At 44.2% G+C, this 123240-nt stretch overlaps 3 protein-coding genes across 3 annotated transcripts; 1 reads left to right on the forward strand and 2 right to left on the reverse strand.

Moving 5' to 3' along the window:
• Window positions 1–26353: 26353 nt before the first annotated feature.
• Window positions 26354–29536, reverse strand: caap1 (caspase activity and apoptosis inhibitor 1). Its single transcript, XM_086104761.1, has 6 exons — window positions 29356–29536; window positions 29023–29205; window positions 28850–28934; window positions 28722–28782; window positions 28123–28190; window positions 26354–27091 (listed from the first exon to the last, which is right to left on the reverse strand). The coding sequence occupies exons 1-6, from the start codon at window positions 29458–29460 to the stop codon at window positions 26757–26759; spliced, it is 837 nt and encodes a 278-aa protein (XP_085960887.1). The 5' UTR covers window positions 29461–29536; the 3' UTR covers window positions 26354–26756.
• A 6087-nt stretch (window positions 29537–35623) lies between these two features.
• LOC147209130 (phospholipid-transporting ATPase ABCA1) lies at window positions 35624–107643 on the reverse strand. Its single transcript, XM_086104762.1, has 49 exons — window positions 107578–107643; window positions 105184–105277; window positions 104957–105098; window positions 104689–104816; window positions 103888–104015; window positions 103581–103775; window positions 101033–101119; window positions 100755–100944; window positions 98266–98405; window positions 98016–98132; window positions 96046–96243; window positions 95426–95631; window positions 94692–94868; window positions 82142–82364; window positions 79713–79934; window positions 76503–76707; window positions 76179–76295; window positions 75661–75832; window positions 74914–75045; window positions 73954–74093; window positions 73399–73536; window positions 71526–71680; window positions 70404–70488; window positions 69577–69779; window positions 69387–69438; window positions 69229–69291; window positions 69063–69095; window positions 68009–68151; window positions 65613–65740; window positions 63093–63191; window positions 61621–61810; window positions 58429–58523; window positions 58235–58340; window positions 56167–56241; window positions 54390–54559; window positions 54139–54316; window positions 53946–54061; window positions 53543–53687; window positions 52772–52895; window positions 52248–52377; window positions 52062–52182; window positions 50199–50261; window positions 48652–48758; window positions 48256–48397; window positions 45786–45920; window positions 44789–44892; window positions 44600–44692; window positions 40078–40321; window positions 35624–35951 (listed from the first exon to the last, which is right to left on the reverse strand). Exons 1-49 carry the CDS (start codon window positions 107641–107643, stop codon window positions 35823–35825), a joined length of 6645 nt encoding a protein of 2214 aa, XP_085960888.1. The 3' UTR covers window positions 35624–35822.
• LOC147209131 (uncharacterized) lies at window positions 82458–85947 on the forward strand. The gene is made up of 4 exons (XM_086106089.1): window positions 82458–82490; window positions 84443–84611; window positions 84717–85601; window positions 85671–85947. The coding sequence occupies exons 1-4, from the start codon at window positions 82458–82460 to the stop codon at window positions 85811–85813; spliced, it is 1230 nt and encodes a 409-aa protein (XP_085962215.1). The 3' UTR covers window positions 85814–85947.
• Window positions 107644–123240: the final 15597 nt, after the last annotated feature.

Here is a 123240-nt window from a genome sequence, read left to right on the forward strand (position 1 = left end):
TACACTAGGCCACTGGTGTCAAACTCAAGGCCCGGGGGGCCAGATCTGGCCCACCACATCATTAGATGTAGCCCGAGAGAGCAAATCAAACATGTTGACTTCCATGATGCTTGCTAAAATTTGTACCAAAATTTCAAACTCTCGTATGTAATGTATAAGAGAGCCATTGTAAGTTTTCTTGTTACTAAAAACCCTCATTACAGTAACTTAAACTATTGTTGAATAAACCATTATTCTTGAATTCCTTATATGGTTTCACAGCCATAACGGCACTCCAAGGGAACCGGTAACTATAATGTGGCCCGTGACAAAAATGGGTTTGACACCCCTGCACTAGGCCAAAGTTGGAATATTTGAACAAAGTCTTTGGGACAAGTTTTTTTTTTTAAGGAACCCCTGAAAATGTCCAAAATAACCCTAAAATAGCTTTAAACCAATGACTTCCAGTGAACAGATGCTGGACAAGCCAATCATTTGGAGGCAATGCCGCGGCATTTTTGTCACACCAAAGTCCAATTATCTTTTTTATTTTTTAATAATTCTATCCAAGAGTCTCTTCGTGTTCCCATAGTTGTAGAAAGCGACGTGGTTGTGCGCTCACCTGCAGAGTTTATCAACTGCATCCAAAGATTAAACGCAATCTTTCAACCACCGCCGGGTCATGAAAACGAACAACGCATGAAAGTGGCCAATACGCAATTCAAGACGCCTCCCTCTGTGACTGGCGTAAACACACACACAGTGCAAGTCCACCACTGTCCCCTCAAGAGAAAACAGTATGAGCGAATCACAAAAGAATTGCCTCGAGGCACAAGCTGGGTAGCGAGGCCGCAGTTGCCATAATGCCTGTGTGAGAAATGGAAATTCTTCAACTTTTTTCGCCCCTCAAAACAAAGTGTGCAAAAAAAAATTATAATAATAACATGTATTCATTGGGCTGAACCCTTGATGGCCAAGTACTAAATAAACCCAAACCCATTTTAAGGCACGGACTGGTTTACAATGTTTTGACGAACTGGACAGGAAACAAAAATACAATGGATTCAAAACACAACTCACAATTTCACCAAATGGCATTGCAGGAACACAAAATGAATAGAGTACAAACAAGGGCAGCACGCTAGCGACTGGTTAGCACATCCGCCTCACAGCGCAGTCGCAGGGTTTGATCGTGGCTCCCGCCTTCCTGCGTGGGTTTTCTCCGGGTACTCCGATTTCCTCCCACATTCCAAAAAAACATGCATGGCAGGTTAACGGAACACTCGAAATTGTCTCTCGTGTGATTGTGAGTGCGAATGTTGTTTCGTCTACGTCTGCCCTGCGATTGGCTGGCAACCAGTTCAGGGTGTAACCCCGCCTACTGCCCCAGCACGCCGGCGACTCTCGTGAGGGTGTTTCGGATGACGAATGAATGAATGCGTCTCGTGCTCAAAGTTAACCATTCCTAAAAACAAAACAAAAAAACCCCCGATACTATTCACCTTTTCAAAGCAGTCTTTAAGCTGTAATCAATTTTGCTACCGTATCATGTTTGACAAATGCTCAGAGGCACAGACTCATGCATCCAATTTTCAAGATAAAGCTTCTTTCAGACCCTGACGGTCGCCAGGTGCTTGGGCTCCCGAAGACAATATTGGTTGATGCTAACACCTGGAGTGTGAAGCACAGAGAAGAAAAACGATGCTGTCACAATGAATCGAGGTACCCGCGACACCTGGGTGATAGCCAGCCGAACGCGTTGACACACACTGGAGTGACTTTTCGACTGTAACCTTTCAAAAAAAAACAACAAAAAGAATAGTCTCATGTTGAGAACGTTTGCCAAGAAGAAGACAAAAGAACTCGTGTTTGGGATATGGGAAATATCCTCGTTTTGTGGGTCAACTGTTTGGTTCTGACAGTGCAAAAATATTTCACTGAATTGATGACAGATTCTTTTAAATCATTTTCCCCAACAAAGTAATTGAAGTCGAGTGCGGTCCGAATCAAGAGTAAAAATGAAAACACCCACAAGAGGCGTTTTCGCTCCTGAAAAGAAATCGAACTGGCGTGTTCCTGAAAATGAATCTTTTGATTTCAAGCAGTCATCGGTTTAACTCTGCTTGACAATCACAGGTAAGTTCTTGACTTAATTTGGCTCTAAAACAGACGTGACAAAACACCATCCTGAAGAAAAGAATTGTCTTGGATTGGATTTCCAGGGAGCGCCAAATCGAGGGTTCAGCCCACAGAAGCGTGTGAGGCGCTTCTTGAGGAACTTCTTGACAGCTGTTTGTTTTCCAGTAAGCGTGGCGGTAATTTATTTATTTCCCTGACAGATATTGAATATGAAAGCCATTGTTTTGCCCGCTTCGTATTCTGGCTGCGGTTGGGGGCGGGGGGGGACCTCACCAAGAACCGAGAAAGTTGCATGAGCAGTCAGCAAACTCTTCCGTCAAAATGACTCTCCTTCGAACACATTATAAATTAGATCAACAAATAAGTTACGTGGCAACGACATTTGCTTGATGTAGAATTAACTGACTGGTTACTCCCAGGTTGACATTCTGTGACGAATGAAATATGAGAGAGGGATAAACACATCCGATGGGGAAAAAAAACAAAAAAAAATTGATGTCCAGCTCAGCAGGACCTTGAAACAGGACCGCCAGATTTACACAAAAGTACCTGCCCTGGATTGGAAGTCAGCTATGTGAACCACTACACTACCATGGGACTCCCTTAACAATTGACACACATCCATTGGCATGATTTTTAAATGCTAGTCGAGGGTGTAAAACATCCAAAATGATGGCATGCATCGCGGGCGTCACATTTGCCATTCCACATTTGGATTTAGCGGCACTATCAAAAGGTCTCATCATAAAATTGCATAATTAGCATCTGGACACAAACAACTGCCTCAATGTCACGTTCCAAAGCAGCCATGTCCATAAATATCAGATTAAACACAGACACATCGGAAGCATCATATCAAATGATAAACCCGGTGCAATAACACTCATGTACTTGCGCTTGGCAGCAGAAAAAATTCAACCAACAACCATTCATAATACATGAATCAATTGTAAATCAGTGAAGGGGGCATCAGGCCAGTGAAAAGAAAGCAGGATTTATTCTGACTGCAGAATATTTAAAAAAAAATCATTGACAGAGTGAAAGGGACAACGAGTAATTAAGAAGGCCAGCTTAAAAAGAAAAGGGAGGCCAATCGCGAATGGGAAGCCTGTGGTGAAGCATACAGGAGACTGTCAACCTATGTAGGAAACAAACAGTTCTTGCTGCAGCCTTTCCAAAAACAAACATCCTACGGTGCACCCCCTCTCTCCCTGTTATTTTGTGATAAAAAAAACAAAAAACAAAAAACAACAACAAACAAAACTCGATACGCTAACTCGTTGGCTCCCACGTCACTCACCAGGGCAGTCCTCACCTTTCACCAGCCGCACTCATTCAAGGTTACAGATACTACAGTGTAGAATTTGAGGTGCCCCCAAGTGGGATTACGATACTTTGAGACGAGACCAGGAGGATGCGTGTGGACCCCCCGAGTGTTAAGGAGTCCCTAAACTGTGGACCCACTCAGCGGAGACCAACAAAGCAACATATCGACCGCATTAGCGTCATTGCGCCAGTGGCTGCAGGCAGCAGGCCTCTTTAATTGCTTTGTCTAAATGTTTTATGAAATCGAGATCAAATGTAATCAAGCCCTGCCGCAAACTGCTGATTCACCCCGAAACCTGCGGCTGACATTTTTTTTATCGATTGGAGTTCGCCGAGGGGACTGCGAGAGGTGCACGCGAGTGGCAACAGCTGAAGGTCAAACCGCACTGGACTGTAGGTGGTATTTTCCTTCCCATGACAGGGGAGGTGCCAAACGCCCACACACGGGGGGATGTTTTGCCACTACAGACGGGGCGTAAAGACTTCTGATCAATGGCGTACTCAATCAAGCGCACACTTCCTTTCCCACTGGAGAAGCATTCAACAATCCGTTCACTCGAAACCCTCAACAGAAATCAGTGGCCGGCAGCGCAAGATTATTTTCTTTTTTTTTTTCTGCTTGCCCGAGACGAATGAAGCATTCTACTCCAAGTGCTTGTAAATCACGGGTGTGCAACGGAGCGGACCAGTCGTAAATATTAGGGGGTGGGGACTTGAGGGCTGTCTTTGTTTTCCACTGCAGATGAATCGGCGGCATCACGGCCGGATCCGTTGCGTTGAAAACAGCGGTAGGATTTCTAAATTTTTCAAGGTACAGCAGAAATTCGAAAGGCAAATTACATTTTGGATCCTGCGCACCACCAGGGACCCCAAAATGTTAAGCAATGAGCCTCATGAGTTGTCCCACCACCCCCATGCCCAACCCCACACACACACACAAACCCAAACAAGAGTTAAATAACTCCAGAATCCTGAACTCCGAATGGAGTACTACTGTGCACCCCCCAGGGCACCTTAGACCAACTCTTCCCTAAATTTTTAGATCACGCACGCCATTGGTCATGCTAAAAGAAATAGCGCACTGTCTTATCTCACCCCACAACGTAATCAAACAAAAGTCAAAACAAAACCCAGTTGATGAATTCTGTCACATTTCGAATAGTGCACACTTCCTGTAGAGCACTCTGCTATCCTGAAAAAGCCAGCATGAAGATTTAATGATGCTTTAATGTTTTTTTTTTTGCAGGTAAATTGCTTGTTTTGATGGATGTTTTGATTCCAATGAGATTGATTTCTTATTAAAAGCTCATTCGGCGTGAACGCCAGCACAAGTACAGCTTGGAACGGACGCGTGCATGCGCACACGTGGGTGGGGTTTGATCCATTGGACATTTGTCCGCAACGCAATGTAGTTGAAGGGAGGCGACGGCTGCGACACAAAGCCATTTCCTGCTTGTTGCGCCGTCCATTGTAGGCCTCCTCAGAGTTATCTGTCAAGGTCCCTGGCGCGCACCCTATTATTTTAATCCATTTGACTGTCCCCGAGCTGGCGCCGTGCTGCACTTCCTGTCGCGCCATGTGATCAGTCGGATTCCTTTGACAAGGATATCTAGTGATCTGTAATGGCGGTAATACTTCTTGTCAGAAAATGGTCTCTGGAAGAGGGAGACAAAGCCGACGCGAGAATAAAAGAATGATCACGGCAACCCTCATGGGGAAATATGTAGCCAACTCAGAAGCTCTATCTAAACCCCCCCCCCCCCCCCCCCCCCACCACCACCACCACCTTCAGCGTCTTACTTTGCACCATTTGCACATTGCCTGTAATTTTTGTGAAAAATAATTGTTCTGAATGAGGTGTAGCAGAAAGCTTCGGGACTGATGTCACAAAAGTTCGACAGTGCTTTTAGAAGTGTTTATTGATGTATGTACCTTTATTTTGTTGTTTTATAACCTGTTATGTTGTTGCCGTAATTCTCGTGTAATGAATCCAAATAATGTATTTTAACAAGGGGGGAAAATAGCACTCCAAGATATTTTATTCAGTTTTTGTCCCGTGGCTCCTTCTAGTGCGCCTGCCTTGGCCACCTGGGGGCAGTATAAGACAGACATATATATTGTTCTTTGATGTGTTATGATGAACCCCACGAGAGCACTTTACAGTCCTTGCCTCTTTGCAGCGGCCCTGCCTTTGGATTCATAATAATCATCTGAATTCTTCTCTAAGCTCATCGATACAGCACTAATATTACTCGTTTCATGGAGAGGATATGACTGCAAGCACTGTTATATTGTCTGCCTACATACAGTTGTCTATCAATTTGTGTTCAATCTGTTATTTAGAGGTTATCTGCACTTTTAAACTTTAACTTAACTTTAAAGTTACTAAAATAATAATAATAAAATATAATTATTTATAAAAATAATAAATAAAAACTTGCTTTTTATTATTATTCTGACAAATGTATACTTTATTCTTTGAGGCCGAAAAGGCCTAATTTGGATTATTTTGTTCAAAATGTAAAATGTCAAATGAAACCTCCCAAAACTAACTAATATGAAAAAAAATGATAAAAGAGCATATTCATTGCCTGCATGTTCGTTTTGTTGGGGGGAAAGAAATTAAATTTAAAAGTTTGTCTCTCTCTCTCTCTCTCTCAGAGCCTTTCACGTTATAGATTTACGCAGTGGGAGCGGGGAGGGGGAGGGGAGGGCATTCATAAATAGTATATCCCTGATGGGGATCTAATGTGGCTAGATTGAGTTCATTATCGATTAATGCTCCTTTAAGAGCATGGGGAGGGTTCAAAGGAGTTACGAAAAGGGGGATTAACGCCAGCCGCTTGGAATCAAAGTTTCATAAGGAGCCGTTTGCCTCCCAGCCACTTTGAAAGTAAAATGACATGTTTTCATTGCGCTTCGCTTACCAGTGTATTTTTGAAGGGGAAAAAAAAATCGACACAGTGAAAAAGACCCCCTAGCCCCCACCAAAATGTACAATCATCCTCATAATTACCCACACTAATTCTAAATCCCCAATTTATCTGGAACTTGCCTGTGGTTGAAAACACAGAGCAAGCTGCAGTGATTATTTGCAGTTCATTAAAGAAATACAGACTTTTCCCATCTCTGGAGATGTGATGCCACTTTGAGTGTTGGATAATGATGCTGGAAAAAAAGCTCCATATCTTAACCATCTATGAGACTTTGCTAGAGAATATGGAATCAATGAGTTTGTCAATTTTCTCGATCAGATGAACAAGTGCCAGAGTGAGTCAAATTGCAAAAAAAAATGTCATATCACAATTACAACGAGCAGGAACGATCGCGGTTATCAGAACTGCGGCGATATTGCTCAAGGACATTACGGCAGGGATTTACTCAGTGGCAAAACACTTCTGCAATCTAACAAGCATTTAACACAGAAGAATATAGAAACATTTTAACCCTATAATGCCATTTGTATCATATTTGACACATTCATTTTCATTATGTAACTCATTCTTTATATTACATTAAATCATCTGTGTCAAATTTAGTACTGCAGGTTTAAAATATGATTTTCCCCAAATTATCATTTTCAAATGTAATCTACATAATGCTTATCAATGTGATATGACAAATATCTAAAACAACATGATATAGCAAAAATATTTTTGTGGAATTTGTCATAAGGATTAATGAACATCTCAGTTCCCAAAAATCAGATTTTTTCTGGCTATTCCCTGATGGGTCATGCATTACAGGGTTTTAAACACAAAAACCATATTAGACCAAAAAAAAAAAAGGCGATTAAAAAAATACATGACTAAAACTTTCATTCATTCATTTTCCGATCCGCTTTATCCTCACAAGAGTCGCAGGGGGTGTTGGAGCCTATCCCAGTCGTCTTTGGACAGTAGGCGGGGGACACCCTGAATTGGTTGCCAGCCGATCGCAGATTTGATATACCGGTAAATTAAAGAATAAAAAGATGCCCTACAAACTCTGCTCCGCATGAAGCCTTTTACCGAGTGTGTTGGGATGTCGAAGAGGCTGCTGTAAAACTATCATGATACCTCCATCAATCGCATCTAACTGCTCAAGTTTGTTATCCGTCACGCCAATGGGCTAGATAACGCAAGCATTACCCGAGGCGGCAAGAAAAACTGTGATTGAAAAACTGTGATGTTTTTTTTTTCCCCTCATAAATCCACTCGGGGTTAATTGTGTGGTTTCATATTTGGAGTGCATATGTTTCCATCAGGACTGCAATAACGGGGCGGTGGTTTGGCTTGGGAGGTCAAGCGCGTCGCACCAACCATCCCTCTTGAATATTTCATCCGCTCGAGATGACAAACAGCTCGGGCAATTCAAACCGAACGAGATTGTCATTCAGATCTTTCAGAATATGAGTTGCGCGGTGTCGTGCGCGTCATCTGCGGCCCCATTTTGTTCTCGCGTGCTGCGTTGTTTGGCTTCTCCGCTGTCATGATCCGTATTCGACAGCAGGTGGCACGCGTTCACTTCTGTCGCCTGCACACCTGCTGCCTATTTGCCAGAGATTGCACCTGCTATATCTAGGCGCTCCGACAGTCAAATCACTGCCGGAGTATTGCATGCCGTGCCACTGCTGTTGCCTATGATTGCAATTCTTATTCGATACCATTCGCTGTTGGTTAAATTTTTGTCGTCCCAAAGGAATCATTATATTAGCGTACGTGAACTAGTACTTGTCTTAACATATTCTCCTTGCCATTTTTTGCAAGCGTTTTCTGTTGTCGCGTTTCCTTATTTCCTGGTTCTCGTTTTCACCAGCGCTTTCTGTTGTTTATTTGACGGGGTTTTGTTTGTAATAAATATTTTTGTTTTGACGAAGTCCTTGTCGGTGTCTGCTCCTTCGGGGATCCACTTATTCTCTGTTACATACGAAGCAGTTCCCTTTTCCTGCTTCGTGCGTAACGTGACAGAATACTCCGGCCACCATGGATCCCGCAGACATTGGGAAGGTTTTGTCGGCTCTGTCCCGTCAAGAGCAGCTTAGGAGTCAGCAGGACCGAGCCATTTCAGAGCTCCGCGGCGCGGTTTCCATGCTGGCTCACAAGTTTGATGATTACGAACCTCGCGTAGTCAAATTAGAAGGGTGGAGAGCACCTACCCCGGAGCTTCGACATGTTACCCTGGAGGTACCCGTCCAGTCTCCTCCATTTAGTAGGGAACCAATGCTTCCCCACCCTCCACGTTATGGAGGCGAGCATGGTCAGTGCGGGCACTTCCTCCACCAGTGCTCGCTCGTTTTTGACCTGCAGCCTTCCGTCTATGTCAGTGATGACGCGAAGGTCGCATATATCATGAGCCTATTGGCTGGTCGGGCGGCGTCATGGGCAATTGCAGTGAGCGAAGCACAACCGAGCCTCCGGTCTTCCTTCCCCGGCTTCGTGGCGGCATTTCGCCGTGTGTTCCATCATCCCGTGCGGGGAAGAGAGGCTGAGGGCAGGCTATTAGAGCTCCGCCAAGGGAGACAATCCGTGGCGGACTACTCGATTGACTTTCGCATTTTGGCCGCCCAAAGTGGCTATGGCGCTGTGTGGCTTGTTTCGTCGCGGACTTAACAATATACTTAAAGACGAACTGGCCACCCGTGACAACAGTTCCAACCTAGAGGAGTTGATCGATCTCTCTCTGCTCCTGGACAACCGCCTGAGAGAGAGGAGCCGGGAGCACGGAAGCGGTTGGTTCCCGTTCCAGCATACAGCGGACCAAGGTGCATCCAGCGAGATCACTCGGACAGCTGGGTCCGGGGACCACCCCAGCGCCCGGAGGGCTGCCGCCAGGGAGGAGCCGACGCAGCTGGGGGGCGGAAGTTCCAGTCCGGAGGAGAGACGTGTCGGTTCGTGGACCAGGCGTGTTCCAACCGTGGTCTACAAGGACATCGAGCCGCATCCTGCCCATCGGAACCCCAACCGACTACGCCCGTCGAGTACTGTGAGTCACGACCCCGCGCCGAATCTCGAGAGCCTCAGAGAGTCGACTCTCGGCCGGGACACCCCAGAAGACTTGAACTCGAGGGGGAGATCTACGGGGCGTCTCGGGCGCGACAGATCAGGGCTCTGATAGACTCGGGTGCCGACGACTGCTTTCTGGACACCGACATTGCCTCAGAGATAGGCTGTTTGACCGAGGAATTAGCCGAAAAGAAACGGGTTCACGATCTCGATGGGCGCCTTCTGGCAGTGGTAACCCGGATCACAGAACCGCTTACGCTCAGGTTGTCAGGGAATCATGTAGAGCACAGACGGTTTTATTTAATGCATTCCCGAGCCGTTCCGGTTATTCTCGGCTTGCCCTGGCTCAAGACACACGACCCAATTATATCATGGAACCGCCCGGCCATAGAAATATGGAGTCCGTTTTGTCACGAGCATTGTTTGCGGTCGGCCGTAGGGGGGCATACGCGTGTCTGTAACGATGCCCCTGAAGTCATCTGCCTTGACCGGGTGCCTAGTTACTATCACGATCTGAAACAGGTTTTTAGCAAGGATCGCGCCCGATCTTTGCCTCCGCACCGTCCGTACGACTGTGCCATAGACCTGCAGGTGGGCGTCCCGCTGCCGAGCTCCCGATTATATCAGGTGTCTCGTCCAGAACAAGAGGCATTGAGGGACTATATTAATAGCTCGCTCGCTGCAGGTCTCATCAGACCATCACGATCACCGTTAGGTGCCGGGTTCTTCTTCGTAGAGAAGAAGGACAAGTCGTTACGGCCGTGTGTGGATTATCGTGGGCTAAATGACATTACAATTAAGAATAAATACCCACTTCCGTTGTTAGATTCCGCCTTCGCTCCCTTACAATCTGCCACCATTTTCTCAAAATTTGACTTGCGTAGTGCCTACCATCTGGTTCGCGTGCGAGAAGGGGATGAGTGGAAGACGGCTTTTAAGACCCCATTAGGCCATTTTGAATATTTGGTCATGCCTTTCGGTTTGACTAATGCTCCCGCTGTCTTCCAGAGTCTGGTCAACGACGTGTTGAGGGACATGCTGAATGTATTTTGTTTCGTTTACCTTGATGATATTTTGATTTTCTCCCGGTCAGTACAGGAGCACAAACAGCACGTCAGGCTCGTTTTACAACGGTTATTAGAGAACAGGCTCTTCGTCAAGGCAGAGAAGTGTGAGTTCCATGTACAAGCCATCTCGTTCCTGGGATTTGTCATTGAGCAGGGTAAGCTGAGAGCCGACCCCGTAAAGACCAGGGCGGTGGTGGAGTGACCTACGCCCACCAGCCGCAAGGAACTACAACGCTTCTTGGGGTTTGCCAACTTTTACAGAAGATTCATCCGTAACTATAGCCAACAGGCTCTTCCGTTAACCAGGTTGACTTCTGTTAAGCTCCCGTTCAAATGGGACCCGGACGCAGACACAGCGTTCACGAACTTAAAGAAAGCCTTCACCAATCCACCTGTACTGCAACATCCTGATCCTGACCACCCGTTTGTTGTAGAGGTGGACGCCTCGGATTCAGGAGTGGGGGCAGTTTTGTCTCAACGTTCTCCGGTTGACCAGAAGCTGCACCCCTGCGCCTTTTTCTCTCGTCGTCTCAGCGCCGCCGAGGCGAATTACGACGTGGGAAACCGTGAACTTTTAGCTGTAGTTGCGGCACTACAGGAATGGAGACACTGGCTCGAGGGGACTAAAGAACCCTTCACTGTTTTTACAGACCATAAAAACCTGGAGTACATTCGGTCCGCTAAAAGACTGAATTCACGACAGGCCCGGTGGGCGCTTCTGTTAACGCGATTTAATTTCACCCTCACATATTGTCCCGGATCCAAGAACACCAAGCCTGACGCCCTCTCCCGCCTCCACGATCCCGCGGAAAAGGATCCCACGCCAGGAGCAATCCTTTCGGACCATTGCATTCTGGGGGCTTTGAGGTGGAAGATCGAGCGGAGGATTCAGGAGGCTCAAGACGGGGCCCAAGTTCCGGCTGAATGTCCCGCAGGGAAGCTATTTGTGCCTCCATCACTGCGGTCGGAGGTGTTGGAGTGGGGGCACGTGTCCAAGGTGGCTTGCCACCCCGGAGTGACCCGGACATTACATCTCGTCTCCCAGCGGTTCTGGTGGCCTGAGCAACGGAAGGATGTCATGGAATACATCAACGCCTGTTCCGCCTGCGCCTGCGGCAAGGCCTCGCGTCGGCCTCTGGCTGGATTGCTCCAACCTCTACCCATTCCTCCTCGACCTTGGTCCCACATCGCCCTAGACTTCGTCACGGGTCTTCCTCCATCCCGTGGGCGGTCCGTCATTCTAACCATTGTGGACCGCTTCTCTAAATCGGCCCACTTCATCCCGCTGTCCAAGTTGCCGTCGGCATTGGAGACCGCCGACCTCCTCGTAAAGCATGTTTTCCGTCTCCATGGCATCCCGCTGGACATTGTATCCGACCGGGGGCCCCAGTTCGTGTCCAAGGTGTGGAAGCGGTTCTGCCGGTCCCTGGGGGCCACGGCGAGTTTGACGTCGGGATACCACCCGCAGTCCAATGGGCAGGCGGAGCGCGCTAACCTAGATCTGGGGGCGGCCCTCCGTTGCGTGTGTCTCCACCGTCCCTCGTCCTGGGCTGACCACTTGCCTTGGGTGGAGTATGCGCACAACACCCTCGTCTCTTCAGCTACTGGGCGGTCCCCTTTCATGACGGCCTACGGATACCAACCACCGCTGTTCCCGTCCCAGGAGGGTCAGGTGGAGGTTCCGTCGGTGCAGTTCCACCTCAAACGGGCTCATCGCGTGTGGAAGGAGGCCAGGGCCGCATTGTCCCGCACCGCGTCCAGGAACCGGCAGATCGCGGACCGTCGGCGACGCCCGGTGCCGACCTATGTGGTGGGGCAGAAAGTGTGGCTGGCTACGAGGGACCTGCGCCTGGCCGGCACGTCTGCCAAGTTGGGGCCACGGTTCACCGGACCGTTTGTGGTGGACTCCGTCGTCGGCCCCGTCACAGTCAAGCTCCGGTTGCCGGCCTCAATGAAGGTTCACCCCGTGTTCCACGTCTCGCTGATCAAGCCGGTGGCGACCAGTCCCATGGCTCCGTCTCCCACCCCGCCTCCTCCTCCGCGGGTTGTCGACGGTGACCCTGTGTACACTGTGCGGGCCATCCTGGACTCTCGGCGCAGGGGTAAGGGGTTCCAGTATCTGGTCGACTGGGAGGGCTATGGGCCAGAGGATCGGCAATGGGTCCCCCGCTCCTGGATCTTAGATCCGTCCCTGATTCGTGATTTCCACGCTTCTCACCCGTCCAAACCGGGTGGGCCGCCGGGAGGCGTCCGTTGAGGGGGGGGGTACTGTCATGATCCGTATTCGGCAGCAGGTGGCACGCGTTCACTTCTGTCGCCTGCACACCTGCTGCCTATTTGCCAGAGATTGCACCTGCTATATCTAGGCGCTCCGACAGTCAAATCACTGCCGGAGTATTGCATGCCGTGCCACTGCTGTTGCCTATGATTGCAATTCTTATTCGATACCATTCGCTGTTGGTTAAATTTTCGTCGTCCCAAAGGAATCATTATATTAGCGTACGTGAACTAGTACTTGTCTTAACATATTCTCCTTGCCATTTTTTGCAAGCGTTTTCTGTTGTCGCGTTTCCTTATTTCCTGGTTCTCGTTTTCACCAGCGCTTTCTGTTGTTTATTTGACGGGGTTTTGTTTGTAATAAATATTTTTGTTTTGACGAAGTCCTTGTCGGTGTCTGCTCCTTCGGGGATCCACTTATTCTCTGTTACGTACGAAGCAGTTCCCTTTTCCTGCTTCGTGCGTAACGTGACATCCGCCAGTTGTTTCGTCAGCCGAATGGTTTGACGGTTCGGTTTATTCTCGCGGTACGTTTGCTGATTGGTTTCTCGCTTGCTTGCCGAGTGCCAGCGGATTTATTGGCCGGATTGCTTGGTCTGTCAGTTTTATGGTTGATCAATGAGCCCGCCGATACATTGCTCGGTCAATGTGTCCATCGATGTGCCAGTCCTTTACACCAGAGGTCCCCAACCCCCGGGCCTCGGACGGGTACTGGTCCGTGGGTCATTTGGTATCGGCCGCACATGAAGAATACATAACATACATTACTTCTGTTTTATTAATTTCGGAATCTGAAAGATGTTTTATTTTGAAAAATTACCGGATCTTCTGTTACATTTGTCTATAATATGTCACTCTTGACACGGGTGAAGGTGCGTTTCTCAGTCACGTGATAGGTTACCGCTAAAATGAAACGCAGGAGCTAGCAAAATGAGTTTAAAAAACAAACGTCTTTCAAAGGCACGTGTAAACATTACCATAGCGACCAGAGAGTGTTGCGGCCAGATAGGACATTCCTCATGTCGTGATTCATGTTTATTATGTTTCTAAAATACCACAGTTTTCATGCCAGTCATATTATTTTCCTGTATTAATTTGGCCTTTAGAGGCCGGTTCCTGATAATATTGTCTGACATTAAACCGGTCCGCGAGGCACAAAAGGTTGGGGACCCCTGATTTACACAAGCACTCTTTCCTAGCCAGCTATAAACAAACGAATTAAGAGGCAATGAAAGGTTTCACCTCACACCAAGATACAAATTCTTGACTAGTTGGCAGGCATGCGAGGTTAACTGGGGGAAGCATTAACATTGAATCGGCCGCGACCTCTCTTCTCATAGAGTTCAAGACCCTTGCTGCCTGACCCACTACGGCTTGGCTCACCTCCACAGAGTCAAGACCCCAAGGCCGAGCATTAATTATTCCACAGGCCAAAAACGCCTTTGACTAATCAGCAGTTATGAGACCGGAGGGGCTATGTGGGGTGCAGCCTCCTGAGTGGCAAATGCCAATATCCACTCTGACGGCAAGGACAAAGGGAGGCGTGACTATAGATCAACAAACCAATATGGAAGAACCGATCCATCATTTTGTCAGCCCGGTGTCCAGAGGGTGAACTTGTGCCAATGAGACGACACGTTGGGGCAGGCAGAGGGGAGAAGGTAAACAAACTCATTGTGGTTAATGCATGAAAATGCAAACAAGCGCCTCTTATGACTCATCGATATAACAAAGGAAGGCGGAGGTGACAGATTGACATCGTTGTTGGCCCGAGCAAACCTCATGCGGGGAAAACCAGTCAAGGTTTTCGTTGAATTTCAAAGCTTCTTTTAAAACAAGGCAAAAGGGAAGGTGAGCCACAGTTGTCGTGTCATCGTTTACCCGTCAATCACAATCAATTCCCACATAACTTGACAGAAGCGACGTACGTCGGCCGAACGACGAATCCAAAAACGACCCATTTCCACTTTGCGGAGAGGTGGCGAGAGGGACGAGGAACCGGCGCCTGCAAATGAACATGCAGATCTAAATGCTGTATTATTTTCTTTTGAGCGGACGCAGAGGTCTCAGATTTGCCGGCTTCTGGAATATTATTATCTCACTAAATCAAAGTTGTCAAACACAAGGCCCGGGGGCCAGATGTGGCCCGCCAAATCATTTTAAATGGCCTGCGACAGCAAATCAAAAATGACAACTACAATGATGCTTGCTAAAATCTGGACCAAATTTTCACATGTAATAAATCAGTGACATATTGTAAGCATTTTCTTGTGACCAAAACCCCTCATTTCAGTTACTCAAACAAAAATTTAATAAAACGTTATTCTTGACTTCTTGATCTGGTTTCAGTCATAATGGCCCTCCAAGGGAAACGGCAATTGCAACGTGACCGGCGCCAACAATGAGTTTGACACCCCTGCACTAAATCATCAAAGATTTGCCAGAAAGCAAGGGTCAAATCATGGTTTCCTTGAAACCTTGTGATCAAAACCATCCTTCAAATGAGGTTCCATAATGAATACTCATTTATTCAAAGCGTCAAAGACAGGAAAAAGTCCACATTTATTTGGTTTATCTGGTGCAAAAATGACAATTCTATTTCCTGAAAATAAAAATAAAATATCAATATTTGCTTCCCATGTCATATGAGGATCACATTTCCAGAGAGCTTTGAACTGACTGAATTATTTAAAAAAGCAACCCGGACGCACAAAAGCAATTTGAAGCCGCACTTCAAAAATATAGCTTTCAGCTTTCTGTCTACAGCACAAATTGTTTTCCAGATGACAGCTCCTGTCCCCTTTTGTCAGACGAGACACCCGCCACCCTTGCTCTTCCCCGTCGCACCTCCAAATGCAACCTGGCACACATCAGGTGTCCTCAAAGCCATCACCTTACAACTCACAGAGGGTTTCTTTATTTGGATTTTAGTTGTCTGAAAAACACTTTCACCAAGACCCTTTTTAACTCGATGGTTGACACATCTAATCGGCTGATAGAAAATCCCAAGGTCTCCTTGAAAAAGTGGTGCGACTAAGTCAATCAGATCCTTCACGATATGCGCAGCTTTTCACCCACTAAGTCAGAAAAATGAGAAAAAAAAAAGGGATGAGTGAGTCAACCGATCAATGGACTGGAGTGTTTTGATCTGCCTTTGCATTACCGTGGTTACCATGTTTTGTTAGTTTGTCATTTTGTCAGTGGAGTGGTCGGTTACTTCTGAGTTTTTGTTGGCCTGTTTTTGCTTATCAATTGGTTTGTAAGTCGGTTTGGTTGATTGGCTCGCTTTTGCTTCTTTCCTGATTGTTCGGATAAGTCACCTCAAATGGGATGAGGGGGGGGAGCACAAACCTGCTTGAATGCCCCCCACCTAATTGAAATGCTGAGACGGCGTAACCTTCAAAGTAAGCGCGGCTTCTTGCACCACCAGAGGGTGGCAAATTGAATCAGGGTGGCACGAGAGACACCGCTCAATATGGATGATTTATCTACTTTGACAAATGAAATCACTGTCAGCCAGTTCTTGCCAAAAGAGCTTTCCCGATCCTTGAGAGCACACCCGATATGGATCCCATTGGATTTTGTCAAACATCGGTTGCAGTAGCATTAAAAAAAATAAAAAACGGAATTGCCATCACGTCAAAATGAGATGGATTCAACTATTTACCTGCAATAACAGAATCACCTCTATCAAGTTTGTGTGCAACAGCCTCATTATATGATTTCGCACTTAGCTAGACTTTGTGCTATTTGTAGCGCCGCCGGCAGTGGAAGTTTCCAAAACGCTGACAGAGATACTCCGGTCGGGGCTTTCAAGTTTTCCCAAATGATGCAACTGTTGGTTTACAGAGCTTTAAAAGCGAGGGACTTAAAAGCTTCTTGGATGTACTTGTAGCCGGCTCCAAAATGTGACGGGCGATAGAGATGTCATTCGAGCAAACCCGTCTTTTGAAATGAGTCATCTCTCCGACAGACACGAAGCCTTGAAAGACCGACTGACCTTTAGTTCGCTGGGAAGCCACCGATGCTAACAGATGGAATTTCAAGTGTTGTTCCATCCAATCTCCGACCCCCTTCCGCCATCCGGCCTCGATCCGGGTACTGAACAGCACGCTCAGTGGGCTGTATCAGTCACATTAATAGCAAAGACAAATAGGCTTCGAGTAGTCATTTACTCCCCACCCCACCTCCAAAAAAAAGGACTGGCACATTAAGCTAAATGGTTGATTTATGAACTCGTCCACTTTGTTAAATATGGAAACCACAAACAGGAAGTGAGATAATCACCCTTGCATAACCCTGAAAGGTACCTTTGAATAAAAAAAGTGCATGCCTACCGAGGCTGATGTCGACTAAGAACCAAGGCCAAGATTTTTACAGGATGCCCTACGAATATTAAACATGGCTCTTTTAATGCCTCGCGTTTTTTAATTCCTCATTTAGTTCAACTAACTGTTTTTTTTTAAATGGCTACTTTTCATATACAATGCTTAGTCATGATCACTCGGGACTACTGCGGTTTTTACAGTACAGACTTCATTACTGGGAAGTCCGTATTGTTTCCGTTTACTTGGCTGAATTTTTTATGAAGCCCAAGTGCCAGTAAATGCAAAGGGTTTGGGGAAAGCTCCGGGTAATCGACGGCAATCACAATAAGTGTGCCGCAAATGGATCCGTGCTGTTCTTTCACTGACATCTCCGGCATTTCTAGAATATCGATCACGTCGTATCATATCACTGTCATTCGCTGCAACCCCTGCGACAAAATTGTCTGTACTTAAATTGAGAGCACTTTCACCCCCGCCGCCGGCCGAAAGTACTCCCGTTGATCTATGTATATCAATGCCTCTTAGCTCCCGTGGCTATGCTTGAAGGGAGAGATGTGAGGTTCCAAATAAGTAGTGGCAACGTTAACAACTCCTGCACTGCCCCCTCTTGGCCATTTTACACTTTTCAAGCTCAAAACTGATGTGGATTTACAGAAGCCCGAACCACAACCTCTTACCCCAACTCTCAACTCAACCCTAATCTAGGGGTGTTAAAACAAAAATAATCTTTGACACTGCCCCTGGGATTACTTAAACAAAAAAAGGGGAGGGGCATTGAGAAAAAACGTCTGGGGGTTGCGCATCCCCCAGGAGTGTGATGGCTCTGACTAACTACGACTATTAGTACTACTAATAATGTCGTATTTTCATGACCACAGGGTGCACTTAAAAGTCTTACGTTTTCTCCAAAATGGACGGGGCGCGGGCAGCCCGGTGAACAAGTGGTTAGCACGTTGACCTCACAGTGCAGAGGTACCGGGTTTGATTCCAGCTCTGGCCTTCCTGTGTGGAGTTTGCATGTTCTCCCGTGCCTGCGTGGGTTTTCTCCCACATTCCAAAAACATGTATGGCAGGCCGAATGAACACTCTAAATTGTCCCTAGGTGTGAGTGTGAGCTCGGAAAGGTTATTCGTCTATGTGTGCCCTGCGATTGGCTGGCAACCGGTTCAGGGTGTCCCCCGCGTCCTGCCCGAAGACAGCTCGGATAGGCTACGGCCCCCCCCCCCCCCCGGCGACCATTGTGAGAATAAAGCGGTTCAGAAAATGGATGGGTGGATGGACGGGGTGCCGAATCTATACACCGATTTCCAAAATGTGTGATTGTTGCTGCGTGACTTCGATAAGCGCTCCGCTTGACTATCTGATGATATTTGTGAATGGATTGTGGTTGCTTGGACAACTTGCCCAGCTGTTAATTTTCAGATCTATCTGGGGACTTCGATTTGTGGATGAGGATTGATTCAAAACTAATGTGAGCACAGTGTGAAATACTTCAATAAAAGGACCACCAAACTCAGTTTTGCTCCAACTGCATTTTTGAAAACCTACGCTAGCGTGCTTGCATGCGACCACGCATGCTAACATTTTGTTTAAACTAGCATACGTTTTACCATGCCTGCCTCCAATAATGCAGTGTGTGTTATGTATGTGTTAAATATAGAAATATCACCCGTAACTGACACTACACCTCTTAATGTGGTGCGCCGTATGGTCTGGAAATTACGGTCATGATCATAATAATGAATTGGTTTCTAACAGTGCTTCGGGCAAATAAACGATTCTACCTAAAATAATAACAGACATACACTAATCCTAAATGTTTAGTCCAACATGTTTGTAGAAGGCACGCATAGCAACAGTATCAAATGTTCACTCTGTAGTCTTTGGGTGAATTAGCAAAACATAATCGCTGGCTTGCTAGTAGACGACAGCACGCTATCACTTTTACCCTCATGTTTGTGTCGTCAGTGCCTCAGTGATCATGTGAACTATGTTTAACTTTCCAAATCATCTTGCCTGTTGATTGACAGATTGATAGAATTGACAAGACGAGCTAACCACTAGCCTACATAAAACACATGCGCAATGTAGGTTGTTACACGGCATTTGGGTTGGCGGGATCTGCTTTCTTCCATTTTCTTCACAGCCATTCTCTCCATGCCGACATTGCCACATTGGCTTTTCACTGCGGAATGCGTTTCATGTCGTCGTGCAGACACGCGGCGGGACAAACACTGGATGAGCAACTAAGAAAACAATTCCCCTGCTGTTGAGCGCTTCCGCTTTGTATATGCGTGTGTGTCTATTCTCTATTCTCTTGACACCATTTCAGCACGAACAATGGCACACATACCCCAAAAGAAGAAAAAAAATCTAATAAATAAATAAGCAAAGCTTCTTCGTGTTGTGCTGTAGGCATCAGCCTGTCTAAATTGTCCGAGGAAGCAGCGGAGCGTGAAATTGACTTCAGAACTGTGCGCCGTGCGAGAAGGCAACAGACGCGAGCGCTTGCTTTTCCTCTTTATTTATATTGCGGCAGCGGCAGCTTGGCGAGGAGAAGTTGCTTCAAATGCTCGGGAGGCAGAAATTAGACTTGGGCGCCAAAAAGGTCCAAGGTATAGGTATCAAGCTTGTTTTCTTCAAGGGCCACAGTGTCGTTATGGCTACTCTCAGGAGTCAGTTGTTTTGGTGAAATGACATACATGGCTAAGGTGTTTGCTAAAAATCAGTTTGTTAGGTTCCTTGGTTTTGAGATCCGTAAAATCAGGGAACAAAAATGACTTCTCTTTGGATGTAAACACGCACAGATTCAATGAAATTCAATTCATCAAAGGCTAAAATCTTTTTTTGGAAATTGCAAATCAGTAGTTTGTCTTCTTTTTCGGAAACAAAGCATGCAGACAAATGCAACAGTAATTGTTATCCTCTGAAAAAACAAACAAACATGACTTAATGGCATTTGGTATTGTTTTGAATGGTCATAATTTAAGCCACTGGAACAGTAGGCACATTTTGAACGTATCACTGCTGTCATGGTCCTGTTCTTGTGAGTCTCCAGCAGGTGGCAGTGGAAGAAATGTTTTCCATGCGGTCACACCTGTTGCCAATTCAATTTTAATGATTAAGCCATGTATTTCAGGACTGACAAGCTGCCTGGTGCTCGTCAGATTATTGACCTTGTTGCTGCTCTCTCTCAAGTGTTGCTTTCTTGACCTCTCGTTCTCGTCATCGTCACTTTTGCCTCTAGTTCTTTGGTAGTATTATTTTGTTTTCCATCTTGCTCGTTTTTGGTTTCATGCAATTGCGTTTCTATCCTCAAATGACTATTTCCTTGCCATTTTGCAAGCACTTTTTGTTAATGGACTGTTTTTCCTGGTTCTTGTTGGCCAACGATTTCTGTTTATACTTTGTCAGTGCGCTTTTGTTGTTCATTAAATATTTTTGTTACAAAGTTTTGTTTTGTGTCTACGTTTGTGGGATCCGATCGCCATTCAGTTCGTCCCAGAACTGTGATAACTGCGCTCTAATGTAGGAATATTAAAATCACGATATGATTCAATTAAAATATATTGCACAATAAACTTAAACACATGTCCCTAAATGAATATTGAAAACAAGTTCAAGATAAAGAATACAAACTTATTCAAGGTAAAAGTAAAATACAACTGAACTGTACTTAGGCAGTGATTCTTTTGCGGACCACTCGAGGGAGCCACTTTGAGAATTACTGCTCCTAAGAGGCGAAAGAAAGCTGGCAATTGGGCCCCTTTTTCCGATTTTGGGTGCTCGGAATGGGTATGACTTCGTGGACGCCGTAATTAAGATCACCATCGATGCCGCGAATAAAGCAAAAGGGGTCTTTTTTTAAAAAGAGATTGAATGCCTCGCAGCAAAGAATAGCACCTGCCTGCTTTCATTTACAAAGAACGAATGATTTGGAACTTTCGAGGCCTTCTCCCGAGATCCAATCAGCGCTATGACGCAACACGTCCTCCTTTCTTGCTACCCTGTGATAAATGTGTTTCTTCTGGATGATGTATGTCTATAGTTTGTTGGGGGATAGCTGCTGTTTTGAGTAATAGCCTGTCCTGGCAAAACTGGACAATTGTGTGAATGTGATCAATGGGCGTGTTGGATTCTGGTATTCAATGCCACTCGTCTTGCAGACTCCTATTTTTATTTTTTTAACGAAAAACTAAAAGAAAGGACCAAATGGCAAGTTTTTGTCCAAAAATCAAGATGTCATTCTGCGTAAAAAGTCAAAGGTAGATAAAGCACATTTTTTGGTCAACCCCACTGATATGGTGTTCTCGACGGGTATCGAAGCTACCGTTTTGGTCAACAATGCGATCAGCCTTTCCGCATTTGAACCCGAGAGCCAACAAGCGCTTTTCTTTGCAAACAGCCCTGATTCTGTTTTATGTGAAAGTGTAAGTTTTTGTCAGCAAGAAGGTTCCGCGCAGAAACTGAAAGTGGGATGAGAGCCCGGTTGGACAACCACGCTCATATTCTTTCTTCAGAAAAACTGAAAGGTTTGTCAAGGCACAAAGGAGCGGGAGAAGCTAGCACCCGATACAAAAAAAAAAGAAAGTCAGAAAGTGGTGGAGCTCCACTGAGCAGCCCATTTCTTATCACAAAGTCTTTTGCTAATAGATCGAGGCATGTAGAATATAAAACACATTCACCAGTAAGCAGGTATGACATTTCAATAGGCGCCTTTATTAAGTTCTCCGGCAGGCGGTGATGTGTCGGAAATGAATGCGACATTGCCGACGCCAAAGAGTTCCGTAACGACTCTCAATAGATATAATTAACGAAGGCTTTATGAAAAGTGTGGGGTGCAATGTTGTGTTTATAGTTTTGATTGACAAGGTACAGCATGATGTGCTCCTAACAGCTGTAATAGGCATACTGGAGACTAAAGTGAGGCATTTAACCGCAGGGGACGACGCCAACGAAGATGAATGTCTTCTCCTTAAGTCTTGCCTCAACTTCCCCATTTGAGTTTTAAGCCAACCCGCCGCCACCGCCCCACAATCGTTTCCCGCCCAGCGCCGCTGCTTCATGGATACTCCCCGGAGAGCGGCATTGAAGCGGTCGCTGCGTAACCATGGGAACGCTCCCTTTAACATAAAACCATTTGCAGAAGCGGACACTCGCGCATCCATTTGGCGCGCCGTGCAGGCAATGATTCCAAGCCAAACTCAATTTGGGCCGATTATGGGCAAGGTTTATTTATTCGGATATTTATTGCGACCCCAATCCTAACCCTCCCTGCATCGTAACGCCACACATTTTAACAGAACCGTGCCCTCTAAGACCAAACCCCAAGACACGACCTTGAACCATAGCCGAACAACCCTCACTCTACATTAACCTCTAAACTCAACTCAACTGTATTTATGGGACAATTTATAACAACCACCGCTGTATACAAAGCGTGGAGCAAAAAGAATTCATCCAACGACAAACAATAAATTAATAATCAAGACAGTTGAAAGCACATAAACAGTCAAACTTCAAATCAAGTGTCATGCTGAGTCAAAAGCCATCCATCCATCCATCTTCTGAGCCGCTTTATCCTTTATCAAGGGTCGCAGGGCGTGCTGCAGCCTATCCCAGCTGTTGTCGGGGAGTAGACAGGGCACACCCTGAACCGGATGCCAGCCAATCGCAGGGCACACAGAGACGAACATCCATCCGCGCTCAAACTCACATCTCAGGACAATTTAAGAAAGCCTTTATTAGTCTCGCAATGGAGAAATTCCCAATTCACAGCAGCAAAGTTATGAAAGGAAGAACTAGAACAACAAAATATAGGAGCTGCTGGAAAGGCAGCCACTCTCGCGGCGCCATTTTGAAGCACTCCACACAGGAAGGTCAGAGCCGGGGTCAAGCCCACGACCTCTGCACTGTGAGGTTGATGGGCTAACCCCTCGCCCACCGGGCCGCCAGAGTCAAAAGCCAGAGGATCAAAATGAGTTTTAAGATGAGCTTATCACCTAACCCAAATATCAAAAGCTGATAGCTAATATCAAACCCCAACCCAATCCTAATGACTTGGCCTTGGACAATAACTCTGCACCCTTCACCCTAATCTCTGTCAGTCACTAACCGCACACTTCACTTTAACGCCTCATATTAAACAGTAATGCCAACGCGAATGTCACATCATGACCCAAACGTCTCACCCCAACAGTTAACCTTGAATTCTAAACCCTAACACTTAACCCCAAGACCAAATCTCAGAGTCTACTCGAAAACTTAATCATCATCCGAACCGAACCACTGTCCATCCTTGACCTGCAATTACCCTTTGGGGATGTTCATTTTAAAAATGCATCACAAGCATATATCCAAGCACCCCCAAAAGAGTGATACCATTTCCAGTGGTGTGACGCACCTCCAACTTCGAGCCTAATCAATATTTGGCTTTTCCACACCAACTCAGGCTGGTCTGTACGAACCAAGTCTCGTTGCGTGAACTGATGACGCCCACTCCGATGAGAGGCCAAACGTCTTCTGAGACAACCGGAGCCATTGTGATCGATTCAATATCATGAGAAAGGAATAACCTGGTTGAATGAGACTACCCGCACGCATGTCCGACCTTGACTATTGCTGACTTGTTCCGGCTCACAGTGTAGTAAACCTGAAAATGGTCGAACTTTGTTCAAACTCTGCTGATTTACTTGCAAACAGGATGAGCATCATCAGCGGCCCTGCAGTCCATCACTCACCGAGCCTGATTGCCTTCCGTGACGTATCATTACTCCCGCGCCTAATGAGTCACCTCCAAATAAGATGAGGTTAAGGTTATCAATATTGGATCCTTGCCACAAATATGTTGGGCTTGACACATGATGGATCTTTTGCTTCTCGGATGGCAACTTTCGAAGTGACTCATCACTTTCACCTGACCTTTACTTGCGTTGGGGGAGGGGTGAGGGACTCAAATTTTAAGTCTTGCGGCAAATTTGCTGGATTGATTAATGCGCGAGTCACTTCGGCTCACCTTGTTTAAATCCGCAGAAATTGTTGTCGGTGCGGCAAAGTCTTTAGCTCCTGACAAATAGTTTGTTTCCACATTAACACCACTCGCCGGGCAAATGAATTTGACGCTGACATTTCGGCTCATCATCAACAGTTTTTGCCGGACGCGAGTAGTGAAGCAAACTTAACTCTTCACTCGAGAGGCAGGCACCGATTTGTCCCGGTGAAACCTGTTCCTACGTGGCTACATAACTTGGGGAGACATTATACCAACCCCCAGAAGTCTATGTTGGAAACTTCAAACATCAGTGATGATATGCCTTTAAGGTTGTACAATTTGGAATTGGGACCACTACCCTAACACAGTGTTTTTCAAACTTTTTTGAGCCAAGGCACACTTCTTTCATTGTTAAAATCTCGCGGCACACCACCAGCTAAAAATGTGAACCCCCCCCCCCCCCCCCCCGCTTATTTGAATAATGAACGTGTTATATTGTTACTATAACCGTTTTTAACATTGAAGAATGACGTTGTAACAGCTTGAATTGGAATCAAATGAACACAAAGAAAAACATATTTTCTCATCTTTCATATTTATTGTTTCACCGTCGTCCTGCATTCATGCGTCACAAATTCGCTTGTCTCTCGTTTAAACGCAAGGCAATTGACTAGCTGTTGCTGCTCCCTAGCGGTATGCGAGGGTACTACACGATTACACTCTGGGCGATAGACTGCACAGGCATAAAAATTGAATATTTTCCCGCAGCACACCTGACAATGTCTTGCGGCACACTGGTGTGCCGCGACACAGGGGTTGAAAAACACTGCCCTAACACACATGAACACTAATCTGAACTCTTAGCATAACCCGTAACTATTAACCCAACGCTAACTCTAACGCAAACCCCTACTCCTAGCTACCTCTGAATAGAAATCACCTAAATCATACCACCAAACCTCTTACCACAACCGATGTTGCGTCGATCCACAGTCTAAACCCAACGATTAAAATTGAACCTTAAAGACCCTGTAAAGGGAATTCAGGGTTTTGCTTCACAACGCGGGCTTTGTCAGTCATGTTGCCGCACGCGAAGAGTGTGGGCTTTGATGCAATACGCAATGTTTGATTTGATCACGAGCGCATCCATCTTGCCTGTCGTCTCTTGATATCATTCAAAAGCATTTTTCCTCAATGATGTCTCAGATGCGCGGCGGAATTTTAATGCTTGTTTGATTGTGTTAATGCGCCTGCCATTTCAGTGCACAAGTTGATAGGTGGCAGTGTTGAGTGGGGGGTTGGGGGGGTAGAGGGGGAAGCTCATTCTTCAAGAAATGAACTTACATTTGCTTTACTTGGCCACTGTTTCAGGATTTAATTAAAGCAGTGAGCAAGTGGTCTTGGACTTCGATAAGAAAAACACCACCCGTCACAAAATGAAATGTGGCCACTGAGTCACTGAGTTATTTATTGCCTGTCAGACACAGTCATTACGTACATTCAGTTTCATGTTGTGGAAAAACAACGCACAGGAAATTTAAAGACAAGAGACACATTTGAAACCTGTAATACATAGTAGATTAAACACACACACACAAACACACACACATATATATATATATATATATATATATATATACTGTATATATTTTAATTTTATTATTATTTTTGGTTCATTTTGATCCTTATCATGAACGCCCCTGCTTATGTCAGCAAACCATATTCTGCAGCTGTGAAAACAGCGTGGGTTCAGAGAAAAAGAGCAGCGGTACGAGACTGGCCTGCCTGCAGTCCAGACCCGTCTCCCCTTGAAAATGTGCAGCACATTATGAAGTGCAAAATATGACAATGGAGTTATAATCTACAGTATACATCATGCAAGTTCAATCTATATAAATCAACTTTTCTTTGCAATTTTCGGATGGTTGCTATGGAACAAATGAATAACTGAATCATAATCATTTTATGTTTGTACATTTCCCACACTGCAACGTTGAAGTAACATTTTTTTTCTTTTTTCAAATAAAGGGATGTGTGACGATAAGCGGTTCGGATAACAGATGGATAGATGGACACTATTTTTTAAATCTGATTAATTGATTAATCTGAGAATTATTGTCTGATTAAATAATCATTGAAAAAAAATGTTCGTTGCAGTATGTATTGTAATTCTGTTCTCAAATAAATCGACTTCAGTGTTATTAGCGATGTTACTAAAGTATGAATGTAACTTGTACTGTTTAAATACTACACAAGTAATGATAGGTTTTGAAGCATTTATTACTGTAACTTGTGCTTTTAAAACAATAATGCAAAACATATAGATACATTCATTAACATGGATATGTAATTGATTTTAAAAAATTGTATTAAAGCAACTTGGATTGTTACAAAAATACAAGAAAACTGCAATAATGGTAGTCATTATCGTAATATAATAACTGGTTCCATAAACCACTTAGAAATGTATCCTTAAAAAACATAGTTGGGAGGGAACACTTAAAAAAAGAGAGCACCTTCAAGTCAATATCCAAGCACGACTGGATGGCGGAGTAACACTGCCACCTAGTGCACATACAGGAAAACACACTTCACACTGGCTTCGTTTTGACGTTGGCATTCAAGACGACACCAACTCAAATCACGGTTGTGACATTTGACGTCTCTACGACACTTTCCTGTGACTGGCCTTCATGAGGGCCTTGATGGCGCGGGCCCTCATCTCCAGCTCCAGAAGCTCCAGCTGCTGTAGTGACGGCTGACACGGCACGGCGGCAACATCCCGCTGCTGGACGGCGGCCGCCACCTCATCCGCCGGCGCTAGGATCTCACTGACACTTCGGTCGATGTCGCTTTGGAAGTCCTTTTTGGGCTCGGTGGGCTTCGGCTGTTCGCCGCCGCCGTCCGCCATCTTGACCGTTGCCTCATCTTTTGGTGCGTCGATGTCGCTGTCGCCGGCGTTGATGCTAAGAACGTCGCTTTCCTCGGTCGAGCCGCCCTCTGTCAAATAAGACAGGTTAAAGTGGCAACATTGTGCGAAAAGAATCAAAACACTAAAACGTAAAAATATAATCAAACATTTCACCGTACAAGGATTTCTCTTCTTAACCGCGATCACACAATGATATAAAACCTTTACACATGCCCGTGTTCAAATTGCAGATTTTTGTGAATCATTTCCGAACCTTTTCCACCATTATTTATAAACTGTACAACTCAAATTAAGGAGAAAAAAAATGAAAAAGAATAAACAGCAGATATGATGGGGTTGCACAAGTGTGCACACCCGCTCTAGACCGGCACACATTCAAACTTGCACCGAGTCGGCACACAGCTGCTGCCACTGAAAGGGCCTCTGATGAAGGCCAAATAAAGTTCAAGTTGTTCTCGTAGGCTTTTGCTTTCTAGCAAAACCCTCATACTAGTAATACGTGAGTGGGCACACTTGTGGAAGCACATTATTATTATCGAAAAGACTAACGACAACTTTCGATTGAGTTGGGCATGTTCAAGGTCAAATTGATGGTGGAAGAAGCTTGAAATGATTAATCCTGGGCATTTGACAAACGACATTGTTTTAAAGTTACAATCTCAACAGGGTTCAAGTCAGAACATTCTCAGTTGTAACATGGGCATGAAAATGTAATCTCACAACCAACAAAACATCAAAGACATCATCAACCACACTCAGAAGGTTATCGCTTTAAAAGCACATTAAATCACGATACCTTAACTTGGATAGCACGGATGCACACGTAAATTCATCTTGCGGACTTGTTCTTCTCCTGGATCAGGATGCTTCTTCTTTGCCAGGGAAAATTGAGTCTCGGATCAAATAAATAGTAAAAAACAAACCCACCGCCGATTGATTGATGGATGGATGGGCTCACGGGCCGTTTGTTCTGCTTTACAGACTTAAATTTATCCCAAAGTGGCCGGTTTGAATTGTATAAAAGGTATAATTGTTATCATTAATACCGAGGATTTTGAAGGTCAATGTTCATATTCTTTTTATTTGGTAGACAGCTTACCTTGCTGGGGTTTGTTCATATTTTCCGGCCCTTTGATGGATGCTGTGGAATCCACGCTGTCGTCTTTCCTTCAACAGATGGATGCCAAAAGACCACTTAGGTGCCAGAATAATAATAATAATAATAATTTAAAAAAAAACAACAACAATGCTTTTAATAACGAGCAACCTTTAAAACCTCCAAGAGACTATTTGCTTTCTGCAATTATGACATTAATATGAGCAATAAAAATGAAGGAGCCCAAAACAAAAAATTAAAATTATTAAATTGCGGGACCAAATAATAATTATTGGTAGAAAATAGGACGCATTGAAGTTCTCCCGTAAAAGAGAATTAGTTGCCAGAATAGCACAACTAAGATCAATCTCAAAAAAAATTATTAATGAAGACAATAATAATGTTAATAACTACAGCAACGAAAGGTTGTAGGCATCATTGGATCCATGCTGATGGCTCTGTAAAAATGCATCAATTTTCACCAGGACACACAATTTCGTGCCCTTTTCAGGACGTCACAGCGGGACTAATAATAAAATAGGAATACGAATAATAGGAAACCAAGACAATGATTATGAGACACTTTTGGCAAAGGAACTCACTGTTTCTCCAAAGCCTGTTGTGGACATTGGCTTGTGTCTTCGTCTTTAGTCACTTCCTTCCCTACAAGACAACAAGCGTTCGGATCGTAAGGTACACCGTGACGAGACACTTGACGTGTTCATGCTACCAGACAAGATCTGCATGATGTTTCTCTCAGAGATTGGTTCCAGTTGTTCCCAGCACATTTTTCGGATCTCCTCCAAGCCACAATCCTGGGGAACAATGGTTCGATATAGAAGTTTTTGAAAATAAATGTAAAAGAAAAACCAGCTCTTTATTGCACTGTGTGTGCTCGTTTACCTTGAATTGCTCTGGCAGCATCCTGCGGAGCTTCTTCTCGCCCAGGACGCCGAAGCACTGCTCCAGCATCTCCCTCTTGTCGCTTACGTATGCGGTGATGGGCTTGAACGGCACCCCGAGGTCGAGACCCCCTTCCTCGATGTCACTGCCGACCCTGTCCAGTTCCGGGTCGGCAAGCTCGTCCTGCAAGCGACGCCAACCTTGTCAAACGCAACCGTCCGACGTCTTCATATTCCAACAAGAATATGTATGGAATTCACCGCTGTTATAATGAACAGATCGCCCTTAAATGCACCGCGAATACCTTGACGCCAAATATGTACAATGTCTCACCACTACGTTGCTTTCGGCGCTTCTGCGCTTAGTGCTTCGATGCCGCTCCTCAGACGGAGGGTTTTTCCTTTTCTTTCCGCTGCCATTTGACTTCTTTTTGAGCATTTTAGGTGGAAATACAACAAAAATATCAAACACGTTCAGTTTGCAAACACCGCTTACACGGAAGCTTGAGTGTCACTTCCGGTGACGTATACAACAAATGGGGGTTTCTTCTGCTGAAGTTGGTGTTGGCTTATCTTCAGCAAGATTATTTGCTGCTCCCTAAGGGTAGTAGTTTGCCACTTCACCAAGAGACAGAATAGAATTTTACGTTCGAATCACACGAAAAGCATTAATAATAAATATAATAACAATAATTATTATATTACTAATTATAATAATTTTTATAATAATAATGAAGGACTGAACGGGTTTCCGGGGCACACATAGACGAACAACCATTCTCATAATCATACCAAGGGACAATTGAGGGCGTTCCATTAACCTGTCATGCATATTTTTGGAATGTGGGAGGAAACCAGAGTACCCAGAGAAAACCCACAGAGGCATGAGGAGAACATGCAAACCCCACACTAGAAGTCCGGAGCCGGAATCGAACCCTGTACTTCTGCACTATGAGGCTGACGTGCCAACCAGCCGCCCACCGTGTCACCCAGTAATAATAGTAATAATAATAACAATAATAATAATAATAATAATAATAACTGCAATGATCGCAGGTCTTTCCATCTTTTCATCTGTCTTAAAGTCGTTTCAACAATTCAGTCAAAAATCGCTCTAAAAGGAAATTCAAATTGCAGAGCTGCTTGCAAAATATAGACCTTCCTCCTGTTTGTCTCCCTATCGTTGTGCCCTTGCGTCGTGATAAAAGCGCCTTTGATGTCTTGTTTATAAAATATTATAGTTATGCGCAGGCCTCAGCGCGGCATCAAGTCCGCTCGCTCGCGGTTTTAATGTTGCCTCAATGAAACTGCCCTGCCATTTTCCGCAAAACATCCCATGAGCATCATTTTATTCCACACCCATTCTTACAATCCATAATGACACTCGCAACTCCGCACCTACACTTTTAAGAGATGTGGCTGGTTAAACGATCGAGTTTAGCGGACACCAAAGTTAAGGATTGTGGAGGCCAACGATTGGACCCACTGATGGGCTGGTTCTGGCGGGAAGGCAGTACATTTGACAGCTGATTTAAGGTGTTCCCTGGTTAGTCTACCAATACTAATGCATACCTGTCAACTTTTCGGAGCGCCAACCTGTATAAACTACCAAAAAAATCCTTATAAAGAGCAAAAAATCCTTATAACATACCAAAGCATTTTATATGTCAAAATAACGGCAGAAAAAAACCATGAAATTTTCAATGATATTTATTGTAGATCTCCATAATACAATGTCTGGTTAATGTCTAATCATCATTCTACTTAGTGGCATTACTGTGTTACTCCTGCGTTACTTTTTTCACCAACTCCAAATGCTGACCCATCGGCTGGAAGTTACAGCATCCATTCATATTTACTTTGGAAATGAAAGCATTCGAGTGGACTAGCACCATTCTGGGCAAAAGCAAACGGAACTACCTGTTAGGGGGAAAAAAAACAAAAAACAGACATTTTCAGAATCCGTATGATTTGTGCGATACGGCCATATACGTAAGATTCACCACAAAATCCGTATGAACTATGGCTAAACCGTATAAGTTGACAGGTATGCTAATGGATAAAAAGTTGGGCATAATGTTGCCATTGATGCTAGTCCAAAAACAATTTAGTAAGTCCTGCTTTGGTACCTTCAACTTGACAAGCCAGGACACCTCTTGCATTGTATTAGTGCTAGCATGAATGCTATTATTATTATATGCTAATATTATGTTGGACTGTCCCTTTCAATGACATTATATATCAATCCGGTGTTGACTTTGTTTTGGTCAATAAGAGAATGACAGTAGCAGATTTTAGCAATAAAGTCGCTTCTATAAACATTAAGTGCACTGACCGGCTGCCAGCTGTCATTAAACATAAAAAGGTAAATAAATGAGCTTTTTATGAGCATCTTAAATCATGCCCAATCATACTGCGTGGCACGAGTCCTCACCATGATGATGCAAAAGGGGCCACTGGAGGGCAGCCCAGCAACAGATGATCCATCCCCTCCACACGCTCGTGCACATTGATGCGGTTCTGCAGCATGGGATTCCGAGGTGGGATTCTGGCAACGCGGCTGGATTTCCGGCAGCTCTTAGCTTCCAGCTGTGGCTCCAGAAGTCTTTGGAAATGTCAATGTGGCCCTTGGACGCCATGCTGAAAGGCGGGCACCACTGTGGCTGTTCTTGTCCTTGCCTGTTCCTTAAAACCTTGAAAAAAATAGTCAGGCTAATATGAAGCCACTTAACATTGCCACACAAGAGTAAGTGTGTGGCACAATCAGAAATTTGCTAGAAACTTTGATGTACCTTAAAAGCTTTAAAAAACAAAAATAAAACTGTTTTGGTGCCTAACCTTGAGTTGTGATAATTGCATGTTACTGTTATTATTTTTGAATCCTTTCAAGGTTTTGGAACGTTTTGGCATTTTCCTGGTTATGTCACATAACCACCCTTATCCTTGCACTGTGATGCTACGAGGCTACGTGTTAGCGTAACAATTTTTGAAGGCTTTGGGGTCAACACGCTTTCGCACCTTTACGCTTGCTAGCTGGCTACATGGCTAGCCCTAACCTTGAACCATAATTGCGCCGAATTAAGACACTGACCTTGTCAATGGTGGTGGATATAAAAACAAAGCCCCACCACCCCACCTGACACACACACACACACACACACACACACACACACACACACACACACACACACACACACACACACACACACACACACTTCCCCCCTGACTGTGTGGTCCTGCAACTCCATCTTACTGAAGGTGGACCGGTCACTCAGGGCACCCGCCACCTGTGCATCACAGCGATACCCGTCCCATGAGTGACCCTCATTATTTGGCGTGGTAATATGGCGCATAGCCGAGTCTTCCCTAGTAGCAGATTGCACATACCAAGAGGTCACGTCCCTTTCGACCTCACTGGCTGTCCTGCCGGTGGTGGGTTGCAATGCAACAGACTTTTTGCATCTGCTTTCGAGCTGAGAAATGTCATCATTGCATAAACCCTTATCCCTCGGAGCCGTAACTCTCACCCATAACCCTAATTCTAATTTCAAACACAAACCCAATTTTAACCACTAACCAAATACTAACCTCTTGCCCTAAGGTTCGAAACCTGACCCCAAAATCTAACCCTACTCAAGAACCCCTGAACATATCCTAACCTAACCCCTAACTCCTACTTGCTAGTTTTAAAGCACTTTTCTTTTGTCTTTAAAACAATATTTGACATTGCGCTGACTGATGGAATTACAGCAACTAAAAAGATTCGGAACTCCCTGGGGCACACAAGAGCAAAAATGTCACTCCAACTCTTTCGGGACTTTCCGGCATGAAATGAAAATCCTGCATTTAAGATCACTGTCTCTCTCATCTGAGCACAGACATCAGATTCAATTGGACAAGCGGAGAGTTGTGGGGTGGAGTGGTGGGTGCATCCAGAAGTCCGTGCTGGGCCCGACTCGTGAGCTGCGCAGGAGGGTTAGGGGCAGGCCTTTGCCAGGATGGATCTAATCTCTGAGGGCTCTCATGCGGATAGATTTGCTCAGTGTTAACCATGAACTACGAGGGATTGTCACCCAAGGACAGAACCTCATACACTGGAGCTTTTTTGGTTCGGAAAATGCCCAAATCATCATTGGTCAGATTTTCAGGCACAGCTCACGCAATTAGTGGGCGTTCTAATTACAGGTCATAAAAATACCGGTAGTGTCACGTGATAGGGTGCACTGAATAAACAAGATCACTGAGATAAAAGCGATGCAATAAATAAAAAAAAATCTCCATCACATGTCGGATGTAACAGAAGGAAAAGCAATTCATTTTAAAACAGTGGTTCAGGTGTCGAGCAGCCTAACAGCAAATGGTATCCAAGCCTTGGAGGATCTGTTTGTCCTCATCAGGGAAACCCAGTCACTACGAGCGGATGGCATAATGGCGAAATCTGTGGCAAGGACATGCACTTTTTGGTTTTGATTCTGAAAAAGGTACAAACCAAACAGTCCATCGTTTAGCTGTACCCTCAATTCAATTTCAGTTACTGTTCATGTCATTGGATGGTATACTTGTCAGCAAAGTCATACACACCGGTACCAATTTCTCTTTTCAATCAGGTTTGGTTCTCCACTCCCGGCTTTTACAGCGTTTTGGTTCCTTCACTACCTGGTGGCGCACCTGGCAGCTGTGCTGCGGCCTTCACTTACCTGCTCTGGCACAGCCTGTGAGGGCACCCCATTATTCATTTGGACAGGCTTTTTATGAGCCAGCAGGCTGGTTGCAGGGGCTCGAGCAGATGCGTTCGTCTGTCATTGTTAAGAGCTCCACGTGAACTGTAAATAAAGACAATGCCGTGTCCCAAAAATGGACTCGTTCTTTGACTGCCCATTACTCATATTTGTTTTGTTTTTGTTTCAGGTAGAAATAACCCAAAACTAATAGAAAAAAAACTATTTTGTCTTCAAATGATATTGGAAAGTCTGTGTAAAGAGATTTTTACAGGACCCACTATAGCGGCACACAGTTTTTGCAACAAAGGCAAAAACAAAGGCATCTTTTCTTGAATAAAAAGTGGAATGCAGTGAACCCTTTTCGTTCACGGGGGGATGGAAAAGCGGTAGAATGTGACCCACACAAAAAGTGTGACAGAAAAGCAAAAGCAACACTAAGTAAAGCTCCTCCCCTCACTTCAACCAAGATTTTGGTACCAAGATGTCACCAGATAACAACAAAGCCAGATTTTTGAGAGACATGGCTTTGGTCTGAGCAAAAATCAGCGGCATTCCAGCGAATTGATGAATCAACAGCGAAAATGTGGGGGCTTTACTGTGTTATGAGAAGGAATTTTTATTTTTAAAAGTGCCCCTCATTAAACTTTGACTTCACTATAATAATATTTTCACTGTATTTAGGAAATAGACAATTATATTGTCGTGAAATTTGCATCCAAAGTACCGTAGTTTCCGTACTATAAGGCGCTTCAGAGTATAAGGCGCACCTTCAACGATTGGCCGATTTTAAAACTGTTTTCATATGTCGGGCGCACCGCATTATAAGGTGCATAGAATAGAAGCTACAATAGTGGCTGCGGTTGCGTTACGCATCCACTAGATGGAGCTATGCTAAAGGGAATACAATACAATAAGGCTTTATTTATATCGAGCTTTCATAACCACTACAGCTGTACCAAAGCACTTGACAGAACCTTTAAAATACTCGGTCCAAGAAATCTGAATATTGATCCATATATAAGGCGCATCGGATCGTCGGCTTTTGAGGAAATTGAATGCTTTTAGGTGTGCCTTATAGTGCGGAAAATACGGTACATCTTTGTTCTTGAAAAGATGACAACTTTTTTTCTTGAAAACATAGATGCTATTGTCATTTAAAAAAACTTGTATTCCTTTAAGACAAAAAATGATTGCCACATTGTGATTTTAGCATAATGAGGGAAAAAAAATGATGTTTAGCATGAGCGAAATACAAAAAGGAGCGCTGTTTAAAGTTGGAATTGAGCATCATCCTTCAGATAAGAACAACAACAACAAAAAAGAAAAGATGTTTACTACCCTTTGCTGAATCAGGAGCAATCTGCTTCATGACACAAACGGCACCGAAAAAAAAAAGCCGACCTTCAAAAGGCAGCCTGCCAAATACCTCCAAATAATACGCTCTCTTAATTGAGCTCACACAAAATGTGTGCATCACCTGCTTTGTTGCATCCAGACACCAATCGATCAGCGGTGGGCTTAACGGCTTCAGCCAGGGAGCACTTTTCAGAATTTTAATTCTCTCTTAACACTCTCTAGTCCTCATTCCCGAGATGGTCGTCAATAAGACCACCGGCTTCTCAAGTCACCGTGCGCTCAAGCAGTGGACGGTCTTGTCAGTCGTTATGTACGGCATGGATCGCAGCATCTTTTATACCTCTTGGAATAAGTCATCCAATCCGTAATCGTAACATTTTAACTGGCGGACAAACACGCTGTAGTGACACTAGAATGAGCAAATACTGTAATTTCTGGCGAATAACCCCAGTATAAAACGCCCCAAAAAACCACCGATGTAAAAAAAAAAACAATTTCTTTGTACTTAGGTATGGTACAGTCCCCTGATGTGCTGGCATCCTTTATTGCACTAGCCAACAGCATTTTTTTTGTTTTTTTTGCAAGTTTAATCAAGCGATAGTCAGGAAACAGATTCAAGATAGACAATAAAATGCAGTACAGATTTATATGTAAACATAAATAACGATATGGTTGATCCGCAGTTCAGTGCAATGTGCAAGTTTTTTTTGTGATTTACGGGGCGCTAGACCTTGTAGGACCCCGGGGAGGTCTTGGGCAACTGCATCGGGAGCTCGTCGGAGATGTCTACCGAGTTATCGTAGCTCTGAGAGTCGTCCTCACCATGCTGCCGGCTCGCAAAATTCACAAAGACCTGCGGAAGAAAACAGAAAAAAAGGAGAGGTGTATGAAGGGATGCGTACGTCAGGGTTTGAGCCTTTTGTCTTGATGCACGGAGATGATGTAAAAATAAATTTCCACCACATGGGATTCGCTGCTATTAATCCAGAAAGTTCAGATAAGCAAAATGTCTCATCAAAAATGTCATGTTGACTTGAAATTTCTCAAACTAGTCCATTACCAAAGTCCTCTACACCCCCCCCCCCGAAAAGAAATATGGAATTTCGCCACACATGAGCACCATTATCAATCAAGAAAGTAACAATAGGCCCCACAAATCGCCAAGAACGGTCATGCTGACTTGAAATTTCTCAGTTGATTTGTTTTCAATGTTCTCCTAGTAATTCAGCTGACCAAAAATTACTTGAACTTTCTCACTGTTCTTTTCAATGTCCTCTTAAAAAAACAACAACATGGCAGTTTGCCACATTCAGTCGCTGTGATCACCCCCTGAAATAATAATTGGCCAAGCACCTCAAAAGAAAAGCCACACTGTCTTGAAATTTCTCACACTATTCCATATCAAAGTCCTCTACAATACAGCAATGCGGCATTTAACCAGGCAAGAGTGCGGCTATTAAAACATCAAATTCTTTTGGTTGATCAAACACCCCACAAAGAGTCATACTAACTTGAAATTTCTCACACAATGCCATATCAAAGTCCTCCACAAGAAAAAGACCACATGGGAATGATTGCTCTTTTAAAAGAAAGTTATAATTGGCCAAACATATTCACAAAAAAAAAAAAAAGTCCAAGTGACTTGAAATTCCACCCACGATTCAATCTCCATGTGTTCCGCAAGTAAAAAAAATTGGAATCTCACAACGTGGGAGCACTGTTAGTAATCCAGAAAGTTATGATAGGCCAAACACAACAAACAAGTAAAGCCATGCTGACTTGAAATGTCGCTCATATTTCAAAATTAAAGTTTTTTACAAGAAAAGAAAAGGAAATAGAAGTCTCTCCCACAATTCTATCTCAAAGAAAGTAATGCTCGGGAGTGTTGCATAAAAGGGAGTCCTGGACAATGCGGTCTTGGTTGCAAATGTGTGCACATATAAAAGTGGCAGCAATGACTTGACAAGCTAACGCCCCAACAGCACTTCAGATTGGGCCATTTTCCTTTCAAACAGCCACTTTGCTCTTTGCCGCCGGAGCCTCGGGCCACGTGGATCGATATTAATTGCGGCGTGAATTCGGAATTCTACACCAGGTCAAGGAGCCTCTTGATCAATCACCAGCTGAGAGGTGACTGTCGGGGCCCTCCTCCACATCTCACATGGACATCATGTGTTTACATAACATCTCATGTTTTTGAATAGAAGTTTCGCTCAACCCTCAACTCAACTGTATAGAGCACTTTAAAACAACCACCGCTGTATACAAAGTGCTGTACATAGAGCAAAAATAATTCATACAACAACAAACAATAAATACACAACAAAGACAGTAGAAATCACAAAAACAGTAAAACTAAAAATCAAGTCTCATGCCAAGTCAAAAGCCAAAGAATAAAAATAGAATAAAAATGAGTTTTAAGACAAGCTTTAAAGATGGACAGGGAGAGGGCTTGACGAATGTTCAGTGGGTGGTAATTCCAAAGAGCAATGGGACAGCAACGGTACAGTCTCGATCCCCTCTGAGCCTCGGTTTAGTTTTCGGTACCTCTAATAGTGGCTGGTCCAGTATAGGAAGCAAGTGATGGGACGACAGAGTAGGAGTTATATGCTCCCTCTTACGAGTAAAAGTCAAGAGGCGAGCAGCAGCATTCTGGACCAACTGGAGATGCTTCATGGAGGATTGTCCTACTCCAAAGTAAAATGCATTACAGTAATCCAGCCAAGATCTGACAAAAGCATGAATTAATGTTTCAAAGTGCTCTTGAGAAAGGAGAGGCTTTATTTTAGCCAGCTGCCGAAGATGAAAGAAGTTGGATTTAATAATGGAACCAATTTGCCAGTCCAATTTAAAATGACTGTCCTGTTTAGGACCCAAGTTCAAGACTGTTGGCTTAAGATAAGGATCCAGGGGGCCCAAGTCCACAGAATGGGATCTATAAGGGCAACTGGGACCAGAAACCATCACTTCTGTCTTCTTTTCATTGAAATTCAAGAAATTCAGTGCCATCCAGGTCTTGATTTCCTCTGGACAGGATAAAAGTGGCCTCAATGAGAAAGCGTCTTTTTTGCTCAGTGAGACACAGATCTGACAGTCATTCGCATAGTATTGGAAGAGAATACCATGTTTTCTTAAGATGGAAAGAAAAGGGAGCAGATACAGTGAGACCAGCAGAGGCCACAGAATTGAGCCCTGTGGAACACCACATGACAGTGGAGCAGTTCGTGCCTTGGAGCAACCAAGACTCACACAAAATGTTCTCTCAGCTAAATAGGACTGAAACCACTCAAGGGTGCTACCGCCAATGCCCACCAGGTGCTGCAAAGGAGCCAACAGAATACTGTGATACACTGTATTAAATGCTGCAGTTCAATCCAATAAAACCAGACACATCGTCTCCATTGTCATTTACCAGGAGGATGTCATTAAACACTTGATGGCTGACATAAAGGACACATCAGAAATGAAAATTTGTGAATAAATGTAAGCAAAACCTAAGTATAATTAATTCAGTGATGGTTTGTTTTTTAATATACAATACAATACAATACAATACATGCTGATTTAATATGAGTGATGTTACTTCAGTGTGCTGCAGTGTGGTGAAATAGTTGACATTTGGAAAAGAGTCATTCAAGAATATAGATAATTATGAAATATTTTCCCCCTCCAGGCCACCCTGACAGCACTCGGCAGCTCTTTCAGCCAGAGACTGATATACCCGCGCTGCAAGGAGAGGTACCGCCGCTTGTTGCTGCCGACTGCTGTAAGGCGATTGAATAGACGGTCCTGAAAACCTGAACTCACCCCCACTCACCCATTTTTAATAAGCTTATATTTATATTTCATATTTCCTGATATACTTTTTGTCTTCTACTTTCTCCCTTTCATAATTTTTCTGCTGTAAATTGGGAATTTCTCCATTGTGAGACAAATAAAGGGTTTCTTATGTTCTTATGTTATAATTCATTGTTTTTCTTTTTATAATGGAAACGGCCGTTGGTTTGCACACTTCTCCAAGAGCCTACAGATGGGACCGATGACCTCTGGTGACCCCTCAGTGGTCATCTTGGCTTGGCAGCTGCCAATCGGAGTCTGCTGTTGAGCTAATAGCAGCCTCCAAGGGGCGGGCACACTCGCCACTGAGTGCCTGATTGCCGCCGCATTCTGGCTCGGCTAAAACAAATGTCGCCCGTGGCTTCGGATCGATTCAGGGCCCGCTGGGTTGATAGGCAAACTCAGCCTGGGGTCCTCATTGGTCGGGAGAGGAGAAAACCAGGATGCCGTTTTCAGTCTTAATTTTTATTATTAAAGACATTCCACATTTAAGTAATTTATTTAATAATTGGTAAAGTCGAACCTCTTTTCAACAAACCCCGTTTACTTTTTCACCACTAAATTCACATTCACATTTCAAAGTCCCGATTTCACATCAGTTTCTATTTGCCGATTTTGCTGACAACGAACACTTTTATAACGTAAACTTCATGATAACGACCAGATTTTCCCCACAAAATAGTGAAAAGGCCTTCGTTACAACGCAACATTGGAAGCTAACTGCCGCTGCGACATTGTTTATGAACAAAAAGTACAGCGTGGGATTCCCCTCCGTTGCTTAGCAATGCTACTGATCGACTCGTACCATGCTGGACTTCAGGAGGCACAGCGCAGTCCCGAGCACATGATCTGAAAACATGTCTGGTAAACGGAAACAAATTTCACTGTCTGTGAATGCTGAAATTGTCTTGTCACTTTCGAAAGGGAGTCTCCCAGGCGTCGGTGGCACTGGCAGTTGCCTACGATGGGTAACATTTGCTGACTGACTCTGTTTTCAGAGATGAAGCAGGAACGCTACAGCTGTTTGTGACATGGCCATTTGGATCATTTTCAAAACATGAATATGTGTAGGAATATGCCTCAGGTTAAAGTCACTTTTTATTCATGATGTTTTCTGACTTTGGTCATTTCAGAAGCTGTACCTGGTCTAGGGTGGTCTGCGACACGGAGTAGTCGTCCACACAGAGTGTGCTCCGCTGGTCGGTGAATTGTCTGAAGATGTGTGCCAGTGCCCCCTGGCCAGCCGGCATCAGGTATTGCAGGGTGTTGTGATGCTTCTCCTTCAGGACACTCCCGGGGAACGTCTGCTCCACAAAGTCCTCGACTGGCTTCAGGAGCGGTGGGTGGCCACCCACGCGAACCGTCACCGTGTAGCCGTCGCCAAACCTGCAATGGCCATCCGCGTCTTTTTACAATTGGACTCATTGCTAAGAATTACGAAAAAAATACTAAGAATTTTACCCCCCCCCCAAAAAAAAATTGACGAGGGGCCACTAGAACTGTACAATTTCACCACAAAAAAATAATATTTTTACTATTTCAACTTTAGTTCCTGAATTTTAAAGAATTTTTGAAGATTGTAAAAAAAAAAAAAAGTTCCCATAATTTGATGACACGAATAAAGAAGGCAGCAAACAAGCACTGGCACGAATGTCGGCATGAAGTGCATTCGGGGGAGGGTGGGCATGCGTTCCAACTGAGCAGTGGCAGGGGGCAAGATGTGAGCGCCGCCTCCCGAGGTGATTCTCTACTGTGCTGGAGGCAACGAGATGGAAGCATTGAGGTTGGCTCACGTGAATGCATGCAACCCCAACCGAGGGCAGAAGCTCATTTCATATGGAGATCATTTTGGCAGTTTTAAGAAATATCGCAAAACACACGCGGGAGTAATGAATAGACGTATCAATTGGAATTTTATGAAATATTGGAAAATGAGACGGCCCAGTAAAATAGGTTCAATTGGAAGACTTTTAAATAGTGATGACATATTATACAGTATCTAGTAACAACCAAGTGCATTTTTTTTCCTTTGTACAAGAAAAAAACAGTTCGTTTGAGAATTTAAAAATAATTTTACGTAATAATCTACAAGACACCCTCTAAATCTTTTCAACGAATCAGAAAAATGTTACACTAATGAGCAAATTGTAGGAATTAAAGAATTTTACAAAGTATTGGATGATGGGGGCCACTAAAATGGTTTCAATTTTACTTAAAAGTGAGTCAGATAAAAAAATTATTTTAACCTCACAAAAATATTAGACAAGAGGGCCTACTGAAATTGTTCGGTTTTATTTAGAAAAAAAAAAAGAAAATCGGACAACCGTTAAGACATGAAATTACATGAAAATTCTGACACAAACTAACAACTTTTGTCACGACTGAAAAAAAAATTGGACATGAGTTTGATGAAGAACCTTTAGGAATTTTGCACAATCATCTGATTTTTGGTATAACAGTGATGAAACTACCGTATTTTCACGACTATAAGGCGCCATTAAAAGTCTAAAATTTTCTCCAAAATGGACAGGACGCCTTATGATGCGGAGCGTCTTGTCTATGCGCTGAGTTCCAAAACCTCACTGACAGCCGACACGCTGTTTATATAGAGAAAAGGCGGAAGTGACTGTGGACAGGCATGCGGCAAAGAAGTCGGCCAATCAGTGAAGGGTGGGCGTGTATATATACATATATGGAGAGAAAGAGCGAGAAAAGGCAGACGTGAGTGACAGGCATGCGGGGACGAAGTCCGCCAATGAGTGAAGGGTGGGCGTGTAAGTGGACGCTAAAGGTGCGCCACAAGCAGGTACCAACACCTGTATAGAGTGTGGCTACGTGCATTGTTGCAAAACAACTTCGGTTTTGGTTTCTAAGAACCCCCGAAAATAAATTCTACAAAGAGACACGCCTACGAAGCTCAGTTCAAACTTCAAGCCATCGGTTATGTTTTTGGCATGCGTGCCCGTCTCACAGCAGCGGTGAAAAACCAAGTCAAGCAAATTAACTCTGAGCTTGCCGTTATTCCCGGAGCCTTGACTAAAGAACTCCAACCGCTGGACATCGGCATCAACCGGGCGTTCAAAGTAAAGTTGCGAGCGGCATGGGAACAATGATTGATCGATGGCAAACACAACTTTACAAAGAGTGAGAGGCAGCGCCGGGCGAGTTACGCCACAATTTGCGAATGGATTGTGGCTGCTTGGACGAACGTGTCTGCTTGCACTGTTGTTCGAGTTTTTGGCAAAGCCGGCATCATTTCTGTGGACCCACATGGCAATGAGAGTGACTGACAATGAGAGGGAACACGGCGTTTTTGATGGATTACCGGTACTTGCACAATTGTTCAATTCTGATACAGAGGATGAGGACTTTGATGGATTTCTGGGTGATGATTGATCGAAAAACATGAGTACATTGTACAATGGCTAAATAAAATACAACGGAACTCAGTTTTCCGTTGCCTTTTTAAAAACGTGTTTTTAGCTTGTATCTGCATGTCTTGGCATGCTACCGTATGCTACAAGCTAACGTGTTTTTAGCGTGCGCGCATGCATGCCGCATGTTTAAGCTGGCGTATGTTTTACCACTTTAAAATTGCGCCCAATAATACAGTGCGTTTTGTCTATGTGTAAAATACAGAAATAGCACCCATTAATGAGACTGCGCCCAACCATACGGTGCGTCGAATGGTCGTGAAAATACGGTAATTGGCGCGTAAATAACACCCATCAAATTCCGCAGTGCTTTTAGCCTGAAATATGTCCTGAGCAAAAAAGCTCTTTGAACGCAATTGGGTAGAGTGCACTTTTGCAAACAAGAAGCGACAAAAAAAAAAAAAAAAAACATAGTATGTCTATTAAAAGCCTATATGGAGACCCAGTTGCATACAGTGGAACCTTGAACATTGGACTGAAGTGTTGCCTCAAAACTGAAATATTGAGCTTTTTATTCGAGAAAAAAAAATACTTTCCATTGGAGAGCAACATGTAAAAATTGGAGAAGATTCTTTTCATTGGAGAAAAAAAACCGGTGGTCTTTGCTTTTCATTGGGGAAAATTGAAGAAAAACACAAAATACCTGCTGAAAATCTGGCAACAGTATTTTAACCCTGGACAACCCACGGGGTCAAATTTGACCCCGATAAATTCTGCTACTCAAATGCTACCCTTAAATCCCAAAGGGTCAAATTTGGCCCTAATCCTAAATTAGGATTAAAGCATTAAATATTTGAAAAAACATATATTTTGGTGTTCAGTGAACATATAGCAGGCATTTAATGTAAAATTCATCATTTTCCAAAGAGGAAAAGGATTCTTGGGTTCTCCAGGGTTAAATGATGATTGAAAAGTGCTTCGAATTTGAACACAATATGGGTCAATGAGAGGACCCAATTGGACGGACAAATGGCTTTCACCTGGTTGTGACGCGGAATGCGGCGAGCCACAACAGACGCGACCTCGTCCCTAATTGCCTTTTCCGCTCATTAATGGGCTGCCACGCCTCATGAAACATTAATCACTGTGAGGAGATAGCAATGCTTAATTAGGAATTATTCGCCACGTGGCGGGTTGCAATAAATAAATAAATAGCTAAATGGATGCCGATGACGCTGGCGGGATATCACAAAGGGGCTACCGGGTTTGAGGATGGCGCGGGAACAAAAGATACATTAAGGAACACGTTTACAACCCCGTGTAAAAAGTGGGCAAAATTGTAGTCGTGTCGTAAACGCACTTTACGGCTCCAAATGGACACGACGATGCAAGGCTGGGCTGCTCCCACTTTGGCAAGCACAGTCAAGATGTCGAAACAAATAGGAACATTTATTGCCACGTGAATGGAATGGAGCATGCCTCCAGTATTTTTATTTATTTAATTTTTGGGGGGGGAAGGGGGGGCCGCCTCTTCAACCAGTGCGTATTTATTGTGCCGGTGAATTTAATCCTTTTTTGTTCAACTGCAACAAGGGCAGAACATATTTGACAAGAGGCATTGTATGCTTGTTTGAGTAAACTCACAATGGTAACTTCCATCCATCCATCCATTTTCCGAACCGCTTGATCCTCACTAGGGTCGCGGGGGGTGCTGGAGCCTATCCCAGCCGTCTCCGGGCAGTAGGCGGGGGACACCCTGAATCAGTTGCCAGCCAATCGCAGGGCACACAGAGACGAACAACCATCCACGCCCACACTCACACCTAGGGACAATTTAGAGCGTCCAATCAGCCTGCCATGCATGTTTTTGGAATGTGGGAGGAAACCGGAGCACCCGGAGAAAACCCACGCAGGCCCGGGGAGAACATGCAAACTCCACACAGGGAGGCCGGAGCTGGAATCGAACCCGGTACCTCTGCACTGTGAAGCCGACGTGCTAACCACTGGACTACCGGGCCGCCCTACAATGGTAACTTGAATTTCAAAAAACATTTTCGAATGAATGAATGTATCCCTGAAGAAAAAGTCATAATTTTATATAGACACACACACATATACACAGTCCAGAAAAAAAATCCTATTACAAGTCAATTCATAATTTCATCAGAATTTTCAAAAAACGTTTTCCAGCAAAATCTTTTTTTTGTTGATTTTTGGGAGGAAAGCGAGCCATTTTATCAATTCAAGTCTTACTTCTTTGAGGAAAAAAAAAACTTCAGTCATCACTGACCTGCTCTTCAGATGCTGGATGCTGCCAAGACATTTGAAATGTCCATTTACCATGATGGCCATGCGTGTGCACAGCGCTTCACACTCCTCCATACTGCTTGCGCAACACACAAAAAATAAACAAACAAAAACAATTTGTGAATTTCTTATTCATTATTCAATTTTCTTTTTAGGACAATGAATGGTTCACCTGTGTGAGGTGAGAACAACAGAGCGTCCCTCCTTGACCACACTCAGGATGCAGTCCCACAAGAAGCGCCGGGCTTTGGGGTCCATCCCAGTGGTCGGCTCGTCCTGCCAAAATATTTGCTGTGTTGCTTGCTGTGTTCATTTTGAAAAAGATTAGCCAGAAAAGGCACACAAAATCTAATATTTTGGTTTGAAGCAGCTGCTGTGGATAGATACCGTCCTCCAGTTAGTATTCCCAAAAAAGTAGGTAGGTATCTCCATTGTATCATGGGTAGACCCACCAAAAACACACTTGAATCCTGTGATTTTGGTTTGAAGGAGCCATTTTGACTCAGTACTGCCCTCTAGTATTCAATAAATCAGCTCCCAAAGCCAAATCGACTTTGTGTCATGAAATTTGGTAAGTATGTCTGTCAGTACTACGCCCACAAAAAAATCTCCAGAAACAATGGCCAAAAAGACACAAGAAATCTGTGATTTTTCTTTGAAGCCGCCCTTTTGGCTTAGTTCCATCTTCTAGGATGAATAAAATAGGTCAAAAAAAGTCCAGCAGTGAAAAACAGATTAGTTTAGAAACATGAAGTTATGTAGACCCACGAAAAAGTCTGAAAAAAAGCAAAGCCAGACAAAACAGAAAGGATGTGATTTTGGCTCAAATTGGCCGTTTTAATCTAATGTTTCCTATTTCCAGTCTTTCCGGTGATTTTTGTTTGGAATATGAAGTCCCGAAAGGCAGGTTACGGAAATTTTGGGAGGCATCTCAATCATATAGAGACCCACAAAAACGTTTCAAAAGGCCATGCCAGAAAAAACAGAAGAAGTTGCCATTTTGGCTTGAATGTGGGCCATTCAGGGTCGTTTTGGCCATTTCATTTGTTCTTTCAAAGTCACCAAAATTTTCCCCGCATTTACAAAATGCTAAGTCGCAAAACCTTTGAGCTTTTGGGTGTTAATTCCAACATGTATGCTGCCTTCTTGTGGATTTGTTCTGGGCTCACCAGGAAGATGAGCGGGGGACAGCCGATCAAGGCAATGGCGGTGGAAAGTTTGCGCTTGTTGCCTCCGCTGTAGGTGCCGGCCGGCTTGGTGGCATACTTCACCAGACCCAATTTCTGAATGCCCCACTCAGCCACCTTTTTGACACGCACACACACACACACACACACACACACACACACACACACAGTTAGCTGTCCATCATGTCTGATGATGACACTTGCTCCAAGGGAGGGGAGGATGGGTAAGGTGGGGGGGGGGGGGGGGTCAGCGACTCTGTCGCTGGTGCCACTTCTCGTGGGCATAGAGACCGATTCTTGAGCCGCAGACTCGACCACAGATGGAGCAAGGGAAACCGGATACCAGGGGGGTACCAGCTGCCCGCTGGTGTCGTTGAATGCGTTTCTCGGTTCGTCTGGCTTGGTTAATTTTGTGCATTTGAGAGATTGCAGTGACACAAGTGATCTGCCAGGTTGGTCTGTTGAGTGCAAGTGTTTCAAACTCCGTGGGGTTGACGTTGGCTCGCTTTAGGAGGTCCCTGCTGTAGTCCTTGAGGCGCCGCTTTTGCCCCCCAGCAGAACGCTTTGCACCTCTCAGTTGGCCATAGAGGACCTGGCGGGGCAGGCGGTTGTCTGGCATGCGAATGGTGTGTCCAATCCACCGAAGATGTTTTTTCGCCACGGCCGCTTCCATGCAGATGGAATTGGTGCTTTTGAGGATGTCTGTATGGGGAATTCGATCTTCCCAGGATAGGCCAAGGATCTTTTGCAGGCAGCGGATGTGGAAGGCTTCCAAGGTAGTAATGTGCCGGCGATATGGAGTCCATGACTCTGACCCATAGAGCAGAGTGGAGAGACACACTGCATTGTACACAGCAATCTTGGTACAGGTCTTCAGGTTTCGGTTTTCAAAGACCCTGCTGCGTAGGCGACCAAAGGATGATGATGCTTTATTAATACGGGTGTGGACTTCAGTGTCAAGGGAACAGTTTGAAGATAAAGTGGAGCCAAGGTAGGTGAAATGGTCCACTACGTTTAGTGGAGTGCCATTAATGTGAAAGCTGGGGGATGTGGAAGTTGGGGTAGCGAGTTGGAACATGACCTCAGTTTTTTTAATGTTGATCTGAAGACCAAAGGATTGGTACAGATTGGAAATGGTGTCCAGGGCGTGCTGCATAGAGTTTGAACTGTGAGCTAGTATAGTGCAGTCATCAGCATACTGAAGCTCACAGATCTGACAGATTTTTGTCTTTGTGTGAGCCTGGAGCCGTCTGATGTTGAAGAGGCTTCCGTCTAGGCGGTACTCTATATGGACACCGTCTTCATGTCCCATGCCACGGTGGAAGAGGCACGTGGTGGCAGAGAGGAGGATGTTAAAAAGCACTGGAGCCAAGACACAGCCCTGTTTCACCCCGACTTTGACCTTGAAGAGCTCTGACTGGAGTCCTCCGATGAGCACTCTGGCTTGCATCCCATCATGCAGCTGCTGGAGGATGCAGAGAAACTTGGGTGGCACCCCAAGTTTGGAGAGGTGTTTCCAGAGCAACTCACGGTTGATGGTGTCAAAGGCTTTGCTGAGATCGATGAAGGCTATGTACAGGTCCTTGTGATGTTCTCTGCTTTTCTCCATTAGTTGTCTTAAAACAAAGATCATATCAATGGTGGATCTAGTCTTCCGGTAGCCACACTGGGTTTCTGGAAGCACACCTTCTGAGATGTGCTCGACCAGCCTGCTGAGCATGATTTTGGCCAAGATCTTTCCTCCGGTGGAGAGGAGAGAGATTCCTCGGCTATTCCCACAGGCTGCTCTGTCCCCTTTCTGCTTATAAATAACAACAATGTTAGCATCCTTCCAATCCTGCGGGACGGTCCCATGTTCCCAGATGTTTTGAATCAGGAGGTGCAGTGGGCGCGTGAGGAGATAACCTCCGTGTTGGAAAACCTCTGCAGGGATGCCATCAGGTCCAGCGCTTTTGTTGTTCTTTAGGCCCGCAATGGCTTGCTGGGTTTCAGAATAGGATGGTGGGGCGTCGAGGCTCATGATTGTTGGCAGGTCTGGAAGATTGTCCAGAATGTGTGGGTTGACAGGGTTGGTATGGTTGAGAAGATTTTCAAAGTGGTTTGCCCAACGGGCAAGGATCTCATGGTGGTCCTTGGGGAGTGCACACACACACACACACACACGCACACACACACGCACACACTTTGACAAAACTGTAGTCATGGGGACATGCATAATTATGAGAACAGTTGAATACAAGACAATCACAAGCCTTGTCAAAAATACAAAATTAATGTCAAAATGATTTATGGAGACAATGTGCTAACTTTGACTTAAATTTACAAAATTTAGAACCCCTCATATTTTTCCAAGCTCGAAGAAGTAACTGTAGCATCCTGTATCTTAACTCAGCCGAAGCATTTCTTTGGACTTCCTTCATACGAACAAACGAGTTGCCGTGTGTACACTTACCATTGCAACCTCCTTTTCCGGAACCCCTCGTAGCCTGGCGTAGAACTCCAGATGCTCTCGGCCTGTCAGCAGGTCATTGATGGCATCAAACTGCGGGCAGTAGCCCATGTTCTGTTGCACAGCGCTCATTTCCGTCGTAATGCTGACACACAGAGAGAGCATTTTCAACCACAACTGAGATGATAAGGCATATTCAGAATTGGGTTTTTTTTTGTCAGCAAAGACAATTAAAAGACGTCATTCATGATCAGTGGCCTTTTGTTAAATTTCCTAAACTCTATAAATCTCTTCATATATGGTTTTAATGAATACTTGTCGTGATTCTTTTACTATTTTCCACACTCCGAAGAATAAGGCGCCATAATGTGATTCTGATTTTCAAATTTAGCGGCTCACCTGTATCCATTGAGGAAGGCCTCGCCACTGGAAGCCAAGATGTCGCCAGTCAGCATCTTAAAGGTAGTCGTCTTCCCGGCCCCGTTGATTCCCAGCAAGCCGAAGCACTGATGGAGCAAGGAAGGCTAGGAATGACTGACATTCCGACTCAACAATGTTGGTGTGAACAGGGACTGAAAAGCAAAGACTATGTGGGAATATGGCTTGTGAAATATCCAATTGCACAACGGGACCCACTTGTGTCAATTTTAAAAAGCATTTAAGACTTTTACAACAATATCAGAAAGAGGGTCCAGTAATTTTATTTTCATGTTTTATGTTGGCTTTTTATTTATGTACAACATTTTGACGTAAGAATGACTTTGCAAGTTGGAAAAAAAGTCAGACAACAATGGCATTATGAATTTTGGAAGGATTTTACAAAATATCACACAATCATTACATTTCCATAAAAACAGACAGCAGCTGGATAGAATTGTTAACAAATACCTTCTTAAGTTTTTCAATTTTAGCAAAAAATGGACTTGTAGACTAAGGATTTTTTTAACAACTTTCACTAATTTTTAAGAATTTTCAAGAAATGTTGAGAATTTTATCGACATTAGATTTTTTTTTGAAGGAAATTTTAAGGACAAGGAAGAATTTTGAAGGATTTTATATGCAGTAATATTGTTCAACAAGTAGACTCACTTTAGAAAGTCGAATGGGAAAAGAGCCGCGTCTTTGTAGCACAGTGAGAAATACACAAACATAACAAGAGACTCGGAGTCAACATGGCCGACACCGGGGACTGTGGCATCAGATGGGGGTTCCGCGGGGTCCTAGCACCTACATCCGCCATCAATTTTTGATTTCCGCCACTCATGCATCTCACAACCGGTCCTCGGGAACGTGCAGGAGACGGGCTAAGCTGCGTGTAAATAATGCATGGAAATGTGTGGTGGCCCGCCGTGAATCCTAATACCGAGTTGGCATTTACACGGCGGCACTCGGTAAACAGCGGCGGCGGGGATTGATGCGTCCAATCCCGGCCGCCTGTCAACATTTGAGATTACGCGGAAAGCTAGCATGTGTAATCACGACGGACGTGACGCTGATGACTACAAGTAGATTCTCTGAATGTTATTCATGCAGGAGACGTATAAGACCCGCTCTCTCTGTCTCTGAAGAGGAACTAAAGCCAAATTTTCTTTTGCTAGTGCGCCAGCACCAGTCAAAACACAATACGGCGTTTGTGGAATAAAAATGACACAGAATCATTCATCAATCTCAGGGGACAACTACGTTGGGCGATATCATCTTCTGGAAGTGACGTCACAAGTACAGTCGCTGCTGTGCAAATCGCGCCAGCAAATAGAAGTCATTAGTGGACATTCGTTGTCATCAGTGGTTGTTAGCCGGCCTGCCGTTAATAGTCATTAGCAGTAAATAAAATGATAGCAATACATGTCAAGTGACGACAAGTATTCCATTTTTTCTTTTTCTATTAAAAAACAAAAACTCGCCAATGCAAATGCAATCATGACACACGGCAGCATTCGGCTCACCTCAGCTGTAGGTACGCCCACACATAGCCGGTCCACGGCGGGGATGCGCTTCCCCGGATACACCTGCAGGGAGCACAGCCGGCGAACCAATGAGGTCGCTAACAATAAGAGCGTGAAAAAAAAATTAATAAAAATAAAGAGCAGCAGGGAAGAGTGGAGGCGGGAAAACAGCGGAGAGTGTTTGGAACAATTAATGGCAGCTCGGTGGGGTCAAGGACACCTTCATCACACATTCGCTTGAATAATATTTCAAATACGTTCACTGCACAGAGGATTCGGCATCTATCATAATAGACAGACAGACACACACACACACACACACACACACACACACACACACACACACACACACACAAATTTATATTAACATTAACGAACAAGTTTCAAATCAATGCCAATGGGTTGCTCAAATTGACTTTTGCTGAAAAACACGTAATAGTCCAAGAAATGAAAAATCTAATTTGATCAAAGTGCTAAATGGAGAAACAATTATACATCGTTTTATCTACACTATACGCCGTCTAAAGTGATTTATTTAAATGTAGGCCACGATATTGAAATAAAAGCCACTTTTTTTAAATCGAGACATTGAAAATATATTTTAATTCAATATTTTCTGGTGTGGTTCTACTCCATCGACAATGATGGCGCAATTAAAGGAGGCCTGGCGTCTAGTTGCGCGGCGGCCGTGATTTGATGAACACCATCCGAACAAACTTCTTCCAGCGCCATCTGGCAGCGCCACTCAATTCACGTCAGGCACGTGCTACTTTTTAATCTCGGCGCTCACATTGCTAACGCGCCATCAAAGTGCGACGTATGACGAGGATGGAGGGCAATTAAAGCATAATCACGCCACGAGTGAAGCATAGAGGCAGCTGTTGCCATCCGAGGGCTGTGTGTTTCGTCAGTGGAGGCAGGTGAGGGGACACGATGGAATCTAGTTGATAGAAAAAAAATAAGATCGAAACTTGGTCTGTGTACCATGAGGAGACGCAGGGAAAGTCAGTCATTTCACTCCCAAATTTGTCCAAAATATTTTGTTACACTGCGACCAAATTTGAAAGTCACCACCATCAAAAACTGATGAAAATAATAAAAAATAAAAAATAAAAAGCTTGCACAAAAAGACAGGAGAGGTCTGCCATCTGGACAGCATTCACGAAGTGGTGAAAAAAAAAATCTGCACCTAAAACCAGTTTGACTTAGCAATTATGACTGAGTAACCTCAAATTTGGTCAATTCCCACAAAGACCAGACCCACAAAAATACCGTCAATAATCCATTGATGAAATGACACAGGGAGTTTGCCATTTTGATTTGAAGAAGTCAATCTGGAACCGTCCCAGATTCTCAAATTTAAAAAAAATAATAAACTTGCCTTCAAAGCCAGTTTGACTTAGCGACCTGTAATTTGGTAGGCACTTCTATTATGAGAGCAACGCCATATAAAAAAGTCTCAAGAAGTGGTGACTCAAAAGGGACAGGAAGGCTGCCATTTTGGTTTAAAGTGGCCATTTTGCATCTGTCCCTCTGTCGTAAACGCAACAGTTTGACTTAGCAACATGATAGTTAAGAGGCTTTTCAGTCATTTGTAGACCCACAAAAAAGTCTCCAGAAGCTAAAACTGAAGAGAGACAGGAGTTTGCCATTTTGGTTTGAAGTGGCTATGTTGGCTCCATCGGGTCTTCCTTAGCAAGATTAACATTTAGTTGGGATGGCGATCATTCGTAGAGCTCCCCAAAAAGGCTCAGAAAGCTCGAACTGAAAATACAGAGGAAGTCTGAAATTTAGGTGTAAAGCAGCCATATTAGGGATACATAAACACCAGAAAAGACAACAATGTAAGAACATATACAACACCTTTGTCAAATCATAGATCCTCAAAAGGTCATTCTGGGCCTTCCCGGCGTACACCCGCTCCCGTTCGCGAGCTACATCCACATCCTCTTCTTCCAGGGATGACGACTTGGCTGAAATAAATCTGGTAAAGGCAGCAAAAACATGTCAACTCTTGCTTGGTGGACGGACACCATGGCAAGTTTTCACCTGGGTTTACAGAAGAACTTGTATTGAATGAGAAGAGTGACGGCAAACATGACAGCTCCTTGGATGGACATGGCGCACAGGTTCTTGCCCACCATCTCCCAGCTAAGCGGCTCCTTGAAGCGATCGTCGCCTTTGAGTAGGAAGAGAAAAAATAAGATAAGATAAGAAAACCTTTATTAGTCTCGCAATGGAGAAATTCCCGATTCACAGCAGCAAATTTATGAAAGGAAGAAGTAGAACAACATATGGATAGTAAACAGTGCAGAAAAAGGATCACAATTTTTTAAAAAGGCGTCTTCCAGGCTGCCGACTCGATTTTTTTCATTTATTTGAAATCTTTCGACGTATTGCTTGGCAACGCCTTAAAAATGTCACTTAGACTTAAAAAAAAGAACATGGAAATCACTACTCTTCGTGTCATTCATGCTTTTGTACTTTTTTTCCACATGCTATGCACTAAAAATTTCTGAGCGTCACTGAACTGCCACTTGCTGATGCTACGGAGCAGATTTCCATTTTCTCACCGAAGCTGCTGAAGAGGTTAGCCATGGCCTGGTTCTTGGCCATGTCAATCAGTCCTCGGCCCAGGCAGAAGTGAGGGAAGATGAGGAGCACTTGTTTCACGATGTCATTGATGTATGACACGTCCTGGCAAGTCAGAATAAACACACACACACACACACACATTGGAATTATGTTTTTTTTTTTGCACCTCTTCTCTGACAGACAAACCTTAAAACAAAGTCATCGCAACGCAGTCGCCAAAGCTTATGTGAGATCAATAGGTGTAATTACAGCTCATCTCTCGGCCGGTTGTTCATCACAAAGATGTGAGAGATTTCTCCTCAACGATGATGAAACGCTCAACACCTCCCCCTTACGTCCATTAATCATTCAATGATGCGTTTCAAGGCGCAGGAGTACCGATGCTCTTATGTGACCTGCCGGCACGTTCCTGTTCCCACTGTGCGCCGACATTTATAAGTAGGGGGGGTTGGGGGTGAAGGGGGGGGGGTTGTGACGGCAAAACCGTGACGCGCCATACAAACCTACAATGGAGGAAAATGAGGTCACGCCAACGTTTTCTGATGTGCTTCATTTAATTAATTTGATACACACACACACACTTTGGCATTTTGCACATTTCATGCATATATATACGAAATATATTGACATAATGTAAATGCACAATGTACAATTATGCGGCAGATGCCAAACAGTATATTTGAATTCCCCATGAATCACATTTTCTAAGCGCGATGCGGTCGATTGTCAACATGCTTTGCAGTCCTTACGCGGTCATCAAAAAGCTCCATGACGAAGGTGGCCACACTGCCATTGATGCCGATGAAGAGGTTCACGCAGGTGAGCACCACGTATGCGGTGCTGGGCACGCTGAACACGAACGACGCTGGATACATCATAGGTGTGATCGACCACCTGCGGCAAACGGGTAAACGTCAACATGGCCGCACACATTTTTTAGTGTGTATCCACCTGGTAACCCTTTGCATTAATCAGTACCCAAAGACTGAAAGGTTTTATCTGCATAAAGGCATACTTGGTACATTTTGTATCCATCGTACATCACTTTTTTTTCATAAGTTATGATTTTACATCAGATACGTTTGTTATACTCTATTCATACATAATCTGTACACAAAACAAAGCATTTTCTGAACACTATTGGTTGCGTACCCATAGAAAAGCAGCAGCAGAACCAGAGCGGGCAGGTTGGGTGCGGAGACATACGCCTCTTGTTGGAAGCACAGGAAGATGATGACTACGATGACACACGGAATGGCGTAGTTGCACTGCAAATAGCACAAGCTCAATGTCGCCTCTTTCGAGCGTGCACCGCGTTCACCGCTGCGGCGAGGACGCCACATACCGCATCCCAGGCGAAATTGGCCAACCAGTAGACGGCCGGGTTTACGCCGCTGACGAATTGCAGGTGCTTGGTTTTGCTCACTCGCTCCTGGATGAGGAAGAGGACAAAGCTGGCGGGGATGAAGGACATGGCGAAGATGACGCAGATGGACACTACCACGTCGGTGGAGCTCGAGGCCCTGTGGGAAACGGAGAGTTGAGTGACGGCCCAGGAAGCTGGCATTTGCCTTGGCGACTTCGTGGGCCACTTACAAGGCCACGAAGGACAGCTGCTCCTTGGTCAAGTTGAGGGGATGACTGGACGCTGAGATGCCGTAACGCCGGGCATCAGCTCCCGCCGGCAGGCCTGCCCTCAGGATGGCGTTGTTGGCCACGTTGAGGAAGGACACCACGCCGTGCCACGCCTGGTTGTAGAACCACACCTGCCCAGGGCATTTAGTGCAAACGAGTGCAGCGAACCATCACATCAGGTTTATAGCACGTGTTTAGATGGAGTCATATAAAATATGTTTATCGAGAAGTGGATAAGAGTGATCAAGCACGTTTGTCCACTTAGTGTAAAATGCATCACAAATTACATTGCATGACGTTACATCTCAGCCGGATTACTGTGATGCACTTTATTTTGGAGTCAGACGGTCCTCCTTCAAGCATCTCCAGTTGGTCCAAAATGCTGCTGCTCGCGTCCCAGCTGGAGCTCACAGGAGGGAGCAAAAAATGCCAATTCTGGTTTTCCCTCCATGGCTCTCTGTACATTTTAGAGTTTATTTTAGAATTTATTTTGTCTTTAAATCTTTAAATGGTCTTACTTGATTTAACTCTCTGAGCTCCTTCGTCTCTACATACCAACCCGTGCTTCAGATGCTAATTGAGGTACCAAGGAGGAGTAAGCGGAAACTCAGAGGGGGATCAAGCTTTTGAATGACCTCTGGCGAAACATGCCATCTTCTCTGTGCATCTTTAACTCATCTTAAAACACATTTTTATTCTTTGGCCTTTAACTCAGCATGAGACTGCATTGTTTCAGTGCTTTATTGTGACGACAGTTTTTACGTTATTCTTTGAACTGTCTTTGTTTCTCCATGTCTGTCATGATTCGGTTTAGGGACCAACAGGTGGCACTGTAGGGCTCTCCCGGCAGCTGCACACCTGTTGGCCATTTGGTAATTAGTCGTATAAAAGGACTCCTGCCCGAACACTTGGTGTCGGGTCATTGTTGCTTCTTGCTACTGTCATGTGTGTTGCTGTTTGCTCTTAGTTTCTGTTATGTTTAGTTCATTGTTATGTTTTAGCTTTAGTCATGGGTTTTGGTTGATACTTTGGACTTTGTTTGTTTGGGATTTAGTTTTCTTTGTTTTAAATACAATTCTTCAAATACACCCTGCTCCTCCCTCCTGCCTGCTTTTTGGGGTCCACCACCACCTCGCAACGTGACAATGTCAGATTTTTACTTCATGTATGACATTTTGTATGCAGGTGTGGGTTTTTTTTTTTAAATCAGGAATCTTTCTTGTTGACATTCAGACCAAAATAATCCACCCCTAGAGAGATGTTGGAGGTTTTTTTTTTCCCCAGGTTGAAGGGGGTTAATAAGTTAAGGCAACCGCGCATTGTTGCTAGACTTCCTTCATTTTACGTCCATTCACGATACAAACAGTGTTTAAAAAGTGGGTCAAGAATCTGTTGCGGTTCTGTGAGCCCGCGTGGCGCTTGGGGTGCAAAGAGACAGGAAAAAAAAAAAAAGACAGAGCGTATGGATGAAAGACAAAAGGCGGAGGGAGCAGGCGCCCCGCTGATGCCACCACACTAATTAGGAGCGTGCGGCGCTCGGAATGTCAGCTACAAACACTCGCTGGATGGCTTTTGTCGGCTCGCTCGCTTTTTCTCGAACTCTCAAGCGCATACACACACACACACACACTCACTCACACTTGCACTCATGCACATGCTCTAATGTCCACATACACATACAGACTCATATTAAAACTCGCACACACACACACTCTCAGTTTCACACGCACACAACTACCTTCAGATTGTGTTTGGTTCCCAGCCTCTTGAGCAGCGTCTCGGCCGTGCGGAGGAGCTTGTCCGTCACGTTGTCCTAATGAAGACGAGGCAAAACAAGACTTAATTGGACACACTTGGCAAACTTGAACCGAAAGGAAGCGGAATGCGGCGGCAGAGGAGCGGCCAGGTTAAAAATGACCTCGCCTCTGTTTGGGGCCTGCGGGAAACGAGTGTCGGGGAAATAACGGACTGGCGATTTGCGCCACCGCCGCCTTGCCACGCTGTTCCGAGTCGGTCGTGCAATAGAAGCGGCCACCACATTACACGTGCAATTTAAATGCAAATTGACGCCCCCCCCTTGTTGGAGCTCAAATTGATCATCAGCCTTACGGAGAGAGCGGATGGGGCATGGAGTGTGGAGAGAAGAACCAAAGAAAGAGTGCGGCATGACTTTGCTCATATTACTCAAAAAAAAACTACTTTTGAAAAGTCACGGCCAGTTGAATAACAAAATAAACAATTATTTCAAAAAGAGGCCTTGAGATACTTCAGGCCACTCCCAGCTAAAATTTACTGTCAAACCAAACTGTAAACTATGAGAATTACAAATTGTGTGTTTAAAACAACCACATCCTGTAGCTTTGCCTAAGGAAAGACGACTTAGCTTAATGCCAAAAAACAATGCAAAATGAGGTTGACTTGATCACGTAAGCATTGATTTGAACACAAATAACGGAGCAATAGACGCCATCTTAGTGAGCGGCGAATGCTTGTGAGTGCTTGTACACATTGTCAATGTTGATTTATTTTATTTTATTTTTTTTGTCAGGGTTCTTTTAAGGTTGCAGAGACGTTCACCAGATATTCGCAAACAGTTCTAACGGTCACATGTATTGTTTTCACGAAGAAATCAATTTCTTCTTTCCAAGATGGCACTCTATTATCTTCTGCTGTTTTGTGCTGTTTTTGTCATATTGTTTGTTTTCATTCTTGTGGACCGGTTGTGCAAGGTTCTCAGCGTTTTGGCCGTGACATCTGTCGAAGGAGAAAAATCTGGCGGCGGCATGCGTGTACCAGTACCCGATTTAGATTTTTTAAATTTATTTTTTGACTGAAATTCTCAAATGCAGAGCGAGTGTTCTGCCTTGTGAGGAATGAACAAAAGGTATTTCAGTAAAACGATCTGTCATTGGTTTCGTAGAAATGTTTTGTATCAAAACTACCAGTGGTTTTGGTGGGAACATCCCTTGTACAAAAAGTTTTCTTCAACAGCTGTCTTTCCTCTGTATAGTGACCCCCTAAAATACAAAGCTATTAAAATAGTCAAACCTCACAAACTTCACTGGATTTGTTGTCTTTAAAAAAAAAAAAAGAGAGAAAAGAAAGGAGAGGGTGAAAAAAAATATCTGTGGAGCATTAGGGTGGCATGGGTGCTCTTTAGGGAAGGCGAGGCAGAGCAACCGGCGGCTTGGGCCTGATTGTGGGGGAAAGACTGTCGCCGTTTGACGGCCATGGGGAACTTGTGTTTTTTGTGCCTGTAATGGGCAGCATTTTTCACAGCCTCGTTTTGTTCAGCTGAGATGTTGGCGCTGTTGGACAGTCTGCCTCGGTGCGGCTGGATGGATGGATGGCAGGTGGAGCTTAGGAGTGAGGATAAGGAGAGAGGAGCGTCGGGAGCGCAGACAAGCTAAGTTTGACTTCACACATGCTGTGATCATGATGTCACTGATCCACTGGTGAAAGAGGACTTTGATTCCTTCCTCTTTCACCAATTACCACAACAAAGCATATGTCGGAATAGTTGTTACGATCATTGTCAACGTTTTATGTTATGTGTTCTGTTCTATTGTTATTTGATGTTAAATGTTCTGTAAAGTGCTTTGTTGCAGCTGCTGTGAAAGAGATGTATTGTATTGTGTTGTGTTTATTGTATAACGATACTCACAGGGATATATTCTTTATAACTAATATTACAACATCTTTCGAGTAGAAGGAATTAATTTAACTAGTACCTCAAGACAGCGCTGCAGCAATAATGCTCCTCCATCTACCCGACTGGCCAATGGCAACCTAATGAGTTTTCTTACCTGGGAGTAATTAAAGATCTCTTTCAGGTTCTGGAACGTGGCTTCAATTGCTGCCTCGCTCAGGAGCACTTGGGAATTAACGGCTCCAACAGAGATTCCGCCGTACCTTTTTTTTTTTTAATTGACATTTGGAAACATAAATGCTAATTAAAGACAACAAACAAGTCCATTTCGAGTGCATTAGTTTATATTACCTGGTTTTGCCGGACTGCTCAAAAGTCTTGACCAGGAAGTCGGTCACGTTTCGTCCCGTTAAATCCAGGAGGGTATCGGTTGTGTTCTGGATTCTCTGTAAAAATAAATACACAAAATGGATAAATATATAACAGTCAATTAAGCTTGGCTACGAGAGGAAAAAAAAATGCCGACTGATGTCAAAGGAGCCTAATTAGATGCCCTTCTGTGAATAAATGGCTACATTGAAACCTCCAATTAGGAAGACACTCTGCGATGTGGATTCGCCACGCTGCTTGAACCCATGCGTGTTTGGAGATTGCTGGCGCGATACTAATTAAAGCCGCGACTAACCGGCCGACATGCGCTGGACGGAGCAGGTTTTGTTAAGACTTCACTGTTTTAAGGTATCCAACTTCGCTGCCGTGCGAAGTTCCCAATGAAGAAAATCGCTTCATTCAAATTTGGTAGCAGTCGGGCAAATCTCCAGGACTATCTGGATTTGGAAACGAAGCGCTAAGTGAAAATTTCAAAGCGACTCATTTTTGTGAAACCTGTAAAAACAACTGCGAGAAGTACAGCTATGCCATCTCTGCCTGGTGAGCCTTTTGTGCCTTAACTTTTACCGTATTTTGTTTTATCAAGTTGAAACAGATTTTTGTTGTTGTGTTCGTTTAGTTTTTGTTCATGCGCTTTGATTAAAAAAAAAAAGAAGTTCTGCACCATTTAAAAATAAAGATTATTTCAAACATGAATAAAAATGAGTACAGTATAATGCAGCAACTAGTGAGAAAGAAAAAACACCCCGCAAAATTAAAAACATGAACAAATACAAAAAAAGCAACAAAAAAAAATTGAAATAATCAATACAACTTATCCACAGGTAATAACTTACTTGCCTACCCGTACAGATCACTTACTCACTTAAATGTTCGAAAAGGAACAGGAGGAAGTCTAAACTTTTGATATTCCGACCACGGTGTATTTATTTCGTGAGCATACCAGCAGTATTTAGGAATGTTCATATCTATTGTATAAAATTAAAATATAATCCTACTTACAAGATTCCAATTCACAATACCGATATGAAGATATCGATAATATTTTATTTTGGACCACTCACTGAGTAATAGTTTTTTTTTTCACTGAAAAGTTACTCTTACTCAAGTAAGCTTTTACTTTTACTTCAGTGCTATGATTCAACTGCACCCGTACTTGAGTACAATTTGTGGCTCCTCTACTCACTCCTGGTGTCAACTACTGATGGATTCTTGCTTTTAGTGACAGGTTTCAGACACGAGGCCCAACGAATTGAGAATGCTCCTTGTAAAGCGTTTGCTGAATTGTTGCCCATCTCTTTCTGGATTTTCCGAACACCATCAGCAGCCACTTTGGCTGTGACCAGAATAACGCTGGCTAAGCGATCGGCTTTCATCCGTCAGAAGATGTCTTATGACGAGACAAAGAAGAAAACGACAACTAGCCATCTGGTTTAGTAATCAAGTGACAAAGCAACCTTGGCTTATTTGTGAACATACACGCCAGCGTATGCGGCGAGCCTCTAATTAGATTGGCCGGGCTCCATATGATGACATCTGTTGTTACAAAACAGCATCACTCTTTGCATTCAAGCCTGTGGAAAGTTGCAGGTGCGTGAGGCAAATGTAAAAAAAAAAGCCGGCAGTAATCACATCTTCCAGAACCAGATAAGACCACGGCGCGTTCTCAGCGGCGTTCTTTTCGGATTGCCACGTCGCCCCGAGGCAAAATTCAAATGTTATCTGCGTAGGGGGGAAAGAAAAGTCTTTAACATTTAAACATGTTGTGTTCGGCTCTGTGGTCAAGAGTTCTTCCGCAGATAAGCTTTGTCCTGTGCGCTTGCCAAATTGCTTACAGACTACAGCAGTTTGCTGAAGCATGCAGCTTAGGATGGGCTCTCGGTGGAATAGCTCACCGTCAGTGCCCCTTGGATTCAAACGTAGTTATAGATTTGGAAGTCGACAAACATTTCCCCATTGGGAGGGGGGGGGGGGGGGAGAACCCAAACGGACACAAAAATGTAAAACTCTATTGGCATTTGCAGATCAATTTGGAATTTGATAAAAATTTGGGGGAACTAATTTGTGCCCTCCATCGTGCTATTTGGAATTCAACCTCAACTATGCCCCTGAAGTCAAACAATTTGGAATTTGACTGGAATTCTTGAATCAATTGTGGAGGTGAAATCATCAAAGTTGGAATTGGACCAACATTTTCAGATTTTTATTTATTTCTTAAGATTTTCTATGGGGGAATATTGATTCTGAACTGGTCCAGATGTTCAGATTAAAATATCCTTTATTTGTCCCACACTGGGAAAATTTACAGTCTACAGCAGCAAAATTAGGGGATAGAAAGAAGAGTGTTTGCATGCACAAAATAAATGTTTCAGAAGAGAGCTGTACACAATTCAATATAAGTGCAATATACTAGTGAGGATCAAGCGGTTCGGAAGATGACTGAATGAATGAATATATATACAATTGCTATTTACAATTGTTACTGGTTTCACCTACAATTCCACCTGGTACAGTCACCTCCTGCAATTATTATGTTGCATTTTTGTCCGTACTATTGGTTGGTACACTGGCAACATGATAGAGGTGCACACCACGGGTTTCTGCCTTGATTTGAGCCAGGAAAAAAAAATAAAAAACCCTGGCAGCCCTCACACAGACGGCACGCTCAGACTCGGCTCAGCAATTTGCAAACAAATTCTGCCACCGGCTCATCATCTTATGACGGCAGAGTCAATATCTGGCAATTGACGGTGGGCTTAGCGCCGCCTGCCATTTCCATGGAAACGATGATTTCACACCTCCCGCGGTGTCTGTGCTTTTTATTCTTGTCTTCTCTAGAGTTTCTCAAGGACATACTGCGGGATTAAAGGAGCCAGTGAAGAAGCGGACGCACTTTGTCATGATTTATTCAACGGGAAGCTTTTGGAAAAAGTGTGTGTGTGTGTTGGGGGTGGGAGGGGGCAAAGAGGATTCATCCTGGCGATGCGCTTGGCTTTGTGTGGGTGGTCTCTGTCAATGAAGTACATTCGGTCATGCCCACACTCCTCCCACTAATGTATTCCTCCTTATTGATCGTCCAGCCACAAAATTGTATTTCTATTGTATACTGTATACAATCTAATGTGACAAATGATGACCCTCAAATCAACCTACCTGAGGAGGCGGGAGCCCCCCTGCAGCGGGCGGACAGTCGGGCAGCATGATTTGGTGTTGAGGAGTGCTGCACTGGCAAGAAGGGGAAGGGTTGGACATACTCCAGTTGCCCTCCAGAAAGACATCGTCCAACGACTGGTCCACAGATGGCGTGAGCCAATGGGAGATGCGGGAGACACAAGGTAACCCCCTGCGGAGAAATGTTACTGCTAAGCAGGGGCGGGATCGGTGTCGGGAATTTCAGCAAAATATGTTGATTTTCCCAAACTCCCGGTGTATTACCGGGCCGGTCCTGTGCATCACGGCCGGCCAAAGACAACTTTTCAATGCATAGCGGCCGTAGACAAGCAAACCCCCCAAGCTCGTGACGCCTGCAACATTTCAGCGAGTATTAATTTTAGTGGCTGGTAAAATGTGGGATGAGTTCTGATAAGTTTGGTACTAAATGGCCAGGACACTTTTAATAATTTAGGCCCATAAAGTTTTATTATTTGATCTGCTCCCAAAATATTTAGGTAAATTGTGTCTTGTACAGTTTAGAACAAGATATCCAAACTACAGCCCCGGGGCCATTTGCGGCCCGCCAACCATATTACAGTGGTCCGTGACATGATAAAAAAATAAAAATAAAAATAACACTAAAAATGACATTTGACACGGGCCACTAGGTTAGTGAAAAAAGGTGAAGGTGGGCAGAGTGAGAGGGGAGGGTGTACCGTAGAACTTTTCACTGTCTTCAAAGAAACAAATAAGCCATGAATGATGAAAAGAATAACGCAATTTATATTCAAAACACTGTAGTGAATAAAGATAATTCAATTTTAGAGGCAAAAATTGTTTCTTCCGCTTGGTGCTCTATGGCGGATTTATGAACACATCACATCAATGATCCTCAAGTAACTGAAAAATGGTCACCACACAACAGTTTTTCTTTTTTTTTGGTTCTGAATGTGCAGATGGGATTTGGCTGCTGATAAGAGAAGAGCTGGATCTATCGTGTGAGATCGAAGGCTGTTGGACACCCCAAAATCTTGGAAAAATCAACTATTTTCCTTCACACTTTTTCCTACACAGATGAAATTAACGAGACAATACACATAACATATCATTGCTTTCAAGACTGACTTTAGCGTGTTTCACAAGGTTGACAAATTTTAAAGTGGCCCTTTCATCATTCCAGTTTTTTGTGGAAGGCCTTCAAACGAAAAAGTTTGGACACCCCGGGTTTAGAATCTGGTGTTATGAAAGGATTCATATGATAAACAGTGAGTATGATACATGAACCAGCAAAGCAGTTCATTTCTTTCTGCAGCATTTTGGCTTGGCAATCAATTACCGGTTTATTGGCTCATTATTTCCCCATTGCCGATGCTTGAGGCGAAAGTGGCTTTTTACAGTTGTTGCTTCCACAGAATCACGCTCATGTCGGGTGTTGTATGTCGCTGATATTAAACATCAAGAAAAACACTCACGGGATTGGGTCGCCATTCATGCAACGTGTTCCAAAGCCGGGATCGTTCACCAGGGTTTCCACCACTTCAGACACCTCTGCGTTTCCTGGTGCGTCGTTACTGCAAGAAATGGGAACATCATCAAAAACATCTGTGAAAGTATCCCCCACTTCGAAGCCATAGTCTCCTAGTTGCTGTTGGTAGGAAGGGCATCCAGTCCATGGTCTCACGGCACTAAAGCATGGAAATACAAAGACTTTTAGTTTTCCCTAGTGACCGTCCAGGCTGTCAAGCAGTTCCCACCCCACCCTTTAGCAATGTCTGCCGGTGTGTCTGGTCCAGGTTTTTCCATGGACAACTTCTGGATTAAGACCAATCCATCAGAGGTACCTAAAAATCCTTCCCTTTCTCGTAGCTATCATATCCCTTTTGGAGTTGAAGAAGGAAACTTACTGATTTCCTCAGAGACTTGCTACCACAGGCGTCAACTTCCAGGTCTTGCAAATGTGAGAGCAACAGATCGAAATACTTGGACTTTTGAGTTTTCGCCAGTGACCAGCCATCTCCTAGTTGCCGTTTAAGGGAAGCAGTGGGTTTTCTCTGAGATTGAGTTGCACAGGAGTCCAGTACTAAGGTCTTGTAGCCATAAAACCTCTGAGTAACTGGACTCTAAAGAATCGGACTATTTCGGTAGTTTTCCCCAATGACCACCCAGGCCAATAATATCTGCCTGCAGTAACATTTTTTTTCCAGTACAATCTCTGGGTTGTGACTATAATAACAGCCACCTCCTTGTTGATCATTTTAAGAGTGATCTGTGTTTTTAAAGATGCGCCTTAGGGAGTTGGCGGAAAAGGACTCCATATAAGACCTTACTGCCATTAAACATGGGTGCACCAGAATTATAAGAACCTGGACTTTCAGGTTTTCTCTGTGAGTAACAGTCTCTTCAATAGGGTTTCAGAATGATCTGGGCATACACGAGGATTTCCTCAGGGACTCGATTGCAGAGGAGTCCAATTGAAAGGGTTGTAGCCATAAAACCCGGGAGCAGCAGTACTTCAAAGAATTGAAATTTCCTTTGTGAATTCCATTGAGAAAATCCAGCAAATGCTCATCCGTCACGGTAGAAACACTCGTTATGCGTAAAATCCTTGTCCTTTGTGTTGGCTCAAGACCAGACATTTTTAAGCAAATATTGCAAGTTCATAAAGACCACAGATATGGCTCTCGGCCAACAATGACCACAAGCAAGTCGGCCGTGTGGATTATTATAGTGCTCATTGTCTCATTTCGAGGCATCTCCATGAAGGTCGTACGGCCATTTCCTTAGCCACGAGTGAGCGTAATCGAAGTGGTCCGTTGTAAAAATGGATTATGTGCAGCCATCTGTTCTGCAATTAACAATGGCTGGGTTACCACAGTGTTCCAAGGTAATAAAAAGCGGACTCGGGCATTGCGTATATACACCAGAAAAGGCGGAACTAATGAATCCGGGCACTGAGCAAGAGCTGAGCTATTAGAGGGAAGCTTTAGGAAAGCACAAGGCTAACATACTAACAGAGGCTAGGTGGGTTCAGAACCTCTTCCATCATAATCACTCATCAGTGTGAGGTAAACGGGACAGTTTATGAGGCACGCCTCCGTGGAGGGACGTGGCGCGTGTAGCCACTTTTAAGTGGGCACTTTCAAGGTCACTCGAGCGAAAAGACAATATTCGGTAATTGGTCAGAGCGAAGGTCAATGAGATGTCGTTTGAAAATTACAACTAAGGAAAAAGTCATTATTATAACCAGACTACACCACCATGTAGAAGATCAAAAGGGGCAAGTTACAGATGAAAAAAGTTTGCTAGAGTCACGAGTGTGCCATGCTGGTATTTCCTCAAATAGCTTGAGCCAGGGGGGTTATTTAGATGATTCGATTAACTCACTTACAGATGGGTTGATGGCATGACTTTGGGATGATACATAACAAATAAAACAAAACCTTAGGGTCTATTGAATCAGAAAGGCAAGAACCAAGGCTGACTGAGTGGAACAAATAAGTTGCAGACCATAAACATGGACAACATTGTGGCGTGATCACATTATTGCCTATTAATCTGACATACGTTTTAGCTGCTGTCTTGTTGAGCAACTTCAGGGCTCGGCACAATAGAAAAGAACGAGATCTCACTGTGCCAGAGAGCTAAAATTATATCATAATATGAGCCAAGGCCACAGTTAATTGTGTTAGGGTAACATCAGGGGAAATAAAATACCTGAAGGGTTGGACAGATCTTTTAGATAAGAAGTTATTCTTTTAAACAAGTGATTGGCACTGGGTAATGTCTAAATCCTTTGGGGGTACACCCTTGAGAGTAGCGAGCAATGAGGCAACAGCAATATGCTAATCCAGTCCTCAAAGGATTACGCACATACAGTGTTGGAACTGGGAACTGATTGAGATGTCAACATTAAGTCTCCCAAGGCCTTGTCACTTACTGGGAGATTGCTGATAGAAATGCTGTGAATGAACCGGTGAAGAAACAGTGGTTACCTGAAGAAGGTGGTCTGAGGCGTGCCATACATCCAGGGTTGCAGTTCCAGACTGGGGTATTCGGAGAATGGCGGAACGATGAGTGAGAAGATCAGAGAGAGGCACACAAAAACAGCGGGCAAGACCACCTAAAACGCAACAGCGACTGGTCAATGCATACGGGATTGCCAAACCGGATCAAACACATGCTTGTGTATCAACACTGGACTGGGATTTTTGTTTTTCTGCCACTCCTAAACTACATCCAAAACTGCATCAGTATTGTTGAGATTTCCATCCATCCATTTTCTAATCCGTTTATGGTCACAAGGGTTGCAGGGCGTGCTGGAGCCTATCCCCGGCTATCTTCGGGCAGGAGGCGGGGCATATCCTGAACTGGTTGCCAGCCAATCGATAAAAATATTGTGAGAAAATGATTAGCTAAATCAGGATGGTTCATAATGAGTTTCTTGTATTCATTTTTGGGTACTTTTTGCTCCTTAAAAAGGGAAAAATAATTCTCTCAGACATAATTAGTTTTTCCTAATTCCTTTGTTAAGAGCCGGCTTAAAGGTCACATATCTTTAAAGCTTAATCACTTGTATGTTTGGAGGAGTGAGGGGTGGGGGGCTAGCGGGAGCCAGCGTACGCGTGATTAATTGGCCTGGTGCACAAGTTTGCAAATTTCCACGGCTGGAAAGCCAAAAACTCACGGCGCCGTAGAGAAGCAAGATAAAGAGCGAGTGATGAGACTGAAACGCTTAATGACAGACGCTCCTCTCTTTCTCTTTCGTTCTCTCTTGTTCTCCCTTATTCTCTGATTTGACAGTAATTGCAGGTGACAGCTGGCACTTCTCCTATTGAGAGCGCAGCAAAAAACAAAGTCATTAAAGCTTCTTAAAAGCCAAAGCACTTGCCATGAACAATGCATGAGTTTATCAGGGATTTCAAGAGGAATGGGGCTAGGCTGGACCTGCAATGGCTTTAAACGCAAAAACAGATTAGTTTTATGATGAGTCTCATCACGCTCAAGAGAATTTCCAGGATGAATATGCAATGGTCAGCGTCGATTAGCGACTGGTCACCAATTTGTATGGGATGTTAATTATCACTTTTGTATTTTGGGGGCCATAACGTCGCCACACAAAACACAGATACTTGGTGACAATTTTTTGAGAGCAAATGAAACAATTTAGAAGCCAGGGTGTGCCTCAGGGCTCTCCCCTAGAACCACTGCTACTCAGTTTCGAGTCTTTTATACTTCACATGTAAATCAAGACACAAAGTTGCACTTTTTTCACAGATGGTGCTCTCACTATAGTATGCAAATGTGAGTGTCAAGCCCTGCCCAGTCACCATCTTTCATGTTACATTAAACACCGCTTTTGTATGCCAGGGGCCATGAGCTCTCATCGAGGAACAAACGTGACAGAGGGAATTTTTAGCCATTTTGAAGCAAAGAGTGTACCTTCTGACCTAGCGGTGCTATTCATGTTTCATCCTGTTTTATACTTACGTTAATCAATACATAATGTTATTTTTTTCACGCAGTTGGGGCTCTAAATTTACAGCTCGGCATCCACTCTAATCATATGTTTTCACCCCAACTTGTTATTTGATACATTTGGACGTTTGGTAAAACCGCTCCTCATTCCCTATTATTATTATTTTGGAATTAAATCTTCACACAGCAGCTGTCAGAATTGATGACATCTGATAGCTTGCCGCAATTATCATAACAATTTAATTGCCGTACCTTTGTAAATGCTCCTTGTGAAATGAATTGTGACGCTTCGGAAATGTGTGCTGTTTATTGGTTTTGACTTTGGAAATTATAGAGAAGAAAAACAATATAGAGGTCCGCTTAGTGGGCTAATTGCGGCCTGTCATGTGTGCAATTATGGCATGGTTGTATTTAATACGCGACTAATGAAAACACATGATTAGCATGCGACATGAAAGGGAAAAAAAACCTTTTCCTTTTGAGTGCCAATCACAGACATTTGGTAGGCTCGGTCGCAACCACCATGGAGACACAATGACCGTATGAATGCATTGCCTTGAAGAACATCATCACATCTACATTGACTGATCACTTCCAATTCAACAAATTAATGACCACTTTGGCGACTCCATTTCCCCACCCTCTAAAATGCGCATACAGGGGCTTTGAACAACATCAGGATCATCTCAGTTGATAGAGCTGACATCGGTTCATTGATTACGGTACAATATCCCCTGATACTCGGACACAATCGGTTTGGAAGCTACACGAGTATGTGATGGTGGCTTATGGAAGATGTAGGCCTACTCCATCACACAAGGCCATTTTTTCCATACAAAACTCACAAGATCCGCCCAAGCATCCCTTTTGTGTTCCCCTTCATTTCATCAATATGACAGACGGAGGCCATTACCTGGGCAATGAGTCCCTTGCGGCTCCTCCGGGCGTGGTGGAAACGCTTGATGAAGAGAGCCAAGAACTGTCTCCTGATCAGCTCCCATCCGCCGAGGACCGTCGAGCCCCTCCCGCTGACCCTGGCGTCGTCCCTTTGTAAACCTGATGTGGACACGGACCCCTGCCGGGTTGTTTATCACACCCCGGACCACAAGCGTGCGGAGCGTAATGAGCTGCTCAGGTGCTGCGTCAAACGTACCACCTGGCTCCTTCCACAAGATTTGCACGGCTTCGAGATTTTTCAATGGTGGATAACCTTTTCTTTTGATGACAATCCACACGTTGGAATAAAATGTTTGAAATATTTCATTTCAATTTAGCTTCCATTTTAATGCATTAGGTATGTCACACTTTTTAAATGGGCATTTAGAATTTCTGATGATAATTAACAGTAAAACTTTCGCCCAAATCCATTTTATATACCAGGTAACAAGCTTTTTTTAATGAACCTTGTATTTTTTTTTCTTATCACTTAAAATGTTTTTTATGATGATGATTATTATTATTTCGGAGGCCATTATGTCTCCTGACAAAAAAAGATATATGCTGACAAAGGGAGTTTTTAGCCAAATGTAAGAATTTTGAAACCAGGGAGTGCCTCAGAGCTCTGTCCAAGAACCACTGCTATTTTTACGTCATTTGTGAATCCACAATTTATGTATTATTATTATAATTATTGCAATTATAGTTCCCGTCATATGGATGGGAACAATCCCGTTAACAGACGTCGCTGTTCATTTTGTCATGACAATCCATAACCACATGTATAATAAGCAAATCACCTTAAAAAAAATGTCAAAAATATATTCATCAAAAACACCTTTAAAAAACTGACTGCTTGCATTTTAGCATTTTGTCAATACTCATAGGATTCCAAGGCAAGATGTAGAACTTTCTTGATATGCTTTAGCGCTTCCACCACTTTGGTTGTTAATTTACTTTTTATCAGCATAGCAATTGGAAGCATATTAGCATTATAAAGTAATCAAACATTTTTGGAGGAACAAACTTACCTTCCACTTGACTGGCAAACATTTCCATGTCACCTGCACGGAAGCACAGAAATGCAAAAGCATGTTGAGTGAACGAGCTCAATTATTAAATGCTTCCACTGCACTTTCTTTTTTATTGTTTTTTTTTTTCAGGTTCATATTCTGAAATTGATGCAATGAGACTTGCCGCTCGCCTCCTTTTCCGTTTCGGGGTAGACGGCGGTAGCCAAGACGCTATTCCGCTTCGTTGCTGTGGGAATTAAAAATAAAAGATGCCGTTTTGGCTTGACATTAAAAAAGTGCATTTAAAAAGTCAGTGGATTATTGCCTGCAAAAGGGACTTACTTGAAATGTCTGCTGTATCGACTCCTGTGTCTTCAGCTACCTTCAAAAAAATCTGTGAAAAGAAATTGGGCAGAGCCCTATCTGTACTCAAGCAGGTTTTTTTTGTTGTTTGTTTTTTTTTTTGGTGGTGGTGGTGGGGTGGAGGTGGTGAAATTTCAAATGGAATGTTTTGTACTTCCATTTGCCATACCTCTTCCAGCGTGGTGTCAGAGATGCCATAGCTAGTCAAACCCAGGTCGGCCATGGTCAGGTCCAACTTCTGGAAGAGCCGAGCAAATGTGCCGTCATGGGCGCCGTCGTAGGGCAGGACAAAGGTGAGCTCCTGGCCGATATGCTCCAAGAACAGCGCCCGCGGAACGTGGCGATGCACCAGCTGACCCAGCGCTGTCAAATCTGTCCAGAAAAAAACCAAAACAAAACAAATAAAACAAACATATAGATGCACTGGAAATCTAAATTTGTCCAGGACAAATGTTGGACTAGTATTGTCCATCTGGATCGGACAAAAGTTTTCATCTTTTGTTTTTATTGCTTGACTTTCAACTCAGCATCAGACCGTGACCTTGTTTTAGTGTTTAAATTGTTTTTTTGTTTTTTAGCTTTATTGTTTTGTTTTAGAGTTAACTGTTTTCTGTCTGATTTTGATGTATGTGCAGCTGCGATTATTCTTTAAAGTGCTCTAAAATTAAAGTCGCGTCAAGTTGAGTATTGAGTAATCTGACGAGACGAGAGTTTTATTTTTTCGTGAGACTAATACCATATGAGGATGACATTCTTTTTTTCAATTGCAATCAGATGGAGGGAAAAAAAAGACTTACCGGTATTTGGAGGGAAAAACAAGTCGTCATTTTACAAAGATTAAGTTAAGGGAAAGAAATGAGATTTTAAAAAAAAACACACTGACAAAGTTTTGAATCTGACAGGCAAACAAGTCATTTTTTTTCAGGACAACAAGACTGCCACGGGGTTGAAGTTATAAGAATGAGCTTTATTTAATACATGACGTTGCACTTGTACCTGCAGGATGGACTCCGCTGTAGGTTCGACTCCCGATGGCAGCGTGGTCGTGGGCGCCGCCTCTTCTTGAAGGACGTTCCCGCTCCTGCCAGAAACGCAATTGGATTAGAAGCAAACGGGCTTGGCCACTTAGAATGATGAACAGTGACTCCTCAACAACTCCGGCCTCGTGCTAACCGAATAACGGCAGCTGCGTTGTCCACTTAATGGCTCCAATTAAAGCGGAATGTGCCAAACACATTTGCTTTCCTGCCAGTTAATGATGACGATGATCAACGGGTCAAACGAGTAGTCAAACATTTGTTCAAGTTGTGTTTTCGGGGTTGGCAACGCAGTTTTATTCATATCAGACACAAAGTAACTCGGTGTGCTTCACATAGTTACAAAACAGCATTTCAAGGCGAGAGGCAATGTTTAAAAAAACAGAAGCCACAAGAATTTAAGAGGTATCAAAGCAAAATGGAGAATTTACGAAAATTACTAAAATATAGTGCAACAACATAATTCTGGGAAAATTGGTGAAAAAAATGTTTGAAGAGACCTTATTCATAGATATGGCGGAAAGCATAGTTTTTAACCCGAATTTGTTTATACTTGGGGCAGGCTTCAATTTTTGTTGACAACTTATTCCATTTGTGTGCAGCGTAGCAGCAAAAATGCAGATGCACCACGTTTGCTTTGAACTCCTGGCTCGACTAATTAAGCCCTGTCTGCTGACCTCGGAACCCTCTTGGGTTTGCATTCCGTGAGCATTTATTTCATGTATTCAGGCCCGAAGCCATGTGATCTACATTTTTTTTCCAAGACAGAAACATCATAATTGCATAACAATGAAAACAAATCTGGAGGTAAATCAAAAAAACAAAATAACATGAAAATGGTTGTTTGATTAAAAAAAAGGTCATATTTTTTTGGAAAAAGTGTGATTATATTATAATATCATGGATTTTATGACTCGTACGCAAATATCGGTGGGCTATTTTGTCTGCGTGTGAGCGTATGAGCGAGTTTTTTTAACGTCGCTTTTATTCCCCTTGCCCAAAATTGAGTTCAAAGTGAGCTTCGCACAAGCTGGCGAGCATACACTTTTGTCTGACAAAAGCTGTTATCAAGTGTGCGTACCTTGACCAGGGTGAGGTAGTAGCCTGTGCCGAAGCGTTTCTTCAGAAACAGGGATGAGCCGCAGCATCGCATCCTGCCGTGGGCGATGATGGCGATGCGGTCGCCCAAGATGTCCGCCTCGTCCATGTGGTGCGTGGACAGGATGATGGTGCGGCCTGAGAGTAGGGTTTTTACTTTTACCCGCTCATCGCCATGGCAACAAAGCAGCACAGTACACGTGGGTGTGAAAATCTTGATCGAGACCGGGTTAACCATGCAACCGTCTGGCTCATTTATAGCACCTCTTCTTTTTTAGGGGGGGGGGGGGGTCGAGAGGTATCAAACTGAGTGAGCAAAATCACTTCGTTAGCATTGGAGGGGAGGTGTGACGAATTTGAACTTGAACTCGAATTTGATATTTCACGGAAAATTATTCCAGTATTATGACCAGTTTACAATGAGGAAATGACAAAATTATTACTTAAAAGTCAAAATCATGAAAATAGATTAGTTTTTTCAACCCCCCCCCCCCAAAAATAAAATCGAAATGTTCAATAATAAAGTTACGTTTTCTCGAGAAAATTGTACTGTAATCGTATGGGAATGAGCTCTAGTTTTTTTCATGATAAAAGTCATAATCTGTAAATACGTGTACTGTTCCGAAATAAATTCCATTTTCTTTTCTCTCGGATGAACAAAACCGCACTGCAGTGTACGTTATTTTAAGTAGAAAAAAGTCAAAACCGTACCAGGAAAAAGTTGGGTGTTTTTTGTTTAAAAAAAAAAAAAAAGAAAAAAAATCATATAAGATTAAAATGTTCAAGCTCAAATGTAATTGTAGAAAGGTAAAGTTACATTTTCTCCAGACAAAACTTTGTACAAGAATATGGTCTAAATTTTCCACAACAAAAGTCGCAAATTTACAGCAATAAGATTCAAATTTTCTTTTCCAGAACAAAAGTCACAGTCTTCTGAGAATTTTTTTTTTCAGAGAAAAAAAAGAATTGATCGTGTAAGAATAACATTTTAAATTTTTAAGCACAAATGTAAATTGTACTAGAATAAAGTCGCACTTTCTCAGGACAAAAAGTCACAATTTTACAGGAGAATATTTAATTTATACAGCAAAAGTGAATCTTGTATAAGAATGAGGTCAAAGCTGTCAGAACCATATACCGGTAAGTGTAAAAAGGAAGTCATATTTTGTTGACAAAAAGAAAAAAAAACAGCAACATTTTCAAGGACTATTGTAAATCAAACAGGAATGAAGTTATTTTTCAAGTCCTACCCAAATGAGGATAAAGAAAGTTTTTTTTTCCCAGGCAGTCATCAACTTTACTGCTACAATAATGAGACCTTATTTTCGAAGTACTGGGACGTTTTTGTTTGGGGTTTTTTTGGGTTGAAGTGCGGCAGTGCTTTATTTGGCAAACGACACGCGCCTCCCGCCGTATGTGCAAATGAACACGTGTGGCATGCTACGGCGTGATAGGAAACGCCCACGAATGCCTTCCGCACCTTTGCCATTGCGCTCACTGTGATGTCTCTCTAATCCTCCACAAAAAAACACAAAAAAAGAGGAGAAAAACACTCATTTCAACCTTTGTCTTGCTTATTTAAATAGAACAATTGTAGCCTTTTTCTTCTCTGATGTGCCAGACAAGAAGTGAAACTAAATAAACGATAACTTAACCTGATAAGCTGTCCACTGGAGTGACCGCTGTCCCTGAAAGGGTTAACATGACCCCTATGATTGTTCTGCGGCCTAATCAGAACACACGCAAGCTTTCGCCATGACAACGTGCCACGATGCGTTTTTTCGACAAGCTTCACCGTTGCGCCTCAGATCGGCAAAGTTCAAAAGCCTTTGGTGTTTCGGCTTCTGATGGAGTACCTTGTTTGTATTTGAGGAGCAGCTCCCAGATCCCCCTGCGGGCGTAAGGGTCCACCCCCGCTGTGGGCTCGTCTAAGATCACAACTTTTGATCCTCCGACAAAGGCGATGGCCACTGACAGCTTCCTCTGCATACCGCCTACAAACATTCATCTGCATGTCAGTATGTGATTGTGTGCGTGCGTGCGTGCGTGTGTGTGTGTGTGTGTGTGTGTGTGTGTCAACAGCAAGTTTCCTTTCATCATAAAAAAGGTGGTTCGCCGTTGCCCGCTGCGAGTTATTTTAGTCATCGCTCGTCGTGGCCCATCAACCTCGGAAGCCAGATTCCATCCTGCCCGGCACCCCACCACTGCTTTGAACCAATTCAGTGACCCACCCAGCTTGTGAAAAACTGACTCAAATCACAAATGTAATAACTTTGGTCTATTGTCCTCGAATATTTTATTATTTACAGGAACATTATTCACGTCAAAGGACAACCTTCAGAGGTCCGACCCCGACTTCATATTCACAAAGACAAAGTCGTAAAGTGCTGCTGTTTTGGTGAGCCGCCCACCTGACAGGTTCTTGGCCAGGTCTCGTCTCTTGTGTGGCAGGCCGACGTCCCGGATCATCTGCTCCATCTCGGCATCCACCTCGGCGCGACTGCGTCCCTTCAGACGGCCGTAGAAGTAGATGTGCTCCTCCACGGTTAGCCTGCACATGGAAAATAGCTCAATCGTACGCACATAAAGTTGAAACCATCATGAAAAAAAAGTAGGAAGAAAATAGGCCGAGGAATTTCTCCAGGAGAAAATCTGAATATTGCGAAAAAAAAGGTGTCCGTTTACAAGAATAAATGTGCAATATTATGTCACCGTAGAAGTAAAAGATGATGTAAACAAAGTCACATCACACTGATCCACACATTTTTACAACATTTTTAAATCAGGCCTTTCTCGATTTTTATTTTTTTTGCACTGACTCTGAATCTGCCCTTGTTTTTTTTCTCTCACAGATCAGGTTTTCAGAATAAGATAATTTTACAGTTTAATATTCAATATATGTAATATTCACGAATCAGGGGCAGGTTCAGCAACCGAACATCATAGTTACAGTCACAAGTTACAACATATTGTACAAGCTTTTATAGGTCACACAAAAAAAACACAAAATGAAACTATCTGAAAAACCCGCATGTGCTAGAAAAAAAAAGCCAACAGCATTTTTTTTTAAATCAGTGTCAAAAAATATCTTTTGGGACACATAAAGCCCATCGCTGATTAAAATATGCTGTTAACTAGTGGGACTGAAATTGCTGAGAGAAATTTGCCAAGAGTCCCATTGCATTCAGAATTATGTGAACAAATCAAAAGCACTATGAAAAAAAATAGGATGAGAATAAAGCTGGAATATTACAATGGGGACCCGCAATATTCTGGGGGGAAAAAAATGTCTTCACCCTTGTCCCAAATTAAAATGAACCAAGCGTTAATATTGTTGTGAAAAAATGAGAGACGGGTAGGTTTGCTCTTACTCATTGAAGAGGACGTTGTGCTGGGGGCACATGCCCAAGTGCCGCCGGGCGCCATCCACGTCCGTGCGGATGTCATAGCCGTTGATGACGGCCGTGCCCGACGTGGGCGGGAAGAGCCCCGTCAAAATTGACCTGAGTGGCGGGACGCGTTGGGTATTGTGAAAACAATTTCTTATCAGAGAAAAAAAACGTAAAAGTCGTCACATGCGTATAACTAATTAATTTATTTGAGTGAGGCGTTTATTCGCTGGATGCGTGCATCATCATGTAAAATAAACACCAGCTTCATTTCAAAGGTCTCCCTCTCATGATGTGAAAAAAAGGGCAGAAACTGTCATTATGTACCTCGAATAAATAGACAGTGTGCCGCACTGTGGGCATCATCCAGGAAATCAACACCTCACTCAAATAAAAGGTCACAATTTTTTTTTTACATGAGGAAAAATGGGTTGAAACTGAAATAACTTCCCTTTAAAACAATTATTCAGCTGCTGTGTCAAGTATGAGGCATCCCTATCCCCAGCGCAAAGAGCAGAAAATGTAATTAAGGCCGTCTAATACAATTACTCACATCATCCATAAAATAAATGCCTCTCTCTAAGAAGAGGTTTTCCTTTCCCCAATTAGGAATTACATTATTCACGTAGACACTATGCCCCAATTAGACCCTGCATGCATCATCCCAAAAAATTAACACCACCCTCAAATAAGAGGCTTTCCCTTCCCCCTGTCAGAAAAAGAACTTGCATGGTGGTGGTTTTTCCGGCTCCGTTGTGGCCCAGGAAGGAGGTGATGTGGTTCTCGTAGAAGTCGACACTCAGCCCGTCCACAGCCAGCTTGTTTCCAGTCTTGTAGATTTTGACCAGGTTGCGTACTGACACCCCAACTTTTAGATTGGGGTCCGATTTTTCCAGGTAATCTTCATAAGAGACGGAAGAATGAGATGGATGCAATCATGATGAGCATGAGAGCAAAGTCACCATATTGTGAGGAAAATGTATCCTTTCCTTCGACAAAATGCAAAATAACAAAGTCTCGATGTGATGTGACTGCTTGAAAAAATAAAACCGTAGAAAAGCCTAATTGGATGCTGCTGAGCAAGTCGGCACCGAAAATAGGCTGGAATGTTAATTGGAAACAAGAGTGCCTTCTTCATCGCCCGATGCAACAAGGAAGGCGATTAGTTTAGTCACCCGCACGTCTTACACTTCAAATGTGCCTGCAGCAGCGCGCGAGTGTTTGCGCACATGCGTGTTACATGTTACCATTGTGCAAGCAGCCGGCGGCGTCCTTTTGTAAATGGTCGCCAAGCACGGAGGGCCTGCCACACCAGTAAGATGCCGTGAATGGGAAGTACCATGGCCTGGGGATCCCATACTGGCCTGGGATCAAGCACAGATGGCACAACACGACAACATTTTCAACTCATTCACTCCCAAAGACGTTTTTAAACGTCTTTTCAGACTTGGTCTAGAATTGGCTGGTACTGAATGAGTTAATAATGCCTTGGTTACAATCAAAATAAAAGTAAAAAAGTGATGTCATATATTTTACTCTCCCTTTCATTATTTTTTAACGTAGTCGTATACCTGGGAAGACGTTTTCGATGTACCAAGTGAGCGTCCAGTAGAGGGCGGCGTCAAACAGCATCATGGCGATGGATACGAGGAAGGTGTAGCGCTCGCCCTCGTCGGGACTCTGGCTCATGTTGGACCACTGGATGCCAACACCTTGCTCCTCGTATTTGGAGAAGCTCTCGCAGCCAAAACCGAACGCCACGCAGGACAATAAACTCTAAGGGGAAACAGGGAAGCCGGGGCTTGCGTGACTGTGTACAGGTAGCAAAGCACACGGGTACACAGGTTGTTTGATGCCGCGTCTCATTCGGGAACACCCATAAAAAATGCTTTTGCATACCCATTCAAAACAAATCATAAATCCTACACGGAAGGGGGAAATTGCCAGTGACGCTTTTGCCCATGAAACATTAGCCGCCGCCGCCTATCGCTCTGCATCATCGTGTTGCTTGCCAGCTGCCGCCTCACGCCTCATTTGCTCGCAGCATTTGTGCTCCGGAAGAAGCATTTCCTGCGGCTTCCCAGGCAAACCGTCACCGATTCCGACGCCGCTCGGGCCGGCGGATTCAATGGCTTGTCACTGGGGATGTCGTAACCCGTAACCCTTCCGTTATGTTTGTTTCTTTGGTTGTTGGTGAGTAACCAACACAAGGAAGGGTTAAGCGGTGCAATGGATTATCTCTTGGGAACATAACAACAAACGATCTAAAAAAAGTTCGGAATAATTGTCCTTTGGGACAGAAGAGTATGAGCATCAAATATAAAAGAAAGATTGTGCAATATAATGGGTTTTCTCTTGGGAGGTAGCCTCAAAGGCTAACATCTTGGGATGATACAGACAGAAGTTACCGGAATTAACCTAGTCAATAACATGGACCCTACTAAGACTGAAGTAGATGCAGGAAATTCCATGTTTGACCCAGAAAGCAATCGGCATTGTGTTTAGAAAGTTACCATTTCACTTTCAGGAAAAAAAAAAAAACTAACCCGAGGAGTTCTGAATAAGTGGGTTGGACTTTTCCGTTTGAAATTACGAAGGAGATGCATTGCCGGTATTCTTAGACATAAAAGGATTGCTACCTCGCTAGGAAAAAAGAATGAATGCAAATATGCCCGGAGCTCCAGTTTGGCACACAGTCGCCATCTGGTCGTTGGAATTCAGGTGAGAAGAGAAAAAAAATCCATTCCGATAAAAGACTTCATTATCATGGACAATGTAAGAGGAGAGCATGTATCCCTTGACATGGTGTAATATCATCCACACTCGACGAGAAAGGAAAAAACGCCGGCCTGATAAAGTGCGGGCATGATCTGGATAGCGGCGCGGTCAGGGAAACATTGCTTATGCTAATTAGCGGGCTAAAAGGCAATCCATTTTGGAGAAGCAGGGTGGGGGAAAATAAAATCTCAGCACTTTCAGGTATTATAAAGGCTTATGTATTAAGTGAGCAGGAGAGTTTTTGCTGAAGGCTAATGGTTAGGCAAACCTCCCCTTGTATACTGCCACTAATTGCAATTAAAGGCAAATCAAGTTAGATTAATGACTGAACCAGAGGCGATTGCTCTCAGACTGCAAGGGAAGTTCAGCTTCCCCTAAAATGTCAAAAAGTAAGTGATCAAATATATGTGTGGACGTACAATTGTGTGGATATGTCATTGACTAAATATGTGCTACAACACGCTCAACTTTTGTTCCGAATCAGCTTCTTATTACTGGTTACAACACGACGTTCCTCATTCATTCCCGCAGCTTCACTGTGCTTTAAACTGTGTGGACGCTGAGCGTCGATCGCGCGGACGCTGGGCATCTAGAGAGTTCAGTGTCAGTTTGCCATTGCATTGAAATAAGACGAGTCATTGGATAAATACTGGTTTTGTCCCGCCCATCGGATGCTCAGCGTCTCTGGGAGTCTATGGACAGTGGGTGTATAAAGGCTGGCCCGGAAGCTCAGCTTTTCTGCATGATGATTGGATGATCTGTCCGAGGCTGAATCTCTTTTTGATTGACAGCGAAAAGAGCCAATCACCGATCTTATGGTGAAGGCACCCTACTCATTTTTTTGAAAAGGAACGGAGAGTAGAATTCACGTAAATTAACGGACAGATTTTATGATGTAGGCCGAAATTGAGCTTCCCCTCCTTGATAGACCAGCATCCGTCACTGGACTGAACAGAGGTGTGGAAAACTTAATTCTAATCGAGAATCCAACCCATCTCCACAGAGATTCACACCAAACATAATTCCTCACCTCGACCTCGAAATTTAACATTGTACTCTAATCTCTAATCTGAAACACAAAGACCTATCCCGAAATAAATCCCTAACATAAAACCCACATTCCTAACCTTGAATCCTAGAATTTAACCCTTAACCCAGAACTCTAATTAACCCTATTGTAACTCAACAGTCTCGAACAACAACAACCCTAACACCAAACCCCTACCTCGAACTCAAATCTCTAACTGTCGTGCTAAGGCCTGAACACTAACATCAAAGTGTAATGCTAAATGCTTGACCCTAACTTTTAACCTTAATCTCCAATCAAAACGCAAAGGCTCTAGCCTCTTAATCATAACATCTATCAATAATATAACTATTCCCCAAACACCGCGAACCTTAACATCCAAACCATATCCTATCTAAACCCTTACCCGATCAACCAGGCCAGTCATGTTTTCCAATTTGCAAATACCAGTAGAAATGAGTACGTCCACTCAAATGGTTTTCTTAATGATTGAGGGATTGAGACTAGGAAGTCATCGGTCGCCCACTACAGATGACGGATAAAAGCTACGTCAGGTGCCAATAAAAAAATATTACGAGCTGTCAACATCGATTGCTGCTATTTATTTGACTTATGAGAAAAATGTCCATGTGAGTTGTTGAAATGGGCCGGGTAAGGCAACGCGCTCGTGGTGACAATCTCTCCCCGGCGACAGTCGGGATTGGGAAAGTCATACGTCTTTGCCTGCGGAAAGGACATCTTGAGGACAAATGATTGTGACACCGTCATAAAGGTCACAGAAAAAAGGCTGAAAGTTGATCAGTGGTTCATCTTACAGGACGGGACTTTCTCCGAGTGTGTAACGCATTTCCGAGAGTAACGTGAAGGCTCTTACTCGAGTGACAAGCAACCCTTAAAGGTACAATGATTTTGCTCTTTCATTGTCAACCATATCTATTTTTTTCATGAGGAACAAGCGACATCCCCGAAGTCTTACCACAGCAACCTTGGCTCCGAAACCCAGGACATCCCTCCAGGCGTAGCAAAGGACGTGCGGCAGGTAGAGGACAAAGTAGATGAGTCCGCCGCACGCCGCCGCCAAGTTGGCCTTGGAGAAGAAGACGCTGATGAAGAAGCACTGGGTGACGGTGGTCAGGCAGAACACCAACAGGAAGACAAAGATGACTGTGGGGTCACTGTACTGCAGCACTTTGCCGTACTGGGGGTACAAAGAAAGCGTTGCCAGTGGACAGCAGAGGAAGAAAACGTGGTCAAAATATACGGTGAACATGAGGGACTGTCTGGCTGATTCAAACTAGATTCAGATTTGTGTTTTTTACAGTCATTCAGAGGAGGACCCACATGCTTGAATTTTGAGATTTGAAACAGTCCAAAAACGGCATGATTAGAAAAAGAAAATGAAATTTGTGGGATTCTTGTCATTTTTTTGAACAATCACGGTCAAAAGGGACAATTTGCATAGCCATAAATTATTGGAACTGAAAAAAGTTGGATTCAGAAAGCATGATTACAATTTAGGATTATTTTGGCATAATCACGACTGCAAACGGCAAGGGGCTCGAGACTGAACCACTACGTCGCCTCTGGAATGCTATTTGTGTATAAGGCTAATAGCAAAATGCATTCATTTTCTCTCACTCTGATCCAGAGCGACTCTTCAAAATGAGGCACTGGGTCCTCCTGGAAGCATTTCGAAATCATTGGGATCACCTTGAGAATAAGCGCAAGGAGCAGCGAGCTGATGGCCAACGGCAGTGCGCTGGACACGGCCCAGCTCAGCCAGTCGATGGCACTTCTCAGGCCCATGATCCTCACTGTCTCCTTAAGCCTGGCTTCTTTCTCCGCAACGATACTTTTAACGACCATTGCCGCTGAGTAGATCCAGGCCAGTGTCATGTATAAGGGCAGCGAGCGCACCAGAGCCCGAAGGAACCTGAAGGGGCCACACCAAGACCAGACAAACACTTGATTGAGACACCACTTGTCTGCTGGATGTTGAATCGAGATGACCATGGTGGTCCCATTCCAAACGTCCTTCAGGTTGTTCCACATGTTTTCAAACTTTTGCAAATTGACCAAAGCATTGCGGGGGACACAGCCACAGCGACAAGTAGTGGTCCACGAACAGTTTGTGAAATGGAGGCAATAATTTGGCACGCGCCAATGACACAATTCTAACATTCTCTCCAATGTCACCCCTCTGAAAATGAACATATGATATCGACGCTGTCACAGCTTTTCCATACACAGACCAATGATACCGACGCATCTACCCAACACAAGGAACCACTGGATCAGTCAGCAAAAGAACATGCCAAGGGTATGGACAACTTGAAGCATGAAACGTTGACTTGTAGTGTAAATCTGAACTTTCAGATAACCTGACGGAAGAGCAGTTTGGTACCTGGGGACATTTACACCAATCGACACAACTTACGGAACTGAACCGGATGACAAAAAATAAAAAATAAAAAACACTTCAAAATGATGACAGGACCGGTTGTTGCCCCACCTTAATCCAAAAGCATCTAATGATAATTACTACTGAACTCGCCATTATTATTAATGCACCAAAGCAGGCTGTGAAATGATCATTTAGAGCTCGTCGTTTGAATACACATCGTTCCTCCAAGGCACTCGGCTAACTACATTTATTGTTATTAATGTTTACACATTGCTCGTGGCTTGCAAACATATTACGTTGACGGAGAGAGGGGGCCGGGGGAGTGGTGGGGGGGGTGTTGAATTGCACCCCAGCTGTTCAAATACCCACTTTTATTTACCAGACACATTTCACAATTATGTCGCAAAATAATTGATTCGGGTGACGTGAACTAGCAATCATCTTTAAATCATTAACAATGCCTCCTGCAACACAAGGATGTGCTCTCTTTCAGCGGAACACAATGACGCCTGTGGCTCTGAGCCTTTTGTGCGCCCGACTTGGTTTTTATAACTATTAAGAGTCCCGACACCAAGGCCGGTGTTGCTATATTCACGCCGCACGGTGAAATGACAGTGAGCGACCCACTGGCCTTCAGATAATCAACTCTAATTGCAATCAAGAACACATGCGGTGCCAAATATCCGCGGCTCTAATTGCGTAAAAGGAAGCCCGTTTGAAAGCAAAGGTGATGCAACGGCGGGAAATAACAAACGTCGCTGCTGTGATCTTAATTTTGATAAATTGCACTTTGTGTTGCAAGAGAGAAATAGATCATTGGGGGGGGGGGGGGGGACATAAGTCATGGTGGGCAATTATTTGACACCACAGTCCAGTAATTGTTGATTGACAAAGGGATACCAAAAACACAAGGTGCAACCCGACAGACCCAATTTCGGGCGTCAGGTTGTCTGGAATCGGTTTTGATCCGGCGTCTATTCGCGCGCCTCCTTTCTACTGACCTTAACCAGGACACTAAGTAGGGCGCACGGAATGGCGAGCAGAAGCATGTTCTCGACGAATCTCGCCAGCCAAAGGGCGCTGTCGCGCACGCCCACTGCTCGCAGAACCTCCTTGAGCCGCAGCTCCTTCTCCAAAACCAGGTCTTTGATGGTCATGCACGTGGTGTACATAAAAGCCAGGACCAGGAACATGGGGAGCATTCCGCCGAGGCCTCGGGTAAAGCTGCAAGACATTTTGAAGAAGTGCATCGACAAAGCGGGGAAATGTCACATTGCAGGGTGACCGCACGCCAAAGCCGACTGAAAGGCTTCCAAGATGCTCAAAGATGCTGTCCACACCTCGCGGAATGTAAGACTCAACACTTGGTAGGCAACGCTGTGGGTATTCCTCTGCGCCTGCTGTTGTTTTGGTTGGCAAGGGGCTTAAAATGGAATCAGAAATGAGCTGATTGTGTGTGAGCAAGAAATAAGTGCAGTTACTGCCTGATTTTCACCAAACTTTGAAAGAAAAAAAAAGTTCAAACACACAAAAAAATTGCCCGAGGTAGTTTGAATCACTGGAGTACAAAAAAATGACAATATAACAAAATAAATATTTGGGATACAATAATGAAGATGGTAAAAATGGCACTATGTCTTCTTCCACTTTTTTAATGGTTGTGCCAATAATAAAATGGCCGGCAATTAAAAAAATAAAAATAAATTCCAGTGACTTTTTGGAGAGATGACTGGCTGGCATCACCTCATACTCAAGCTTATTCGATCCATGTTACAGTTCAAGAAGAAAAAGAAAGGCATTTGCTCTGTAGACGGACGGGCGTGCCGCCGTTAATGCCATAGCTGTTATTTACGAGGCAGACTGAGCTAACCTTCATAAACTCAATCAAACCCTTTTGCGAGTTTGCTCGTGTTAGCCAGCTGCGGTGAGTGACTCCATGCTGTTACAACAGCAATAAGGCCGTTCATAATGCCACCAAAATGCCATGTCAATATGCCGATAGAACAAAGTGCTCCCTTCTCTTTATTAGACAGTGACTGAGACGTCAAAGCTATTCCGATAAATATGATTCGGTTCAGCGCACGGATAAAGCGCCACCATCTTATAACGACAGCTGTAACAAATTAAATTAATGCCTCGACGCCACCAGCCTTCCCCTCTTCACTCAAAAGCAACCACTGAAAAGTTAAAAAAAAAAAAATCCCCCAGTGCTAATTTCCTCAGATCATCAAATTGGGTGGACAGATCGCTCATAACGGTACGCACAGAATAGTCTTGGGGTCACATGTCGGAAATTAACCCTTTCAGGGACAGAGGTTAGCTACAGTGGACAGCTTAGCGTGTGATCAAGATACACGGCGCATGAAAGTGTTAAAAAGGAAGCTGGCCATTTGGGTTTGTAACAAGCATTTTGCTCAAATTTGAGGCTTTGTACTTTGATGAACTCTGACAAATTCACACAAATGAGCCTTAATGGGAAAGCAGGTAGTCTCCACATGACAGACGACGTTAAATTGTGAAAACATGTTTGCCTACGCTATTTAAAGTGTGGCATCAAGGTTTGCTGAGCATCTCCAAATGTCTTTTTTTGTTTTTTTTCATTTTTTTGGCCACAGCCAGCAGGTTTACCGAGGAACACAAAATTAGGTGGACATTTTATATGTCAAGGATAAGTACGCCATTAAATGTTGATGAGCCAATGTCATTGGAGGTGCCCAGGACCAAGCGGAGCCTCGGAGGGGGAGCCTCAAAGGAGATCGAGCCTTTTCTGTTGCTGGTCTTTCCCTCTGGAATGACCTTCCATAAAATATTAGACAACCCCCCCGGCATATTTATAACTCGTTTGAAGGCACAGCATTGTTCTTTGGCTTTCGAGCCAATATGAGACTGACACTGTTCTGTTGTTTTCTGGTGGCTACTGATATGAGTTAGTATTGTTCAATGTTTTTATGGGTTGGTTTCATGGTTTTCACTTTCTTCTCGGTCGGTGAAGGCCCTCGCTATCGAGGAATGCGGCCCCCAGGACAAGGCGACGGCTCCTGGTGCTTGTGTCTCCGATGACTGTAGAGGCCCAGTCTTCCCCGAAAGCCCCGCCCGCAGGATTGACAGAAGTGGGTTGGGGGGCCGGGCGGTTGCCGGGCCCTCTCCTTCCTCCGCGCTCGCCGGTCCTCCTCCGCAGCGACGCGTCGAGTCTCGAGGACCTGGACCCCGCCCCACACAGCCCCACGCCAGGCCGCCCGATCCGCGGCCAGGTCAGCCCACTGTGCCGGGGGAATCCGGCACCGCTGAAGATGACCCTTTAGCTGGTCTTTGAATCGTCTTTTCGGGCCACCGCGGGGACGGGTGCCCTCCAGCAACTCCGCGTAGAGGAGCTGCTTCGGGAGACGGTCGTCGCTCATCCGCTGCACGTGGCCGGCCCACCGCAGTTGGGCCAGGGTGATCATGGCCTCGATACTCGTGAGGCCAGCCCGGGTGAGGATCTCATTATTAGTCACTCTCTCCTCCCAGAAAACGTTGAGGAGAGATCGGAGTCGTCCTTGGTGGAACCTCTCGAGCCTCTTGATGCTGCTCCGATAGAGGGTCCAACATTCGGCGCCATAGAGAAGGGTCGGGAGGACGACAGACTTATACACCATGATCTTCGTGTTGGTGGAAATGGCGTGATTCCTGAAGACCCGACGACCGAGGCGTCCAAAGGCTGTGTGGGCTGCCTGCATACGGTAAGTGAGGTCCTCCGTGAGGCCGCCGTCCTCCTGGATAATGCTGCCCAGGTAAGGGAACGCCGAGACCTGCTCGATGGGTTCGTCGTCTATGGAGATTTGGGGTGGACGATGGTTCAGGTGGAGGGTCTTTGTCTTTTTGGTGTTGACGGAGAGGCCAAAGGTCCTGTACGCCGCGGCGAAGCCGTCCGCGATGAGCTGGAGGCCCCCGGAGGAGTTGGAGACCGCAGCATTGTCATCAGCGTACTGGAGTTCGCTGACGGTCGTGACCATGGTCCCCCGCCTGCTCCTCAAACGGCTGAGGTTGAAGAGCGACCCTTCAGTTTGGTAGCGTACAGTGATTCCGTGCTCCTGGACAGGGGTGACGTGGTGGATGAGTGCGGCGATGTAGAGGCAGAACAACGTCGGCGCCACCGTGCAGCCCTGTTTGACTCCGGTCCGAACCGGGAATGGGGGAGTCATTTCGCCCTGAGTCAGGACGCAACCCTTCATGCCGTCATGAAACATCCGGATGAGGGATATGAATTTGGGGGGGCAGCCTTGACGTTCCAGCACTTTCCAGAGTGCTGCTCGGGGCACAGAATCAAACGCTTTGGCCAGATCATAAAAGATGGCGTGGAACTCCCTCCGCTGCTCCCGGCACTTCTCCAGGAGCTGTCTGGCGCGGAACACCATGTCCGCGGTTCCCCTTCCTGGACGGAAGCCCGCCTGGGACTCCGGAAGAACCCGCTCAGCGAGACAGGTGAGTCGGTCGGCCAGTATACGACAGATGAGTTTTCCAGCAGTTGACAGCAGCGAAATTCCACGATAGTTTCCACAGTCGAGTTTGTCGCCCTTCTTGAATATCGTGACGATGACGGAGTCCTTCAGTTCCCCAGGCACCGTCTCCTCGATCCAGCATTGAAGGATGAAGGTGTGGAGGCGGGTGAGGAGATGTGCACCCCCAGCTTGTAAAAGTTCTACGGGGATGTCGTCGACACGACACGACACGAACCCACTTTCTTCTGTCGTTGTATTATTGTTATTTTATAATATTATGTAAAGTGCTTTGTTACAGCTACAGCTGTTATTAAAAAAAATAAAACTAACACTAAAACTATTCAAAACTAACTTAAAATGGGGGCATTTAACTCTTTCATTCCACAAGACGTACATGTACGTCTTTTTAAAATTTGGCCTCGCCTACCAAGGACGTACTTGTACGTCTAAGTCTTTTTTTTTGCGTCATAGAGAGGAGGAGGGTCTGATGCAATCTGTGAATGAGTATAAGCCGTTTGCATTGTAAATCATGTAAAAAAGGGACCAATGGGTGGCAGTGGTGTCTCACATGCTTGAAATGCATTCTTTTACAAAAAGCTCTTTTTCTCAGTTTTTTGCCCAGGAATCGCCATTTTCATGAAACTTAGCCATTTTGTAATGCCGATTGCTGAAGAATGGAAAAAGATAGAAACAACTTTTTTTTCCTGCTGATAGAAGAGAGTCCAAACTTTATTTTGGTAGGCTCCATGTTTATATAGCATTAGAACCAAATATTCTGTGGGCCTTGCAAGATCAGTCAAAATCCAGTAAAACGCTGGGATTGAGGGGGTTGCTCCAGTGAAAATGGCTGGGATTGAATGACTTAAAAAAAAAACTAATACAAACTATTAACCTGATCTAAAAAAAAAATAATAAAAAGTATATCGAGAAATTCAAAACTGTTATAACCCTGGTGCCAAGGCCTGCTGAATGTCACTTAACTTGTGATTCTGTTCAGCATACTACATTGGAGGTTTCCAATCTGTCAGTCAGAGCAGTTTGATCAATATTTGAGTAAATATACAATATATTAATGAGCCTTGTTCAAAATAGAAATGCTAACGCAAATGTTGAAAAAAGTTTGGGAAGCCTGATATGATCCTTTTTATTTATTTATTCATTTTGTGCACCACTTTCCTTGACAAAGAGTCTTTGGAGGGATTCGACTTTAAGCAGTTACCATATCACATATGCAAAAATTGCCTGATGGAGCCTGGAAAGTTGAATCCTCAGTGCAGCAAAAAGCCGTTTCAAAAGACGAGGCGAGAGAAGCCGCGCGAATGCTAATGCAGGAACGTCTCCGCAACAGCTGACGGCCTCCCGATTGCGTTAACTCCTTTGGCGGTGATTCCTCCCCGGGATCAGCCATGCTCTGTGCGTCCGACACCGACAACCTTGCCACCAGATGCTCTTGAATTATACATGGACGGATCGATCAAAAGGTGCTTAAGTAATAGAACTCTGTGGCGGGTCGGCGTTGCACGGCTCCCGTTACATTGGGGGCCTGACCTAAATTTAGGGACGCTGAGAAACTGGTTGCGGGTGTGAATCGAGTACTCAACGTAGCACCAGTTCTCAAGAGGTTCCAATTACAAAGCAAATGCTGTGTTGACCCATTGAATTAACATTTCATTGTGATTCAATTGTGTCTGGTCATACTTTTAATGCCGCGCTCACAAATCCACTTAACTTGTTATTCTTTGGAAACGTTTCAACATGTCATTCAATGTAGAATCAATATTGAAAGGACCAATTTAATATACTTGCCACAGGTTACTTATTGTAAAAAGCTCAATGAGGAAATCACTGTAAAATTATGACATGTTGTATGTATTCAGTAAAATATGTATTTGATAAACAATATGAAATGAATCATCAAAGAAAAACAACATGATTCTGACACAGCTCGCGAGCCCTGAATTTAACGGAGAGAATCCTTCCATGTGAGAATGTTAAAGGCCTATTGATGGGATCGCAGCCCCGGGATCCAAACAAGAGATGCCTGTGATTCCCGAACGTGAGATGGCGCGGGGGCTACTGATAAAAGATGTGTTTATGTGCTATCAGGCCCCACAGGGGTCAACATTTATCCCGCGGCATCATCACAGGCCGCGGCACGTGTTGGCTCGATGGGAAGACAGCGGGAGCTAATACACTTTGGTTGGCTTCACAGTAAAATGCCACTATGGGGCAAGAGGGAGCTTTAGGTGGGGGTCACTTCTGTTTGAAACAACCATTCATCCATCCATCCATCCATCTTCTACCGCTTATCCGGGGCCGGGTCGCGGGGGCAACAGCTTTAGCAGGGAAGCCCAGACTTCCCTCTCCCTAGCTACTTCTTCCAGCTCTCCCCGGGGGATCCCGAGGCGTTCCCAGGCCAGCTGGGTGACATAGTCACTCCAGCGTGTCCTGGGTCTTCCTCGGGGTCTCCTCCCGGTGGGACATGCCCGGAACACCTCACCAGGGAGGCGTTCAGGAGGCATCCGAATCAGATGCCCAAGCCACCTCATCTGGCTCCTCTCGATGTGGAGGAGAAGCGGCTCGACTCTGAGCCCCTCCCGGATGACCGAGCTTCTCACCTTATCTCTAAGGGAGAGCCCGGACACCCTGCGGAGAAAACTCATTTCGGCCGCTTGTATCCGGGATCTCGTTCTTTCGGTCACGACCCATAGCTCGTGACCATAGATGAGGGTTGGAACGTAGATCGACCGGTAAATTGAGAGCTTCGCCCTTTGGCTCAGCTCCTTCTTCACCACGACAGACCGATACAACGTCCGCATCACAGCAGACGCTGCACCGATCCGCCTGTCGATCTCTCGCTCCCTCCTGCCCTCACTCGTGAACAAGACCCCAAGATACTTAAACTCCTCCACTTGGGGCAAGATCTCTCCCCCGACCCGGAGGGGGCACTCCACCCTTTTCCGACTGAGGACCATGGTTTCAGATTTGGAGGTGCTGATTTTCATCCCAACCGCTTCACACTCAGCTGCGAAACGCTCCAGTGAGAGTTGGAGAGCCCCGTTTGAAGGAGCCAACAGCACCACATCATCTGCAAAAAGCAGGGATGCAATACTGAGGCCACCAAAACGGACGCCCTCAACGCTTCGGCTGCGCCTAGAAATTCTGTCCATAAAGATTATGAACAGAATCGGCGACAAAGGGCAGCCTTGGCGGAGTCCTACCCTCACTGGAAACGATTCCGACTTACTGCCGGCAATGCGAACCAAACTCTGACATCGGTGGTATAGTGACCGAATAGCCCGTATCAGGGGGTTCGGTACCCCATACCCACGAAGCACCCCCCACAGAACTCCCCGAGGGACACGGTCAAACGCCTTCTCCAAGTCCACAAAACACATGTAGACTGGTTGGGCGAATTCCCACATACCCTCGAGGACCCTGCTAAGGGTGTAGAGCTGGTCCACTGTTCCACGGCCGGGACGAAAACCACACTGCTCCTCCTCAATCTGAGGCTCGACTTCCTGACGGACCCTCCTCTCCAGCACCCCTGAATAGACCTTACCAGGGAGGCTGAGGAGTGTGATCCCTCTGTAGTTGGAACACACCCTCCGGTCCCCCTTTTTAAAAAGAGGGACTACCACCCCGGTCTGCCAATCCAGAGGCACTCTCCCCGTTGACCACGCGATGTTGCAGAGGCGTGTCAACCAGGACAGCCCCACAACATCCAGAGCCTTGAGGAACTCCGGGCGGATCTCATCCACCCCTGGGGCCCTGCCACCGAGGAGCTTTTTAACCACATCGGTGACTTCAACCACAGAGATAGGAGAGCCCACCTCAGGGTCCTCAGACTCTGCTTCCTCCAAGGAAGACGTGTTGGTGGAGTTGAGGAGGTCTTCGAAGTACTCTGCCCACCGGTTCACAACGTCCCGAGTCGAAGTCAGCAGTGCCCCATCCCCACTGTACACAGTGTTAGTGGTGCACTGCTTCCCCCTCCCGAGACGTCGGATGGTGGACCAGAATTTCCTCGAAGCCGTCCGGAAGTCGGCTTCCATGGCCTCACCGAACTCTTCCCACGCTCGGGTTTTTGCCTCGGCGACCACCGAAGCTGCGTTCCGCTTGGCCAGTCGATACCTGTCAGCTGCCTCTGGGGTCCCACAGGCCATAAAGGCTCGATAGGACTCCTTCTTCAGCTTGACGGCATCCCTTACTGCTGGTGTCCACCAGCGAGTACGAGGGTTGCCGCCACGACAGGCACCAACCACCTTACGGCCACAACTCAGATTGGCCGCCTCAACAATAGAGGCACGGAACATGGTCCACTCGGACTCAATGTCCCCCGTCTCCCCCGGAACATGGGAAAAGCTCTGTCGGAGGTGGGAGTTGAAACTCCTTCTGACAGGGGATTCTGCCAGACGCTCCCAACAAACCCTCACAATACGTTTGGGTCTGCCAGGACGGACCGGCATCTTCCCCCACCATCGGAGCCTACTCACCACCAGGTGGTGATCAGTTGACAGCTCCGCCCCTCTCTTCACCCGAGTGTCCAAAACATGCGGCCGCAAATCCGATGATACAACCACAAGGTCGATCATCGAACTACGGCCTAGGGTGTCCTGGTGCCAAGTGCACATATGGACACCCTTATGTTTGAACAAGGTGTTCGTTATGGACAATCCGTGGCGAGCACAGAAGTCCAATAACAAAACACCACTCGAGTTCTGATCGGGGGGGCCGTTCCTCCCAATCACGCCCCTCCAGGTCTCACTGTCATTGCCCACGTGAGCATTGAAGTCCCCCAGCAGAACAAGGGAGTCCCCAGCAGGAGTACTCTCCAGCACACCCTCCAAGGACTCCAAAAAGGGTGGGTATGCTGAGCTGCCGTTTGGTGCATATGCACAAACAACAGTCAGGACCCGTCCCCCCACCCGAAGGCGGAGGGAAGCAACCCTCTCGTCTACCGGTGTGAACCCCAATGTACAGGCACTGAGCCGGGGGGCAATGAGTATGCCCACACCTGCTCTGCGCCTCTCACCATGAGCAACTCCAGAGTGGAAGAGAGTCCAACCCCTCTCGAGAGAACTAGTACCAGAACCCAGGCTGTGTGTGGAGGCAAGTCCAACTATATCCAGTCGGAGCTTCTCTACCTCACACACCAGCTCGGGCTCCTTCCCTGCCAGAGAGGTGACATTCCATGTCCCAAGAGCTAGCTTCTGCAGCCGAGGATCGGACCGCCAGGGTCCCCGCCTTTGGCTGCCGCCCAGCTCGCATTGCACCCGACCCCTTTGACCCCTCCCACGGGTGGTGAGACCATGAGAAGGGGGACCCACGTTGCCTCTTCGGGCTGAGCCCGGCCGGGCCCCATGGGTGTAGGCCCGGCCACCAGGCGCTCGCCAACGAGCCCCACCTCCAGGCCTGGCTCCAGAGGGGGGCCCCGGTGACCCGCGTCCGGGCAAGGGAAACTGAGATCCTTTAATTTTTTTTTATCATAAGGGGTCTTGGAGCCGTGCTTTGTCTGGTCCCTCACCTAGAACCTGTTTGCCATGGGTGACCCTGCCAGGGGCATAAAGCCCCAGACAACTTAGCTCCTAGGATCATTGGGACACACAAACCCCTCCACCACGGTAAGGTGACGGCTCACGGAGAGAGATTCGTTTAAACCATAAACAGACACCAAAATATGATCTGAACACCGTTTAACATCCCCCCCCCCCAAAAAAAAAATCCATCATTATAACGATGACTCTCTGTAACAACCCAGGCTAATTGTAGCTCCTCCCCGACATGCAAATTTCTTAATACTGTTGAGATGTATCACTTCAACATACACCGTTGCCGTCGATTACTAGTTCCCTATTAGACAGGACAGACGATCGAATTTTACTGGTGGTACTAGCAGAGCTTAGTATTTTTTTTTAGGGGGTGTAAAAAATAAGAGGACCACTAATATACAATTTGTGGTTTTAATTTGGGAGCAACTGAGCATTTGAAGTATCATTGTGAATGCAAAAAATGTCTGCCTAAAATGTCTGCTTCAAACCAAAATGGCAAATTTCTTGTGTCTTTCCAGATATGGTTTTTTTTTGGTGGCTTTTTCATGATTCTACTCTTGATAAATATGACAACCAACTTTTGCATAACTAAGCTCTGACCTTGCGAAGCTGAACTATTAGCGTAGCACGTTTTATGGCAACCACCAATGCCATGCTCAGTTGACAGGCGATAATAAAAACTCTAATTCCTTGCAGTTAAACGTGGTCTCTCTGTCCGGTATCTTTGGTGCACGTTTAGCAGCAATCGCATAAAATCTGGAGTTCGAGTTGACTTTTGAAGGACACCTGGAAACGGACACGTCATTTATGCTGGATCATTAGTGTTGCTCTGATGGCACTGATCCGCCATCCTATGTCTCCACAAGTTCCATTTTCAGCATTTCAGGAATGATCTCATCTAAAACAATGCAAATAGGCAGCTGTTTAAATACGTCCACGAAGAGCTTCTAGTTCTTCCTATCCGTTTGTTTGCCTGGAGACTCTGCTGTTAAAATAATTACCGCCACGGTCCATTCCCATCTCTCTGTTTCAGCGCATCTTCCTTTGTCTGATTCCTCTTTCAATTATTCATGAATGAAATAGCAATTTTCAAGGGTTAATAATTTATCGGATTGCCCGTGCGGCGGCACGGGCGAGGGAGTAAATGGTGTTGGGACTGAGGGTATTGCAGTGCTTTATGGCTTCCATTTATCTTCTGTAATTATTAATCGGTTCTCTCGGGGAGACGGAACATGGCGACCGAGGGGGCTGGAGTCTGTCCGATTTGCCATCGTTATGAATGTAAAACACCCCAATCGAAGTGCAATGCAAATCAAAATTCCACTTCATCAATTCGGCCCATCTGTCAAGTCAACGCAGTCCAAGTTTGGTCGCAGTCGGATAAAATCTCTTGGACAAGTTTGTCTTTGACGCGGCCCTTTAAAATGGAGACGATGACCCTGAAGAAAAAAAAAACTCCTTCAAACCAAAATGGCAGCCTTGCCGTGTCTTTTGGAGCATGGCTTTGTAAGACTGTTCATAGACATGCCTAGCAAATTTGCCAAAAATTGGCAAGAAGAAAAGAGCAGATTTTTAGGAACAAAAAGGCTGATGAAACAATGCGGGTGGTGCTATGCAGGGTGAGCAGAGAACCGAGACACAGCAGGGTCCCGGCAATGACTAGATAGTCGTCAACCAGTGAATTTGTCAATGACCACTTCAAACCAAGAAGTCTGGGTCATTTTACATGTGTTATGAGTCATGCCAAAACACCGAACGTCCTCCAAAAGAGGGCGATGATGATTAAACAGCCAAACAAAGTCATCATTTTCATCTGAGCTACCCAAACATCACGTAAATATCGCTTGATTGAAAAATTCTCTGCAATGTAAAGCACATAATACTTTGAAATTAGATTCTAATCTCTGGAAATGGCAGTCCTAGTGCAGTTGAATATTTTGTGTTCTGCTCTGCAAGGGTACGGTGCTGTTAAATCTCCCCAGTAATTATCTCCGGGCCTTTTGCTTTATTAGCGTCACGTTATGAAGGTGGAAGTGGGAAGATTTTTCTTTTTTTTTCCCGGCGATACGGCGCTTACATGATGAAACTGGATTAAAGCGGTCTGTGTTACGTACACCGAGCATCTTGGGTGATGTGAATCAAATGCCGACCCACATGAATAATTCAGCACCCATCAGCTATTAGGGAATTTCCTGTGGTGTGTCTAAAATCGATAGTTTGGACTGACTGCATTGCTAGTCCCTTTCAAGGCTGATTAAACATTTTTGTTGTTGTTGTTTTTTTTTGTTTGTTTTGTTAAATTGATGATTCGCACGGATGGCAGTCATTCAGTTAGACAAACACGAGAGGATCTGGAGGTTTTTTCCTCAAGGGGCTCCTGGTAGCCCAAGCATCTGGATTTTCAAATATCAGGAAAGAAATTGGAGAGAAACCGCAGGCAGTTAAGGGCAAGCTGCAGAGTCCGTTTGAATCCTGTCGCTAACTAAAACGGCAACACCCACCGAGTCAATTGAAGTGTGGAGATGTGTTTTGTACAAGTTAACTGAAAGCCTTTTTTCACAAAGACAGAAATAATGGGAAACTGATAACCATATTTTACACACTAAAAGGCGCACTGGATTATGAGGCGCACCTTCAATCAATGGCCTATTTGGTACATTTTTTCATACAATGGGCGCACCGCATTATAAGACGCAATCTACAATGCATCCACTAGATGGAACTACGCTCAAGGAAACGCCAACAGAACGATCAGATGTCAGTAAAACGTATTTAATAAAGCGGCGACGCGGTTCACTTCACCAAAAGCAAGTTATAACATTGACTCGTTAACGTTGAACTCTCTTGCCGCTGCTCTATTTCCGTGATCAACTGCGTAACCGATCGCGTTGTCAGCATGTCTCAAGCAAGGAGCCATTTTGGGGTCAAAATATTACCGTTATGACCATACACAAGGTGCATTGGATTTTAAGGCGCGGCGTAAGCTTTTAAGAAAATGGAAGGCTTTTAGGTGCGCCTTTTAGTGCGGAAAATATGGTAATGTATGCGAGAATACCACGCTTCTATGTGTCCATATGTCACATGTCACAATACTATGGGTACCATGTGGCAAAGTCCATTGGAACTCAGTTGCTTACCAAAAGAGCACAAGGGCCTGCACAAACGTGTGTCAAAAACACCACATGCCCATTATAATTCTTTTGCGCATCACAACAGCAGCACCTACACGTAAACAGAGGCGCAGGTTTAATAAAAACAAAACGATCATAGCTCTGTTATGTGAAAATGACATAGTTTCCAGTTGACACTAACAGTGGTCAGTTATTTTATAAGAACGGGTCGCGCTTCATTTTTGCTGCTCTGGTTCTTTTCGGTTTGCTCCATAATAGTCATTTTGTTTTAAACGTTGCTTCCGATTAAAAAAAAAATCTCTTTATAAAAATAAAGGTCATTTTGTTTTAGATTCCCAGTATGAGGGGAAGGTTTGATTCCGCAAAAAAAAGAAGAAAAAAATTTTTACTCACCTGTCATCCACGTAGCAAGGGTACGGCATTTGCTGAGCGAAAAGGCCGAAGGGTTGAGTGGTGGATGTTTGCGTTCGTACGATGCCGTGGTCGATCATGTCCTGCAGGTAGGCGAAGCCTCCTCGTATATAACGCAGGTCGTTAAAAGAGTTGTCTCGGGCCCCCGGAGACCATGACCTTATTAAAAGTAGACACATTGTCATCTGTGCTGGATAGTGTGTTTTAGACACTACCACAAAAAAAAAACACAGACACTCAAATTTATAAGATGATAACATGACGGCTTTCAAAAATAAAAAAAGGCCAAACCTTTTCGAAAGTAGTAGATAAAATACCGGAGACCCTTACACACTACATGAAAAAAGATACTACAGTAAAACTCCTCTACAACGAAATCATGTTTGCAGCAAGACATTTTTCACAACAGGGGACTTTTCTCCGTGGCAAATTTGATCTCAGACGGAAACACGAACGAACACATAAAACGTACTGTATATGTGTACTTTTTATTTTTATTCCAATAGTGTATAAGTATGAGCATACACTTATTTGACACTTCATATAGCCAGCGTAGAAAGAAAAAAAGGGAAAGAAATTGCGAAATTTACGTGTCAAACAATAATATGTGTACCATCTGTCAGAAATGCTATGGGTCAATCAATACGATGAGTATGGTGTGTATAATGTGGTGTGGCTAATGACTTAGTATGTGTCCCATCTGCCCTGTTACGTACCGTTCCTTTTTTTTGTTGGTGCGCTCCACCTCCTCGATGTCCATGCGGATCTTGTAGTGGACGTGAGGAGGGACTCGGCTGGCGTTGGGCAGCAGGTTGACAAACACGATGCCGGCCCAGTAAGTGTCATTCTTGAGGAGCTCCAGTGCTTTGCCCACCAGCTGGCTTTCGCTGGGAGCGCCATCAAACTTGTTCAGGTCCAAACACTGTCACAAAAGGGTGCACATTTATTTCGGTGGAATCGAAACTCTACTTCATCTGAGCTTTGGAAAAGTGACCTGAAATTTCCCCCTAAAAACTTTTTGTCGAGTCGAGCACATGAATCCACGAGAACAGCAATCGACAAACCTGACTTTGAAGTGTGTGTGAGAATCGTCTTTCCACACGTGTTTGAGCACACCGAGTGGGAAAATGGGCCCCGCCGCAAACTGTGGCGCAGATCAATACATCAACTGCGAGTGTGTGCTCGCGCTGAATTTGATGCCATTAAACCTTGGCAAACAGCGAGGCCTCTCACGACTCAGAAATGAGTGAAAATACATTTTTTTTTGTGCGCTGAATAAAGAGAAAAACTACAGCCAACATGAAAGCTATAGAAAAATATTGCAATGGATACGCACGCCGAGGAAGTCGGACAGAAGCTGAAGAGTCTGGGTGGTGGCGTTGTAAAGGTCCCGCCAGTCGTGGGGTGGGACCCCGGCGGGTCGATCCACGGGGGCACCGTTGTAGAGGAAGTTAGCCAACAGAGCGGCAGTCCAGCCAGTGCCGTTAAGACGTTGGTCCAGGGCGGTGGCAAACACCGGATTGGCCAGCAAATTCTGACAAAGGCAACGCACATTTACAGACGACTGCTTACGATTACTTAAAAATGAGCTACATTACAGGACATTAGCATATCTTAAATGGTTGGTAAGTATGTACAGTATACATTATATCAATACAATGATCCCTCGCTATTTCGCGGTTCGTTTATCGCGGCCTCGGTGCATCGCGGATTTTTTCAAACATATTCATTTAAAAAATATATAAATAAAAATTTTCTGCGAAAATGCCGCTAAAAGTTGGCAAAAGGTCCGCGAGAGGCAGTGAAAGTCAGCAAAACAACAGCAAGTCACATAGAGCAACATATACAGTACTACGTACATGTTTACTGTATTTCATTATTCAAACACTAACCTAACCTTATACATGTCTAAATATAATAGTATGTAGCATTAAGTAATGTTAATTACTACAAACATGCATGCATACCATTCAATTTGGCCTTATAAATATTATTTCTACTCATACACATGTACATGTACCTATATGGCGGGGTTCGCTACTTTGTGAATTTTCATCTATCGCGGGTGGTTTCGGTCCCCATTAACCGCGATAAACAAGGGGTTACTGTATTACATGTCAAACAATGGTACACGGTATGTGCATCATGTGTCAAAAATAGTCTTTGCTCAATTGACTAAGCTTCACAACGTCAGATTGGGATCCGAACCTTTCTAACTCGAACATTTGTAAGTTGGGTAAGCGTTGTTACCAACGAGCTGATTTGGACATCATTTTCATGACCATGTCATTTTCCATTTTCACTCTGTTGGCTTTTTAGCACCTCTGCTCACAGCCTTTCTTTTCAGCTCCGCACCTCAGACGGACTCGCCGGCTGCGGTAATTGGTCCATCAACACTAAAACACGTCGGCGACCTTGAACGACCTCTGCCAGTGATGACGAAACGCCCCGCGAGCCGCTGGCCCCGTAGCACGGGGCGGCAGCAGAGAAAAGAGCAGAGCGGCAGTGGTGGCGGAGAAAATGAAGACAAAGGAGGAATGCGTGCCCATTTGTGTAAAGGTTAGGGCTAGGGTAATGAATACCGCAGCTATGTGGAGATCCCGATGTCTGCTTCCCTCCAGCTGCCTATAAGCTCATTTGGAGTGACACTAGAGTAATGTCAGTGTCAAGGAAATACTGCAAGAGAGAGAAGGAGAGGGAGGGAAAGGGATAGAGGTGGAGGCAAAGTATCCATGTCCTCTACTTCTAGAGATAATCCCTTCTGCCGGGATGAAAATTATCCTGTACTTATCCATAATTACTTCCATCTCTCGGTTCCCATACTAAACAGGAAGCTTGAAAACATACTGCCGTGTATACATCATGAGTTATTCTTTTTTTTTTTTTTTTTGCCAAAGGTTGGACAGGAAATGGCGGTGTTCTTCGCGCACACGTGTCTTGCTTGAGACCATCAATGGACCGGCAAAGTCCTGGTTTGGGCATTAAACCTTGTCGGAGATAGTGCTAAGTGAAACCTCACACCTAAAATTGTCTGGCAAGAATAATGTCTGGCAAGAATGAGACTCGGTTATCGCTAAGTCGGCACAAAGAGTTTTCGCTGCTTCAGAGTCATGTGCTAAACAATACTACGTGTCAAAGAGTAGAATAGCTTTTTGTCCGGGTAGAAGGCGTCTCGGTCATTTGTCTGTCTACACAACAAACTACAACAGAGTAGGGAAAGTTCGCCGTGTGAGCCTCACTCTAAATTGTCTTGGTGGAACTTGATGATTGCTTAACAGGGCAGGTGTCACACTCAATCAATCTTACCCGTATTGCGTTGACTTGCTGGCTGTTCTGAAAGAAATCCCAAACACGCGGCCCCAATTCGTCCCAAGCATCGGCCATTTCTTTCAGCATCGCCAAGGCATTGAAGGTGTTGTTAGCCTGAATGTCAACAACAACAACACAAAGGGATGCTTATCAGAACCTATCAGCATTGAATGCGTCGATCGGAACGAGACGGGCCCTTAACTGTTGGCCATGGTAAAGCCTGTAGCTGTGTCAGTACGTTCATTACCTCTTTCACGATGAGGCGTGTTGCCGGGGAATCGGGTGTGAAAAGGACTTTTCCTTGGAAAAAGAGCTTGAATGTGCTCCAGAGGTAACGGAGACCCGGAGTTCCCTCCAGAGTGTCAATGAAGGTTTGACAAAAAGAACCTGCAGAAGCCACGGTGAGAAGGAAAACAATTGTACCGTATTTTCCGCATTATAAGACGCTTCGGAGTATAAGGCGCACCTTCAATGAATGGCCAATTTTAAAACTGGTTTCATATATAGAGCGCACTGCATTATGGGGCGCATAAAGTTACAATAGTGGCTGCGGTTCCATTGTGCATCTACTAGGTGGAGCTACGCTAAAGGGAATACAGTACAATACAATACAGCTTTATTGATATTGCGCTTTCACAACCGCTGCAGCTATAACAAAACGCTTTACAGAAATTTTAAATACTATGTCCAATAAATCTTGATTCATATATAAGGCGCATCGGATTATAAGGTGCACTGTCGGGTTTTGACAATAGTGAATGCTTTTCGGTGTGCCTTATACTGCAGAAAATACGGTAATTTTTGCGCTTACAAACTACAGTATATGAACATGGAGTTTCAATGATCTAAACTTATGATCACAGCTGTAGATGGTGTAGCGCTATAAGAGCAGGTATTGAATTTCTACCTAGTTTCTTATATTCACCACTAAATACCGTCTGAGGGATTTATTTCCACCCGAGTCCCCAAATTTTAAAAAAGGTTTTTGTATACAGTGAGAATAGTGCACAGCCGTCGCAGTGTCATTATTTATTTAACTGGGCCGCTGATGTGAATAGCAGCAGGTTGGGAAACCCGCAAGGGGGTTAAGTGAGGATCAGCGATTGTACTGCACTGCACTTGTCTCCACTGCAAAATGACTCCAGTCTTTTTGGGCTGCAGTTATTCAGATAATATAAAAAATAAATAAATCTCACAGGTACACATGCTCGCTAGTTGACAAGTAAACCATCCTCTAAAGTACGTACACTAACAAGTAAACGATCTCACAAGTACCGATCGCAACGAGATCACAAGTACACATACAAGTAAACATTGTCACAAGTGGATATAATTAGAAGTCCACCACATCACATGCACACATCCTTACTGAGCAACACTTTGTAAGGTACAACGGCTTTTCATTCTTTCTGGAGTTTTTTTATTCCCGCCATCGTCCCTGAGGCGAGATGTTAGCAGGCATTTTCACTGCAATTAAACGTGAGCCCTCCTGCCCGCTCGCCGCCTCTCGCAGGTGTTGCTGGGAGGTCGGTGCGAGCGGAGAGCTAATGGCCGCCCTCTACTCGGACCCTGGCCAGCTGTTCCCATCAAAGGCGGCGACAGATGCCACTTTGTGTAATGGTGGCCCACCAAGATGAGCTTCTAATCATTAGCTGGCAATGGCGATACGTGATCTATTTTTATGCGAGGCACTACTGCAGAGCTCTTTGAGCCGATAATATCTGCATGGGGGAAAAAAAAAAACAAATCTCAAACATTATGACAGCAAAAGTACGGTTCAAGTAGGACTTAAAAGTCTGTGTTATACAATGCCTTTGTGAATGCTTTTACATTTCCAAAGCAGTTGTAATTGACCATTTACACACACGGCCGCAACACATTGCCGGATTCATTTAAGTGCAGGAAAATGCCAAAACAGCCATTAGCGTGCTAACAGAGACGTTAGTGCTTAGTTTGTCTGGATGACACCGTGTTTGTGCTCATTTGTGCTGGCACTAACATGCCGTTGCTCTTTGCTGTGCAACTTTGTTTTATTTCCCAAGGAACAGCGGCATCTTATTAAAATCTAATTGTGCGCCGCTTCTTCCTCGTGAGAAGTTTTAATGAAACGTCCAACGCGTAAAATCTAATTCTCTGGGATGTTCTGGAATTAAATTGGCCAACCGGAAAGCCTTCGGCACATTGAACATTCGGGCATGGACGTTGGGAAGAAGCGGAAACAAAAAGCGCCTTTGAAATATGCAACGACGCTTCGCCAATGCTTCGCCCCCTCAGGCCTTGGCCATGCAGCCTGAGGGCATTTGTGCGGCACAGCTATTGCCTAGCAAAGAGTCGTCATTCTGTTTGTTCTCCTTTTCGCAGGGCAAATAACTCATTGGCCGATGGGACTGTGTTTCTTACTCCCGCAGCAAAATCTAATAACAAGGAATTGTGAGTGTATCCAATCACACACAGTCAACAACAGTGGTTCTAAATGCCCAAATCCAAAACAACTGAGAAGAAACATTACACAAGTGTCTCCAGAAGACACAAAGCACATTATTTGAAAGAAACAAAACACTCATTTTCAGTAAACAACCTCTGTAACTAAAGATGCTTGAGAAGAAAATATCCCCACAAGTTAAATATTCACAAGTGAATACTGGAATAATACATTTCGCCTCTTCTGGCCAACGCAGCTCATACACGGTCAGGCTAAAATGTGGAAATATTATTAAATATTGCGAGGAGACTCACTGGAAGTGTTGCGGTCGCTCGTGATTGACTGCTTGCTAACCGCTCGTCTGAGCGACAGGGTGTCGAGGGTCACGTTGGTGGAATTGGAGTCAAGCTGCTTTCCGCAGAGAAGCATATTGATGCTGCCAATCATGTCCCCCTGGAAATCCAGCGACCAGGCAAGGATCATGGAGTCCTGCAAACGGCTCACCTGGTTTAAAAAAGAAAGAGAGAAAGAGAAGAAAAAACATAATTTGATCATATAAATAAAAGATCTTGTATGTGACTGGAATACTAACCTCCTGTAGAACGGGGAGGGCGTTCGTCGTTGTTCTCGCAAGCAGCACCGTCACGTCAATGGCATCCAAATCCAAAGCTGACGGTAGCTGGAGGAATATAATATCGATCTGAATCGCACTCACCAGTCTGCTTGGAATTCACACCGAGCATCGAGAAAGTCCATGAAAGTAACTGATAACTGAAAAACCGGCCTTATTCATGGATACTCGGGTTAATAACTTTCAAAACCGTGGCCGTTTTGTGATTTACTTATTATTTTTTGTGGTTCACAGAGAAGGCTGCTCAAAAATGAGCAAAGATCCTCTTAGTTTGCATCCTTACAAGTAAACATGCCCACAAGTACACATTCTTGCTGGGGAAACTACCACAAAGGTATCCTAAGAAGTACATACTTTCATTGGCAAGTACACAGCCATACAATAACGTATGCCTCCTTAAGAGTACATATTCTGAGCATCACTGTCCTTACAAGTACACATTCTTACGATGAAAGTCCTTCCGAGGAAAGTATCTCCAAAGTACAAACCATTAGAAGTACACACCCTCATAAGACCGCATTCTTACAAGCAAACAACTTCCGCGCACGCTAGCAAGTCAACAATCTTACATGTCCTTATAAGTACCTCAAATGGTAGACGTTCTTCGGAGCGCACACTCTCCTAAGTACACATTATTACAAGTTGGGGTGGGAAACCTATGGTTGTCAAGGCCACATCGCAATTGTGAAAACCTCAGAGGAAGGAAGAGTGCTAAAAAAAAAATGAAAAAAAGAAAACAAGCCAATTTGATAACCTAAGTCTGTCTGCACGGTTGAGGCAGGCGACTGCCATTCACCAGCTCAGTGATAAACTCTGACTCACACGGTTGTCCTTTCATTAACGGTGTTGTTATCGCCGTCATTCCGCATGTGGTCCTTTAAGTGCGATGTCTTGATGTTCTATTCCATCCATTTTGTGACGGCACCCGAGAGCTTTTTTTTTTTTTTTTTGTGCACTCTATTTTTTCCGAGGCTTTTCTTTTACTGCGCCTGTGGGCTGAAATTGTTCAAATAATCTCCGCTACAAACTTCCTCGCTTTATCACTTATTTATTGGATTTGCTGGGCCATATATTTTCCCTCCAAGATAAACTCAAAAGAAAAAAAAAAGTGCGGGTTTACATAATCCCAGCGGGAGCTGTGAGATTTAAAAAGAATTCAAGAGAACATCGCTTCTAATAAATATTTCTGGTGAAGGCATGTATTTTAATAACATGGGGAGACAAAGAGGTGAGCAGGAAAATGAACCGCCTGCTCTAAGGAGAGGGGGGAAAAAAAGAAGTTCAAAAATGTAATATACTGCAAGCAATGCATCATCGACGCAGCACTCAGGCTGTTATAGTGTTTCGACCTTTTAGAAACATTAACACAGACTCGTACACTTCTATGGCAGTTAACACTGACTTAAAAACAGTTTGTCTTTCTGGTGATTTCTTTCAGGAAAAAAAAATATATTACCGTCAGGCTGACTCTAACCGTACCTGTAACAACTAACCTCTATACCACATTTAAAGTTGCCCCCTCACACACACATCTTTTATCTTCTTTGTGTAAATGGAGGTTGACTTGCTAAGTAACATTTTCATCGCTCAGTGCTAACACTGTCTTTTTACTGTACATATGACAATTCACTCATCCCTTGCCGAAACCCAACCTAATCTAACACGATCCCCAAGCTATCCAAATCATAACTGCTCAACCTAATGGTCTTCTTAACGACTTTTTGTTGTTGTTGTTGTTCAGGACGGTCATGCTGTCAGGCTACCAGATGAATATCGTTCTGTATCTTGGACCGGGAGAGACGTCACACGAAAAGTCTGTCACTAATCATTGTGTGCTTCCGTCAAAATTCGGTTCATCGGCGTAGAGCCGAACGGGAGGCGGGACAAGGAGCTGTCAATGTCATGTCGACAGGGGCATTATCGGCGTGTGCGTTTTTGATTTTTCTGAAAAAAAAGGAGAAAAAAAAGAGACCATGGTGGAAAGAGGGCTATTGTCTGAAAAGAACTTGAGCTAACGACTTTGTTTAATGCCATTCTGTTTGCTAATCAGCTACTAGCTTTGCAGTTATCAACGATAGCATGAGTTGAAATGCTACGTATGCTTTCCAATATTTCCCCTCTTTTTCAAGTAGTTTTTTTTTTCAAATACTGCACACCACATCGTGATTGTGTGCGCCACATCCAGGAGGAGGGCAATGTCTTCCGATTGGACGATGAACCATTCAAAGGACGACGTAAGGCATGTCACACTATGCAGCAAGACGTCCCACTACATGGCTACGGTGCATCAAGACAACTCAAAATCGGTTACGTGACACTACGTTATCAAATGTCCATATTTACCCTTTCAGGGCCAGCGGTTACTCCAGTGGACAGCTTATCATGTGATCAGGTTACAGGTTATCATTATTGGTGCATGAAAGAGTTGAAAAGCCATTTAAGCAAAAGCATTAAAAATAAAGCCTTTTTCATGAAAGTTTCTTTTGACCAAATCCAAAGAAGGCCTGACCTGAGCCAAGACTTTGTTCAGGTCCAGGTTCTCCAGGAGCACTCGCTGGCTGTCGCTGAGCTGCTGGGGGCCCAGGGAGCAGCTGGCATTCTGGAAGGCCTCCCGTTCCATCGGGCTGCGGAAGTGGATGTAGCGGTCCAGGTCTTTGTCATCACACAGGAAGCTCCCAAGGTGACCAGGCGCAGGGACTGGGATCTTGTGTTGGTAAAAGGACATTTCACGAGAGTTATGACGTTACAAATTTGGATGCTATTTAGCGAGTTTCCCGATAAATGTTTCCTTTTTTTTTTTTGACAGTCTTACCCACCGAGTTGACAGAAATGTTGGCAGCCATGAGGCTCTCGACCACCGGAGGCGGTACTGACAAATTCTCTGCCAAATGCGCCGAAAACGTTTCGTCATCGCTCAGAATAGTCGTCAGTTGAACCGGTTGTCCTTGAACGGAAAGAGCAACCGTTATTTTAGGGGGGTAGATGAGGAAGAACTGGAAAAAAAAATTGACCGAGATGAATTGGCGAAGAGTGAGGCGTGAATATGCGGGGGATAACTGTGCTTCAAAAGCACTTCGACCAACTATCCAAAACTTTGTGCCCCATCCATCGTTCTTGCTCGCGACCTTTTTGTAGTCTCACCTCAGATGACGCATCCCATTAATTACGCTCCTGCTTGGATCTTTGATGGATTTTAATCTTGTATATTACAAGGCGCTGACCCCCGAAATGCAAATGTTCCCCACCAGTTGTTTGTTGTACGGCGGTGGCACGCCTCCCCTCTTTGCCTATTTGCAAATTAGATCGCGTGGGTGGGGCGGAGGGGGAATCTGAATAGCGTTGCGCCAAATGGGTCTAATGCAAAGCAGCAACTTATCAAGACAAATGATCTGTCAGTCTGCATGCAAAACGGCGTCATAAATAATCACGCCTCGTTGTTTTTGAGGGATAAAGGAGAACAACAAATCCTCAGAGGTGTCATCTGAAAAACTGTGATACTTTTCCTTGGTGGCAAATACTTGACAAAGACATAAGAGGCGGAATTGTTGAGTTTTTCTATGACTCTATTTCGATCTGATTATCTCGCCCGCGTAGCACTTGACATTCAAAGGCCCTACCGTTCCGAGCGTCAGCTCGCGACATGATCGCGGCCCACTGGGTGACGTCGTCAGCCAGTCGTTGGGCGTTGCCGAGGATGGATTTGTTCATCAGGAGGCTCTGCAACTCAATCAGCGCCCTGGAAATTCTGAGCGGACGAGGTCATCGCGATAGCGTTACTGTCTGCTTTTACTGCTCTTAACCCTTTCGGGCACGGCGGTTGCTACAGTGGACAGCTCATCATGTTATCAGGTTAGAGAGAGCGTCAAAGTGTTAAAGTTGGCGTACATTGAGTTGTTAAAGTTATTGACTTGTCCCGGTGCCTCCCCTGGCGTCGGATGACTCAGACAGGGATTGTCGACGTTGCACACCAAACCTTGAATCCAAGGTAGCACCCCGGCCGATGGCATGGCTTTATTCGGATAGTGGCCTGAAAGAGAAAAAGCGGTCACTTCTTTATGTTTCAGCACTTGTAGACGACGCGCAACCCGATCAGAGGATGAGTTTGGACTTACATTGGCCTTTGTGGGTCGGCTCGTTGGTGAAGCGCACCGACACCAGGATAAAAAAGAGGAACAAAGGCCAAACAATTTCCACAACCAAGCGCACCTGCAGAAAAGACTCGGGACGGTGATCTCTACATAGCTTTAGAATAGGATGACAAATCCTGACCTTGACCTGAACTGCAACCACTCCAACCAAAAAAAGACTTAGTCAAGTGCCTTTCGATCAGGGGTGTCAAACTCATTTCACATTTTGGGCCCGCATACAGCCTCGGTAGATGTCAAGTGGGCTGGAAAATGAAAATGATACCATATTCTGCTATAAATACAAAAATATCATATCTTTCTTTTGTTTTTGGGATAGTAAAGCACACGAACATTAGGAAAATGTTACAAAACATGTCATGAAACACCTTAGATTTCCTTAGAAAAATGTGCAATTTACTTTGATCATTCACATATATATATGCATTGCAACGGATCCCACTGATTGTACAAAGGCACAAAACTTTAACAAGTAATTGGTATTGAAAAATATAGTCATGCATTTTAAGATTAAATGAGAGTATAAAGAAAGAAATTTTTAAACCATTTACACATGTGCATATAAAATCTAAATGTAATCCCTCCCGACACTTTACAAACTAAGAAGAAAACAGTGTGCCCCTAGCGGATAATCCATTAATTATATTTTATTAAAAATATTAATTCTGTGTCTTTTATGCATTTTTTCACTTTTAAATTTTCCCGCCGGCCTGATCGAACCTCGTCGGGGGGCCGGTTCCGGCCCGCGGGCCGTATGTTTGACACCACCCCAGCTTTAGATCCTTATTGTTCAGGAGCAAAATTTTACAACGTGCCAAAGTGAACAAACCAAGCGCATTTAACCGATTGTGACAAGCAGACCGCAATCTTTTCCACGTCGGCATAGGTTGTCCGCTGCGCTCGACTGGGCGCCTTTCTAGTTCACTGATTTACAGATGAGACATCCTGCGAGATACTAGAAACTGCAAAAGAAAATGGCAGGCGGGGGGAAATTATATGGACTTCCTTAGTGTCTTCGGGAATTTGCCACTGGACACCCGTGCCTTTGTGAATAGATAGTCTCCTCCTTTGAAATTATATGAAAGAACGGACCATAAAATCAGCGCCGTGCCTGTTATAAAATGTTAAAATGCTTGGCGAGGCATTCATATAATTGGTCATTAACCTCTACAAGCCCTCCGCAAGCACTGTTGTCCTTGCCAACTCCCACTGGTTTCATCTAATAGTCGTTTTTCATGTCGACAGCGCACAAATACCCTACGTTCCGTGCACACAAAACACGCACTGTCTCCCTTCCCCATCCCGAAGGAAGGAAGAAAAAGCGACGTATTTCTTTCGGATGCATCCCACTCCCCCCCCCCCCCCCCCCACCCCCCTCCGCCGCCCTGATACAAAGTTGTAAAAACGCAATTTAATTTTGCCTGAAGTTATTCTGACAAAGTAAGGAAATTAATGAAAGTGTCTCCTCGCGAAGATGCCTTTTGTTCTACGGTGGCAAACGGGTGCACCGCTGCGCTCGGGCCCCTTCGGAAACAAGTAGGCAGTTGTGACTCCCACTGACTGCCAAGGTTACAAAGGAAAAGACGGAACACCCAAAGAAAGCGCTGGAATCTTTGTCGCGACATGCTTCGACAAATGACCCTGTCCCATTTTCTCTGGGAATACACAATGTTATCTTCCAACGGTGCGTGACCTCTTATCCAATTGCGCTGATAATTGAGGGGCAATAAAACGCCAGGTAATCATGTGACTAGATGAGTGCAGAGTGCACAGGATGTGTCATGGTTTATCTAAAAGCTCCCAGGGGGGAGGTATTTTAATGCGGAATAATGTTTTGTCACCAAATAACCAAAAATATGTGAAAAGCCTTGCCGCGTGGTAACATTTTATTCATACTGTAAGTGATGTGACTCACCTCTCCAAAAATTATCCGGTTATAGTTCAGGACAGCCGATCGAATGAATGAAACCACTTTTTTTTTTCAATGGGAATAGTAATTGCGAGCACATTTTGACAGGTCATGAGGTTTCCGCCGTCATCTCATTCAAAGTTGCAGAGAACCACAAAGAGACGGCATCCTTCAAACCAAACACTTCACGCTTCTTCTTCTCTATTCCAGCCAAAGACAGACTTTGTTAGCTCAACAATGTAGATGACGTGACATCACGCGCACACCAATGAGATGTCTCAAAAATTAAAGGTGACACTTTGAATTAGTTGGCATTAAGGTGAGATTGCTCTCCTTCTCAGCGGGGGCGGTTAACGGGCAGATCGCTCGTCTCCCGCCATTGCTAACACGCTGCAACGGCAATGTCCTCAAAGTTGCAAAAAACAAAACAAAGAAGGGTGTTGCCGGGGTACCTTTTGTCTCTTCCGGAGAGTGAAGTTCTTCCACAGGAGCAGAGCGAATTGCGTCAGGAGACCCATTACACCTTATCCCGGCAATATCCCGCCAATGCGTCTCTATGGCAACCAGTCCACTTAATAAACCCTGCAGGGGATAAAAGCCAGAGTTTGTTTTTTAATACAGACCAGCGCCGCATCTTAGGCTGAGGGGATCTGAGGTTGCCACTAATCATTCACTTCCTCAAGCTTTGGGGCTTACGGCAAAGCACCTGCTCCTGGAATTATTATCACTTGCATTCAGCAAAACGGGAGGTTCCACTTCATATCATCCTGACAAGAGCCTTAATTAAACAAAGCGTTTGACATGTCATGCCAGAGATGCTCCAAATAAATATTTTGTCCCACTTCTATCAACAAAACATTTGAAGTGTATCTTAGTTGAGGACATTTGCATCCTACCGGAATGTGTCACCTGAACAACATATTGGACCGACACCTAAATTGTTATCTTGTGCTTATTTTGTCTTCTAATGCTTTTGTTAAAAATAACCAAACGACGTGAAGTGTCTGAGTGAGGGAAGATTTTCCTGTTCAGTTAAAAAAAGAAATAAAATAAAACAAGCAGAGGACTATACTGCAGAACTATTTCTGTATTTTAGATGTGACATTATTTTGTACCATAACTTTCACCAGACAACCAAACTATTTGACATGCTTTTGGCTGAGGAAGCTTTACCCGAGAGTGGCGTCCATTAGTACCGACAGAAGGTCTGTCAGCGCGTCACTGACGGAAGCCCGTTTTGCTGATCATTGACGAATGACGGGGAAACTAAAAAAAAAAAAAGATGGCCTAAGCCAGGGGTCGGCAACCCAAAATGTTGAAAGAGCCATATTGGACCAAAAAAAACCAAATACGTCTGGAGCCGTAAAAAATTAAAAGCCTTACAATGAAGGAAACACATGCTGTATGAATCTATATTAGCTATATTTGCCTACGATCAAAATGACTAAGTTGGCGGGAAATACACAATGAGCCTTCATGATTAAATGTTTTTTTTTCCCTGCAATGCATCCTGTAGAAAAGGGGTCCCCAACCTATTTATTCTACACATTTTTAAAGCATTGGAAAACAGTAAGAATGTTTGTCCTCCTACAGAAACCATATTAAAACAAAAAATATATTTCTCTCCCCCATCTTTTTCCATTTTCAAACATTTTTGAAAAAGCTCCAGGGAGCCACTAGGGCGGCGCTAAAGATCTGCGGGTTGCCGACCCCCCGGCCTAAGCTCTAACGGAAGTGGTTTTTCATCTGTCATTGTAATCGTCACTAACCGGATCAAATACCGACGGGCCTCTCAGTCCGTTACTGACGGGCGCCCGTTTCGTTGACAGCTGACAAAAACGTGCCTGTCACGTGTATTTGTTCATGGGGGTTTCTTAGCGGTGACCCGAATTGACTATACATGCCTGAGAGTGAGCGCTACTCTTTTCAATAGGATCTCTGCAGGGACTGTGATGGCCGGCCGTGATTGGCTAAGGAGGTGGAACCAGATGATGTCACTGCACTTTGCTACGACAACACAAATCTACAATCTTTGTTTGAGTCTAAGCTGTTTTGTATGTGTATTTATTTGCATATAAACCTTTAGGGTTGTGCTTTTCTGTTAAATCTTGGTGAAATGATCCATATTCAAGACTGTCTTATGTGTTTTTTCGTGGGGCTGCATTGAGGACGATCAGGGTTGCTTCCATTGACTTTATATGGAAAGACTTTGCGCTTCCTGTACAATAGGTGGCAGTATGCACAAAAGAGCTGTGATGAATGACCGAAGAGTGGACGGACTGAAAATTACAGTTTGGTTCGGCTTGAAAAAAAAAAGACAAAACTGCTACAATTAACAATACAGTTGTGTTGCACAAAATATACAACACTGGACGTGAATGATGAATGGCAGACCGGCCGAATTTTGAAAAATGCCTCTGAGGGTTACAAACCTTTTCTATAACATCATCGTTTTATATTTGACTTTTTTTTTTTTTTTTTTTTTTTCACAGGCCAAAGGTTTTGTACCATACTTAAAACGGTAGTGAATAGTTTGTGGACCATGGACACAAGGTGAAGCTGGTGGGGACGAGCTGTTTTTCTTTGGCCCGCGGCGCGAGTGCGCCACTGCTTAACGCTCCATTTCCTCTTCCTGCAGTCCCTTCCCCTTGTGTGCCTTTCCATTATTTACAGCAAAGCCAGCCAATGTTTTATTTACCATCATTTAGCCTCATGACACTCTTCGTCCCAAATGGGCAAATTAGCGCCGGCTAGCTATAGCGTTCGTATTGTTCGCATGTTGTCTGCGCACATGTTTTTCTGTCCTCCAGGGGACTCAAGTGACAAGGGACGACACGACTTCGTTACTTCCATTGTAGCTGTATTGGAAAACATGACACTGATAAAGACACATTGAAAAAAAATGTCTCCGTTGTCCACTAATGCATAACATAAATAAGATATCCTTTATTTGTCCCACACTGGGGAAATTTATAACAACTACTCTTAATCGAGTTGGCCGAGGAAATGATTAACAAGGAAGCGCGCTTGGCTGTTAAAGTTCACTCTGACTCAACAAACACATGAAACGCCCCAGAAAACACAAAAGACAAAAGCAGCGCGTTTCTTTGCAATTTCTTCAAATAAAGCAAGGAGACCAACTGTTGGAGGCTGTTTAAGTCGGCCGAGAAACATCCGAATGTCGCTTACCTTCGGCCGATGGGCCTTCAAGGCATCTCCAAAAGTGTCTCTTGGCTTCTTTGCGGCTCCCACACAGCCGGGCCCCGCCTGTGTCGTGTCCTTTTACCTCCACTTGTAAAGTATGCAAATGGCTTTGGGTGACGGGAGCCACGGTGATGTGCACACAGGTGGCCTCCTGGGTCTCCATGGCAGCAACAGGTGCTCGTCTCAGCAAATCGTGACTGCGTCTCAGGGTACTAGCGCTAGCGTTACATCAGCACCAGGTGCCCTGGCTGCCATGAGTTGAGGTCTTTGTGGCAATTGCAGATGCTATCAGTATTTTGTAAAAAAATAAAATGAAATAATAATACCGGTAATAATAAATACTAACAAAAGTAATTCAAAGTGTAACATTCTGAATGTTAGCACTGATGCTAGGCAAGGCACAACTGCATTTATATTCCACATTTTATACACAAGGTAACTAACTCAATGTGCTTCAGATAGTTAAATACAGCATTTAAAGGCAAAAAAAAATGTAGACATTTAAAGGCAAAGTAAATAAATAAAAAACATTGACTAAAATTATATCACAAAAAATGTTCAGTGCCAGAACATTATTTGGGAAAAATTGATGACTGAAATACTCTAAAAACCCAAAATCACAGGTATGGGGAAATCATTTTTAGCCTGGATTTATGAATTTACACTTGAGGCCAATTTCAGTTCTGTTTGCTGCTGATTCCATTTGCACGTAGCATAACAACTAAATGCTGCTGCACCATGTTTCCATTGAACTCTGGGACCTACGAATTGACCAAAGTATGCTGACCTCAGAACCCTGCTGGGTTTTGCTCGTGCTAAAAACAACATCGCGTGTCCTGTCTGGTCCCTCAGTACTAGTGGCCACCACCTCCGTGGCAACAATATTTATTTCAAGGGCAACAATAATACAGTTTGGACAAATATCGACAATACCGCTACCTTGCGCCGTTCTTCCCTGCAGACATGGTGAAACGCAAGCACACGCTTGCTGTGTCAATCGAACAAGGTCACAGCTCGGATTTCTATTCCGTGCCACCAATGACCTGAGGAAAAGAAAATGTTACTGTGAAGTTGAGGAAAAACAAATGGCAACTTTCCTCGACAGATGCTCTTGCGATTGTCTTGACTTGGGCCAAACACAGCCCCCATACGGATTGTGCACGGGCACGTATGATCTACTTTTTTTTTTTTTTTTTAACATCAACTTTTGTATGGTTTGACACAGCTACTCTGGGAGAAAAACAACACCTTGATATTTGGATGAGCTCCACTCAACTCGACGGTGCCAGCCAAACTTTTTTAAGCCGCACACCTCCTGTCAACATCAGCCAAAACAAAGCTAAAAAAAAGGCATCATGTTAAACTTGATCAAATGGAGAAGGGTAAATATTTTCTTTGCTTGTTTTTTTTTTTTTTTGCCGGGGGGGGGGGGGGACTTTTTAAGATGAACGCTGTCATCAACATCACAACTGACTTGGCGCATCCCGACACACAACCCGGGGAAAATTCAAAACAAAGCCTGTTTAGCATTCCATTAAATTCAACCATTTCCGAAATGAAAGAGTGGGTTGGCGTACCCCCTCTCGCCTGCACACCCACTAAAAAAAAAAGTATCGCCAGTACAACTCTCAATTCAACCTTGCCTTTACAACATTTTTAAAGAAAATAAAACACGTAACAAACGTAACAAAAGCACTGGCACACCTCCACTCCTCTGCACACCCGGTTGAAAAAAGTAAAAACAAAGTATTCAATTCAACTGATTGAATTGGATAGATTACGCTGTGCATTATACTACCATAATGGAAGCCCGAGCGCACTCCCGCTCACTTGAAAAAAAAAAGCATGATGGCATTATATTCGCCAGTGCAATTGTGACAATAAATAAACAAACTTTTTGTTCAAACTTTTGAAGCTGTAAAATTTTTATAGATTTGGCACATGAGCTACTGATTTTTTGCGTACCTCCTTGAAAAAGTAAAAAAAAAAAAGAAAAAAAAAACTAAACAGCATAGCATTTACATGCCACTTCTATTGATGAACCTTTTCCAAACTTTGACGGCCAAGCATATTGAGCGAGTTGGCGCACACGCTCTCCCTTGTGCCCGCTCTCAAAAAAAAAAAAAAAAAACGTCCATGACAAAGGAAGCCCATTTCTAATTTCTCTCCAAACGTGACAAAAAGCCCCCAAGAGGCTGCCTCTGCACGGGTGACCTTTCTGACGCGCGATAACGGTGCACCAGGCGAGCGCTTCCAAACGACGGCGTTTATTTGAACGGATGGCGAGGTCGCCGGGCTTCATTCGCCATTCAGGCGGCGTAAATAGTTTCAATCGGGCGCACAGAGGCGTCCTCGTTGAGGAGTAATGGCGCACGCTGAATGGCTGCGCGTGTATGGGAACATTTTTGTGACGGTACACTTGCAGTGGGAGATGATCGGTTACCATGGAGACCCCGCCTTGGCTGGCTCAACTTGCCGAGGGGACAAACAGTGGCGGTGTCCTCCGCGTTTCCACCGCATGGCCGCGCGTGCTACTTTTCCCATGCTTGATTGAATATTTTGTTTGCGATGTTTGATATATATATTTTTTGTGTTTCTTTTTTATTTAGATGAAAAACATGGGGAAAAAAATTAATTGTTCACTTTTATGTCTTTATTATTAGCGATGCTCAATACCAGACCAGAATGAGTATTCACTCTTTGAGTACTCCTCGATATGGAGTGTCGATACCTGAGTACTTTGAGATATAACATTTCATGAAACACAAAAATAAAAATTGAGAACAAAGACCGTTCATTGATTCGCTGATGAGTCAAACTCCTGCAGTGTGGTGACAACTCCTACTGAGGATGACTTTGTCAATGTCAGATTTTTTCTTCATTTTTGTCGTAAGTATCGGTGGATGGTATCAGCAGTCTCCATGAGTATCAGTACTCACCCATTGCTATTTATTGTTTTAATCTGTATTTTCTATTTATTATAGGAATGCAATACCTTTTTTTCATTTCATATATATATATATATATATATATATTAGTAGTGGGCGGCCCGGTAGTCCAGTGGTTAGCGCATCGGCTTCACAGTGCAGAGGTACCGGGTTCGATTCCAGCTCCGGCCTCCCTGTGTGGAGTTTGCATGTTCTCCCCGGGCCTGCGTGGGTTTTCTCCGGGTGCTCCGGTTTCCTCCCACATTCCAAAAACATGCATGGCAGGCTGATTGGACGCTCTAAATTGTCCCTAGGTGTGAGTGTGGGCGTGGATGGTTGTTCGTCTCTGTGTGCCCTGCGATTGGCTGGCAACTGATTCAGGGTGTCCCCCGCCTACTGCCCGGAGACGGCTGGGATAGGCTCCAGCACCCCCCGCGACCCTAGTGAGGATCAAGCGGTTCGGAAAATGGATGGATGGATGGATATATTAGTAGTCTGAGAAAATCCGATCGAAACTTTATTATAATGCAGTTTTTTTTTGGTATGTTCTATGTATTTCTTTTATATTATTTGGTATATTTGAGGTATTTTTTTGCATTGGTATTATTGACGATATATATTCCAAGTAATATAGGTAGCAATAATGGCATATGTTTATGCGATGTGTCCCTCACTACCTGTTGGGGGATTGCCTTGTGATATGCTGTGAGGCATTTCTGCACATGGCTATATTATCACATGCAAAAAAAAAAAAAAAAAAAAACTGCAGCTGCAGTGAGAAAATAAATAGTTGATGTGGCCAGAAGTAAGGTAATATATGACAGTGTGTTGTTAATATATCAATGTGGCATTTGTGTACACAACCGTGAGTAATGCCGCTGCGTGCCTCCCGCAGGATACGGACAACGCCTCATTTCGGAAATCTGCATCTTGCTCCTTTGGGGAAGATGGGGACAACCCCCCCCCCCCCCCCACTAAAAAAAACAGTGCAGCATTTTTTTTTTGGTGATAAGGCCAATTTCGCCTGGTGACGGGCTTATGAAGTAACTACACGGTCACACCTTGGATCATGCAAATAATCTCCAAAGTACAGCGCCGCGCTTAAAACTTGTGATTTACAGTGTGCTGAAAGTACCAATGCTCCCGAGGATTGTAAAAGATACGAGCAACTTTGTCATCGGGACAAGGTGCACCACTACACAAATATGCCACAAATGCGGACGCAAGTATTCACCACTTTTCATACTGTTTATGCCCCACGGCCTGCCTATATTCTAAAGTATTGGTTCAAGATGACAAAAACAAATGCTAACAAAAACTTAGCTTTAGCTCAGTATGCTGCATTGTTCTCATCCACGATCCCATTTTTGCTGTACAGGGCAGTTACTCTCTTGGATAAAAGTGTCTCCTGATAATGCCCAAAAACAAACATACAAACAAACAAAAACATATTCTAAGATTAGTCTAAAGTGTTTTCATGCTTTAGCCTGCTACAGTAACATAGTCCACAGTCTCCACTTTGCTGCACAGTGCCCTGAGTCTCCTCTTGCATAGAAAGTGTCTATAATAAACTTACACAAAGGTTAGTTTACCTTGTTGTGGTGCTTTAATGCAATACTATAATCCATAGTCTCCCCATAGCTGCACAGTGCCCTCAATTTCCTCAGAGATTCAAAAGTGTCCATCAAAAGGATAAAGATACAGGTTAAACACACTAACATTAGTTGCCCAACTTACTGTGCTTTAGCTAAGTAAGCTATGGTAGTAGCATACTCCACAGTCTCCACAGTGCCGAACAGTGCCCCAAATCTCCTCTTGGATAGAAAGAGTCTTTACACAATGTCAAAAATAAATACACACTAAGACCAGTTTCCCATGTTGTGGTGCATTTGCTCAGTATGATGTGGTACTATAATCCATAGTCTCCACGTTGTTGCACAGTGCCCTCAGTCTCTTCTTATGTTATCAAGTGTCCATCCAAAAGGACAAAGATACAGTACAGACACACTAACATTGGTTTACACTGTTGCTTCGCTTCAGCCCAGTATGCTATAGTAGCATAGTCCACAGTCTCCACTTTGCAGCATGGTACTCTCAGTCTTAGATAAAAAGTGCTTGTACATTTTGACAAGACTAAACACAAACTAATATGACTTTATGCTTTTGTAGTGCCTTCGCATGAGATGCTGCAATGCTATCCGCCCCAGTCCCACTAAGCCGCAGATGCCCTTAGTCTCGTCTTTAATAAAAGGTGGCTTCTCGAGTGACAGGTGAGACCAGGAAGTTGGGAGCAATAAGGTGGTGGGCAGGTGAGACAAGCAATTTGGCGAAACACCTCCCACCTGGTGCGTGTGGAGGCAGCGGTAATCCATTCTTGAGCTGTAATAACAACACCACTCATAAAATCCCAGAGAAACTGGGACTGAGTCGCGCCCGAGGTTAGGGCTTTATGACGGATGGAAGCCACGACTGCCACGATGATTGGGCCACGCCGGAGGAGGCCTCGCTCACTCCAATATGTTTTCCCAGGCCAAGATGTGATGATGTCATCGGGTTGCCATGGGCCGGACGACAGTAACGGGTTTGCGCAAGCAGTTTGAATCGGGATGAAATACTTGATCATTCTCCTTATCATCACCATCATGACTATTACCATTATTGTGATTTTTAATTGTATTCATACAAAATGTAAAAAGTACATATTTCTGAGAACTAAGCTAAGACAAGTCAAGGTCTGCGTCAATGCATCCCCGGGGGGCTGAAAGCAAAGCAGCAACTGTCTTTTGGCTGTGCACAGCTCCAGTCTGGCTGTCATCGTGCTACTTACCCATTCAAGCAAGCACTTGTGACACACAGACATTTTTTTTTCTTGAAATGCCCCAAAATTACCCCTTTCACTGTTTTGTCTCCGCTACTGCGGCTTTCTGGGAAGAGGGTGATTTATTTATTTGATTGTGTCTCTCACATCCCATTGAAAAAAAGGTCTGGGGCTTTTCATATCACTCAGCATGATGGAATGCACCCATTTGTACCTCCTTGGAGATTAAGCACCGTGAAATGTCAATTTTGAATAAAGCGGGCGGCTAGTGGAGTGCGAGTGGGGGGGGGGGATGCGACGGGGGAAGAAGGCAAGGAAGAAAAAGGAGAAGAAGAAGAACAGGAAGGAGAAGAAGGAGATGAGGGCGGCTTTGTGCTCGCTGACTTGGGAAACGTGAAGGGCACAAGAAAATATTTGGAGACAGCTCACAAAAAAAATATGCTTTCTGTTCAAAGCAAAACAGACAACACGCTCACTATCATTATTATTATTATTAGTCGTAGTCCTAGTCGTAGAAAGACTACTTCAACAAGTAGCAGAAACAATAGTAGTACTCTAAATAGTCCGAATAGTCATCGTGGTTGTTGTAGTTGTCTTATTAGTAGTTGTAGCCGTGGTGGTCAAAGTGGTTGCAACAGTAGCAGAAGTAGTGCTCAAAGGAGTAGTAGTAGTGTGCAGACTGCTGTGACAAATACAAGTATGACATTGTTAAAATATTAAGATGATTATGACTACGATGATGACACGGTCAACAATGGCAATTTAATTAATTAGAAATGCAAGTAAAGTTTTTGAACTGAATTTATTGCACTGAATCAGAATTAGCCTTCATTTTTTCCTCGAGCGCATCAAATTTTCATAATAATAATCTTGCAATGTATTTAGTAAGAGTAATAATTAGGTTCAGCAACCGGTGATTTTTTTCCCTGAAATGTCAAAGCTAGATTGCAATGCCTGGTAAAATCTGTGTTACACGAGCTTTTATAAAACAAAAATTCATTAATCAATAAATAAATACAAATAAAAATAACTCAAAAACCTGATGTGCTCAGGTAAATACAGGTTTAGGGACACATAATGCCATCGTTGATGAAAATTTGCTGTTAACCAGGGTTTTTATTCACAGCAGTACTAGAAGTACAGTACATCTAATAGTAGAAGGATCAGCAGTAGGAGCAGAAGAAGTCATACTACTACTAGGAGTAGCAGAATTACTACTAGGTGTTGCAGTATTAGTTAATTGCAGGACCAAAAGAAATAGTAGTGATGAAGTACTCGGAGCAGTAGCAGTAGAAGCACAACTAAGACAAGTTGCGTGCAAGTTCTTACTTGCTGGATGAGTAGAAGTGCAACTTGTAGTCGCAACTCCAGAAGTGCAAATACGACAAAGAGTTGTAGTCATCGGAGAATTTGTATGAGTAGAACTCGTAGTGTATTCATTTCTTTTTATTGCCGGCCTCGAGTGTTTTTCATTTACGGCCTTGGCGGAAGTCGCCCCCCCATTGGATGTGGCGGTGTTGTTTTGTGGGCGGGAGGCGGGCGATAGATGGCAAGGCCTGGCGGCCAGCGCGGGGAGGTTAATGAAGCCACTTTTCCCCATCATCCCCGCCTGCCCGCCGGGCATTTTACAGCACATGAATTAATTACTTGTGACAAATACGATTCGGACAAGCCTGCCTGCCAGGCGGCCCGTGAACAAAAACATTTTCCCATCCAGCGCCGCTATATTAGCCGTAAAGGCGCCACCGGCGGGCAACCGGCAGCTCGCCACCCAAAACATGAACAAGAAAAATAACTTTTTCTTGTATCGTATTTTCCACACTATAAAGCGGACCTAAAAGTATACAATTTTATCAAAAGCCGACAGCGTTCCTTATAATCCGATGATTTCTTGAATGTAGTATGTTCTGTAAAGCGCTTTGTTACAGCTGCAGCAGGTGTGAGGGTACGATATAAAAAAAAGCTGTTTTGTCTTGCATTGTATTCCCTTTAGCATCATCTAGTGGTTGCATAACGCAACTGCAGCCACTATTGTAGCTTCTATTCTCTTTGCCTTATAATGCGGCGCACTCTCTGTATAGTTTTTTTTTTGTTTGTTTTAAAATTGGCCTGTTATTTAAGGTCGAGTCAAATTTATTGTCAAATATGCTCTATGTGCAACGGACAGCACAGGTGAAATTTCTTTCCTCTCAACCCCAGGAGAGAGACAAGCCGCTGCGGGTACCCGCGCTGCCATCAACAGAACAGTTCACATAAAATAACAAAATACTACAACACATAAGACACAGAAAGTCATGCAATCTGAAACACTTTTTCTGCACACACTTTGGTGTTTGAAGCAGTCCGAGATGAAAGAGGAGAGAGAATCAAAGTGTCCTTTTACCAGTGGATCACCAGACGTCATGCTGAAACGTTGCAGATGTCTGCTACAAGCTAAGTTTGAAAGTAAACAAGAAGCTGTAGCGTCTATTGGGGGAAAAAAATAGCTTGGCTCACATCTCCAGTCCCATGTAAATCCGCTTCAATTCCAAGCGGCGACTCTCAGTTCCACATACGCATCTGCACTCTGCGCTGACGCTCTTTTCTTCTCATCATCGGCTCCACAAGCCATTCATCCATCCAGCCGCAGACTGTCCAACAGCACCGACATTTCTGTTGAACAAAACGGGGCTGTGAAAAATGCTGCCATTACAGGCGCAAAAAACAACCCCCCCAACCCCCCCTTGGCTGTTCATAAAGTGCGCCTGATACTCCGAAGCGCCTTATAATGTGAAAAATACGGTAAATACGATTTTTATCCCACCAATATCAAGACTCTCATTTCTCAAAAATGTGTGTCTATTTGTGAGTTGCTGTATACAGTGATCCCTCGCTCTAACGCGGTTCATTTTCCGCGGGTTCGCTGTTTCACTGATTTTTTTTAGTGCCGTTTTTTAATACTTATAACTCTTTAAATCAGAACCTGTCGGTGGCGACACGTGTCGACAGGACAGTATTTCCAAAAACTATTATAGTTACTTGTTGAAAACGTTTTTTTTTTTTTTGTAATTGGGCCTGAAAACAGGTTTTGGTCTTTGATTTCATTGTACATATAGTTAAGTATTGTATAATAACTAAAAAAAATAAAGTTCACTACTTCACGGATTTCCCTATATATTACATAACCCCCGCAATAAACAAGGGATTACTGTATTTCAAAATTTATGATGGCACTTGTAACAATTTTGTACTTTTGATTTAAAATATTTCGTTTCAAATGAAAATAAGAACGGCTATTTTGGAAATTAAAACAAAATGGTGTATTATGTTTCAATTATGACGTTTTTTTTTTGACAATGACATATTTCCTCATGTTGTTTTTGCAGATGCTTCTCTGTCCTACATCTGATTCAAATGCAACTGCCAATGCACTTAATGCACCTCTTTGCTGGTGACATACGTCACAAATGAAAATTCTAGATGACACGTCCATCCGCTGAATGTTCAAATCGTTGCTTGACCATTGAATAAAATCCAGACAAAATCTTTGTCATTTTGGAAAAATAGTGTCATTTTGTAAATTAAGGGCAATGTAAAAGCGACCAGCAGGTGTCCACTGGAGTCCATTTTTCTTCTGCTATAATTTTTTTTCCCTTAACCCTTCACCAAATTACTCATACATGAAGAGAAATGAGGAGTGGTGGCAGGATGCGAGCTATTCGACAACAACAAAAAAAAAGGTGTCGTTCATTTTCAAAGTAGGTCTTCTCATTAGTCCTCTACATATGTCGAGGATCGTATCGCGTTAGCGTTTGTTGAGATAAAAGACGTCGTGCTTCAGGATAAACGCGTCACAACTTGGATCGACCTCGGGTAATACGCCAAAGTGTCAGAGAACGAGCGCGATGGTTCTGGCCGGACCATTTGTTCACTGAAATTGCAGTCAAGACAAGGCCATTTTAGAGCTGCGCTATGTGATCTGCTCCGAGGGGTGCGTCGTCAAAACGCCCCAGTAGTCGTCTTGTTTCGGTCCTCCCAGGAGAGAACATAACAAATGTGCACAATAGCACATCAAAAAAAAAAAAAAGAAAGAAGAAGAGTGGAGGTTGTCAGTGGAAATAGGTCTTCGCCATCTCCGGGCTCATTGCTCTGAGTTAGATGAAAGTGAGGTGTATTTGACTGAAAGCCAAACCTGAAGAGATACTTGAAGGTCACGGCGGAGGGTTGTCATGGGTTGACACGCCAGACCTTCAAAAAGTTTGTTGCAATTCCAGTGCAGTTTATGAATATACGCCTGGGAAGAGGGGGCCTCCACATCGGTGAACTGCAAACATTTTGAATATTAAAAGCTTCGTATCAAATTTGTCATATCTACCAAAAATGTCAGTAAGAAACAGACAGTGAATAAGTAAAAACTTTATCATGGACCAACCTCTAATTTGTTTTCAGAGTCGTACTGACCTGCTTCGTTGGGCTTCAATTAAATTCGCTGAAACTATAGCGGAATATCCACCGCGGTTAGCATCAAAAGTTAAAAACAAAAAAATTGGACCAAGAAGGCATCTGTAAGAATTTGTTTCATGGAGCCAAACGGCTATTAAGTCTGACATTTTCACAAGCAGACACTTGGCCCGAAAGAAAATCAATGCCGATCTATATATATATATATATATATATATATATATTATAATGTTAATAAAACTGAAGTCCTCCTTCTTGGCACCAAATCCACTTTATCCAAAGTAAACAGTTTTTCCTTCAACATTGACAGCTCCCTAGTGTCCCCCTCCCCCCAGGTTAAGAGTCTGGGTGTCATCCTGGATAGCATGCTCACCTTCCACTCACATATCAACACCATCACCCGCACTGGTTATTTCCACCTCCGCAATATTACCAGACTTCGCCCTTCCCTCACCCCCCGCACCACTGCTATTCTTGTCCACAGTCTTGTCACATCCCGCCTTGATTACTGCAACGCTCTCCTCTTCGGCCTACCTCAAAAGTCCCTTCATAAAATCCAGCTGGTTCAAAACGCCTCTGCTCGCATCATCACAAAAACATCTTCCCAGCAGCACATCACCCCCGTTCTCCAACAGCTCCACTGGCTCCCTGTTCAACATCGCATCAATTACAAACTGCTTCTATATACATATATGGCCATCCACAACCTGGCCCCTCCTTACCTATCCGACCGTCTCCAGGTGCATTTCCCCTCTCGCTCCCTCAGATCCTCGTCCTCCCTCCGCCTGTCAGTGCCCCCTGCCCGACTGAGCACCATGGGAGCCAGAGCCTTCAGTCACGCTGCTCCAAAGCTCTGGAACAACCTACCTCCGGACCTCCAAAACTGCACACCTCTTTCCACTTTCAAGTCCCGTCTAAAAACACACCTGTTCAGGATTGCCTACAACACATAGCTCTTCCATTTCCTATGTTTTTATGATTTTATGATTTTATGTCCTGTTTTTATATAATATCTCGTTTACTAATTTTTACATTGCATTTTCTTATTGTCTGTACAGTGTCCTTGGGTGGCATGAAAGGCACTTTTAAATAAAATGCATTATTATTATTATTATTATATTATTTCTTTTTTTACTTTTGTGGGATGGGGGGGGGGGCGGAGGGTGGGATGATTTCAGCCCCGGTCAATCTGGCTGACAGTTCAATTTCCTGTGCAAAGCTTTCATTTGGCGCACCCTCCGTCCGTATCGGGAATGCGGATCTTACAAGGTCATCGGGCATCCATAACAAAAAAGAAAACTAAAAGAAAATACGACTGGAAATGAAAACATAACATATACTAAGATGACACTAAAACATACTAATGAGCACGATCCTCTATAAACTTACAGAACACTTCTGTGGTGGTATTATAAGATAAAAGAAGACATTTTTAAAAAAAATCATATTTTGATATTCACAAGACTTGGTTTAAAAATGCGACTTATGGGAGCATTTTTCCCATAAAAACAGCTGTGGTGGCATGACAATGATAACATTTTAACCCCACCCCGCAAAAAAATAAAAAATAAAAAACACAGCCGTTCATCCTTTGATTCTCACTGAAGTGAGTTCTTTCAGGACTTAAACTCAAGCTCAAACTGTGTTATGAAAGAGAGTGGACAGCTGATCAGGTTTTCAACTTACAGGGTGCATGAAATAGTGCAAAAATCGTTTGAGAAAGAAATCTTATTTTCACCCAGACCTTTGTCAAAATCATACCACTATTTGATTTTTTGGGGGGAAGCAGGGGGGGAATAAATCAATGCCAGCGATAGCAAAGCTATCCACCATGTGTATCGATTGAGGATTGCGCTAAAGGTAATTGCTTCAGGTCAATAGAGTGTTTTCTTGCTTCATTAACGGAGAGGAAAACTTCTCTCGCATCGTCATTCAATGGAAATGATTGACCACGAAGCACGCGATGACATTTCTATCTAATGGCAGAGCACATTTCAGACCAACTTTTTTTTTTTGGATTGGTTCCTGCCCTTTGGCATGTTGCGGCACTATTTTTCTTTTTTCATGTGCCTCACCGAGCGGCCATAAATCCACTGAATTTATTTCCAATGAGAAAGTGAAGGCTTGGTGGGAGGCACAAGTTCAACGACTTAAAGTCTCTGTGTAACGCTGAAACGTGTGGAAAAACATATAAATAAATATTAGAAAGGCTTACAGGAAAGTAGTGAAGCAAACTCCTGAAAGAACGTGAATAATTTATAATTGCCGATTGTGACAGTTAAAACCATCAATAAAGTCCAAACTTCATTAAGTTATTTCATTTGACAACATTTCGCTTTAAAATATAGAACGGATTCTTTCATATTCTGAAAAGTGCACGAGCAAATTTAGGCATGTGTGGCGAAGACTCTCCATACCAACCCGGGCAAAACTTAGCTCCTCCCCCAAAATATCATCACACAGCTGAGATGCATCACATGAACCCATTTCCTTGACACAATTTACTACTTTCCTTTTAGTCTGGGTATTGGACCATCTCAGGGGAGAAAGAACACCAAAAAATGGGCACATTTTTTGCAACTCATGTACATTGTATTCTAAATGGATTGGAATTTCCAAAAGACCGCATATTTTGTTCAATATTTAAATACTCGTCTCGCTCTCCTTTTTCTGTATGACATTTTAATGCGGGGGCTGCTATTTCAATGTGTCGTTTCCTGGCTTCA

Source organism: Hippocampus guttulatus, chromosome 2 (assembly GCF_054856545.1).
Source record: "Hippocampus guttulatus isolate MCC_2025c chromosome 2, RoL_Hgut_1.0, whole genome shotgun sequence".
Lineage (NCBI taxonomy): Eukaryota > Metazoa > Chordata > Actinopteri > Syngnathiformes > Syngnathidae > Hippocampus > Hippocampus guttulatus.

Bases quoted from the DNA above. Each gene is read 5' to 3' on its own strand.
- LOC147209130 (XM_086104762.1), bottom strand. From the start codon at position 107,643: ATGGGTCTCCTGACGCAATTCGCTCTGCTCCTGTGGAAGAACTTCACT. The intron at 105,099-105,183 runs GTAAGTCCAAAC...TTTCTCTTTCAG, and splicing joins GCCGACCCACAAAGGCCAAT to GCCACTATCCGAATAAAGCC. The intron at 100,945-101,032 runs GTTAGTATTCCA...TTTTTAAACCAG, and splicing joins CCCTCCCCGTTCTACAGGAG to GTGAGCCGTTTGCAGGACTC.
- LOC147209131 (XM_086106089.1), top strand. From the start codon at position 82,458: ATGCTCAAAGATGCTGTCCACACCTCGCGGAAT. The intron at 84,612-84,716 runs GTGAGGATCTCA...CTGCTCCGATAG, and splicing joins TACTCGTGAGGCCAGCCCGG to AGGGTCCAACATTCGGCGCC. The intron at 85,602-85,670 runs GTGAGTCGGTCG...ATTCCACGATAG, and splicing joins GAACCCGCTCAGCGAGACAG to TTTCCACAGTCGAGTTTGTC.
- caap1 (XM_086104761.1), bottom strand. From the start codon at position 29,460: ATGCTCAAAAAGAAGTCAAATGGCAGCGGAAAGAAAAGGAAAAACCCT. The intron at 28,935-29,022 runs GTAAACGAGCAC...ATTGTTCCCCAG, and splicing joins TGCTGCCAGAGCAATTCAAG to GATTGTGGCTTGGAGGAGAT. The intron at 28,783-28,849 runs GTAGCATGAACA...GTTGTCTTGTAG, and splicing joins CATCATGCAGATCTTGTCTG to GGAAGGAAGTGACTAAAGAC.